This window comes from Bos taurus, chromosome 4 (genome assembly GCF_002263795.3).
Source record: "Bos taurus isolate L1 Dominette 01449 registration number 42190680 breed Hereford chromosome 4, ARS-UCD2.0, whole genome shotgun sequence".
Lineage (NCBI taxonomy): Eukaryota > Metazoa > Chordata > Mammalia > Artiodactyla > Bovidae > Bos > Bos taurus.
In genome coordinates, this window is record NC_037331.1 from 106,164,149 (window position 1) to 106,305,521 (window position 141,373).

General features: G+C 49.0%; 5 protein-coding genes across 7 annotated transcripts; 2 read left to right on the forward strand and 3 right to left on the reverse strand.

Moving 5' to 3' along the window:
* The first annotated feature begins 302 nt into the window (after positions 1-302).
* Positions 303-16,816, forward strand: EPHB6 (EPH receptor B6). 2 transcript variants are annotated; one of them, NM_001372111.1, is made up of 17 exons: positions 303-573; positions 9,648-9,838; positions 10,109-10,173; positions 10,415-11,168; positions 11,877-12,032; positions 12,309-12,650; positions 12,758-12,882; positions 13,073-13,235; positions 13,472-13,586; positions 13,823-13,875; positions 14,146-14,265; positions 14,385-14,632; positions 14,887-15,060; positions 15,568-15,717; positions 15,937-16,130; positions 16,255-16,410; positions 16,518-16,816. In NM_001372111.1, exons 2-17 carry the CDS (start codon positions 9,739-9,741, stop codon positions 16,624-16,626), a joined length of 3,024 nt encoding a protein of 1,007 aa, NP_001359040.1. In that variant the 5' UTR covers positions 303-573; positions 9,648-9,738; the 3' UTR covers positions 16,627-16,816. The 2 variants fall into 2 exon arrangements, with proteins under 2 accessions (NP_001359040.1, XP_010802872.1); XM_010804570.4 differs by having other exon boundaries at positions 498-573; positions 9,645-9,838.
* Positions 16,817-16,902: 86 nt separating this feature from the next.
* On the reverse strand, positions 16,903-33,717 carry TRPV6 (transient receptor potential cation channel subfamily V member 6). The gene is made up of 15 exons (NM_001206189.1): positions 33,375-33,717; positions 24,357-24,454; positions 24,072-24,194; positions 23,105-23,242; positions 22,721-22,819; positions 22,382-22,557; positions 21,742-21,888; positions 21,428-21,640; positions 21,025-21,111; positions 20,850-20,926; positions 20,445-20,610; positions 19,858-19,924; positions 19,256-19,524; positions 17,842-17,948; positions 16,903-17,540 (listed from the first exon to the last, which is right to left on the reverse strand). The coding sequence occupies exons 1-15, from the start codon at positions 33,500-33,502 to the stop codon at positions 17,270-17,272; spliced, it is 2,166 nt and encodes a 721-aa protein (NP_001193118.1). The 5' UTR covers positions 33,503-33,717; the 3' UTR covers positions 16,903-17,269.
* Positions 33,718-50,892: 17,175 nt separating this feature from the next.
* Positions 50,893-84,000, reverse strand: TRPV5 (transient receptor potential cation channel subfamily V member 5). Its single transcript, XM_010804626.4, has 16 exons — positions 82,504-84,000; positions 81,988-82,191; positions 79,960-80,057; positions 79,700-79,822; positions 79,099-79,236; positions 78,708-78,806; positions 78,364-78,539; positions 77,846-77,992; positions 75,813-76,025; positions 62,142-62,228; positions 60,512-60,588; positions 60,111-60,276; positions 59,747-59,813; positions 57,376-57,644; positions 52,849-52,955; positions 50,893-51,738 (listed from the first exon to the last, which is right to left on the reverse strand). Exons 2-16 carry the CDS (start codon positions 82,113-82,115, stop codon positions 51,438-51,440), a joined length of 2,196 nt encoding a protein of 731 aa, XP_010802928.1. The 5' UTR covers positions 82,116-82,191; positions 82,504-84,000; the 3' UTR covers positions 50,893-51,437.
* Positions 84,001-87,145: 3,145 nt separating this feature from the next.
* On the forward strand, positions 87,146-88,493 carry LLCFC1 (LLLL and CFNLAS motif containing 1). The gene is made up of 2 exons (XM_005228612.5): positions 87,146-87,399; positions 87,946-88,493. The coding sequence occupies exons 1-2, from the start codon at positions 87,258-87,260 to the stop codon at positions 88,122-88,124; spliced, it is 321 nt and encodes a 106-aa protein (XP_005228669.4). The 5' UTR covers positions 87,146-87,257; the 3' UTR covers positions 88,125-88,493.
* A 183-nt stretch (positions 88,494-88,676) lies between these two features.
* KEL (Kell metallo-endopeptidase) lies at positions 88,677-114,786 on the reverse strand. Of its 2 annotated transcripts, XM_005205930.5 has the most exons (19): positions 114,556-114,786; positions 114,135-114,249; positions 113,680-113,824; positions 113,243-113,419; positions 111,191-111,315; positions 110,739-110,885; positions 105,431-105,490; positions 105,149-105,337; positions 104,770-104,918; positions 102,129-102,258; positions 93,241-93,351; positions 92,087-92,185; positions 91,774-91,851; positions 91,020-91,120; positions 90,755-90,865; positions 90,540-90,607; positions 90,138-90,307; positions 89,689-89,784; positions 88,677-88,961 (listed from the first exon to the last, which is right to left on the reverse strand). In XM_005205930.5, exons 2-19 carry the CDS (start codon positions 114,180-114,182, stop codon positions 88,800-88,802), a joined length of 2,166 nt encoding a protein of 721 aa, XP_005205987.1. In that variant the 5' UTR covers positions 114,183-114,249; positions 114,556-114,786; the 3' UTR covers positions 88,677-88,799. The 2 variants fall into 2 exon arrangements, with proteins under 2 accessions (XP_005205987.1, XP_015326298.1); XM_015470812.3 differs by lacking the exon at positions 110,739-110,885.
* Positions 114,787-141,373: the final 26,587 nt, after the last annotated feature.

The window sequence follows — 141,373 nt, forward strand, 5'->3', positions numbered from 1 at the left end:
CGGCCGCCTGCCCCAGGCCCGGCCGGTTTTCATCCTCCGCGCCCACGTCCACCAGCCGGTCGCACGGGCGGGCCCCGGGCGAGCCCCGCGCCGCCACCCCGCTCTCCCCCGCGCGCCCGGGCCGCGCACTCGTTGCCGAGGCCCGGGAGGGCGGGCTGGGCGCCCCGGAAGAGGGGAGAGGGAGGGCGGCCGGAGGGGCCGGAGAGGGGCGGGCGGGGCTGGGAGGGACGCGGAGGGGGCGGGTCGGGCTGCGCTCGCTCCAGCCGCCGCTCGGGCGCAGAGCAGCGGGCGGCGAGCCCCGCGACCCAGCGCGGCTACGACGAGCGCGACGCGGGCTCCGCACCATCCCCGGCGCCCCGCCTCCGGAGCAGCCCCTGCCGCCGGCCGCCGCCCCCCGGCCGCCTCGCAGCCCTGAGACGCTCGGCGCCGTGTGGATCCTGGCCGCCGAGACGGGTGGGGGTCCCCGCGCCCGAGCGGAGACCCGGAAGGCGCCGGGAGAGCGCCCAGAGCCGCGGCTCCAGTGCGGGGCCTCGGGGAGGGCGCAGATCTGCGGAGCCTGCGGCCGGCGCGAAGGTGAGCCTGGGGGTCGCAGGCGGCGTTGGGGGGCGGGGGCCGGCGTCCCGGGGGACAGGGATGCAGAAGTCGAGGGCCCCTCCAGACAGGGCCTCTGCAGATCCCAGGGTCCTCCTGGCGGGCGCGCTGAGTATCCCCCACCCCACGCGAGAGCGAGGTTTGTGATGGGTGCGTAACTGGCCCACCTGGCTCCCACCCCACCCCACCCCTGCCTGTGCCCAGCCGTAGTGACACCTCCATAACCCTGCTGCTGCTGTCCCCCACTGTGTTTCCGGAGACACTTGGTTGGTTCTGACATCGGGGGTCCTGAGTTAGGGGTCCTGGAGGAGGCGGCTCCCAGCCTTCTGAAGAGGCTTGCCCACCCCCTCTGACTCCGATGGCATCTCTCCAATCCTAGTGGAGCTGGGAGGAGCATGGAGGTTGAAGGGGCACCTGCCCCCAGCTCCCCGCAGCCTATCCTGCCTCCCACCGCCCTCACCACCCAGGAGCCCTGGAGTGGAGGGAAGGCTGGGTTCCTGCTCCCCAGCCCTGAACCCCAACTTGCAACCAAAGTCACTGCTCGCTGCTCCCGGACTCCACCTCCTCGCTTTACATCTGGGTGCGTGGCCCTGCCTGCCCAGCACCCGCACCCACCAATCTTGGCTGTCTGGCACCCTCTCTCCTCCCATCCCTGGGGGAGCTGGCAGGGGCCCAGCCTAGCTGATGTTGTAATGTCCCTGGCAGTGCCCAGGGAGAGAAGCGGCTGGGCCTGTTGCCAATCAGTTAACCCTGGGCCCTGCGCCCGCCTGGGCAACTTGACTCAGGCGCTAGAAAGGGGAGATGCTGGTTCGGTGGGAAAGGAGCCGTGGGACATGGGCAGTGAAGGGCAACTGCCCAAGTCATGGGTGCTGGGGTGCTCAGATTTGCCAGGTACTGTTCAGAAGGGTGGCTGGGCTTATTCAGGGCAGTGCACATTTTTGGTGCAGAAAGATCAGGGTGAGGGCTCCTATGTACCCACCTAGTGGCCTAGGGAAGAGGACTCCTTCAGAGTCTATTGGTTCACAAGGGGCGCAAGAAGATGGCCAGCACTGGCCGCTCTCATCAGAGTGTAGGGGAGCAACAGGCAGTGATGGGCTGAGTGTGGGAAGGACAGGACCACCCCTCCTTCCCCTCCCTGCTGATCACCGTCTCCAGACCTGGGCCCTGGGCCCCCAGCACACTCCTCACTAGGTGGAAAGGGGATGCTGAGGTCTGGGGGGGCTTTGAGCCTGAGGTTTCTCTTTCTCCTTGCTCCCCTTTTACCTTCCTCTCCTAGTCCAGGTGTTTCCACAGAAGCAGCTCCTGGGACAGAACACAGTTGAGACCCTGACTAGGGGCGGAGCAGGGACAGACCCAGGGTGAGAGGGTAGGGCTCATGGGTGTCTGCCACCAGTATGAGGACCACTTGGGATCTGCAGGGATGTGCTTGCTGTCACACACACACACACACACACACACACACACCTAGCACATACTCTCCTGCTCCACACCCGTCTCACCTCATATACACTCCATTACACACTCTCATACTTGAGCTCACAGGCACTGGTCCTGGCACTCATGGGCTTTCTTCCACCATCTTCCACTTACTCATCTCTCCTGTATATGTACCAATGGCCCCAACACCCTCCTTCATGCCCTTTTTCTGGGGCCACGCGTGTCCCCTAGCCCCCTGCCCCCCGCCCCGCCCCCGGCATGGTACAAGCCTGAGTGGCTCATTCTAAGTGGCTGTCTGGCTAGACCCAGACACTGCCTGCATCTTAAAATCCTCCCCCAGCTCCACAGCCAGCCAGGGAGTGGGAGGCACATTTCTCTGCATCTACGTGCTCTGGGGGACATTCTCTGGGGCTGCAGTCCTCCGGGGACCCAGCACTGTCCTTTGCTAGGTAATCCACGCATCAGCCTCTCCAGCCCCGGGCGGCAGGGGCTAGAGGCACCGGAGGAAAGCCACCTCCTCACTGTGGGCTCTAGATGTCTCTTTGAAGGCCACCGGGATCCTTTTCAAGGCGGGTGGCCGGAGCTCGGAGAGACAGCTACCGAGCCCATATCCAAGGTGGAGATTAAGGGCAAAGGCTGCAGCAGTAAGCTGAGCAAGGATTATCCTGGAATTTCCTGGGCGTTTAACAGCTGCAGAACAGGACAGAGGACAGGGCCCGTGGTCCTGAGCCCTCCCACACCGGCCCTGCGACTAACAGGTGTGCAGACCAGCTCAGCAACCGCAGAAGACACACCAGCCACTTAAAACCATTGGCTTCTTTGCCCTCGGGACCTCGTCTCACCCTGCTGGCAGGCAGGCTGCTCTGCCTCCCTGGGTTCACTGTTCATGCCCCGCGTGTGTTCTGAGCCTCTCTTTCTCTTTGAAGTTGCAGGCCTTGACATCACTGAGACATCGCTGATGTCATCAGTGCTTGGCATCACTGACAAACATGGCATTATCATGGGACAATTTCAATTTCTTGGGAGAGGAGCTTAAAGGGATAGAAGTTATTTTGCTTTTATTGTTGACATCCTTTCACTCATTCGTTCCCAGATCCTACTGCCTCTCTAGATCTGCTTTCACCAGATATCTGAAAATTTCTAGATATTTTGAAACCTAAAGGCCAAAGGCGGGGAGATAAATTGTAAAGATGTTATACTAATCGAGGTTTTATAAATATTTTCCTTTTTTGTTTAGATTCTGTGAGATTTTGCTTTAATTATCGAAATAAGATATGCTCATTGTAACAAGAAAAACAATTCAAGTATGTATAAGAGACAGTTCATAAGAGCCCCCCCCACCCCCATCCTCCATTTCTGCCTCCTACAGTAACCAGTTTTAATGGCCCGATATATCATTTGCCATACCTTCCTCCAAGTTCATTGGCCTTATATTACTTAATTTTTACAAATTTGCTTTATGAATCCAGGTGCATAAATTATATTTAAGTCAGCTTGGTTTGTTCATAAATTTTCACATTTATCATTTTAATGTGAGCACAGTTAACTTTTTAAATTCTTACAGGTTTACTCATGTATTTTTAAATCTTTCATTTTTATAGAAAACAACTCTCGTAAGCTATGATTTATAAGCTAAGACTCTACACATCTTTAATCTTTGCCAGTTTGTGAAAACAAAATACAATCCCAATGTTACGAAACTGCCGTGTTTTTTGTAAACTAAAAAAAACGTAGCAAGCTTGTGGCTATAGTGTTCCTACTGTATCCAAAAGATAGAAAATGGTATAACCAGAAAAGGAGCTGAGACAAAAAAAAGGATCTGGTCATGGAATGCAGTTTTTATCACAAGAAACTTGGTCTAATCAGTTTCATTTTCTGAACTATCATTTTACATCTACATTTCTGCTGCTCCTGCTGTTTTTATTTTTAAAGCCAGTACACATCTGAAATGTGAATGTTTTCCTGATGGAGATAAGTCTTCTGCTTTTTCAGAGGTTAGAGGATTTCTAAACCCTGACCGATTCCTCTCCTGAGCTGGAGAAGACAGAGAAATCTCAAACAGGTTGAAGGGAAGAGAATGACGGGACCTGACCTTACGGAGGCCTGTCTCCCTCTGTGTGGCAGCCCGGATGTGATCGGCTGCTCCCAGGGCACCCTCCTGGACCAAATGCTGAAAGATGTCCTAGTCCTCAGCCATTGAAGGCACCTTTGAACATCAAGTTCTAAGTCTTGCCTGTTTTGTATTCCAGGCATGTGATGGAGCTGCGTGTTCTTGTCACTTACATTTCTGCCTTTGAATCTTGTTTCAAAAGAATCTGCAGTGGCAGGAATTAGTTGACAGCAGTTTCTCCATATCTTGATAATGTTACCTCTATCCTTATTTTTATCCTTGCCATAGAGATAGACTCAGTTTCTTTTTATACATTAAAAAATAAAAGACTTGGATTTATCTGGTTGGTTGGATACATAAGAGCCGACCTAACTTCCTAGTCTCACTCAGCAACAATTTTTTTCTGAAGAAACTTATTTATAACCATCCGTCTTCTGGATCCGAATCTAACCGAGGTCCTCATCAAACAGCAAAAGTACACTTCTGGGTACTTGAAAGTCCTCAACCATTTCTTTTTAATGAATACCTTTGTTCTTTGTAACATTTCAAAAAATTACTTGCGGCAATCTACATGTGATGTCTCTACTTCATTGTTTTGTTTTGTTTTTTTTTTTCCTGATTCCTCTTGACATTAGCAACTGAGTGGCTTTAGCTTGTTTTATAATTGCTTCTGTTCTTTTCTGGATCTTCTGGAGAGAGGCCAGCTTCATGTTGTCATCTAGATGCATACTAAAGCTATGTAGACACCCTATTGTAGCCACAAGCCATTTACTTGTATTGTGGGTCATCAAAGCAAATGCTTGGCCATTCATCTTCTAGTATGTTCCATGTTTCACAGCTGATGTGATTGGCAGTGTGCATCTTTTTCTCTCATGTTTCGCTGTCTCTCCAAAAATTCCCTGGGACATATCCAAAGTGTTCATTATTCCTTCTCCATGATTATTTGTCTAGCTATAAGTTTAAGAAGGCACACTGCTTATAGTTTCTTCTTTGTACAGACTCCAGATTCTATCCGTGTTCTGACTGAAAGAGGCTATTTTAAAGAATATCTGCTGGCCGAATGGTATAATAGCCTTCACTGTTTAAAGATGTCTTGCTGGCATTTTCAGTTCTTGATAACAGCTTTCCTAAAGACTCTGTGACAGAGAGTGGGACAGAATCTGGTCTGCTCTACTGTGTGAAGCATGTCTTCAAATTAAGCCATTAAGATTGGGGGTGGGGTGGTGGTATACCCACAACATGAATTAAATTACTTTAGGACATTTCTTAAGCAGGCATTGTGTTTTTTAAATTCTTTTTTTGTGTGTGTGTGCAAAATTGTCAGTTATTAGTTTTATGTTTGGATTGTGTAAGAGGACTGAAATACGGAAACTATCATTAAACAGCCATTGTTGATGGGACCATGCTTTTTACTTTACCATCTCCTGGTTCTTCTTTGAAACATTAATATAATCTGTGAATGATTTTTGTAGCATTTGGGACAGTATTGGCAAAGAACTTCTGCTTCTTAGTAATAATTTGCTGCTACTGCTGCTAAGTCACTTCAGTCGTGTCTGACTCTGTGCAACCCCATAGATGGCAGCCCACCAGGCTCCCCCGTCCCTGGGATTCTCCAGGCAAGACCACTGGAGTGGGTTGCCATTTCCTTCTCCAATGCAGGAAAGTGAAAAGGGAAAGGGAAGTCGCTCAGTCGTGTCCGACTCTTCGAGACTCCATGGACTGCAACCCACCAGGCTCCTCCATCCATGGGATTCTCCAGGCAAGAGTACTGGAGTAGGGTGCCATTGCCTTCTCCCATATGGAAATGATTCTTCCCCACCCCCACCCCAGCTTTAAAAAAGTGAAGTCACTCAGTCGTGTCTGACTCTTTGCGACCCCATGGACTGTAGCCCACCAGGCTTCTCCATCCATGGAATTTTCTAGGCAAGAGTACTGGAGTGGGTTGCCATTTCCTTCTCCAGGGGATCTTTCTGACCCAGGGATCAAACCCGGGTCTCCTGCATTGCAGGCAGACACTTTACCATCTGAGCCATACTGAGATACAATTGACATATAATATTGTGTAAGTTCAAGGTATACAAGGTGGAAATTTCCAGATGCTCCTTACTTGTTTCCATATGCCATAAACTGAACTCTTCATTTCTCATATGGTGTTCTAGAGGCCTGAAAGGTAAATTTTAGTGGCCACTTGGCAGACATCCACTCATGTCAGGCCATGCAGATGCACAAATGGTGTCTTTTCATGAAAATCACCTGGAGATAACACTGAAGGCTTCAGCCTAGGCATACCCAGCATTAACTGAAAAAAAATGAGACTGGTAAGAATCAAATCATGATTTTCACCTTTGTCAAAGTAAAATGTCGTTTAGTAGTTTGGTCTCAGTTTCGTTGTGAAATGTGTAATTTTTTTGGTTCCAACTTCCAATTGGCTTTTATTTTTGCTTTCAATCTTTTCAGTCTTTTGAGCAACATGCCTCTTGCTTTCTTCTCAAGAGAAATCAATGGCCTCTACTTCTCTTGTCCATGCAACTCACAGGCTTTTGAGACTCAGTCATAGGGAGAGAGAGAGCTCGTCTTAGACCAGCTGACCTTAGACCAACGAGCAAAGAAAGGTTTGAGCCCGTTTTCCTTCACCGTGACCCTGGAGGCAGCCACGACTCTTAGTCCTGTGTTTGTGAGCTGCAGTGTTGTGCTTCTAAAGGCTGGAGAATGTTTTATATAAAAACATAGCTTATCACATAGTCCTGACAAACCATTTTGAGGGCATGAACACTATTTTGATTCATTTTACTGAATAGTTATTATTTTTAGGTAATAATTGGAGAAGGAAATGGCAACCCACTCCAGTGTTCTTGCCTGGAGAATACCAGGGACAGGGGAGCCTGGTTGGCTGCTGTCTATGGGGTCGCACAGAGTCAGACACGACTGAAGCGACTTAGCAGCAGCAGCAGCAGCAGGGCTTCCCTGGTGGCTCAGATGGTAAAGAATCTCTGTGCAATATGGGAGACCAGGGTTCAATCTTTGGGTCAGGGAAGATGCCTTGGAGAAGGGAATGGCAACCTACTCCAGTATTCTTGCCTGGAGAATTCCACGGGCAGAGGAGCCTGGCAGGCTATAGTCTATGGGGTGGCAAAGAGTCGGACTCAATTGAGCAACTAACACTTCCACTTTTCATTCAACAGTTATTATTTACAGATTTGAAATTTTGAAGATTTCACTGAAAAATAATATGCATGCAAGATTTGTATCATTAATAGTTTTATCTTAATTAATCAATTTATTTATGGCCATTTCCTTTGGCATGTGGGATCTTAGTTCCCCCACCAGGGATCAAACTCACACCCCCTGAATTGGGACCAAGGAGTCTTAAGCACTGGACCTCCAGGGACGTCCCAAGATTTTAAACTGTAAAAACTAAAGCTTTATATAGCAACTTCCCTATCTATTTTACATATGGTAATGTGTATGCTTCAGTGCTTCCTCCCACCGTCTCCTTACCCCTGTGTGTCCAAAGTCTGTTCTCTATGTCTGCATCTCTATTCCTGCCCTGCAAACAGGTTCATCAGTATCATTTTTTGACATGGTACTCTGTGTCAAGCTAGAAGGGTGGGATGGGGTGGTTTCTAGAGGGAGAGTACATGTGTATACTTATGGCTGATTCATTCAGGCAGAAATCAACACAATATTGTAAAGGAATTATCCTCCAATTAAAAATAAATTTCTAAAAACTGAAGAAGGACAAGAAAAAAAAATAAAGAGGATATGAGAGTAAATGCTTCTTGCATTATTCCTCATGCTTTCCCTCTCCCTTTCTTCCCAGCTTTTGTCTGCCTTTCTTTAAGATCCTTACATACATGTGTGTATGCTAAGTCACTTCAGTCATGTCTAACTCTTTGCAACCCCATGGACCATAGCCCACTTGCCTTCCCTGTCCATTGGATTCTCTAGGCAAGACTACTGGAGTGGGTTGCCATGCCCTCCTCCAGGGGATCTTCCCAACCCAGGGACTGAACCTGCATCTCCTATATTAGCAGATGGGTTCTTTACCACTTGTGCCATCTGGGAAACCCCTTTACAAACCTACGTATTATATATGTAAGGCCTTCTTAGGTTACCAATCAGGCGCATACTGTATATGACTCTGCAATGGACTATGTACTTTCACTTGGACATTATTTCCATATCAATACATAAACACTAGCCCTTATTCTTTCTGGAGGCTGTGCCATAATTTTTTTAGTCATCTTTCTATTGATGAACAGTTACTTTGCTGTATTTTCCCTTACCAACAATGATGCAATAAATATTCTTGTTCGAACATCTGTGCAAAGGAATCCAGGTATATATACCTGAAGGACAAATTCTTAGACGTGAACCTGCTAGATAGACATCACCAATGGTCCTTCTAAGAGTATACACCAACTCAAGCCCACAAGAGTATACACCAACTCGAACCCACAGCGAATACAAGAGAGCCAGTTTCTCACACCACCTCCTACTCAGGCATTGTTAATTTCATAGAACAAATGACATGCCTCCCTTTCATTGTGAGTAAGCTAGGGAGCATCTTTATATACATATAAGGGCATGCATTTATTTTTCTGTAAGCCAGAGAAAAAACATACCGCTTGGAGAGAGAGGACCTAAATAGCTCTGTCCCTTCTTCATCCTGGCTGCTTTAACAGGCAGAATCTTTCTGCCTTTGTTCATTTTCGTGTCTGCTCTTGCACCCTCCCTCACTTCATACCCACAGCTCTCCTTCTGCTGTCCCTCTCGCTTCACTGCCTCTCTGAAATGTCCTAGAGTGTCCAAGTCTGATGGGGGTTGGGAAGTGTTGGGGAGAGGGGACCGTGTGTCCCCCCAGGGAAGGAGTAGCTTGTAACTCCCCTGCTTTTAATGAGAAGCATCTTCTGACTTTCTATACAGGGCAGCCTTAGGAGGAAGAGAGGAGAATAAATGAAGAGAAAGAACTTGAATAGCTCCTTCCAGAAGAAAAGGGGTACAACTGGCTCAGAGCTACCCTGTGCTCTAAGTTCTTTTGTTGTCTAGCTCAGTCATGTCCAACTCTTTTGCAACCCCATGGACTGTAGCCCACCAGGCTCCTCTGTCCATGGAGATTTCCTAGGCAAGAATACTGGTGTGGGTTGCCATTTCCTTCTCCGGGGGATCTTGCTGACCCAGGAATCAAACCCGCGTCTCCTGCCTTGCAGGCAGATTCTTTATCACTGTGCCACCTGGATCAGGGAGGGCCATGAGCAACAGATGCTCAGAGATGGGTCACCTGCACAGTGTAGGAGGTAGACCGACTGGGCACGTGGTCCCCCAAAATGGTGGACTCGACACAGGTCAGGAGAGATTCGGCTTCCTGTTGGCCCCACCCATGGTTGGTGCTGGGGCACTTTGATAGCTTCAGGGGGAGACCCAGGGCCAGGTTTTGGAGGCTGTACCAACTGTGAAGCAATGTGGTTACTTCTCACTGGCCTCTTCTTTCCTTTGTATCTGGAAGCAGGCTTGGCTGCAGACTCCAGCCTTGCAAAGCAGCAGCCCCACTTGGGAGCAGGGTGGTGGCAGGGCCATGGTGGGAGCCCTGAAGATGCCTCATGGCTGCTGAGGGGGCTGCCCCATCAGGGAGCAGAGCGGCGGGCATGGTCGGCAGCCTGTGGGTTCTAGCCCTGGTGTCCTCAGTCCTGGCTCTGGAAGGTAAGCCGGGAGGGGAGACGGAAGAAGTCCACCTGCCAGTAGAGACCCAGCACATGTGGGAAGTAGGAAAGATTCAGAAAAGAGTGAGACATCAAGAGAGGAAAAGGGATGGGGAAAGTTTCAGAGAAGGGCTCCCAGGAGACAATCAGGCTCCTGTTGGTCAGTTAAATGAATCTGGGAGGAAAATTCTCTTCCCAGTGGGGCTGGGGTGGGCTTAGCCCTGCCAGCTGAAGGCCTGGCCGCTGAGTATCCCTTCTTGTCTCTGGGCAGAGGTGTTGCTGGACACCACTGGAGAGACATCTGAGATTGGCTGGCTCACCTACCCACCAGGTGGGGTGAGTATCACTCTTGCATTCTGAGCCGGCGCCCCTCCCAATGCTCCAATCAGAAGCTCCGTGATTCTGGGGAGGAAACCCTCAGTGGAGATGGCTGGGTTAAGAGGTCTGCCCTCCAGAGGAAGAGGACTTTTAGGCATCCTCAGTGGCTTTGCATGTGCTTAATTCTAAGATGGGCTGGAAGGGATATGCCCCGCCTCCCTGCCCCCTACGGACCCACCTCTGTGGTTCTTCCCTGCAGTGGGATGAAGTGAGCGTTCTGGACGACCAGCGACGCCTGACTCGGACCTTCGAGGCATGCCACGTGGCCGGGGCCGCTCCAGGCCTGGGGCAGGACAACTGGCTGCAGACACACTTTGTGGAGCGGCGAGGGGCCCAGCGGGCGCACATCCGACTGCACTTCTCGGTGCGGGCCTGCTCCAGCCTGGGCGTGGCGGGGGGCACCTGCCGGGAGACCTTCACGCTTTACTACCGCCAGGCCGAGGAGCCCGACGGCCCCGACAGCATCTCCTCCTGGCACCTCAAACGCTGGACCAAGGTGGACACGATCGCGGCGGATGAGAGTTTTCCTGCCTCCTCGGCCTGGGCGGTGGGCCCCCCGCGGGCCGGGCAGAGAGCGGGGCTGCAGCTGAACGTCAAGGAGCGGAGCTTCGGGCCCTTAACCCAGCGCGGCTTCTACGTGGCTTTCCAGGACACGGGGGCCTGCCTGGCCCTCGTGGCGGTCAAGCTCTTCTCCTATGCCTGCCCCTCTGTGCTCCGCGCCTTCGCCTCCTTTCCTGAGACGCAGGCCAGTGGGGCCGGGGGCGCCTCCCTGGTGGCGGCCGTGGGCACCTGTGTGGCACACGCGGAGCCGGAGGAGGATGGAGCAGGGGGCCAGGCAGCGGGCAGCTCCCCCAGGCTGCACTGCAACGGGGAGGGCAAGTGGATGGTTGCCGTCGGGGGCTGCCGCTGCCAGCCAGGGCACCAGCCTGCGCGGGGAGACAAGGCCTGCCAAGGTGAGACCCCACTCCCTTGTACTTGAGATCACTCCTGAACGGGTCCACACTTCATTTTGTACCCCCCCCCCCCCGCACCCCACACACACAAAGGTCAACAATAAGCTGTTTTAGGAAAGGACCCTTGTTTTCTCCGGATTTATTTCCTAAAGCACCCAGGCTTGCTTTCGTCCACTCATCTGAAACTTCTGGAACATTCTGGAGAATTCCACAGCGCTTGCTGGGGCTCCCAGGGCTACAGGCCTCTGAAGGGATGGCGATGAAAGGCATTGAAGTCCTGGGCTGTGGTGGGATGGGGCCCTTTGTCTGTATTTGCTGTCTAGCTAGGGATGGATCATCCCATGGCCAGGATCCTCCTGGGAGGCATTGGGTACAACTGAACAGGGTGATTCTGCTGTAAGTGCAGGCTGCAGGCGGCCTCTGCAGACGGAGGTTATGAAGGCAGGCCACGCTCTGCCTCTAGTGCCTGGCCTGCTGCAGCCCCCACCACACAGGGCTTTTTCCATCAATGGAAATGTAATTCTGCCCCCAGAAAAATGGCAGAAGTCGTGTCAGGGTCTGCCCGAAGGAGGCAGAGAGGGAGGAGAGGGGTGAGGAGGAGAGGCAGATCTCGGGAGGAACCCCAGGCCTGGGGGAATGGCAGTGCCAGTGTTGGGGGGGCTCAGGATGGAGAGTGGACCTGAGGCCACTCCCTCCTCTGCCCCTTAGCCTGCCCTCGGGGGTCCTACAAAGCCTTGGCTGGGAATGCCCCCTGCTCACCATGCCCTGCCCGCAGCCACGCCCTGGCCCCTGCGGCCCCTGTGTGCCCCTGCCTGGAGGGCTTCTTCCGGGCCAGTTCAGACCCCCCAGAGGCTCCCTGCACTGGTGAGTTCCCAACCCACCCCAGGGATGGAATCGGGATGCAGTGGGGCCAGGAGAGGGTGAGCCTGAGGGCAGTGGGGTGGCTAGTTGGCATTTGCAGTGACTTTTTCCTCCTCTGTCCTTGCTTTCCTTCCCCACCACTTTTCCCTGCTGCTCCCCTCCCGGCCCATCTTGGTTCCTCCCTCCACTGTCTCCTTCCTTTTTATTTTCCCCATCACCTCCACCCCACAACTCCCTACTCCCTGGCCCTTGTCCGCCTCATGCGCGCGGTCTCCCCAGGCCCACCGTCAGCCCCCCAGGAGCTGTGGTTCGAGGTGCAGGGCTCCGCCCTCATGCTGCACTGGCGCCTGCCTCGGGAGCTTGGGGGCCGCGGGGACCTGCTTTTCAACGTGGTGTGCAAGGAGTGCGGAGGGGCCGGGGGCCAGGGCCCTTGTCGCCGCTGTAGGGACGAGGTGCATTTCGACCCCCGCCAGAGGGGCTTGACCGAGAGCCGCGTGCTCATCGGGGGGCTGCGGCCACACGTACCCTACATCCTGGAGGTGCAAGCTGTCAACGGGGTGTCGGAGCTCAGCCCTGACCCTCCCCAGGCTGCAGCCATCAATGTAAGCACCAGCCACGCAGGTGAGCCTCAGCCACCCCAAGCTTCCAGTCTCCTCCTTAGAATGCCCCCGTGCCCCACTCCTGCTCTCCAGCCCGTGGAAACCCCACTAATGTCACCCCCACGCCAGTTCCCTCCGCAGTCCCTGCCGTGCACCAGGTGAGTCGTGCCTCCAACAGCATCACTGTGTCCTGGCCACAGCCTGACCAGACCAACGGAAACATCCTGGACTATCAGCTCCGCTACTATGACCAGGTAGGGAGCAGAGGGCACCCCTGGTGGGGCTGGTGGGAGGTTCCAGGGGCCCCACAGTGGGGCGAGAGGTGGGGGGACCGGAGGGGTGCCTCAGGACCCTGCAGCAGGGGAGTGAGGAATGTGGGAGGCAGGCAGGGGGGACCAGTACCCCACGGCCGGCAGGGAGTGAGTGGCTGTCGCCCCTCTCCAGGCAGAAGATGAATCCCACTCCTTCACCCTGACCAGCGAGACCAACACAGCCACCGTGACCAAGCTGAGTCCCGGCCACATCTACGGCTTCCAGGTGCGGGCGCGGACAGCTGCGGGCCACGGCCCCTATGGGGGCAAGGTCTACTTCCAGACGCTGCCTCAAGGTGAGGGGAGGCCTGGGTGGGGTGGGGGCAGCCCGAAGGGATGGTGAGGAAGGGCTTGGGGCCCATCCAGACCTTGAACCTTCACCCCGACCCTCCAGACCAGGAGAGTATCTGCCCCTTGATCTTCAGTTCCATGGTGGGGTGGGGGACGGTGCAGGTAGGTGGTTGCATGAGGGAAGGATGCTCCGGCATGTGAGATCTTACTCACCTGTGCCCCTGGGCGGCTGGTTCTCCAGGTGAGCTGTCCGCTCAACTTCCTGAGAGGCTTTCCTTGGTGGTTGGGTCCATCCTGGGGGCGCTGGCCTTCCTTCTGCTGGCGGCCATCACCGTGCTGGCTCTCGTCTTCCAGAGGTGAGCCCCTCCCCGCCATGGCCAGGTACCATTCCCTCCACACGGCCCCAAGTCCTGACAGCCCTGGAGTTCCCCAGGGAAACCCCCACCAGCATCCTCTACCCACAGCAGCCCCCGGCCCCTGGGTCTGGCTGTCTCCCACCCCCGAGCCCTGGCAGGACCTTGGCCTCTGCGGGGTAGACTGGGGAGGGGACAGATGGGAGTGTGACTGCAGGACTGTGGTTTTTGTCCCCCAGGAAGCGGCGTGGAACCGGCTACATGGAACAACTGCAGCAGTACAGCAGCCCAGGTTGGGGTGGGGCCGGGAAGTGGGGGGCGGGGGAGTTGGAATCAGAACGGCCTGAGAAGGAAGGATGAAGACCCCAGAAGTGGGGCAGGAGGGGGCGGAGGAATGGGGCAGTGAGTCTGGGACAGCTGAGAACTGTCCAGGGGTACCCCCAGGCAGGGCCCGGCCCCCCGGTTTGCGGGCAGCTCCTTGGCACTGTCTTTGGAAGTGAGAGAGCAAGCCTGGGGTGTGTGAACACGTCCCCTCTTCATGGACCACCCCCTATGCCTACAGGGCTCGGGGTGAAGTACTACATCGATCCCTCCACCTACGAGGACCCCTGTCAGGCCATCCGAGAATTTGCCCGGGAGGTCGACCCCACGTACATCAAGATTGAGGAGGTCATTGGGGCAGGTACCGCATGGGGGCAGAGGAGGGCATGGAAGGGGGTCCCAGGAGGGTCCCTTCTGAACAGGGTAGGACACCTCGAGTCCTTCCTGGGGATCCCCCTCAGCCTGCACCTGCTCCCGCAGGGTCCTTCGGGGAGGTGCGCCGGGGCCGTCTGCAGCCCCGGGGACGGCGGGAGCAGGCCGTGGCCATCCAGGCCCTGTGGACCGGAGGTGCTGAGAGTTTGCAGATGGCCTTTCTTGGTCAGGCTGCCATGCTGGGCCAGTTTCAGCACCCCAACATCTTGCGGCTGGAAGGTGTGGTCACCAGGAGTCGGCCCTTCATGGTGCTGACGGAACTCATGGAGCTGGGCCCCCTGGACAGCTTCTTGAGGGTCAGTCAGGCTGGTGGTGAGGCGGTGCTGGCGAGGGGAGGCTTGGGCCGGGAAAGTGGGCAGTTCTTAGCTGTCCGGGACCCACAGCCCCATCCCTCAGCTCCCTCCTGCCCCTGCCTCTGGGGTCTTCAGCCTTCATTCTCAGGCCATTCTGATTCCAAATGGCCCTTGCCCTTGGGTGCCAGTGTGTCTGTGTGATGTGTCTAGGTACCCCCCTGCTTTTGCTGACCTCTGTCCCCCCCACCGTCCCCTAGCAGCGGGAGGGCCAGTTCAGCAGCCTGCAGTTGGTGGCCATGCAGCGGGGTGTGGCCGCTGCTATGCAGTACCTATCCAGCTTCGGCTTCGTGCACCGCGCACTCTCTGCCCACAGCGTGCTGGTGAACAGCCACCTGGAGTGCAAAGTGGCTCGTCTCGGCCGCAGTCCTCAGGTGAGAGCACAGCCTCGGGGGCCCGGCCTCTCAGGGGCGGGGGAGGGGGTTGCCGGAGGACAAGCTGGGACCAAGGGCGGTGGGTGCCTCAGGTGGCAGACCTTAGAGTCTGAAGGGGCGGAGCTCACCTGGGTGGTGGAGCGAACCCCGGGCGAAGGGGCACAGCGGGACGTCAGGAATGGACTAAGGACACTGAGGGAGAGAGGGGAGTCCTCCTAGGACCACCTCCTGCCCTTCCCTAATGCTGACCAGTGTCAGAATCCCTGGGTACCAATCCACACACCACCTTCAAGCTCTGTGACTTTGCACAAGTTTGTATTTCTCTACGTCTCAGCCTCTGTACCTGCAAAATGGAGACAATGCCGTCCGTGATACAGGGTCATTACAGGATTAAACGAGATGCTTGCTGTGAAACCCTTGATGCACATCTGAGCACTTAGTAGTTGATCAGTAACTAGGACCATGGCTCTGATTATTGCTATTGTTACTTTCAACCCTACCCCTCAGGGCCCAAGTTGTCTGCTTCGCTGGGCGGCCCCAGAGGTCATCACACACGGGAAACATACAACATCCAGTGATGTCTGGAGCTTCGGGATAGTGATGTGGGAAGTGATGAGCTATGGAGAGCGGCCCTACTGGGACATGAGTGACCAGGAGGTGAGCTCATGACCTGGACAGTGATGATTCCCCACCCCTGTCCGTCCAACCCACCAGCCTCACAGACTCAAACATTCGAAGCCCTCCATCCTGGAATACATTCACGTTCTAAGATCTCATGGGTCTCATAGTTCCTTTCCAACCTCATGCTTACCTAACGATACATTCCTTTCCACTAGCAATGGCCTCTAAGCACCATCTTCTTCCTCTAATCCCCAGGTGCTAAATGCAATCGAGCAGGAATTCCGGCTGCCCCCGCCTCCAGGCTGTCCACCTGGACTGCACCTGCTTATGCTGGACACTTGGCAGAAGGATCGTACCCAGCGACCTCACTTTGACCAGCTGGTGGCTGCATTTGACAAGATGATCCGCAAGCCAGACACTCTGCAGGCTGGCGGGAGCCCCGGGGACAGGTCTGGAGCTTTGGCGTTAGAGCCCGGGAGAGCCAGGGAGGGTTGATGCAGACCCACAAAGGAAACTGAGGAGAGGGGACAAGGATGAAGAGGAGACTTTGACCTGCCTGCCCCGCCCTCCCAGACCTTCCCAGGCCCTGCTGAATCCTGTAGCCCTGGACTTTCCGTCTCTGGACTCCCCTCAGGCCTGGCTCTCGGCCATCGGCCTGGAGTGCTACCAGGACAACTTCTCCCAGTCTGGCCTCTGCACCTTCGGTGATGTGGCTCAGCTCAGCCTGGAGTAAGCCGGGAGGGTCTGGGAGGGGAGCCTTGGCCCAGGGCCAGGGGTGGGGCCTGGGGTCTTGGAGACACGGGCCCCGATTTTTTTTCCCTTCTGTCCCCCTCTAGAGACCTGCCCGCCCTGGGGGTCACCCTGGCTGGCCACCAGAAGAAGCTGTTACACCACATTCAGCTCCTGCAGCAGCACTTGAGGCCGCCGGGCCCCGTGGAGGTCTGAGGTCTGGGCGGGAAGCTACGACGTGAGGATGCCTGTAACCAAGTCCTGGATGAGGGTCCCAGGGGGGCCAAGGGAGATGTGAGCCCGGCTCCACGCCCACCAGCCACACACTAAACCCAACCCTTGGGGCACCGCCCTGCCGGGTCTTATACTGCCCTCCCCACATTAAAGGGAAAGAAGGGATTTTGCACATCGGAGTGGTGGTGAGGCCCTGTGGTCTGAATGGAAGGGGTGGGAGACCCCACCACAGAGAAGGCTGCAGGAGGAGAGGAGAGGAGAGGCGAACAGGAAGTGACTTTATTGGAAGGTGGAAGGCGGTATCACACCCCACACCCTCCCAGCGGTACCCATCTGCTCGGTACACCTCCCGAACCTCTGCGGCTGTCTGCAGCTGTGACCCTGGATGGAGGCTGGTGCCCAAGGTGGCATCCCGGCCTTTTGTAAAGTGCTTTGCTCAGACAGGGCGGTAAGGCCAGGGTGGGTGAAGCAGGGTCCCTATTCGCGCTGGGCCCTGTGCTTGGGGCGAGGTGTGAGCCTGCTCCTCGGTTTCCCTGTATTCTGTTCTAAACCCCAACCACCCCACCCCTGACCTGGCAGGTGAGAGATCTGGACTTTGGTGGGAGGCAGGAGGCAGGAGGAAAGCTCAGATCTGGTACTCCCAGCCCTCCCCGTCCTCCAGAGCCTTGTTGACCACCCCCCTCAGCTCTCTCTTCAGGGTCCCTTGCCGCAGCCTCTCCCAGTTGATGCTGCTGCGGGAGGTACTTCGAGACACTGAGGGGGTAAGAAGCGACAGGTGGGTGCCAAAGGGGCCGCCCAGCCACAGTCTTTCCGTGTCGTCCTCCGAGCCTGGGTGGCAGAAGGCCTGGGCATAGCGCCGGACACGCTGCTGGTTGATATCCTGTTTCTCTTCCACCCTGTTGGGGGAGGGGGAGTACAGAGGAGGTGATGGAATGGCTGACCTTGGACCAGCCCTCGTCTCTGGGCCTCATCCAGCCCTCCTGCCAGTGGCCTTCCTCCTTGTCTGCAACCTGAGTGGGCACAGGGGATGCCAGGCTTTGGGAAGCAACACAGAGCTGGGTCCAGGGACAACGTGGATGCTTTCAGGGCCGCTCTCCACCCCTGATGCCTGGCAATTTCCCTTCCCCCAGTGAGACTGGAAGCCCAGGGAGCGCACAGGCCTGTACAACAAGCCTGCCAGCCCATGCTGTCACTCACCGCAGGAACCAGCGGTCCCCCAGCCCAAACTTGTGCCCACAGATCCCCGAGCGAGGCCACAGGCAACGTGGCAGCTTCTTCTCTAGCATCACAGTGGTGGCTACAACCTGTGGGGGTGGGGGGTGGGCAGAAGAGGATGAAACCAGAGATGGAGTGCAGACCACTGGAAGAGTGGAGAAGACTCCGGGCAGAGGGACCACAGTGTAGCAACAGCTGGGAAACTCATGGTTTCCCAGAGGGGACCACACTGCTGAGCAGAGGTTGGTGGCGTCAGCTTCGTCACTGCTTTTCTGCAGGAGAGAGTGGTGGGTCTTGAGCCCCACGATGCTTCACCCAATGACCTGGCGTCCAGGCCAGGCCAGTCCAGCAGCAGGTGGGGAGACCTCGCTCTGAGAATCAGGAAGGTGGGCAGAGCAAAGAGCAAGGGTCCTCGGGGCTACGGAATATTTTGACCCTACAGATGTAAAGGCTACTTAGAAACACAAACATCCTGCGGAGAAATTTCCTACCAATACATTTACATTGAAAAAATATTTTCACGAGCAAACCCTATGTCACCAGCTTAGGGTTTTTTTTTTTTAACTCTACTTTCTACACAACACAGTTAAATGCCATCTAGTTGGAGGATTTCCCATTTATGTTGCTGAAATTATTTTTGTTGAGATAAATTCTTTTGTAAGAACATTTTAAAATGATGATTTGATCCAGTTAATTCGTGCTTTTGACCCCATCACAATTATCTGACTGAAGATAGTTTCTGTGACTATAGGGAGTTTGGCGTTATTTTTAACACGTCCAGTTTTTCTGGGTCAAATTTTGAAGACTTAAATATTGCCCAAAAGTTGATACTTCAGTTTTTATTCAGTAACAAAAGTTCGTGAATGCAGTTGTAGCTACTGTGCTTGTGTGCTAAGTTGGTTCAGTTGTGTTCTCCTGTTTGCAACCCCATGGACTGTATAGCCCTTCAGGCTCCTCTGTCCATGGGGTTCTCCAGGCAAGAATACTGGAGTGGGTTGCATTGCCTCCTCCAGGGGATCTTCCTGACCCAGAAACCCAACCCGCATCTCGTGTGTCTCCTGCATTGGCAGTCAGGTTCTTTACCACTAGCACCACCTAGGAAGCCCACTGTCGCTACTTCTGAGGTTCATTTCTTACTGATGATTCTATAAAAGACAGATTTGACTCTTTTGAGAAAACAGGAATTCTTTCCAGCTGTTCCAGGATTGCTTGGTTGTATTGCTGATCCAGTTCTGTACACTTTGCGTCCATTTCGCCTGTGCAGTAACCCTCCAGATATACTGGGGCGGGGTGGGGGGAGGCAGGGGAGGCGAAATATCCTGCTTCTGAGTTTGGCCTGGCCCTTGGCAGGAAGAGAATGACTTGCACTAACCCTCCCGGCCACGAGGGCGCTCACCTGCGCTCTCCAGAGCTCATCCCGCTCGTGGGCTACACGCCAGTGAGTGTCACCCATCATAGCGATGAGGAGGTTGAGCATGAGCAAAGCAGCGATGATGGCGAAGGCAGCGTAGGTGATGCTGTACATGAAGGGCAGATCCACGTCGTAGTTGGCGGGGCCGTCGATGATGGTGAGGAACAGCTCAAAGGTGCTGAACAGTGCCATGGGGTAACTGTAGAAATGGCCCAGCTCATTGGGGTCCTCTGTCTGGAAGATGATAAAGAAGGCTGCTCTCACCCAAGGGGGTGAGAGTTCCATGTGATTAAACCTTAGCCCGCTCTCTGCTGCCCACTTCAGTACTGTCTGCTTCCTCTCCAGTGTCACCATCCCAGTCCTCCATCACTCCGTCCTGTGGGTTCTTACGTTCCCCTATTTTCCATATGATTCACCCTCCTGATCCCAAGAGCAGCTCTCCCCCTTAACACATCCCATCCTCAGACACCGTGGCCTCCTCCTGCCTCTGCCTTCCCTCCTGCCCCCCTCTCCCCCCAGGTTTATCTAGAGGCATCCTGTGCTTTCTGGTTTCCTCCAGCCCAGGGCCCCTATCTCAGATGATTTACCCGAGGCAAAGCCCAGGATGACCACGGCCATCAGCCAGCAGAATCTCATCAGATCGCCAAAAATCATCTAGAGGGAAGGAAGAGAAGGGAAACCAGCTGCACACCAGTCTTTTGAGCAACCGCCCCTTATAGCCTCTAAGAGGTCTAACCCTGAGAAGTCCAACAGCTCTGCCCTCTAGCATAGGGGAGGGGCTGGCCAACTATGGCCTGCCGACCAAATCTACTGGATCAATTTTGGTATGGCCCTTGAGTGAGAATTTTACATTTTTTAGATGATTGAAAAAAAATTTTAAAGGGGGAAGAGAAGAAGAAAATCAAAGAGATTATATATATGTTGGCCTTGCAAGCCTGGTAGGGAAGATTCCCTGGAGAAGGAAATGGCAACCCACTCCAGTGTTCTTGCCTGGGAAATCCCATGGTCAGAGGAGCCTGGCAGGCTATAGTCCATGGGGTCGCAAAGAGTCAGACATGACTTATAGACTAAACCACCACTGCAAGCCTGAGGTCTCTGATCTGATGCTTTTCAGAAATGTTTGCAGCCCCTGCTCTGGGACCTTTCTATAGAAAGTTTGGGAGGAGGCACCGACCTTCTGGATCATGATGGTGAAGGGGCCCAGCATCTGGAATCCTCGCGCAAAGTACATGACGCTGCACCAGCCCAGCACCAGGGCGAAGGACATGGGTACCACCTCCCCGCTGGTGTTGGTGAGCCGCATCACCATGGTCACCAGCACCATGCAGGAATAGGTGATGCTGGGGGGGAGAGTGGGGAGGGGGCCATGAGAGGGAGCCTGGGGTGATCCTGAGGATCCAAGAGCGAGGGCGTGTTGGAAGTGCTACCCACATACTCAGCTTCAAGCTCCATACACAGGGTCACACACACATCACAGCGAGGCCTCTGGAGCTGGGGTTCTCCAGAGGCCAGGGATCCAGGGAGTTAAACTGGAGTCTTAGTGAGAAAGGGGTAGGGGGTGAGAGGAAAACAGACTCACAAGAGGACGTGGAATGGTCCTCCGAGTATGGTCTGTCCGAAGACGCGACTGAGCCCCACTCGGAAAATGTCTGTAATCTGGGGAGAGGCCGGGAAGACACCAAGCACTTGTAAACTGAAGCTCTGACTGTATCCCTGGGGCACACAGCTCACCCCCAGATCCCCGCTGCACTCACCTCTATGAACAGGATGATGACAGCTCCAAAGATGCTCACCAGCTCCCCCACCAGTCGGAGGTGGTCCTGGTGGGTCACATAGGCCTCCTGAAAGGAAAGGCATGGTCAGAGGACTCAGGGCTTCCCTCCATCTGCCCTGCCCACCCTTGGGTGCAAGTCCGCCTCCTTGTCTAGGGACACCAGTCGCTCGGATTCTTTTCAACCTGTGAGGTGTGGCTCTCTCAAACTCTGCACTTAGAGCACCGGTATGTTTCTGTGTGCATGTCTTTGAGTTTGTGCCTGTGTAGTTGAGATCTGGGCAAGGAGAGAAATGGTGATGAGCTAGGAACGTGACACATGTCTGAAAAATGGCAGAGGGCTGGATACCCGCCACCCCAAAGCTCTGCTAGTCCTTGGGGGTCACCTGAAGTGGCTTCTGCTCCCAGATGGTGTTGTCCCGGGGGTCAGTTTCATTGTCAGTCCTGGGCTTGAGGGGGCGGTACACACAGCACATGGTGAAGCAGACGATGTACAGCAGGTACATGGCTGCCAGCACGCAGAAGTACGGCCGCCCATATCTCTTCCACTTGAGGGTCACCAGCTCCTTCACTGGCGTCTGGTCTAGGATCTGGCGAGCCTGCAGCAGAAAGAGAAGGCAGCAAGCGGCTCAGAGCCCCTGCTTCCCGTCCCTAGTGGCTCCCTAGCCTGAAGACCAGCCCCCCCACCCACCCACCGTACCTCCCGCTTCTTGGAGGTGACGATAAGTTCCAGCAGGGATAGCTCCTCCCCTGAGGAGTCGATTTCCGTGAGGTCATAGAGAGTAGAGGTCAGCGGTCCACATGTCCACTGGATGTACTTCTGCTTCTGCACCAGGTTCTGGAACATCTAAAGTTGGGGATGGGGGAGCAAGCGAGTGAGGAGGAGCAAGCCAAGGGGACCGTCCTGGGGTGTGGATGGGACGCTTGCCCAGAAGGACCGCTGCACCCTTGAAAGGGGGCTCACTCTTCACTCAAAGACCGCAGCCTTGTGGACAAAAGAACCCTTCTCCATATCAGCCTCCTAGTTCATCCTCTTCCCCCATAACTCCCTCTAGAGCTTGGAAAGAGGAGGTGCGAGGGGGCAGGGCAGGGGAACATGGGCGTTACAGACCACCCTGGGGACGGGATCTAGACCCTTGCAGCCCCTAACAACTCGGGGCAGAGAAAGTGGGAGAGAAAGAAGATGCGACACAGGGGCAGAGAAGGAAATTCCAATCGAAGCTGAAAATAGGGCCTCAGCATTGGGGAGGACCATTCACATCTACTTCCTCAAAGGGCCAGAAGTGTAAGAAGAAGGGTCAGGAGAAGGACCCCCGTGGGCCTGGGGGAGGGCCCCTCACCACAGTGTTGCCCTCCACTCCGGCCAGCTTGAAGGGGGTGAGGCCCTGGTGATTGAGCATGAGGTCCAGGGACTGCAGGTGGTCCCCTCGCCTGTCGTAGGACAGCAGCAGGTTGTACATCTGGCAGGCAAAGGTTTTGTTGGGCTGGAGGACGAGGATGTGCAACACTGTGTTTCCTGGGAGAGGACACGGGGTGTCACGTGACCCCTGGGACCAGAGTCCCTGCCGTTCCCCAGGACAACCCCCCACCCCGGGGGGGGGGCCTGAGGGCGGTCCCAGCCCCTCCCCTCTCCCCTGCCACCCCCAGCCTCCCAGCGCCCCCTCCAGCCCAGCTCTTACCCAGGGAATCCTGGGCCCGGATGTCAGCACCGTGCTTAATGAGCAGCCTCACAATCTCCTCGCTGCCCATGCAGGCGGCAAAGGACAGAGGGTGCTCCCCTGGGGAGGCAGAGGCCCGGGCGTGAGATGCAGGTGGGGAGGGGTGGTGTCTCCAAGCGACCGCCTCTCCCTCCCCCGTCTCCGCTCTGGGCCTAGGGCCCCTTGTCAGCAGGACCAGAGGCGGGGATGCTGGAGGGGGCCTGGGGTGTGGGTGGAGGCTTGGCTCTGGCCTTTGGCCTTATGAGGGCCGACCTCTCCTAGTCTCCCCAGGCACGGGGCCTCCTCAGCCCACCCTCCCTTGACTGGTGCCCACCCCCATCCTCCCAGCCCCGGTCCTGCTCTCACCAAAGTAGATGAGGTTGTGAGGAGTGAGGCGGAAGGCGGAGCCTATAGCCCTCGCAGAGACGCTGGCCCCGTGAGCCAGCAGGGCTTTCACGAGGTTCACGTTCCGGTTCATGACTGCTATGTGCAGGGCCGTCTGACCTGGACAAGAGAGCTCTTGGCTTGGGCTCTGCCCTAGGATCCAGGTAGGGGTCCCTCCTATCTTCACAGAATCCTGCAGGGGGACCCTCCTGTCTCCACCAGGTCAGTCTTTCTGGGGGAGGATGAGACAGGGGTGGGGGCCTGGTGGGGCTCCCAGGGGCCCCCAGTGCTGCCTGCCTTTTCCTACTCTAGTGGTTTAGTCGCCAAGTCGTGTCTGACTCTTGCAACCCCATGCACTGTAGCGCACCAGGCTCCTCTGTCCATGGGATTCTCCAGGCAAGAAGACTGGAGTGGGTTGCCATTTCCTCCTCTAGGGGAGCTTCCCAATCCAGGAATCAAACATGGGTCTCCTGCATTGCAGGCAGATTCTTTACCTACTGAACGACAAGGGAATCCTTCCTACCCTAGGTCTCTCCATTTCAGAGGTGCTCAACCTCTGAAATGCTCAAACAAGGGGCACCGAGAATGCCGAGGAAGAAGGGACAGAAGAGGGAGGTGAAGAGAAGGGGGCCCAGATTCCCTCTTGGTTTCCCCAGACTGCTGCTACTGCTGCTAAGTCACTTCAGTCATGTCCGACTCTGTGTGACCCCATAGATGGCAGCCCACCAGGCTCCCCCGTCCCTGGGATTCTCCAGGCAAGACCACTGGAGTCGGTTGCCATTTCCTTCTCCAATGCATGAAAGTGAAAAGTGAAAGTGAAGTCACTCAGTAGTATCTGACTCTTAACAACCCCATGGACTGCAGCCTACCAGGCTCCTCCATCCATGGGATTTTCCAGGTCCACCACCAAGGTCATGCTTCCCTCCATCCCAGACCCTCAGCCCCTCACCTTCATACAGTTCAGATGTCATGGGCTCCTTGACCAGCTCCGGGGCAGCCTCCATCAGCACCGTGGCAGCCTCCAGGTTGTCATAGAGGGCGGCCACGTGCAGTGCCGTCTCCCCCATGGCTCCTGGCATTGACAAAAAGCAGAGTCACGTGGCCTCTCTGGAGCAGGGGAAGGGGGCCCATAGAGAATTGGGGGCCCACAGCAGAAGGCCCTGGGCTATACCAGCAGGAGGAGTGGGAGGAGGGCCATGGGCACAGGGCTGACCCAGCTGGAAATTCTCCTTACCTTTCTGGTGGACGTCACAGGCCTCATACTTGAGCAGCTTGCTCAGAGCCTGGATGTCGTTCTCTTTGGCGGCTAGCAAGAGCGGAGACTCCCAGATCCTATAAGGGAGGGGAGTGGGCCCGGTTGGGAAGAAAGGTGGGCGGCTTTGCTCAGTCTCACACCTCAGTGGCAATGAACCCCGAACCCGGAGGTCCCTCATCCAGAGAGGTGGGGCCTCTATCAGGGGAGGGGCTGCCTGAGAGCTCAGCTCTCTTTCTCTGACCGAGTGGTTAATCCAAGGCAACTCTTTCATAGTTTGCATGAGTTAAATCGAAGGCAACTTTTTCATAGTTTGTGTGAGCTAAATCCAAGACAACTTTTCCATAGTTTCCATGAGCTAAATCCAAGACGACTTTCCATAGTTTGTGTGTGTTAAGTGTCAAGACAGCTTTCCTTTCCTCTGTGTGTGTATGTGTGTATGTGTGTGTGTGTGTGTGTGTGTGTGTGTGTGTGTGTGTGTATGTGATCTGTGCACATCAGGTGGAGAGGAAGGAGTTTCAGCTAAATGCTTGTTTACCTCCTGACCTATTTGGCCGCTGGAGCAACCCCTTTGCAGCTTCCCTTGAAGTCCTGAGGTTACCCTCCAAGATAAGCCTTATTTTCATGGACTGAGGGTATGAAGAAATGCCTCCCTTATCTTTACGGAGGCGGCCGACATGCAGAGGCTGGCGGGTATTTCTCCTGTTGTGTGATGCTCCCCTTCCTCAGGAAAGCCCCTTGATTCTGGCACTTTCTTCCCTATGATGGCATCTTTGGGGCTCAGTCCAAAAGCAGCCATGGGTCCTTTCTTTCCTCTGGCCCCTGTGTCAAGTTATAGTCTCTCCCTGCTTCCTGTCTGTGTCTCTGTTTTAGGCAAATCATCTCTGACTTTACAGTTTTATGCCTACAATGAACTGCACGCTTTTTGAAAGATCAAAACTGACTCCAACTGAGACACATGGGGTCCCTTTATTTACTTTTCCCTGCTGGCCCAGAGCTAGTTGGTCCTTCTACAGGAGTGAATCAAATAACACTATTTATCCACAGAGGGTCAGTTATGTGAACAGGAGCTCATCCACCAAAAAGGCCACAGTAGCAGGAAACTGACTCCAAGAACTGGGGGTGGAGGGGTGATCGGGAGAGGAGAGAGCGTGGCTTGTCTGTCTCCCCAAATGCTGGCCCCAGGCCCCCGCATCAGCCACAGGGGCAGCCACCTGTCAATTCAACGGCTCTCCCCACTCAGTCCCTGCCTCCTCATTCCCACTGATCCCTGTTAATCCATGTCCTCATTCTCTGGGCCAGGATTAGCAAAATCTTCTTCTGACTAGTTCCCCTATACCCTGTTTACCCCCAATCCATCCTTCTGGATGCTCCCAAGACATTCTCTCTAAACAGCAAATGCAAGTATCGTTTACAGAAGTCTTGTGGGTCCTTAAATGCCCAAGGAGAAGAAATTCAGAAGTCCTCTCTGGACTTTGTGCAACTATTTTTCCATGCTTTCTTCCTCCTGCTGGCCCCTGACACCCAGCAGTTCAGCCTCGGCACCCCAGGGCACACCATTCCCCCCACCATGGCTGTGCTGTCTCTCTCCTTTTCACCTGGAATCCAGCCCCCCACCCCACCCTAGTTACTCTCTATGCTGCGCTCCCAGTGCCTGGGAATATGCCCAGTGTGATAGCAGATGCTCGTTACCACTCTCTGTAGAAGGAATGAACTGTAGCAATGCCAGAAGGCGGTTTGGCTTTACTGTCCCCCCTTTATTAGCTCCATCAGCCACCCCCTAAGCCAACCTTAGGCAAACATATAATCTAAGTAAAAAATAGCATGCTTGGTGTGCTCACACAGCTGCAAAACAAGTTTGCAGCACCTCCCACCACTTTCCTCATCACGCCTATTACCCCAGCCACCATCACCCCCACACCCTCCACCCTTACCCCATCACCCGACCATGACCATGACCCCCACCACCACCATGACCCCCACCACCATCACCACCCCCAGCCCATGACCCCCACCACCACCATGACCCCTGCCACCACCATCACCCCCCCCACCATCACCACCCCCAGCCCATCACCCCCACCACCACCATGACCCTCACCACCATCACCACCCCCAGCCCATGACCCCTGCCACCACCATGACCCCCGCCACCACCGTGACCCCCACCACCATCACCACCCCCAGCCCATGACCCCTGCCACCACCATGACCCCCCCACCATCACCACCCCCAGCCCATCACCCCCACCACCACCATGACCCTCACCACCACCATCACCATGATCAGCCCATCACCCCCACCACCATCACCACCCCTCCCACCACCATTACCTTTTCCAACAATTTGTACAAATTCCTCTTTTATAGATATTCGAGAGTAAGCACTATTCCCCAACACACACACACACACACACACACACACACACACACACACACACGGCAGGAAGTTTTCCGCCCTCTTCTCTGGCCTTACTTTTACCTCAGGTGCTGTGATTAGTATCTGTCTCTTTCTCTTCTAAGGGCACTTGGAGGTCAGAGGTCAGCCACTTTCTCCAATTTTATCCTTTCTCTGCCCTCCTCCAGTTAGCTTCTAGTTTTTGTTGTTGTTGCTTTGTTTTGCTACTAGTTCTGTGCCCTGTTTGGCCAAGGGTTAATGGCGAAGCTAGAAATGGGTCCAAAGGGGCTTCTAACCCGAGTGCAGTCCACTCCCTGCTTCCTAGGACATAAGTGGGGAGGCCAGTCAGTGGCAGCCCCAAAGACACCACTCTTGGTTCTCTGACATATCTCTGATGACCATAAATGTCCCTTTCAAACCTCCAGTCCCCACATGTTCTGTTTCTGGCCTCCACTGCCTGCCCTAGTGGCCTGGTAAGGGCAGGAAGCCACCATTTGAACTGGGATGGCTAGATTTACAAAATAAAAACATGGGGATGCTCAGAGTTGAATTTTAGATACACAACAAATAAGTTCTTGTTTTTTTCTTGGCTGTGCCATGTGGCCAATTGTTATCTTAGTTCCCCAACCAGGGATCAAACCTGGGCCCTCGGCAGTGAAAGCACACAGGCCTAACCCCTGGACTGCCAGGGAATTCTCCCCAAATAAGTTTTTAAGATAAGTATGTCTGTGCAATATTTAGGGCAAACTGAAACTAACAATCTATTCATTGTTTATCTGAAATTCACATTTAACTCTGTCTTGTATTTTATTTGGGAACCTCAATCAGATCACACTCTAGATGAAGAAAAGGCTTATGACCCAAACCAGTGAGGTTTGTAGAGACCTGGTCTCCTCTTGGTGGCAAACTCTAGGATCCAGCAAGAAGGGAGGGTAGAGTCTGCATGGTTCCCATGGAATCAGGCAGAGGTGTGACTTGCAATAGCACCACATGGCCACAAGGGGGAGGCCAAGAAAGCCCTTGCTAATATCCTGGGCAGTAAGGCAGAAGAGAGAGCATTAAGTCGTGTCCAACGCTTGCAATCCCATGAACTGTAGCCCGCCAGGCTCCTCTGTCCATGGGGTTCTCCAGGCAAGAATACTGGAGTGGGTTGCCATTTTCGTAAGGGAGAACTCCTCCCAAACAGCTGCCTACACTTACACCCCATAAAAAAGATGGACCCCATAAAAAAGAGCTGCTGCTGCTACTGAGTCACTTCAGTCATGTCCGACTCTGTGGGACCCCATAGACGGCAGCCCACCCAGGGTCCCCCCGTCCCTGGAATTCTCCAGGCAAGAACACTGGAGTGGGTTGCCATTTCCTTCTCCAATGCATGAAAGTGAAAATAGCAGACCCATCCAAAGATTCTTGTGCCTGGTAAATAAATAGTTTGTTCCAAAGAAACCCAACACAGAAGTTTAGATCTGGAGTAAAATCTACACATCTTCACCAGACATCTCCCTAGGGCACGAAGAAGAGGAGATACTGCCAAAATGTCTTCTGATTTTAATGGTTAAATTATACTCACTCTGTTCCAAGGGACAGTTTCATTTTATTTAGAAGCAGGCGTAACTTTACTACCAGAATCTCTTATTTACAAACAGTAATTTAGAGCAGTGGTCTTTCCCAGGTGGCTCTGTGGTAAAGAATCCTCCTGCCAATGCATCTCCATTTGGCATCCTCCGCCAGTGCAGGAGATGCAAAAGATGTGGTTTAGGTCCTTGGGTGGGGAAGATCTCCTAGAGGAGGAAATGGTAACCCACTCCAGTATTCTCGCCTGGATAATCCCATGGACAGAGGAGCCTGGTGGGCTACAGTCCATGAGGTCGCAAAGAGCTGGACACAACTGAGCGCACACACCTTAACCAGAGATAACTCCCTGCCTCCTTCCAAGGGATTTGGCAGAGTCTGGAGACATTTGGCAGAGGGCAGGGGTGCTGCTAAGCTTCTTAAACAAGGCAGCCTCTTGTAACAGAGAATTATCTGCACAACATGTCAAAAGGGTCAAGGCAGAGAAGCCCTGAACTCAATGTATGCTGCTGCTTAGTTACTTTAGTCGTGTCCGACTCTGTGTGACCCCATAGATGGCAGCCCACTGGGCTCCCCCATCCCTGGGATTCTCCAGGCAAGAACACTGGAGTGGGTTGCCATTTCCTTCTCCAATGTAGGAAAGTGAAAAGTGAAAGTGAAGTCGCTCAGTTGTGTCCAACTCTTAGTGAACCCATGGACTGCAGCCTCCTCCGCCCATGGGATTTTCCAGGCAAGAGTACTGGCGTGGGGTGCCATTGCCTTCTCCGGACCTCATTGTGTAAGTATTCATAATCTATTTTTTAAGAAGGGATTTTTCACATTAAATAGAATGAGAAATTCCGTCCATGTTTTCTTACAAATCATTAAATGCTCAACTAAGAAACAAAAAATGAAGCCTTTTAAGCTCCTGCAGATTAATTAATAAAAGACAATGAAAGAAATGAGAAGATCTGAAATGATAAAAATATGAAAGTTGTTTCCAGAATTTAGAATGTCTTATTTTGCTTGACTATTATAAAATTGAACAGTCTAGTTCAATACTGGACTAGTAGAAACACTGCTATAGGATTTCTGGCATAAACCCTAGCACACTTTTTACAGAGCAAACAAGTCATTGATCACCTTGAGGTTCCCTCCGGCCCCAAGGATCTGCCACTTGTCTTCTCTCCCTGTTTCCTCTGTCCCCTCCTCTCGCTTCACGTTCTTGTGGATGTGTACACGTCTATGCGTGTACACTCGCGTGTGTGGACCTGCACGTGTGAAGTTTTGCATTTGGTTGCTGGGAAATGGGCAGGATCAAGCGTGTCTAGGGAAGAATTCAAATCTGAATTTTAGAGCTAGAAAGCCCTGGAAACCCCGTCTAATCTGTCCATATGGAGAAAGAGGCCTGGAGCCCTGGGGTGGTCTGTTCAAACAAGTCGGAGGCAGCACTGGGACCCCTCTGGTCATTTCCCTGTTCCTATTCTCCATGTTCATCAGGATCTGAAGAGGAGTCAGAGGAGGCATGGAAGGTGGATCCGTGTGTGTGGGTCCCACTGGTTTCTCCACCAACCCCTCTCAGAGAAGCATGTCCCACACACCCCTTGGGGCTCAGAGTCTGGTTCTTGGATGGCTCCAGCTCTGATGGCAGGGAGCTCACAGTCCCTCTAACTCCTGCTGTCAATGGAAGCTGCCTTTTGACTGTTCTTGTGTTCTTTTTAATCACAGTGGTCCCAGGTGTTAAATGTGCTTTTCAGCTTCCAAAGCAACATCTCACATACGATCATGCTTGCTCTTTACAACCCTGTGACATGGGATGAATAATTCTCTTATTTTTCTGCAAAGGAAGCCAAGCTAGATCCAGAAGATCAGACAGAGTTCAAGATGGAATGCTTGGCCAAGAACCTAGCCCCAAGGCTCTCACTACTCAATTATGTGGTTCTTCTAGTTCTCTGGCTCTTCCCAATTTTTCTTGTGTTGGGGTGAGGTTGCAGGGAGCAGCTAGAGTGGTGACCACGGAGGGGAGGAGGTGTGCACTGGCTCCCTGGGGCAGCCTCCCTCCAGCTTGAGTTCTGGGCAATGGGATGAAGAAGCCAAAGCTCAGGAAAGTGGCTAATTCCGGACCTTGCCGCCCTTCTAAGTGCCCAAGCTGTATCTTTCAAGTACAAGATGCATGGACCTGCACGTGTTTACTGAAGCAGGAAGTTCCAGGGTGATCCAAGGTCCCAGCCCTCACTTCTGACAGGCATGCCATGCCAGCCCACAGATACTAATACAGGGATCTATATAAACAGAAAAGAATCCCTGGTGCTCACTGCCTCCTGCCAACTACCGGGAGGATGACCCTGCCAGCAAGGGGCTCAGGGCGAGGATCACATTAGGCAGACCCGGGAAGCTGCCCAGCACAGTCCACACCAATCAGAATCAGGGCCTGCACTGTCCTCCTCAAGGCTCCCATGCTACTTGTTTACAGCCTTCTTAGCACAGTCGCCAAACTCACTTTTAACCCAAGTCGATGTTGACCAGTGTGCTTGGCCCCTAAGAACGTGATCTTCTGGAGAGCAGAGAACGCGTCACGTTCATTTTTCGCAAACTTAGCTGAGCGTTTTATAGTCCACACCTAGTACATCCCATCTCAGGAATTAAGACGGGTCAGGAAGATCCCCTGGAGGACGGCATGGCAACCGACTCTGGTGTTCTTGCCTATAGAATCCCATGGACGGAGGAGCCTGGCGGACTACAGTCTACGGGTCCCAAAGAGTCAGACACGGCTGAGCAGCTTAGTACGCACATACATACACAAAGCCCCGAGATGATGCAGAGGAAATGAGAGAAAGATGATGGTTCAACTTGGATCCCACCAACATGGGTTTAAGCCGAGGCAAAGGCAACGAAGACCCAAGAAAAGTCAACCTGAGAGAGAAGAATGCTGGGTTCCCCTATGTTCCTGGAGAGACTTGAGCGCCTCCCTTCTCCTGGAGTCCCCTCCACCCCACCCGGAGCCCCCACTCTGGGTCTGCCTCATTCCCGGGGGTGGGGGGTTGGTAACAGCCCTGCTCACCTGGTCATGTTGTCCTCACTTACATGGTCAGCGCATGTATGTCCAGCCGCCCACAGATTTCCCCTTAAAGCTGAGTGATCACACTGCCTTGGACACTCCCCTTCCGACACTTTAAGGTCCTTCCGGGGAGTAGCCACCCAGTGGGGGAATCAAGGTTCCAGGGCCCAGGTGTCCCGGAAAAAGAGGATCCAGAAAACTGTGAAATCTGACAGGGGACATCAGGAAGAGGGGAGAGTAGCCCTCTGAGTGGTGAATCAGGCTTTCCTAGCCCAAGGCTGTGAGAGAAGGCCCATCAGATGTTGCTAAGACACAGGGACAGAGAAGATACCGGGGAGCAGCCCCGGCTCCAGCCCAGGTCCTCCCCTCTGCCTCCGCCATGACTTCCAAGCCCCAGGGGCCTCTCTGTGCTCCTGCCCAGCTCCCCCAGCCCCAGGGTCCCGAGACTGGATGGGGATGAGTGGAATCACTGACGGTCCCAGTCTCCAACAACAATAACGTTCTGTTGCCTCAAGATGTCATCAGCCAAACATGTGGTCAGCCCCCACTCTCCCAGGCCCAGGGGGAGAGAGGTGGGCGGCAGCTGTGAGAGTCGGGGAGCCAGACCTCAAAAAAAAAAAAAAGAAAAGAAAAAAAGGAGCACACTCCCCAGCCCTGAATCCTTGAGCAAGAGGAAGGGAAACAACAGGAATTCCAGCTAACCCTCAGCCTCCCGGTCAGGCTCAGGCAGGCCCCTGTGCTTTGAGATGGAGAGAGACCCTCAGACACACACGCTTTGGACTTTCCCCGGTGAATAGACATATTATCTGCCTCTTAGGGACCCAGGAAAGTCCCAGGAGGAGGACTTCCTGCTAGCCTGCTGGCCCCTGGGTGGGGAGACCCGCGGAGGTTCTGGAGGAGAAACCACACACAGGGATGGCCTCAAGCTTCCTCCTACCTCCTCCCAACTCCCAGCTCTGAGCACCGATGGAGGTGGGGGGGACCATCGCATGAGTCTGGGGCGGTTTTCAGGGGCTGGAAGCCTTAAGTGAGATGTACTTCGGGCTCAAACTCTAGAGCCTCTCAAATTCCTCAGCCTGCCTTCGGCAGCGAATTCTAAGCACCTGGTATTTTGGCCCATTGCCCATGGCCCTCTCCTGCAATGGAGGGTAATAAATTCCAGGGCTGAGTCCCAGCTTTGTCGTCTTCACAAACAGCACCCCTCTCAGACTCCCCCACTCCAAGACTCAGACTCCGTCAATGGCTGATGCGATAAATGCACAAGAATGATTATCATATTTTGCCTTTTTTTGTGGTTACTGATGTCCGCAGTTCCCTCCCTGACCCATTCATTGATTCATTCCCACAAGTGCACATATATGTACTGTGTGTTTCTGCCCAAGAGACTGTTCTAGGAGCAGGGAGTAGAGATGTAAAGAATTGTCCTAACCCAGCAGCATCTCTGGGCCTCCCCGGTGGCTCAGCTATAAACAACCCACCTGTAATGCAGGAGGCACAGGGGACTTGGGTTCTATTTCCAGGGTCGGGAAGATCCCCTAGAGGAGGGCACAGCAACCCACTCCAGTATTCTTGCCAGGAGAATCCTGTGGACAGAGGAGCCTGGCGGCTACAGTCCAGGGGGTCCCAAAGAGTCAGACACGACTGAACAACTGAATACACACACACACAGCAGCAGCACCTCTGGGGTGCAGGTCTGTGATGCCCTAATCCTTCCGCAGCCTGACAAGTTGTCTGGGCTCCAGGAAAGTACTTATGAGAAAGGCTGCCTAATTGATGGGCTCTTAAACTTAGGGAGCACCTGTGTTACCCATGCCAGCCCCTCCCCTTTCACCTGGCGCTAACCCCACAGGCCCAGACTCTTGAGACAAAATGCTCCAGAGGGGCCAGCCCTGGAAGAAAGGTCTTCCCAGCAGAGGTGCCCTCAAGGGGAGGGGGAGCTCCCGGGGTGGGGGGGGGGCGGGAAGGGAGGGGTGAGGGGCAGCAGCTCTGAGGCTTACCTCCTCTGCTGCAGCAGGTTCTGCTCATCCCGCCTCTGGGCCCATGGCTCCTGCCTCTGGAACCATCTGCAGAGCTTCCTCCACAGGCAGAGAATGTGCCCCTTCTCCTTGGGCAGTGGCAACCCCATGGAGCAGAGGGCCAGCTCCCTGGGGGGCTGGGGCCAAGGCCAGACCCCACCTGGACTCAGCCTGGGGGCCACATGGGCAGCCCCGAGGGCCAGCCCACCCTCTTCCCGGAGAGGTGCCGTCTCAGGGCCTTCCAGGCCCGGTGGAGTCTCCCCGAGGTGTAAGCAGCCAGACACAAGAGGCCTCCCTCGGAGGAGTTCGTTACACTTGGCAGAGCTGGGACTCCGCCACTAAGCTCCCTGGGCAGGATCTCTCCTCCTGGGAGACGCAGGAGCCCTGAAGACACTCCCTTACTCCTCCCAAATTACCTGCGATTTAAAGAGACAGGCCAGCAGCTGTGGGGGCCTGGGAAAGCTCCCTCTCTCAGCTTCCCCACAGCCAGTCCAGGGAGGGGAGGCCTTCTGAGAGAAGGGACAGGACTCCCTGGACTTTGGGACACCTGGTGATCTTTTATAGAAAGGCCTGGACCGGTCAGTTGAGTTTCAGGTACTCCAGTCAGTGTGGGAGAAGGGGGAGGAGCTGGGCAGGGCGCTGGGTCTGAAGGGCCAGGATGCCCACCTTTCTCGCAGGGTGTCTCTGGACCTCTCTGCCCCGCAGGCGTGATTTTGCTTCGTCTCTCCCCTGGCCCATGACAGGTGCATAAATATTGAAAACTCTCAGCCCCCTCAGCAACTGTGGGTCAGCAACTTCTCCTATAAAAGGCCAGATAGTAAATGCAAATATTCTGGCCTTTGCAAGCTGCACACGGGCATACAGCATCTGATATACATTCTTCTTTGCTTGCTTTTATAGCCCTTAAGAGGTGAAAAATCCATTCTGAACTCACAAACTAGAGCATAAAATGGCACCCCCGGACCGTGTGTGGCCCCCCTGAACACAGTTCTCAGACCCCTACTCCAGAATTCTAGAGACTGTCCCCAACACCACACTGGTGGCTCAGCGGTAAAGAATCTGCCTGCAACACAGGCAACTCGGGTTCAGTCCCGGTGTTGGGAAGATCCCCTCGAGAAGGGAATGGCTACCCACTCCAGTCCTCTTGCCTGGAGAATCCCATGGACAGAGGAGCCTGGCGGGCTACAGTCCATGGGGTGGCAAAGAGCTGGACACGACTGAAACTACTTAGCACACTCGCCAGGAGTGGATTGCCAAGTAGAAGACAGGATGCTTGATTCAATTTGAGTTTCAGATAAACAGCAAACATTTTTTTAGGATAATTATGTCACAAATATTTTCCCTGGCAGCCTCCAGTGGAGACAGCACTTATTTACCCACTACTGCCTGGCAAGGGCCCTTAACCAAATCTTCCCACATCACCTCACATCAGACCTGTGAGGCAAGCATTAGCATCTGCATTTTACCAAAGGAAGGAAAAAAAAAAAAAAAAAGCTCAAAGTGGTAAAGTAAGTTCCCCAAGGTCATAGAGCCAACTTTATAGCCAAGGCCAGATTCAAGCCCACTCCCCTGACACCAGAGCCCCCTGTCTTTCTTTCCGACCACAGCCGGCAAAGAATGTTCCAGAAGGAAGGGAGCTGCACAGTCGCACTGGAGAGTGGTGACAGGAAGCCCAGCCCCCCTTGGTCCTGCCAGAACTCTGACCAGAGCAAGCTGAGTGCCCTGGGAAGATCCTCTTCCCACAGAAGAGGAACGGAGGCCCTGGCCTCAGCCCAGCCCACATCGAGCCAGGACCCAGTGGCCTGGGGCATGGGTGGCAGGCTCGGAGATGGAGAGGTATGTGCGGATCCCTCCCAGGCTTTGGAGTCTTTCCTTACCTGTCTCTGATTCAGAGAGCTGGAGGGAGCAGCAAAGAGGGGGTGTGTGTGTGTTGTCTGTGCACTGCGTGTGCACACGCGTGCTATGTGTAGGGGAGAAGGCAAGCTCGGGTGCAGGTCTGGGGTGTCTCCATGGAGAGGAGTGGAGGAGGGCCACCCTCAAATCTCGAGAGAAAGCAGTTGCGCCAGGCGGCCGTGCCTGAGCAAACAGTACAGCTGATTAGTTGAGTTCCCCACCCACCCCGGGGTCAGCAGTTTCAGGCTGGGTGGCGGGGGAAGACGCTGGAACCCAAACCTTGAACCCTGGACCTTTGTGCCCATTAAGCCAGTGTTTGCCTGCCTGCTGACCCACCCACCTTCTCTGTCCCACCAGGCTCCAAGCAGAGACCCTCATTCACGATAAGGCGTTGAGGTATTTGTCTCATAGGATGGAGCGGGGGCGGGGTTGGGGGGGTTTCAGGAAGACGTGGCTGCAGTTACCAACTTTCCTTTCCTTTCTCACCTCCCGCCACCCAGTGCCAACTCTGTAGGGTCACCAGGGCCAATGGGACTCCAGCACAGACTCTAAACAGGTGTGGAAGGCTGTGGCCCAGCCCTGACCTGACCTGAGTGGGAGCATGGGCAATGTGGGTGAGGGGCTCTCTCTTGGGCACACAGGTCCTCAGACTGGCACGACTGATATTTTGGAACAACTAATCCTTTCGTGTGGGGGCTGTCCCGCCTGTCATAGGGTCCGTGCACGGGCCGATAGCAGAACGGCTCTGCTGAGCTGTGACCCTCAAGAGCGTCTCTAGGTGTTGCCTGAGGCCCCCCCTGCGGGAAGCAAAGTCATGTTCCCTTGAGAACAGCTGATTTAGGGCCCCAAAATGTCTACATAGCATTTTATTTTCTGTGTTTCCGTCTGGTTTTCCCTCTCTTGCTGCTCTTGTTCTTTCTGCAATTGGCTCTGCTCCCTCCATCTCTGTGCTGGTGAGTGTGGGGGTTGTGTGCTTGTGTGTGTGGGGGGGGGGGTAGGGGGGTTGTGGTGGATGCTACGGGGTGTGTGTCTGTGGCCGTGACCCTGAGTGATTTCTCTGTGGGACCCTTGGTTTCTTTCTCTTTCTCTCAACCTCTGCTCCTGTGTTTGTTTCCCCGTCCAGCTTACTGCGTCAGCGCATCCTTGCCCCCTGAGTCCTTTCAGGGGCGTCTCCTTAGCTGAGTTGTCCAGCGGGAGGCTGGCAGGGCAGACCAAGAGGCTGCGAGGATGGAGCCCGGCTGGGGCATGGAGATCAAAGCCACCGCTCGCTCAGCTTGGAGTTTGTTCCAGTCACTGGGTTCACAAGCCCCCGCTGTGTGCCAGCTCATAAAACCGGCAGCAGATGACATGTCAGCAGGTGAACACATACACACACACATACGCACACACGTCAGAAACTCCACCCAGGCCAGGATGGTGTTCAGATCCAATGTCTTAACTGAGAACCAGGTGAGCTGGGCTCTAGTGCTGAACCTCTCTGGCCGCCTGGATGGTAGTTTGTGCTAATAACCCTCCAAGGTCCTTTTCAATTCAAACATCCTGTGATTCTGAAGAAAAGTGAATCAAGAGGGCTTCGGCGTGTACACACGGCCACTTTGGCCTCCACAGGTTAAGGGGTCTGAATTGCGGCAGAGCCCTTATGCACTTTTCCCCACTTAGTGACCTTAATCCCTGGTGCTCTCTTTTCATTCAAGTTGCTGATTGTGGCTCCATCTCTTTGCGTGTCCCTCTCACAACCCCTCCCTCCTCAGAGCCACCTGCGTGCTCATACCATGGGGTCATCATGTAGGACCTGCTGACCATCTTCTCTCTTGCAGCTGGTCCCACCTTCCCGGATAGGCATGTGCACATTATTTGACACGTTTCTGCAGGACTTGTTTTACATGCTTGCGTGCGTGCGTGTGTGCATGTGTACTAAGTCTCTTCAGTCATGTCTGACTCTTTGCAATCCTATGGACAGTACCCCGCCAGGCCTCTCTGTCCATGGGGATTCTCCAGGCAAGAATACTGGAGTGGGTTGCATGCCCTCTTCCAGGGATCAAACCCAGGTCTCCTGCATTGGCAGGCAGATCCTTTACCACTAGCACCACCCGGGAAGCCCGTGTCATACATTAACTAAATCAGTATGTCACAGCATGTTTCACAACAGTCGTTCATGTGTGCACATGTGCACATGTCCCGGATGCTGAAGCTGAAACTCCAATACTTTGGCCACCTGCTGCGAAGAACTGACTCATTGGAAAAGACCCTGATGCTGGGAAAGATTTAGGGCAGGAGGAGAAGGGGACGGCAGAGGATGAAGTGGTTGGGTGGCATCACTGACTCAATGGACATGATTTTGAGCAAGCTCCAGGAGTTGATGATGAACAGGGAGGCCTGGCGTGCTGCAGTCCATGGGGTAGCAAAGAGTCGGACACAACTGAGTGACTGGACTGAACTGAACTGATATGTCTGTTTCCTGGCTTCCTTGAAATTGTAGATTTAAAAATTCACAGGCATTGATCCTCCTGGACTCTCACCCCTTTGCAGAAGGTGCCCAAAAAGCATAGGTGGCGACATGGACATAAGCCTGCTCTCCTCTCCTTTCTATTTCCCTCCAGCATGGGTCAGTTCTCTTCCTTCCTGCCCACCTCTGCAGGAAGATTGTTCAGTCTTGAGAGTTCTCACCTGATTTGCAACCTCCTCCTGCCCCTCAGTGATTCTGAATGTCTTGTTTCCTAAACCACCCATCCAGGAAGTGGGTGCTAGTTTGGGGAGAAGTAGGTTCTAGCTCTCATGGTTTGTAAGAGGTCTGGAGCTTTAGAGGGAGCTCTGCAGAGCTCTGACCCAAACCCAGCTCTCTCTGGAGGTCTCTGCAGGCTGGAGTCAGGACTCATAGTCCCAGTGTGGCTCCTCTGGAAACTGAGAAGGATGCAGAAGTGTGTCCAGAGCCTTCCTGCGGCAATGCCTCTGGTCCTGCTGGCCTGGTTTCCTGGAGCCTTTTTTTCCTCCCTCTCTTCTTATCCAGACCCCAAGGCCTCTGCCCTCCACAGCCAGAACCCTCTGCTCTGTCATCTCCCTCTATCTGTTCTCACCCACCTTACCTGATCAGGGGTACGCTGCCTGCAGACCCGGAAGTCACCCAGGAACGAAGCCACTGAAGTGTGTGCCTCTCGCAAAGGACCTTCCAAATGTGCCCGAGAATGCCTGGCTTCTGGAAGAGAAGCTGATGTGTAATCAGAACAGCTGTGCTCCAGCTCCTGTTCGACCAGAAATCACGGTGGGACCTCGGCCAAGTCACTTAACCTTCTTAGTGTCCTGATCTGCAAAACTAAGCACTTGAGTTTTTAAGATCTCCTGTTCCTTTCAACCCTCTCTGCTACCCCAGGAAACCCCTCTCAACTTCCACATGCAGAGAGAATAGAAGTCAGAAGGGACCCCTTTTCAGAAAAGGCTCTTGTGTCTCAGGTGAGATCTGACTCTGAATCCCAGGGCCAGATGCTCCACTGAGCAGAGAGCAGAGAGGAGAGGGAGGGAGAACATGGAGACACATGGCTTCTGATCACCCTTAGCCTGATCTGTGGCAGGAGTCTGTGGTCTTGAGCGGGGAGAAGGTGAAGCTCTCCCAACTCCAGGACTCACAGGGCTGTGGACAGCCAGAGGTGGGGCTGGGGGCCAGGTGTATGGTTCTTCTGACCTCTCTGCTCTGAGCAGAGTCCCAGAGATGCTGGGCTCGGGGTGTATGGGAAAAGGAGCCACGAAACCAATAAGTTTCGAGGAAACAGCTCTTGTTTGGGGCCCAAAAGGTGGTATCTAGCCAATATCTCTGATCAGATCATTGCTATTAAAAACCCAAGCCCATGAGTGATTGAGATTGACACAACGCATTGAGTGAGTGAAGTCGCTCAGTCATGTCCAACTCTTTGTCACCCCATGGACTGTAGCCTACCAGGCTCCTCCATCCATGGGATTTTCCAGGCAAGAGTACTAGAGTGGGTTGCCATTTCCTTCTCCAGGAGATCTTCACGACGCAGGGATTGAACCCAGGTCTCCCGCATTGTAGGCAGACGCTTTACCATCTGAGCCACCAGGAAAGTTGCTACTACGTATAAAATAGATAATGAATAAGAACCTACTGTATAGCACAGGGAACTCTACTCAATACTCTGTAATGACCTACGTGGAAAAGAAGCTAAAAAACAGTGGATATATGTATATCTATGGGCTTCCCAGGTGGTTCAGTGGGCAAAGAATCTGCCTTCAATGCAGGAGCCACAAGAGTCGCAAGTTGGATCCCTGGGTTGGGAAGATCCTCTGGGGAAGGGCATGGCGACACACTCCAGTATTCTTGCCTGGAAAATCCCATGGACAGAGGAGCCTGGCAGCGTGCAGTCCACGGGGTCGCCGAGTTGTACACGACAAGCAATGGAGCACAGACACACGTATAGCCGATTCACTTTGCTGTACAACAGAAACAAACACAACACTGTAAATCAACTATATTTCAATAAAAATTGCTTAAAAAGACAATAAAAACCCAAGCCTAAAGCAAAACCCTTTCCTTTACCAGAAACAGTAGCCTTTTCCCACAGTCCTTCAGGGGCACATTTTATTGGCAACCTTCCCCCAACTTGTCCCCACCTGCACTTTTTGGTCTCTTTCTCTCCCCACCCAAAAGCAAACCCAGGGAAACAGCAAATACAGTGATGATAAGAACTCTCAGATTCTATTTTTTTAGCGTGATCACGCACCCAAACACCCTACCACCTGTATCTTTTTCACTTTCATGAAAGTGAAGTTGTTCCATCATGTCCAACTCTTTGCAACCCCATGGACTGTGGCCCACCAGGTTCCTCCATCCATGGAATTTTCTAGGCAAGAGGATTGGCGTGGGTTGCCATTTCCTTCTCCATCTGTCAGAAAAACCAAGCGAAATGCCAGACTGGTTGTAAAAGTAGGGACCGCAGTTGAAGACGGGGGAGGAACAGTGGGAGCAGGCGGGCACTCTGTTGTCTGAGTCGGGACAGGTATGGAGCCCTGGGGACCAGTGGCTGAAGACCCCACCCAAAAGGCAGGCCTGACCTGGGGAGAGGGAGCTCTGGGCCTCCTCTTCACCCCTTGATGGAGAGGCAGTCAGGAGACGGGGTGGGGCTCCCCTTAGGGACTGCAGGGCAGAGCCTGGCAGGGGCACTAGGAACTGGGCAGATTCTAAGGCAAATACTTGAGTGACCCGGGGAGGGGGGTAGGGGCAGGGTGCAGTGGGAGGCTAAGAGAAAGAGGGAGAGGCCAGACCAGGGGCCCGGAGGTAGCCAGCAGCTACTATGGATGGATGGAAGCCAAACCGTGCCTTGTCTAGACAGACGGCTCTTGAGCAATTCTGACCCTCCATAGGCAGGTCCCCTGGTCAGGCCACAGCAATAAGAAGAACTAGGAAACAGAGAAAATGACTCTCACCACCTCACCTTCCTCCATTCCCCTGCCCAAATGCCTAGGCTTCAAGGACCCAGTGCCCTGAGTGGGTAGAGCCCCACTGGCCCCGCCCTAGAGGGTGGCCATGGGCTCTGCATCAGTGCATGTGAAAAAGGATCCAGACTGGTGGACTACAGTCCACGGCGTGGCAAAGAGTCAAAGACGACAAGTGACGAGGCACGCACACACGCATACGTAGAACTGATTCACTTCGCTGCTCAGCAGAAACTAACACAACATTGTAAATCAACTGTATTCCAATAACAGTTTTTAAAAAAGAGCAGTAGAAAACCCAAGCCTAAAGCCAAACCCTTTCCTTTACTGAAAATGGTAGCCTTCCCAGCAGTCCTTCAGGGGCACATTTTATTGGCAATCTCCTCCCAGTTTGGCGTCCGCTAGAGGCCCTGGCAGAGTATCCAGTGAGCTCCTGATACAATCAGTTCACAGGCCAGGGGGCATCAGTCTAGCATCAGCAGGCTGCCCTGGGGGCAGTTCTCAGGCCACTGGTTCCCTCCCTGGCTCCTCCCCACTTCTCTAGGACAGGCTGATTTCCAGCTCCAAGAGCTAAATCTGATGCGTCCCCAAGCTACAGGAAAAAGTCCAGAAACCAGCAGGCAGTCCGGGCTGTCCTGGAAATCTTTGCACAGGAGCCGGAGTGCAGGAAACCACAGAGCCCTGGGCTGCCGTTGGAGTGCGCGTAGGAGTGCACGTTGGAGGGGCTGGTGTGTGGTCTGTGGCCAAGGTTGTGCCCACCATGGCAGGTGGCGGGTGGATGAACTGTTTACTGTCAGGGATGCCGCTCTGGGCTTTTGTGACCTTCTGTAGAGGAACAGCAGCAGCTAACAGGTTAGGAGACTCAGTGGGGCAACCGTGGGGGATGCCTGGCCAGAGGCAAATGTACAATCACAGCCTCTATTTTTATCCTCTCACTCCTCTCATCTGCTGTTGTCTCTGTGTCCTGGAGCCCTTTCAGTGACCAGCTTACCCTTCCGTGGCCACATTCCCTCCTGGGATCAGAGCCCAGCCAATCGCTGCCTGTTTCCCCCACACAGTGAGCTTTCTGTATCATTCATCTGATGAACCTCATCCCTTCTCCTCCCAAGAGACTGTGTAATCAGGCCCTCCCTGGCAGTCCTGTGGTTAAGACTCCATTCAATCCTCAGTTGGGGAGCTAAGATTCCACGTGCCTCCCAGGGTAGTCAAAATAAATAAATAGAATACTTTTAAAGAGAGACTGATTGCATCAAACTCTCTTGTTCACCGATGAACTACATAGGGAGGAATTAGGGTCTGTGGCATTCCCCCACCATCTCTGTAACCATGTCAATCCTGCCCCAGTTCAGGAAGATGCTGTACGTTAGGAATTCAGTCAGTTCAGTTGCTCAGTCGTGTCTGACTCTTCGTGACCCCATGGACTGCAACGCGCCAGTCTTCCCTGTCCATCACCAACTCCTGGAGCTTGCTCAAACTCATGTCCATTGAGTCAGTGATGCCATCCAACCATCTCATCCTTTGTCATCTCCTTCTCCTCCTGCCTTCAATCTTTCCCAGCATCAGGGCTTTTCCAATGAGTCAGTTCTTCACACCAAGTGGCCAAAGTATTGGAGTTTCAGCTGCAACATCAGTCCTTCCAATGAATATTCAGGCCTGATTTCCTTTAGGATGGACTGGTTGGATTTCCTTGCAGTCCAAGGGACTCTAAAGAGTCTTCAACACCACAGTTCAAAAGCATCCATTTATGGCACTCAGCTTTCTTTATAGTCGTACTCTCACATCACATTAGGAGTTATCTGATCTTAAACTCTATCACATTAGGAATTATCTGATTCTTAAACTCTAGCTCACAGCTTGAAGCTCAACTCCAACGTCATATTCTCCCTTTTCTTCTCTCTGTATCCATCCTCACGCTGCCAGGCAAGTCCCAGCCCATGTTCTCTTCTTCATGCCTTTCTTGCAAAGAAGTGCACTGAATTAAAACCATCTCTTGACCTGGCCATGCCCTGCTTATTGCTTGCAGATACTTGGAGGAAGAGGTTAAATTACACCATGCTCTTCTCTCCCCCAACTCGAGTATATGTTGGACTATGTTTTATAGACAGTGACTGGTACCAAGGAAATTGCAAACTATTTCATTTCTCAGGCCCCAAAGGCTAATGTTGGGCTCAGTGTACAAGAGACAGGGCCAGAGGTGACAGGGGAACAAGGGAAGTTGGCAGGGGACTGAGTGTGCGAGTGCGGTACATCAGACCCCAGCCAAACACAGAGGAAACAGCCTCTGCTCCCCCAGAGGGGCTTCCCTGGGGGTCAGAATGTGCCAGCAATGTGGGAGACCTGAGTTTGATCCCTGGGTCAGAAAGATCCCCTGGAGAAGGAAATGGCAACCCACTCCAGTATTCTTGCTTTGAGAATTCCATGGAGAAAGGAGCCTGGAGGGCTATAGTCCAAGAGGTTGCAAAGAGTCAGACATGACTGAGCCCCCTGAGAGGGTGACGGACCCACAGAAGGTGGGCAGTGGGCAGCAGCTGGGAGGAAGGGAGGGTGTGGCACTCGTGCAGCCTGCCAGTCCTGAGCCTGGGACCGGGGGTGCTGACAGCTGACCAAAGTCATGGGGCGTGGGAGCCACCCCCGTCTTGCCTACCAGATTCACCCTCGGTGGGAGAGAGAAGATGAAAGGCAGAGACTTCTGAGAAAAGGAGGACCACTTGGCAGCTGTTTCCTCCAGACCTGTGAGACCAGGGTGGAGGGAGCCTGAGAGTCCCTGGGAGGAGAAACTAGACATCCACCATAGTCACGTGCTGGGGGCAGGGGCAGGAAACAGTCTGCAGGGCCTGGGTCAGAGGTCAGCTTCATACCACTCTCTGAAGCATCTGTGTGGCTCCCTTACCTTCTTATTTCTGAATCTGGGGGCCTTGACCAGAGAGAGATGAAGAGCAAAGGCCTGAGAGAGACGTAGGCCTAGGGAGGCAAAGATAGTGCGATCATGGCTGCCTCCATTGCTGAAATGCTCGTGCCTCCACGTGTGTGCTGCTGTGCCATGGTCCCCATCATGGCAGGCAGACAAGTCAGAAGCCATCAGCGGAACTTCCCTGGTGGTCCAGTGGTTAAGAATCCTCCTGCCAATGCAGGGGACATGGGGTTCGATGCCTGGTCCGGGAAGATTCCACATGCCATTGGGCAACAAAGCCCATGCACCACAACTACAGAGCCTGTGCTCTAGAGCCCCAGGGGCCAAAACAAGGGAAGCACTGCACTGACAAGCCGACCCACTGCAACTAGAGAAAGGCCTTGTGCAACGGTGAAGACCAAGCACAGCCCAAAAAAGTCAATAAAGAAGCCATCAGCTAGCCCCATGGTGGAGTGGGCCCCTGAGACTGGGTTTTGCCCTGCACCCATCACCCTGAAGGGGCTCTGGCTCTCCAGTTAGCTCAGAACCCAAGGCAGGCTGGCCCTGGTCAATGGAGGTGGAGGTGGTGGGGGGCAGGGAGGCGGCAGAGGTGGTGTTTCTTAGAGGAAACTTGTGCTGGTCCCACTCAGTCAACTCCAGCGCTTGATCAGGAAGGGGTCAGGCAAGCAACAAGCAGGAGGAAGAAAAGCAAACACTGGCCCCTGCATGCACGTGGCAGCCCCCTCCTCAGATGCCTGCCACACTGCACAGGTGAGTGGGACCCCCACCCTGGGCCCCACCCTGGACGGCAGCCTGGCCTCGCACAGCCCCGCCCTGGCCCCACAGCCAGCTCCTCGATGCCACAGACAACAGAGAAGTGGTGCAGGCCACGGGAGACCGGTGTGTCCAGTCCCACCCAGGCGACTCCCTCTTGGCTGCCCTCCTGGGGGCAGAGAGAGGGCCCCCTTGACCCAAACTCCCATCGATGTGATACAACTCAGTGTGTCAAAGGAGTTCTTTCCTGGTACATTGTCCTAATTTTTTTTAGCCTTAAGAAACTGCAGATGGTGACTACAGCCATGAAATTAAAAGACACTTACTCCTTGGAAGGAAAGTTATGACCACCCTGTCTAGAGACATTACTTTGTCAACAAAGGTCTGTCTAGTCAAGGCTATTGTTTTTCCAGTAGTCATGTATAGATGTGAGAGTTGGACTGTGAATAAAGCTGAGTGCTGAAGAACTGATGCTTCTGAACTATGGTGTTGGAGAAGACTCTTGAGAGTCCCTTGGACTGCAAGGAAATCCAATTAGTCTATCCTAAAGGAAATCAGTCATGAATGTTCATTGCATATGTTGAAGCTGAAACTCCAAAACTTTGGCCACCTGATACAAAGAGCTGACTCATTTGAAAAGACCCTGATGCTGGGAAAGATTGAGGGCAGGAGGAGAAGGGGACGACAGAGGATGAGAATGGTTGGTTGGCATCACCAACTTGATGGGCATGAGTTTGAGTAAACTCCGGGAATTGGTGATGGACAGGGAGGCCTAGCATGCTGCAGTCCATGGGGTCGAAAAGAGTCAGATACGACTGAGTGACTGAACTGAACTGAACTGAACAGAAACAAGTGGGCCCAGCCCAGAGAGGTCAATGATGCTAGCTCCCATGCCAAAGTCAAGGCATTTTCTCCAATTTCGTGGAGTGATCTCGAGGCAGGAGGGGCCTTGTGTGCTGCCCCCTGTGCCTCTGATCTGTGCTCACAGGGCCCACAGAGGCAGCCCGGCATGGGGGTGGGAAGCCTGGACCCTGCCCACTCTTCTCTGGCTGCAGGCAGAGTCCTTCCCCAGGGTTGTGCCTCCATGTCACCAGAACTCAGAACCCTGTCAATCAAATACTTAGCAAACAGCTGAGAGGTGATACGTTTTTGAAATCCAGAGCTACGAGTCCTCCCATCAGCTGCCCGCCTCTGGCAGGTCAGGTGCATGGGAGCCGGACTGTTCCACTTCTCTATTCAGGGCAGGGGGAGAGAAGGAGGGACATGGTAAGTGTTTATGGGGGGGCCTGAAGACTTCCCAATGGAGAAGGCAATGGCACCCCACTCCAGTACTCTTGCCTGGAAAATCCCATGGACACAGGAGCCTGGTGGGCTGCAGTCCATAGGGTCGCTAGGGTCGGACACAACTGAGCGACTTCACTTTCACTCTTCACTTTCATGCATTGGAGAAGGAAATGGCAACCCACTCCAGTGTTCTTGCCTGGAGAATCCCAGGGACGGGGGAGCCTGGTAGGCTGCTATCTGTGTGGTCGCACAGAGTTGGACACGACTGAAGCGACTTAGTAGTAGTAGTAGAAGACTTCCCAAAGCAGGGACCCCGGTATTTCCTCTCCTCTGTCCCCCAGCTCGTCCAGTCTCTGTGGTCTCTGTAGCCCATGAGTCTGGCAGCTTCACCCTCGTCATGTTGGGTCTAAAACACTCCTTTAACCCTCCAGCACCCAGGGGATTCTCTTATGGCATCTATCTTGCTGCTCAGCAATGCCTGGGTGTCTTTCTTTTTTCATGTCATACTAGGACTCCCACAGGCAGATGCAGAAGCTCGTAGAATAGAATCCCATAGATGTAGAATCTCAAGAATCTCATGCCTTGAGTACTTCTTACAGTGGGTACCACATGCCTCAGGTTTCCCAACCTTTGCCTCAGAGCGTTGCTTCTGGAATCCTTCCCTCTTTTTCTCCTTCTTCATAATATTCCACATCCTCTCCTTACCCCCACTCCCTTTCTCTCTGTCTGTCTCTTGAACACACAAAAGCATATATACGCAGAGAAAATTTCCCAGTGATGACTGACATTAGCATTTTTTTTTTCTTATCCTTTGCAATGTGCTTCCACCCCTATGATGTCTTTAACTATTACAATCCTACACAAAGGCCAGTATTTTTCTCTCTACTACCTTTGACAGGTGAAAGAAATACCTGAAATATGTCCATAGAAGAACTTAGAATAAAATCAGGTCACTCATTCATAGACTTGATTAATGAATATTTATTACACACTACATTGTACCAGAAATTATGCCCAGCATTGGGAACACAATACTTAATAATATGGGCATCACATTCTCCTCTGTGGAGCTTACAGTCTGTTAAGGAAAACAGATGTTTCAAAAAAGTGGGCACCCAAAGTTCAGGATGTATAATAAAAAGAAAATATAGGTGGCTTGGAAATTGAACAGGCAGACTGCAATCTAGCCTATGGGCCATTCCCGCATGCTCACCCCCTGCCCACCAACACACACACACACAAACACAATATACAATTGTTGAGACTCATAGGAGGAGCAGAAGTTACAAAGATGGAAGGGAGGATGGGTGCAGAGAGGTAGAAAGATCCAGAAACTGTGAGTGCTGAAAAGGAGAAAAAAAGAGGAGGAACCAATAATGATTATCATGATGAAAGAGAGGCCCAGAGAAGACAAGGGTTAAGAGGCTAGGGAGGTTGCCAGGTGTCAGCTCAGAGAAGGGCTTCCAGACCACAGGTTAGGCAGGACTTGCATCTGAGAAAGATCAATGTAGCTCCAGTGTGGATGGTGGAGTGGAAAAAACCAAGACTACAATGGGAAAAAACAAGATTACAGGAACCCACTCCTGGAAGGCAGTGGGGAGACCATAGGGGCCTGTTTCGGAAGATTAGCAAAAGGGTAGAGACAAGTGCAACAGTCTTCAAAGAAGTGAAAAAAGCAAGAACTGTTCTTTTTACTACATTGTACTACATTGCACGTGTTTTTAAAGGCAGGTAGAGACAGCAGCCCATCAGGCTCCCCCGTCCCTGGGATTCTCCAGGCAAGAACACTGGAGTGGGTTGCCATTTCCTTCTCCAATGCATGAAAGTGAAAAGTGAAAGTGAAGTCGCTCAGTCCTGTCCGACTCTTAGCGACCTCATGGACTGCAGCCTACCAGGCTCCTGTGTCCATGGGATTTTCCAGGCAAGAGTACTGGAGTGGGGTGCCATGGGGGCACACAGAGTCGGACACGACTGAAGTGACTTAGCAGCAGCAGCATACATAAGAATACTGGAGTGGGTGGCCATTCCCTTCTCTAGGGGATCTTCCCAACCCAAGGATCAAACCCAAGTTTTGCAGGCAGATTCTTTACCTTCTGAGCCAGCAGGAAAGCCCATACATAGGTAGGCTTGGACATACATAAAGTATTTTTGGAAGGATAAAGAACTAACTTACTACTGAATGTCCCTAAGGAGGTGGATACCCAAGGGGCTGGAATAGAGGCAGAAATGCTTTTTTCTCTGTATATCTTATATGCTTTTGAATCTCAGGCCACGGGATGTATCATCTACTCAAAAGTTATTCTTTTTCAAATGAGATGTTTTAGGGAGTAGAATCCACCAGACCTGAGACTGACTGCAAATGAGAGTTGATATGGGTGTGTGGAGGAAGACGCCTAGGTTTGGGGCTTAGGCAATTTCACCTGCTTTTATTTGATTGGAAATGCTGGTGGAGGAGCAGGTTTGGTGAGGAAGAAAAGCTGTTCAGTTTGGCACATGTCGAGTTCCAGGTATCTGTAAAATATCCAGGTAGAGCTGTCTAATAGAGAGGCATCTGAGCTGTCTCCTGGAGCTCAGGAGACAGAACCAAAGCCAAGATAAGAAGTCTTGAGTCACAAACGTGTGTGTCAATATCATCCATGGAGGCAGCAGGAACTTCCCAGGTGGTGAGGAAAACAGAGAGCTTCATGGACCAAAACTATCTAAGAGATGGGGAGAAGAGAAGCAGGCAGAGTGGGAGGCGAGCATGGCACTAGGGGCATGCTGAGAGGGGGTGAGTTTGCACAAGAGTTTGCACAAGACTCAGGTGCTTCAGCAGGGTCAGCTATGGGAGATGACCTTGATGAGACTCCTGTCAGTAGCTGGAGGGGCAAGGTCAAACCACAATGGGGTGGGGACTCAGTGTGAGTTCAGCAGACAAGAGAGTCTCCTTTTAAGAAGTCTGGCCCTGAAAAGGGAGTAAAAAGATAGGGCAGGAGTCGAAAGGAGAAATTGGAAGGCGAAGGAAGGCAATTACAATCTCTTTGAGGATAGGAAAGAGCAGAGCGCGGTTATTTGCTGACTAGCATCGCCTGGGGAGAGAGAGAGGTTGAAGTTAGAATAATGAGAGGAGTTATAGGATACAGTGGTGGACAGAGCTGCCTGAGGAGACAGAAAGAAAGCTGTATCTGGAATACAGATGGGAGTTTAGTTTTACACAGGAGAGGGGGAGCTTCCATTGTGAACGGAGATAGGAGCAATCACGCTGACTGAGCACATTTAGAAACTATACTACCTGTGAACCTCTGTGTGTGTGTGAGAGGGTTATCCCTCACCATTCCACACTCACCCGGGCCTTGCGTGTGTATCTGGATGAACCTAGAGCAGTTTCACAAATCCCACTTACCTTTTTGCTCTTCCAGATCACAGTCCTCTTAAAAAGTTGCTACGGCTTTGTGGTGAGGGTGTTGACAAGGCTGGGATGAGAAGGGCTGGAGACAGAAACGAGGCTGTGATGGGTACCCCAGACACCTAGTTTCCAATCTCCTTCCTGGAAAGGGATGGCCCATGCTCTATGATTGCTGTCCACCCACACCTCGGTGCAGGGGCAACGGAGCTGGGGGCAGAGGGGAGCTGTCGCAGGAAACATAGCTGGAAGCCTGCTACCTCCAGACAAAAGGATGAACAGCTGCTAACAGGCAACCTGAGCGACAAGCCAGGGATGGTCCCATAAAATAATTGATGGGGCCATCCATGCAGAGAAAGGAATACTTTACCACCCATATTTAAAAACACACCAGGATGCAAATGAGATACACTTTAGACTCTAAGTCTCAAAAAACAAGGATAAGACAACTGAAAAATACCAACCCTCAAACCCCCAAAACAAACTGGACAAAGGACTTGAAAAAACATTTCTCCAAGAAAAAAAGATATACAAATGCCAGTGAGCACTGAAAAGATGCTCAGTGTTGTTACTCATTGAAAGTGAAAGTGAAAGTCACTCAGTCATGTCCAGCTCTTTTCGACCCCATGGACTATACAGTCCATGGAATTCTCTAGGTCAGAATACTGGAGGGGGTAGCCTTTCCTTTCTCCAGGGGATCTTCCCAACCCAGGAATTAAACCGGGGTCTCCTGCATGGCAGGTGGATTCCTTACCAGCTGAGCCACCAGGAAAGCCCAAGAATACCAGAGTGGGTAGCCTATCCCTTCTCCAGAGGATCTTCCCAACCCAGGAATTGAACCGGGGTCTCCTGCATGGCAGGTGGATTCTTTACCAACTGAGCTATCGGGGAAGCCCTGTTAATCATTGGGGAAATGCACAAAACCACAAAGAGATACCATTGCCTAATCAAAAGGATGGCTACTATAAATTAAAAAAAATAAATCAGAAAATCACATCGGTGAGGATGTGGAGAAATTGGAATTCTGTGCATTGCTTCAGGAAATGTAAACCAGTACAGCTGCTGCCGGAAACAGGATGGCAGTCCCTCAAAAAATTTAATAAATATGTGCCATTAGATCTAGCCATTCCAGTTCTAGAGAACTGCTAGAAGTTTCACAAAACTGCTTTCGCTTATCCTTTAATTGGCTGTTTCCCTTTCCTACTCACCCACATCCCTCCCACCATCACACCCCCACACAAACGCTGCTGCTCCAAATCCGGAATGTGCAGCCCTTTGGGTCTCTATCCCAGTTTATTCTCCACCTCTCTCCACTTCCCTTCATTTGATCCTTAGATGATCAATGGAAGTTTGGAAGTTTTCAGTATCCAAAGAAACTGAAAGCAGGAACTTGGAAAGATAATTGTACACCAGTGTTCACAGCGGTATGACAAGAGCCAAAGGTGGAACAACCCAACTGTCCATCAGTGGAGGGATGGATAAACACAAAGTGATCTAAACATACAATGAGATGTTATTATATTTGCCTTTCAAAGGAATGAAATTCCGACTCACACTATAGCATGGATGAATCTTGAAAACCTTATGTTACATCAAATAAGCCAGGCACAATGGGACTAATGTTGGATAATTCCACTTATACGAGGTAACCAGAAAACTTAAAATCATAGACAGAAAGTAGGATATTGGTTTCAGGGACCATGCGGAAGGAATGATGGGGAGTTCGTGTTTAATGGGTATACGATTTTCGGTTTAAAAAATTCCCCAGATGAATAGTGGTGATGGTTGCCCAACAATGTGAATGTACTTAATACCACTGAACGGCACAGCTAAAAAATGCTTAAAATGGTACATTTTATGTTCTGCATATCATAATACATTTTTTTTTAAATAAAGGGAGGATAAATAACCTTTTTTCTTGCAGTTTTCTAGTGTGGGTTTGGCTGTGAGGTGGGGAGAGGGTCCTATGAGGTACAGGAAGAGGTGAGGCTTACAACCTCAGGGCCATGCCCGGCTTGTGCTTCCTGAAGCCCTGGGAGACGTCACAGCTCACAGTCTAGCACCTCATGGGGCAGAAAAGGACATGATGACCCAGCCTTTGGCCTAGCATCCCTACCTGGTATCTTTAGTTGCCAAGCCTAACTCTGCTTGAACAGATACCCTCTTTTCCCAAGATGTGAGACTTCCAAGAAGCCAGAAGGTACTCATTCCTGGGAATGCTGAGGTGATGGGTGAGGTATGGATGGCCTGGGAGAATTCTTCTGTCCACCCCTCACAGGGTTAACAGGCAGGAAGGGCGATGCTTCACAAGCAGTATCTCTGTCTCTCTGCCTTCACCCAGGCCCACCTGGAGTCAGGACGAGAGTAACAAGGGTCCTGATCATAACTGATAAACCCGATCGTCTCCATCCCCCTCCCCAAGGTCCAGTCCGAGATTCACGTGTCCCAGGGTGTTGCGTCGAATGATCTCCCAGCCTCGGTGACTGCCGCTGCTTCGAGAGGTGGTCCTGGACAGGGAAGGGGTCGGGAGGGCCAGGGAGGCTCTGGCTAGAAGCCCGCTTTCAGTCACCGAGGGCCGTTTCTCAGGGGGATGCCCTTGTCCTTCCTCCTTGTCTGAGCCCTTGAAAGCTTCCACGTAGCGACGTGCTCGCAAAGTATTCTGGTCTTGGTTGGTCTCAACTCTGAAGAGGTGAAAAAGGAGAAAGGCTCAGTTGATCACGAGGAGAAGCCAAAGTGAATGCGGCACAAGTGGGAACCGGCAATGAGAGCAGAGCGGGAGGAAGCGAGCAGCGTTGAAGCCGGAAGACCTGCTAGGATCAAATCAAGGGAAGTGGAGGATAAACTGGGAGAGAGACCGGAAGTGCTGCGCCTTCAGGATTTGGAGGGTAGCAGGGCCCGTGTGTGTGTGTGTGGGGGGGGGGGGGGGGGTTGTGGGGGGTTGTGGGGGGGGTAGGGGGTGATGGTGGGGGGAATGTGGGTGAGTATGAAAGAGAAAGCAGCCAATTAAAAGATAAGCATGTCATAAGGATGAGGAGATGCAAGTCAGGTAATAAATGAGAGAGGCAAGCCACGTCAGGAGGTTGAAGGTAGGGTATGAAGAAGCAGCTTAGCTTGCAGGCTAGACTAGAAGCTCTAAGAATACACTAGAGGGCTTCCCCGCTGGTTCAGCAGTAAAGAATCCGCCAGCCAACACAGGAGACACGGGTTTGATCCCTGGTCCGGGAAGAATCCCCCGTGCCACTGAACAAGGAAGCCCGTGTGCCACAACTACTGAGCCTGTGCTCTAGAGGCCGGGGCTGGATCTACTGAAGCCCACACACCCTAGAGCCCGTGCTGCGAAACAAGAGACGCCCCCGCAGCGAGAAGCCCTTGCACTAGCGTAGCCCCCTGCTTGCTGCAACTAGAGGAAAGCCCACCAGCAATGAAGACCCAGCACAACCAGAAAAAAATAAACAAATAAAAAAAAATAATAAATAAATCTACTGGAAGTGGGGGTCAGGTGGGAACAAGACTAGACCCATTTGAGGAGCGCATGCCCACAGTGGAGCGTGAATATGTGTTCGCCGCGGTTCACATGTCACTGCCCTTCAGACTTCACGGCTGGCGCCACCTCTGCGCACCCCTCCCCTAAACAGGCTAACACAGTCTCACTTCAGAGAGTGATGACTTCCCCTCCGGGTCCAATTTGGCATCCCGAGAATGGAGAGGAGGGTCATACGTGCAGAACCGGGCACCCTGGCTCCCACGGCCTCACACAGGTGGACAGTCCACAGGTCTCCATGGTCACTCACCGCAGGAACCAGCGGTCCCCCAGCCCGTACTTGTACCCACAGATGCCAGAGCGTGGCCACAGGGTGCGAGGCATCTTCCTCTCCAGCATCACCGTGGTGGCCACAACCTAGGAGGAGAGGAGAGACAGGGCAAGAACCCAGAAAGAGCCATGATGCTGAGCGGACCCTGGGGCTACTGACAGAGGGAACCCGGAGGGGAAGGAGGGCACCAGATCAGAAGGGATGCGTGACATCCACCATCCACCCCCTTGCCCTTGTGAGGCGCTATGCTACTGCCTGCCTCATCACTCACCGCAAAAGGAGGGACTATTTTATGAGAGTTTTGAATAAAACAGTGATCCCTGCATTACCATTCAGATTCATGGAAAATGAGCCATCCCATCCAAACTAATATCTTTTCCTTTTACAGAGGAAAGCCATAGACCAATTATTCGAATTTAAATAAAATGATTAAATAGAATTTCTGTGATCTTGGGGATGAAATGATAACTGCTGATGTTGAGGGAATCTGCAGTGAAAAATACACCCATATCCTAAGAAGGAAAAGAGTGGGTTAATGACTCCAAACTTGGTGAGGAAAATTCTAGTGGCATGGCATGTGGCCTGTCCTTTACCCAGCCCTCATTAATAACTTAGATGAAACATAAGACAAGATTATCAAATATGCCTGTGACACAAAACTGGGAGGGATATGTAATATGCACGATGACAAAGCAATATAAAAATGATCTTACCAGATTGGAATGCTGGTCAAAAACCACTAATGTGAAGTTTAAGTAAACCCAATGCAAGGTCCTACATTTATAGGACTAAAGTGTCAGTGTTAAGGACAGGGAAACCTGGTAAAGGGGCTTAGTAAAATCAATCATGTAACAAAGTGAGGGTTCTATTTGATCATGAGCCAATTGCATATTTGATAAGAGCCAAATGCATATTTACAAAAAAATCTGACTCCATTTTAGGTGCTATTTATAGTTTAGTGTTCAAAGCCAGAAAAGGGATGATCTCTCTTTATGTTGCTTTCCTCCAATCACATCAAGATTGTTCTAGCTTTGAAAGGCCCAGGATCTAGGTCTGAACAGAGGGTCATTCAGGATGGATTGGGTCCAGGAAGCTTGATTGATGGAACGACCTAGGAATCCCTAAAATAACTTAGTTCTCTACTTCATCTTCTGCTCCCGTCTTTCTCAGCACTCCACGATTCTTTTGGTCTTTTCTCTGCTCCTGAGTTGTGCCAAGTTCCCCCCACCCTCAGGACTTTCAATCATTCTATTTCCTTTCCCTAGATAGTGCTTTCTCTTTATCTTGAAAGGGACACTTATTATTTCTTCCTGCGCCATCATTCAGCTTCCCCATCTTCTTCTGGAAACAGAGCCCATCTGATGTTTAGAAAATCACTTCTTCTCTGCTGTCAGTCCATCAGTTAGAACAGACTGGACTTCACACAGTCCTGGTTGGTTCATGTATTCTCCCCCAAACTCTACCACCACCACCAGTTCTCCAATCCTTGGTCTTAACCTTAAATGGAAGGATCCACCTATGACCAAACTTGTTGCAATGAAATGGGTCCAGCTCTTTTCAAGGCTACAGATCCACAGCATCAGGAGTCACCCAGAATACGGTAAAAATGGGGCCCCTTGAGACTTTCCTGGTGGTCCAGTGGTTGAGAATCTGCTTTCTGGTGCAGGAGACTCAGGTTGGATCCCTGGTCAGGAAAGTAAGATCCCGCATGCTGCAGAACAGCTAAGGTCACTGCAACTACTGTGCCTTGGAGCTCTAGAACCCTTGCTCTGGCAACTAAAGAAGCCCCCATGCCAGGACAAAAATCCAGTGCAGCGAAAAAGAAAAAGAATAAATAAAAAGAGTGGGGCCACTGGAATGGGTGTATCTGCTCACTCCTTTGTCAGTTTAGAGCTTCTGTAAGCTATCTCAGCAACATGATGCAAGAGACTGACTTAGAGGAGTCAGGACAAAAGAGAACAGCAGAGAAACTTATGTAATGGGTGAGATGGAGATATTAAACGTTCCAGTTATGAGGATCAACACGTCTTCCCACTGTCTTTTTTCCCATCTATTTGAGTTTGGTTTTCTGTCCCCATAGCCAAGTGTCCCAATGGATAAAAATCCTAACTCCCATTCCGTCCCCTTCTTCTTCTTTTTTAAAAAATATTTATTTGACTGCACTAGGTTTTAGTTTTGGTGTGTGGGATCTAGTCCCCTGACCAAGTATCTAACCCTGGCCCTCTACATTGGGATCTCAGAGTCTTAGCTACCGGACCACCCAGGAAGTACCCCCTTATTCTTCATAATTGATGAATTATTACCCATGTTTAGAGGCTCATCTTAAATGTTAGTCTATCAGGAAAGCACTTTCTAACTTTCCAGTCCAACTCTTCTCTTGCCTCTTGTTCTTAGCATCTTCATTTCCCTACAACACATTTGCTCTTCTAATTACAAGGCTTTCTATGAAGTTTTAATGTCTGTCTTTCCAACTGGCCTGTAAGCCCCATGAGGGCACAGACTACATCATCTTGCTTGTGCTGCCAGATCCCAGATATTTTCCAGCACAGAAGAAGCCTCCAAATAATTAGTACTAATGAATGGAAAGTCCAAGGGGACAAACAATGTCTCTCTTCAGATATTTTAACGGCACACAGAAGGGAGAATGTGTTGTGCATTATATAAGAGGAAAAAACAGGGGCCAAAGGGTGGCCCAGCTTTTCTATCTTATAGAAAGATAGGTTTCAGCTCAATACAGTATGGACTTTTCTAATAACAAAAACTTTTGAAATATGAAATAGCTCTCTCCTCCCAACCTCTACCCAAATCCACATGATAATAAGGTCTTCAGTTTAATTCAGTTCAGTTCAGTCGCTCAGTCGTGTCCAACTCTTTGCGACCCCATGAATTGCAGCACACCAGGCCTCCCTGTCCATCACCAGCTCCCAGAGGTCACTCAGACTTACGCGCATCGAGTCGGTGATGCCATCCAGGGTTGGCATCCTCTGTCGTCCCCTTCTCCTCCTGCCCCCAATCCCTCCCAGCATCAGAGTCTTTTCCAATGACTCAACTCTTTGGATGAGGTGGCCAGAGTACTGGAGTTTCAGCTCCAAAGAACACCCAGGACTGATCTCCTTTAGAATGGACTGGTTGGATCTCCTTGCAGTCCAAGGGACTCTCAAGAGTCTTCTCCAACATCACAGTTCAAAAGCATCAATTTTTTGGCGCTCAGCTTTCTTCACAGTCCAACTCTTACATCCATACATGACCACAGGAAAAACCATAGCCTTGACTAGTTGGACCTTTGTTGGCAAAGTAATGTCTCTGCTTTTTAATATGCTATCTAGGTTGGTCATAACTTTCCTTCCAAGGAGTAAGCGTCTTTTAATTTCATGGCTGCAGTCACCATCTGCAGTGATTTTGGAGCTCCAAAAAATAAAGTCTGACACTGTTTCCACTGTTTCCCCATCTATTTCCCATGAAGTGATGGGACCAGATGCCATGATCTTAGTTTTCTGAATGTTGAGCTTTAAGCCAACTTTTTCACTCTCCACTTTCACTTTCATCAAGAGGCTTTTTAGTTCCTCTTCACTTTCTGCCATAAGGGTGGTGTCATCTGCATATCTGAGGTTATTGATATTTCTCCCAGCAATCTTGATTCCAGCTTGTGCTTCTTCCAGCCCAGCGTTTCTCATAATGTACTCTGCATATAAGTTAAATAAGCAGGGTGACAATATACAGCCTTGACAAACTCCTTTTCCTGTTTGGAACCAGTCTGTTGTTCCATGTCCAGTTCTAACTGTTGCTTCCTGACCTGCATATAGGTTTCTCAAGAGGCAGGTCAGGTGGTCTAGTATTCCCATCTCTTTCAGAATTTCCCACAGTTGATTGTGATCCACACAGTCAAAGGCTTTGGCATGGTCAGTAAAGCAGAAATGGATGTTTTTCTGGAACTCTCTTGCTTTTTCGATGATTACTTAGCATTAAAGAAGACACTGAATTACCCTCTGACCAATGAATGAGTATATGAGTATACACTGGGTAGGAGCTCAACTAGAAGACCATTAAAGACACTGCCAACTCTAAGATTTTTTTAGGCTATGGTGATATAAAGAAAAGATAATAGAAAAACAGTTATAAAAGCAAATACAAGATAAGGTTCAAATGAAAAGCTAGAACAGATAAGGACAAGAAAGTTAAAAGGTGAAAGATTTATATGATCTGAAGAGAAATCAGAGTATAGAATACGTAAGAAGAAAGTTTCTAGTTGCCTCTGGAGTCAAGGATGACTCCTGAATCTACCCTGCTCCTGTGGTCAACACACAGTTCCTGGGTGTTAATCCTAACCCTATGCTACCATCCTATCAACTTCTTCTCCTCCATCTATTCAAAAATTCCTCTGTTGAGATGACCACCTGCATTGGGTTGTTCCATAACTCTCCTAAGAGCCATCTACCCTGACAGATCCCACTTTGATTTTTCTCTCCGTCCCCTGACCCTCAGTAAGACTAACACTAACAAACTCACCTGGGCCCTCCAGAGCTCGTCCTGTTCATGGGCCACCCGCCAGTGTGTGTCGCCCATCATGGCGACCAACAGGTTGATCATAAGCAGCGTGGCGATGATGGCGAAGGCAAAGTAGACGATGCTGTACATGAAGGGCAAGTCCACATCGTAGTTGGCGGGCCCATCAATGATGGTGAGGAAAAGCTCAAAGGTGCTGAACAACGCCATGGGATAGTCGTAGAACTCCCCCAGAGCGGACGGGTCCTCTGTCTGGAAAATGATATAGAACGCTGCTCCGCCCAGAAAGAAGGCATGGAGATCAGGAAACAGGGAGTTATCACAATAAGCCTGGGCCTGGTCAGTGTTCATTCTACCTCCAGTATATATCTCCATACAATTACACACACGCACATGCATGCATGCGTGTGCATGCTTGCTCAGTTGCTCAGTCATGTCCAACTCTGTGACCCCATGGACTGTAGCCGGCCAGGCTCCTATGTTCATGGAATTTCCCAGGCAAGAATACGGGAGTGGGTTGCCATTTCCTACTCCAGAGGATCTTCCCCACCCAGGGATCGAACCCATGTCTCCTACACTGGCAGGTGGATTCTTTACCACCTGGGAAGCCCACATACATGCACACACACACACAGATGTAGATGTGTAAATTATACATATTATTTAAGTCACATTTTCCCTGTGTACTTGGCTAACCCTGAGATATCCTATGACCAAGCTTATCACTCTGGATAATGGCAATACTCAGAATTTAGCTAACGTCTATCATCTATCTATCTATCAATAGATATATATAGTATATGTCACCTACCTGGATTTTACATTTTTAGAACCAAATATTTAAAAGGCATATTGTTACAAGAATGCATTTTGATATATGGCAAAACCAATACAATATTGCAAAGTTAAAAAATAAAATTAAATTAAAACAAAAATAAATAAATAAAAAATAAAAATGCTTTGCCAATATAAAATAAAATAAAAAATCAAAGCAATAAGAAAAAAAAAAGAATGCATGAAATCTCCAACAGCTTTAAAGAACTGAGCACATGAAAAGTCTAAAAGAAAAGAACCTAAGAAAAAAAAATCTCAGTGTTCTCTAGATAGTCATCCATTACTCTGAGATTTCCTGAGTGTTCTTGGACCATTGCAAAAAATGTGATGTGTAGACTACTGCATAGTATTAGGTATCCTGGAAACTTTACTACAGCATCAGAACCTCTGAAAGCTTCATCCCTGTATGGGGAATGGAAATCTAAATAAGGTGACCCCAAGAGCAGAGCTAGGGTCTATGACAAAGCATGGTTTTGCAAGAACCAAGAACAGATGCTTTGGGAGATCTGTAGAAAATGGCTCTGCTACATCCCCTCATTCTGCATACGTATAGATGAGGGTGGGGAGGAAGGGAACATGAGGAATCCTCCAAACGGACAGACTAAGTTTTACCCTCTCAGAGTTCTCATCTTGGTGTAGTTTTTCCATCTACTGTTTTCTGGGAACCCCCATTAAGCGAGGAAATGCCTAAGAAGGAATGGCATCCTTTGTACGAAGAGCCCGGGGTCGGGGTCCTCACACATCACCCTGTACATCCACCTGCCTTCCAGAGGTTCAGCCGCAGACATGGAGAACTGGATTAGAGGCACCAGTGTTTGCTTTTCCTTCCTCTCTCTGCCTTCTCTGAAGAACTTTCTTCTCCTGTTCACTTGTGCTCTCCCTCCCTCTGCTCTGTCTCACCTACTCTGCTCTGGATGTTTCCTCTCCTCCTTCCCTGGAACCCTCTCCCTACTCCTTGGGCCATGACTGGGTCCCCTCTGGCCGTTGTGCTTCAAGCCTCTCTTCACAACTGTTCTGTTTTCCTCTCTCATTCTTCAAACCCTCCAAACCCTTTTGTTGTAGCTCCTTCTCCAAATTCCTTTCTTTTCTTTAAACTTTGACTACATAAATGGAAAAAAAAGGGGGAGCACTTGATGTGTTATTGAATGCTTTTCATTTATTCTTCTGAAGTGTCAATATAGAAGAATTAAATACTGAACTGTTTGCCTATGGCACCTTTCACAACTGGCCTGTCTTTCCTGTTTCATATCTGTCTCTCTTCAAAGCCCTTTCTTTATCTCTCCTTGAAAGATGCTGCAGGGCAGTTAGTCAACATAAACATGATTGACCAGAGCTTTAGAGCACATGAGTTCATGCTCTAGGCCAACCTGAGTGACCCTGATCCTAAGCATATGAGCAGGTTTTTCAATTCACTTTCCACTAGGAGGAAAAAAAAAGCAAAAGGGAATGCAAACGAGAAATAAGTGAGAGCAAGAGTGAGAGAGAACCTTCTGGAGAACTGAATCCCATGCTCTGGAGGAGAAGCGAGTGATGTTCTCACCTGAGGCGAATCCCACAATAACCACAGCCATCAGCCAGCAGAAACGCAACAGGTCTCCAAAAATCATCTACAGAGAGCAGAGAGGGGAGGGAGGGTGGGGGACCATGTCTCCACCTGCCTCTCAGCAGCTACTGCTGCTAGATCAGAAGTCACCAGAGTTCCATCAGACCTAGTAGGAGCCTCATTTTTTTGCTGTTGTTGTTGCTCCTACTCCCTCCCTTGGTCTGGGAAAAGTCTAATGTCTGAAAGTTGGAGAAACTGTGGGGCAAGCACTTTTTTTTTTTTAATTTTTGCTCCCACTCCCTCCCTTGGTCTGGGAAAAGTCTGATGTCTGAAAGCAAGAGGAAGTGGAGAAAGCACTGACCTTCTGGATCATGATGGTGAAGGGGCCCAGCATCTGGAATCCTCGCGCAAAGTACATGACGCTGCACCAGCCCAGCACCAGGGCGAAGGACATGGGTACCACCTCCCCGCTGGTGTTGGTGAGCCGCATCACCATGGTCACCAGCACCAGGAAGGAATAGGTGATGCTGGGGGGAGAGAGGGGAGGGGGCTAATGAGAGGAGGGGCTGGGAATATTCTAGGTCCCTTCTAGCGTGGCGCTGACTTGCCCGGAACCCACCACTCAACCACCTACACATACACAGTCACACACACAAACCCAGAGGAGAAAAGTCCCTGGAAGCAAGAGTCCCAGAAAGGGATAGGGAGACCTGAAATGTTTCTGGCAAGGGAAGGCAGGGGGCCGGAAGGAAGAACACTCACGTGATGACATGGAATGGCCCCCCGAGGACAGTTTGTCCAAAATAGCGGGAAAAACCGACCCTGAAGATATCTGGGATCTGGAAAAAGACCGGACGGGGGAGGAAAACTGTAGACTTCAGTTCAATAAATCACAGCAACATCTTTTTAAATCCATTTCCCAGAATAATGGAAATAAAAGCAAAACTAAACAGGTGGGACCTACTTAAACTCAAAAACTTTTGCAGAGAAAAGGGAACAAAAAACAAAAAGACAATCCATAGATTGGGAGGAAATATTTGCAAATGATGTGATTGATAAGGGATTAGTCTTGAAAATTTACAATCAGCTTATGACACTTAGTAGCATCAAAATGGAGAAGGAAATGGTAACCCACTCCAGTATTCTTGCCTTGAGAATCCTGTGGACAGAGGTGCCTGGAGGGCTGCTGTCCATAGGGCCGCACAGAGTCGGACACGACTGAAGCGACTTAGCATGCATGCATGCATTGGAGAAGGAAATGGCAACCCACTCCAGCATTCTTGTCTGGAGAATCCCAGGGACAGAGGAGCCTGGTGGGCTGCTGTCTATGGGGTCGCATAGAGTCAGACATGACTGAAGCGACTTAGCAGCAGCAGCAGCAGGAGCATCAAAACAAACAACTCACTCAAAAAATGGGCATAAGACCTGAATAGACATTTCTTTAAAGAGGACAATAGGCACATGAAAAGCTGTTCAACATAGCTAGCTATTAGAGAAATGCAAATCAAAACTACAATGAGATAAAATCTCACACTGATCAGAATGGCTATCATCAAAAAATCCACAAACAGTAAATGCTGGAGAGGGTATGGAAGGAAGGGAACCCTCCTGCACTGCTGGTGGGAATGTAAACTGGTCCAGCCACTGTGGAGAAAAGTATGGAGGTTCCTTAAAAAACTAAAAACGGAACTACCATATGACCCTCAATCCCACTCCTGGGCATATATCCAGAGAACAACAGGATCTGAAGGGATACATGTACCTCATTGTTCATTGCAGCACTGTTTACAATGGCCAAGACATGGAAGCAACCTAAATGTCTGTCAACAGAGGAATGGATAAAGAAGATGCGGTGTATATATACACACACACACAATGGACTATTACTCAGCCATTAGAAAGAATGAAATGAGGCCATTTGTGGCAACATGGATGGGCCTAGAGTGTCATTCTGAGTAAAGTGAGTCAGATGGAGAAGGAGAACTATCACATGACATCCCTTATATGTGGAATCGAAAAAGAAATGATACAAATGAACTTACTTGCAAAACAGAAAGAGATTCACAGACTCAGAAAACAAACTCATGGTCACTGGGGGTGGAGGGGTGGTTGGGGACTTCAGGAAGGTCATGAATGCACTGCTGTGTTTAGAGTGGCTAACCAATGGGAATCTACTGGACAGCACAGGGAACTCTGCTCAAGGTTATGTGCCAACCTGGGTGGGAGGGGAGTTTGGGGAAGGATGGATACATGTCTACGTATGGCTGAGTCCCTTCACTGTTCACCTGAAACTACAACACTGTTAATTGGCTATATCTCAATACAAAATGTTTTTGGTGTTAAAAAAAAAAAAGATAAAAGACTTCAGTCTGAGGGCTCAGCTGCACCTCACCTCTAGGAATAGGATGATCGCTGACCCGATGACCGTCATCAGCTCCCCCACCAGCCGGATTTTATCCTGCTGAGTCACGTAGGCCTCCTGTGGTGAGACATTCAGGATCAGAAGTGCTTTCTGATGGACTGAGAGGCAAATCTTTTTGAGTAAGTGGTCTAAAGCAACTCAGCTCTATCCAAGATGAATAAGAGCACCCCTTACCACCACCATCACCACCCACGCCCACTGTATTTGTCCTTGCAGCTCAGTCTATGACCAGGGCATGGGTCTAAGTAAACCAAGATGCAATATACTGGGTTGGCCAAAAATACATCTGGGTTTTTCCATACCATCTTACGGGAAATCTGAATGAACTTTCTGGCCAACCCAATACAATATATATGTTCCATATGCTAACAACTTGAGTTACCACTTAACAACTCACTTCTTATGCTGTTGAATTATAACTTACGATGATGTGTGTACTGAGGGGCTGAGGTCGCATTTAAGTGCATCAGGTTAAGAAAGTTAAAGTAACAGGAAGAGTTATTAGTGGCTTGGGCTGGTTTCAGCTATGCTGAAAGGCCAGCTTTTCCAACCTTGCTGTGGTTCCCAGCAGGTAGAATATAAGCACACCACAGAACTCGGGTTCTGGGATGGACCCAGAACCTTCTAGCTCCAGTGAGACCTTGAATCAGTCACTAAAACTCCCTGAGCTTGGGATGTCTCGTCTGTAAAATGGAGACTATAATGGTTACCTCCTAGGGTTTTTGTGAAGACCAAATCAGATGATGTATTTGGACGTATTATAAGCCACAGAGCACTATAGATATATTCATGCTTTGTGTTAAGTCACTTGAGTCGTGTCTGACTCTTTGTGACCCCATGGACTGTAGCCCACCAGGCTTCTCTGTCTATGGGATTCTCCAGGCAAGAATACTGGAGTGGGTTGCCGTGTTCTCCTCCAGGGGATCTTTCTGATCCAGGGATCAAACATATCTCTTATATCTCCTGGTGGGTTCTTTACCACTAGGGCCACCTGGGAAGCCCCATAGGTAAATTCATTGTGGTTTTATTATGATTTGGCAATATAGAAAAGGGCTTGCTTGCTTGCTAACTCGCTTCAGTTGTGTCTGACTCTGTGCGACCCCATAGACGGCAGCCCACCATGCTCCCCCGTCCCTGGGATTCTCCATGCAAAAACACTGGAGTGGGTTGCCCTTTCCTTCTCCAGAGAAAAGGGCTAGAGACACTCTATGGTTTTCAATTCTAAGGAAGAACTTGATCTTATCCTGGATGGTAAGTGTCAAAGGTATAGGCCTAAGGTCAACATGAATAAAAACCATCCTCCTCTTCACACCTTACTTCACAGTTAAAAGCTTGCAGTGTTACCCAGATGCAGCAATCAAATTCTACAATAATGCTCCTTAACTTTTTTGAAGTTATGAGCCCATCTGAGAATATCATGAAGACCACAGGCCCTCTTTCTGGAAAACTGATCATGTATATATAACCTCCAGATGAAATTGTACAAATAATTTCAACACACACTCCCAAAAGTTCCCCTCAGACTTTTGGGAATTCTGTTCTCCTAGATCATGTCTTTGAATTGTGCACCCAAGACAGGACTTGAGAGTCCCTAGGGATGATCTCCACTGAAGAGGATGGGATCCCTCGTTAGGCGTGAGAACCACCAGTCATCTCTGTTCTACTGATAAACGGAACCTCTATGGGCTACTTCAGTAGTGTGCTCACTGGTCCAGTGAGAGGCATAACTTTTGAAACAGGAAGAGATGCTACGTAGTAGGAGGTGCTCATGGCTTCCCTGGTGGCTCAGTCAGTAAAGAATCTGCCTGCAGTGCAGGAAACCTGGGTTCAATCCTTGGGTCAGGAAGACTCCCTGGAGAATGAAATGGCAACCCACTCCAGTACTCTTGCTTGGAGAATTCCATGGGCAGATCAGCCTGGACAGCTAGTCAATGGGCGGGGGGCGGGGTCACAAGAATCAGATACAACTTAGCAACTAAATCACCACCTCAGGAGGTGCTCTAGGGTATAAAGAAGGCACCCATCAAATATCCTGTGGCCTCAAAGAGGGTATGTGTCAGCTCAGAAGAAGCCAAGGATATAATCTTTAGGGAAGAGTAGAACCAGAGTTACTAAGAGATGGTAGAAATGTTTCAGATAAATCATATGGGACCAGGGAAGAGCAGAAAAGGAATTGGTGACTGTGTACCTTTAGTAAACAACATTCTCTAACAATCTGTGACTAGACTTCAGTTCTTTTGCTGGTGCTGTTCCTTAAAGAACTGATATCCTGCCAACTTTTCTGATGTTTACTTCTCTTGAGAGACTGGACAATTTTATTTTATCATATAGTGAGTGGTTTCCCTTTTGCTTTGCTCTCAAGGAAGCTCAGAGGTCTTTTATTTTTTATTTTTTTTAATCTCCAGCTCTAGCAACTGTCTTTGAATACCCTATCCTCCATCCAAAAATTCAGATCATAGATCTTGTTCTTTTTCTTTATCTTAATGTTCCTGTTGCATCTGTCTTTCACTGTGAAACAGGCAAACTCCTTTTGAGAATCAGATAGTAGGATAAATAATAAGTTTGTTAATTTTAGGGACAAAATAACACTAGATATAGAAATAAAATAATGGCATCTGTGCCATATATGTGTCTATACACAATTTTTAAGAAAACTTTGGACCTTGGTTGCATGCAAGTGAAAGTGAAGTTGCTCAGTCGTGTCTGACTGTTTGCAACCCTATGGACTATAGCCCACCAGGCTCCTTCATCCTTGGGAATTTCCATGCAAGAATACTGGAGTGGGTTGCTATTTCCTTCTCCGGGGGATCTTCCCAACCCAGGGGTCGAACTCGAGTCTCCCACACTGCGGGCAGACTCTTTATTATCATCTGAGCCACCAGGGAATCCAGGACCTTGGTTGCATATAGCTGGAAAATTGCCACCAACTTTTTCTTTGGCTCAACTAAGAGGAGGAGGATACCTGTTGGCCAGGAGCTTTGTGGTGATTAGAGCACCCCTAGAGGACAGCAGGAGAATGGTATCAACTCTCTTCCTTGGGATGAAAATGTAAAAAATGAAGAATACTAGGGACAGTTTGAAGAGATGTTACTTTTCCAAAAAAGGTTCATCTAGTTAAGGCTATGGTTTTTCCTGTGGTCATGCATGGATGTGAGGGTTGGACTGTGAAGAAGGCTGAGCACCGAAGAATTGATGCTTTTGAACTGTGGTGTTGGAGAAGACTCTTGAGAGTCCCTTGGACTGCAAGGAGATCCAACCAGTCCATTCTGAAGGAGATCAGCCCTGGGATTTCTTTGGAAGGAATGATGCTAAAGCTGAAACTCCAGTACTTTGGCCACCTCATGGGAAGAGTTGACTCATTGGAAAGGACTCTGATGCTGGGAGGGATTGGGGGCAGGAGGAGAAGGGGACGACAGAGGATGAGATGGCTGGATGGCATCACTGACTCGATGGACGTGAGTCTGAGTGAACTCCGGGAGTTGGTGATGGACAGGGATGCCTGGCAAGCTGCGATTCAAGGGGTCGCAAAGAGTCGGACATGACTGAGCAACTGATCTGATCTGATCTAAGGGACAGTTTTGTTTCCCATCTATGCCTCCTGGGTCTGCCCTTCGTGAGCACCACTTTGCTTGTTCAACAGATTCCTTTCTGAGCAGGAGTTCCCCTGCTCAAGTTCACTAGTAACAGAGGTGTCCAGAGATGCCAAGCTTTGGCCTCTGTTCCACTTGGTTTGGGGTTTCCCTGGTGGCTCATTGGTAAGCAATCGACCTGCAATACAGGAGACCTGGGAAATGTGGGTTTGATCCCTTGGTTGGGAAGATCCTCTGAAGGAGGAAATGGCAACGCACGCCAGTATTCTTGCCTGGAAAAATCCCATGGACAGAGGAGCCTGGTGGGCTACAGTCCATGTGGTTGCAAGAGTGTGACATGACTCAGCCACTGGACACACACACGTGCTTGGTGTCTGACTGCCCTAAAGTAGCTGTCTCCATCTCTCTGTCACTTAAAGTAGCCTGCAGAGCACCACACTCTCCTGAAAGCCCCCTTCCTTGCTGCTCTCCAAGACCACCACACAGACCCTTTCATAAGGTTGTTGTTGTTTTTTTTTTAATAAAACCCCTCTCTCTGGAAAACAAAGGGTAACATGCATGTGTGAAAGTTGCAATGAAAAGAAAAGCAGTTCATACAACTCAGTAGCAAAAAACCCAAACAATCCGATTAAAAGCTGGACAGAGCACCTGAACAGACTTTTTTCCAGAGAAGACACACAAAGGGCTGGCATTTGTATGCCAAAGGTACAGAAAAGATACTCTGCACCGCTCATCATCAGGGAAACGCAAGTCAAAGCCACAGTGAAATATCACCTCAGACCGACTAGGACGGCCAGTATTACAAAGACAAGAAATCACAGTTGTTGACAAGGATGCAGAGAAGAAGGAATCCTTGCACACTATTGTACACTACCTAAATTTGTGCAGCCACTGTAGACAACAGAAGGGTGGCCCCTCAAAAAGTTAAAATGGAATTACTACATGATCCAGCTTCTAGGTATATATCCAAAGGAACTGCATCATAAAACAATTATCCTCCAAATAAAAATAAATAAAAAAATAAAGGAAACGAAAACAGAATCTGGAAGAGATATCTGCACTTCTGTGTAAATTGCAACATTAGTCACAGTAGCAAAGCTCTAGGAACAACCTAAGTGTCCATCAATCAATAATGGATAAAGACGTGATATATATATTACACACACATACACATGGGCTTCCCAGATGGTGCAAGTGGACAAGAACCCGCCTGCCAATGCAGGAGACATGAGAGATGCAGATTTGATCCCTGGTTTGTGAAGCTCCCCTGGAGTAGGAAATGGCAACTCACTCCAATATTCCTGCCTGGAGAATCCCATGGACAGAGGAGCCTGGTGGGCTACAGTCCATAGGGTCGCAGAGTCCAACACGACTGAAATGATTTAGCACGCATGCACACACACACATACATATGTATACATACAGGTACACATATATATGTGTGTATATATATACATACACACACCAGAATATTATTCACCTATGAGAAAAGAGGAAATCTTGTCATTTGTAACAATATGGATGACTTGACGGCATTAAGCTAAGTGAAATAAGCCCATCAGATTAAGACAAATACTGCATGATATCACTTACATGTGGAATAAAAAAAAAAAAAAGGCAAACTCCTAGAAAAAGAGAGTAGAAAAGTGGTTGCCAAGGGCTGGGTGCACAGATAAAATAAGGAGAGATTGGTAACAGGATACAAAATTTCAGCTATAAGGGGAATAAGGTCTGACGGTAAAACAAGGTGACTAATAGTTAATTACACTGCATTATACAACTGAAATTTGCTAGGAGAGCAGAACTTAATTATTCTCACAAAAATAAATAAATACGTGAGGTGATGAATGTGTTAATAGATGATAGGAATCCTTTTACAATGTATATGTATATCAAATCCCTGTGATGAACACTTTAAATACCTTACAATATCAATTGTCAATTATATCTCAGTAAAGCTGAAAAATAATGATAGTAGTGAACTTTTAAAACATTTTCCTTTTCTTTGATTTCAAGATAAATTCTAGTATTTCACACTCATGTGTAATATGGCTCTTGTTTGGAAGAGATACTCTTTTACAAAGTGGAGAAAGGTTTTAGTGTTTTAAACATGGACAAGGGCACTGAATTATAATGAATGACTTTCTGAGGTCTGTTAAACTGACAATCAGAATCCCCTTTTCATCAACCACCCTTGCACTTCTAGAATTAAACTCTAAACTCAACGTGGTAATAAGTTTTTCTTTGAATTTTTTAGAATTTTATTCTTTGGGGATTTCATTCAAGATTTCCTATCTATAAGGAAAGACCCATCTGTAGCTCTCTAGATTTGTGGTTCTTATGAAAAGGTTTGGGGACCAAGGGTATGTTTGGCAAAATTAACTGTAAATTCACTTTACTGAAGTCCTGTTCATTTAGCCTCCCAAATTCTCTCAAATGCTCCACTGGCTCTCAATCCATAGCACCACTGCCTTAAAGCAAACCCATGGCACCCTGTACCCACTGCCCGCTCATTCAACCCACTCCTTACCTTGTTTTTGCACTGACCTTTTCAAATGCATATATCACGACCTGGTTTCTCTGCTTAATACCTTTCCTAGTTCCAGCATGTCTTTGGGATAAAAATGAGGAGGGGAGATGGGAGTGATGAGTATTCTCTAAATCTGTATCATAGTAGAAATTCAATAGCTAATGTCTAAATTTAGTTAATGAATAGAGATAGAAGTGTATTATTCAGTGGTACAGAGGTAACAACAGGGACCAAGAGCCTAAAGAGGGAACAACTGGTTGCCTCCAAGAAGTAAGGCATGAGTGAGGTGGGCAGGCCAGTGCACTGGTGGTCTTCATTATACCTGCCACTGGATTTTTTAAGTCATGGGCATGTATTCTTTACTTAGAAGTGCTCACTGTGAAACAGGAATGAAAAATATTCAGACTACCAAGCGTGATGCCCAGAACCCTTGCTGGGGTTGCACATGTGTTCTTTTAGTTAGAACTGTGCTTTGTGAGATGAGGGACTTCGCTGCTAGTTTAGTGGTTGAGACTCCACACTTCGATTGCAGGGGGCACAGGTTCAATCCCTGGTCTGGGAGTCAAGATCCCACATGCCATCAGGTGAGGCCAAAAAAGAGAAAAAAAAAGTCTTATATTTTATTCTTCTTTTTCCTCTATTTTTAAAATATAAGACTCAGCACAATGGCTTTGCTGGTCTGGTTCCTGCCCTGGGTCCCCATATTCTGTGTCAGCTCCAGCCATGTTGATTACTAGGGTCCTCAACTGGTAAGACAGGTCTCCATATGAACTGTGCCCTATTCTCAGAATGCCTTCCTCCAGCAGGGTTTTCTGGTTCACCATTAACCTTAAGATCCAGGTCACAGCATTCCTCCTGGGTCTCCTTCCCTGCCCCTCTGTCCAGATCAGCTGTCTCCCTGCAGGAACACGATGCCAGTCTCTGTTCACAGCCCTTCCCCAGCACACTGCAGTTATCTGGACATTTTCTGTCGCACCCAGAATCTTAGAGCTCCCTTAAAGCAGGGACCTCTAACTCCTTTTTATCCACAATGCACACACAGTAGACGCTGCATTCACAAGGAAGGAAGGAGAGAAGGAAGCAGGTTAGCAGACAGGTGCTTGCTGAGCATGATCTAAGAGCTGGAGGGAGGCAGAGGGGAACCAGGAAGTGAGAGCAGGGAGGTAAATGGAGAAAGGATGATGACGAACTGGGCTCGCCTGGAATTTCCAGATTCCTAGCTCAAGGTCACCTAAGTAGGCTTAGTTAATGATGCACTGAGAAAATCCTCCCCCCCAGCTCCTTTAAAAAATAAGCGTCTTTCAACAATGACTAGAGTTCTTAACCTCTCTGTATGGCTTAGAATTTCAGGAGTTGTCAATGGCCAGAGCCCCTTGGAGGCTGACTGGCCTTACTTTGTTAAGAACTGGCTTACAGAGAGTGTCCTGCTCACCAGCTGGTTGAGCTCATTGTCTTGAAGGAAATGCCCAGAGAAGGGTGGGCCTAGCAGGGCCCAGGTACCACCGTGGGGAAGGGTGGGGAGCAAGTGCAACCACTAGGAGGGGGAAGGCACTGGAGACAGTTGTCAGACCATATCTGAGACCCTCTCCTTCTCCCCAAGATTCTTGCAGAGCAATGAAGCTCCCAGAAAGAGACCTGCTTGGTCATCATTCATACAATCCTTCCTCTCATCCTCTAGACTGTTCGGGGATTCCTAACCAGGTTGCCCATCAGAATCAGCGGGTTGGTGGGAGGTGCGGTGGTACTTGTGATCTAATGGATGAGACTCCATGCTCCCAAGGCAGGGAGTCCAGGTTCGATCCCTGGTTGGGGAACTAAGCAACTGCGACCAAGCACACGCGCTACAACTACTAAGCCCACATCTGCTCACTGCAAAACTAGAAAAGCCCCAGCACTACAACGAATACTCGGTGCAGCCAAAATATATACATACACACATACACATACATATACACACAGATATACAGACATACACATACATATACATTCACACACACACACATACACATACATATACATACATATTCAGACACACACACACATACACATACATTCACACACACACATACATATACATATACACACATACACATATACACACATACATACAAGAATCAGCTGGGAAGCTTTGTTGCAACACATATGCCTGGGCCAACCCTGGAGACTCTAATTTGGTGCAAGAATCAAGCATCTATTTTTTTTAAGATGTAAATATTTCTACTACAGATCCCCACTTGAGAACCACTAGGCCTAAAAGGGAGGAAGATCTCATGGTTACCTTATAAGTCTACCTTCCAGGGGCTTATTTTATGTCCTAGTCTCTGTGTTTTCTCAGGAAGATTAACCCAGCAGATGTCTTTTCTCTATGGAGACATCCTTATCCATTCCCACAGAAGCAGGACTTACCCCTAGCCACCAAAAGGTTAATCACATAAAAAACTGGGGCCCACGTTGACCAACAACAAGCTGAAGAATTGATGCTTTTGAACTGTGGTTCTGGAGAAGACTCTTCAGAATCCCCTGGACTGTAAGGTGATCAAACCAGTCAATCCTAAAGGAGATCAGTCCTGAATATTCATTGGAAGGACTGATGCTGAAGCTGAAAGTCCAATACTTTGGCCACCTGATGTGAAGAACTGACTCATTGGAAAAGACTCTGATGCTGGGAAAAATTGAAGGCGGGAAGAGAAGGGGATGACAGAGGATGAGATGGTTGGATGGCATCACCGACTTGATGGACATGAGTTTGAGCAAGCTCTGGGAATTGGTGATGGACAGGGAAGCTTGGTGTGCTGCAGTGCATGGGGTCACAAAGAGTCAGACACGACTGAGCTCCTGAACTGAACTGAACTGAACCAATGATCAACACTGGAGCATAGGCAGTAGCTCAGTGGCTAGAGGTCAGAGGCAACTCCACGTCTGACTGACTCCCCACTCCTGCACTCCAGCACAGCACCTCTTATCTTGCGGGGGGGGGGGGGGGGAATATCAGGTGTGCCCAGGTACAGGTGAGTGTGGCAGGCACTGGCTACCTATCGAAGCCTGGAAACAGGAGTTCCTCAAGCAGTGGGTCCCTCTGAGGAAGAAACCTGGAATCCAGCATATTTCTCTGGAGGGAGAAATGATCTGGCTTTGTATTAAAGTTGAAGCTTCTGAAGTGAAACAGACAGGAACCCCAACCAGTACTGCCCTTACTAGCCGAGCATCTTTACCAAAGTACTTAACCTCTCACGACTTCAGATTCACCATCTTTAAAACGGTTATAAGAATTTCATTTACTTATGAGGGCATCTATGAGGATCACCCAGTATAATTCTTTAGCAACCAAAATGCGGTCCACAGAATCACAACACCAGCCTCACCCAGCAGCGAGTCAGAAACGCAGAAACTCAGGGCCCACATCAGCTTTCCTCTCTGAATCTGCTTTTTCACAAGATCTCAGAAGCACTGGAAAATGCATGGCAAGTGCTCAAAGCCAGCGCCCAATAGATGTTATTTTTACCTCCCGGGCTCTCCGTTTCTCCCACCTCTGCCTTCTCTTTAATTTGCTGTGCTTGTTCCAAAGGGAGTTGGGTAGGACCCTCAAGTAAAACAGTGTTGAGCTGGCGTACAGCTGGGTTTCAAATAACTATGGCACTTTGAATAGCGGAGTTTGTGAGGAATTGTGACATGTAGGAATTATCAAGTGTTTCCCCTGTTTAAAATCCTGAGCCTCTCATTAATTTTAGGATAAAAAGTAAAATCCTTGGGATGGCCAGCAACATCCTACATGATTTGGGAAAGATCTGCCCAGACAACCTAATCTGGAGGCTCCTGCCCCAGCTCCCTCTATTCTAACCAGTCTTCTTTCAGTTCCTAGACATTCACAAGACTCTTCTGCCCCAGGGCCTTTGTATATGCATTGTCTCTGCCTAGAATTCACTTTCCACCTTGAATTCATCGGTGCACGAATGCTCAGTTATGTCTGACTCTTTGTGACTCCATGGACTATAGCCTGCCAGGCTCCTCTGTCCACGGAAATTTCCAGGCAAGAATACTGTAGTGGGTTGCCATTTCCTCCTTCAAGGAGTCTCTCAGCATCCTGTCTTCTGATCATAAGCAAAACTCATGTGAATTGTAACAATCACAGTTTGCATTGAAATATCTATTCATTTAATTAATGTCAATCAGTCTGCAAATGGCAAAAGGCAGAGGTGAAGTGTGTTTTGCTCAGACCAGGTTGAGTTTCCAATACCTACAATAAATGCTTGGGGCACGCTTAGGCTCTCAGTAGAGGTTTGTCTAATGAATGAATTAGCAAAGTAATTTGAAGCAAAGGGCATTGGAGAGATCAAGGAAAATCATCAAAACACAGAAAGGAAATCTGATGATGGGAGATCAATACCCGCTTGCTGAACAGCAAATCAGGGGTCTAAACAATCAGAGTGATTGGTTTCACCTTAGAAAGCTTAGCAGATCTCAAGCCAAGCTGAGTATGAGGATCAATCAAGGAATTTCTTTAAAATACCAGTGCCAGGGGCCACCATTTCAGACATTCTGATGCCTCAGGTATGGGGCAGCTTAGGGATCCATAATTTTTTTTTTTTTTTTTTTACCAGATTTCTATGTTTCTAATTTGTTGATGTTGTTGTTTAGTCACTAAGCTGTGTCCAACTCTTTGTGACCCCGGGGACTGTAGCCCATCAGACTCCTCTGTCCATGGGATTTCCTAGGGAAAAATACTGGAGTGGGTTGCCATTTCCTTCTCCAGGGAATCATCCCAACCCAGGGATCAAACCTGCATCTCCTACACTGACAGGCAGTTTCTTTAGCACTGAGCCACCAAAGAAGCCCTAATAAGTAGTCTTGGTTAAAAAACTACTGATCTAGCAAGACATAGGATCTGCTCAAGTCAAACAGCTATTTGGTTTTAGAGTTAGGGCTTAAATCTAAGCCACCTAATCCCAGACTTCGAACTTTATGCTCACTTGGCAGTCTAGGGGAACTAGGATTATAATGCACTTTGTTCTGCCTAAACCAAGTAAACATTGAATGAAGACAAGAAATTAACTCATTAATTAAGAGAGTTCTTGGGAAGTCTGGGAATAGCATAACGTTTATGGCTGAGCAATGAAGCATCCTAGAGTGAAGACATTTCTTAAAATATCTCCCAAACTCCACCCTTTCCTATGACTGCTTTTGCCTAGTTTATGCCACCTTGTATAAATAAAGGAGTATTTTCTTTCCTTTCCAGTGTTTTGCGATGGTGCTCTGGGCTACTGTCGTGGAGTCCAGTGACTTTTCTAGATCCCATGAGACCCACAGAGAAAATCCTACAGTGACTGAGAGCTCTGTGTGTCCAGATTTATTAATAGAATTTAATATAAAAGTACTCATTTATCTAAGAGAAAGCTCTGTAGGCTGATTAATATGGCAACAACTGCATTAATCAAGACCCTATGTTGGTACATTTTCATATTTCTAAGACTCTCAAGCAATAGAAATGTAGAAAAAAAGAATTCCATATTATTCAATAAATGTGGCGCATCATGAAAGCAGAATCTTTCAAGTCATGGTGATAAATTTGGGAGCTCCTGATCTAATCCCAATTGACTTCCTGCTAAGAGGAACATATGGGCCCCATCAACTCAGGACCAAGGCCCAAGGGCTCATGCCGAAAATACACAGACCTTCCCTGATGCTCTTCCCTATTCAAACTGCTCACAGCTGCTTTCTTAAGCCCCACCTACCCAACCAAGAAAAGAATATTTGAAAGTCATGAGTCTTCTATTTGGGCTAATGTAGATTTTATCAAAGTGAGCAAAAGGGTAAAAATGCTGAAGGGGGAAAAGAAAGGAAAAAGAAGATGGAAAGAAAGTTAGAGCACTTAGCTATAATTATGCTTCATCTAGTCCTGAGGCAAGGGGAAGTAGCTGCTAATAATTTAGACTATCTAGACTATCTGGGTCAAAGGAACATTATATTCACAGGGACATAACTAGTCCTCCCCCAGAGAGAAAGAGACACGGTGGTAAGAAGAAGGTAAGAAAGAAGAAGGAGCCTTGGTGGTAGTCAGTTGCTCAGCATCACCCAACTCTTTGGCTAGAAGGCTATCTACATTCTGGATCTGCATTCTAGATCCAGAAAATCCCCCCCAGTCAGCCTGAAACAAAGGAAGGCTGGCAAAGAATGCATCTGAGGAATCAGAGTCAGGAGCACTGGAAATGTCCAGCCACCCCCATGCTTATCCATTTCCTTCATCATTATCACTGGCCCATCTCAGTTGGCCATCCCTTCCACGTCCTTATTTCCTGGTGTATGGTCTCCACACCAGGGACAACCTTCGTGTCCCATTTGAGACGCAGGGAACCCAGCTTCCCCCAAATGCACCTATGCCCACCTCGAACAAGGCCGCCCCACCACACTCAGCCTTGTGTTCTGCAGGCAGCAAACCCCGCTTTGTGACAGTCAGAGGCTCTGGACACATGGCCACACTGTATATACACCAAGAGGCAATTCTAAAAGCTTAGAGTGACTTGACCTACTTCAGCATTTAATAAGGCTCTTTGCCCTGTCCTTTCTTTGAGTATCCACTGCCTTTGAGCTAACTCGACTTGGGTTATTTGTTCTTTAACTCCCCCAAACTGCCCCTTTTCCAAGTCCAGGTTGAGCTATACCTCTAGCTGACCCATTCTGCATTGAGCATAAACCTCTAGCCATTGAGCTCTTCCCTGGCAAAATTGTTCCTCCTGTGTCTTTTGCTTTCTGCCCACATGCCTGCACTCCCTTTTAGGTATTTTCAGGTCACTAGGACAAGAATTTTGGTTACCTATTAAATGAACATGTACATTCAACATGCCCAGAAGCACTCATGAGAGCCTGCTCATTCTGTCACACCAAGGAGTCTCCTCCTTTCAACAGCAGACCTGGACATCTACTCCACATCTCTAGTCAGCCATCCTCAGCCCAGGTCTCTGAAGGTGACTCACAGAATGGCAAGCTAACCAGAGTAAAAGGGACCCTAGAGACTATTTCCTTCTAACTGCTACCCAATCTAGGCATCCTCTGCAGCACATTTGACAGGTGGTCAGACAGCTGATACCTCACTTTCAATGCACTCATTCTGTGTTCAGAAGCGAATGAAGGTCCGAAGAATGTCTGTGTTACTCACAGGCAGACTCAGGAAATGGACCTGGAGCACACTCTTCCTCCCTTTAGAACAACAAGGCTTCTGTTGAAGGTCACATTTACAAAGGTCTGGTCTACAGACCTTTGTGAGTAACAAGGGATTTTACAAAGGTACAGGTGAACTAAGCATTCTTTCAAAGTTCACAAGAAAGCCATCACTCCCTGGACAAGTCCACTTGTATTCATTAAGCCCCAGCTTTGGTCCCCTTAACTCCCGCCTAATTTATGTCCAGGTAATCAGGAGCCTGCCCCTGCCAGAGTCAAGGGAGTGGCATATTTCCTGGGCAGCATGGCTCTGGTTTCCAGTGCCATCACCCCATGCTAACAGCCCCTCTTATCCCCTCTAAGAGTCACCTGGAGCAGCTTCTGCTGGAATACGGTGATGTCTCGGGAGTCTGTGCGGTTGCCACTACGGGCCTTGAGAGGGCGGTGGATGCAGCACATGGTGAAGCAGATCATATAGAGCACGTACAAGGCTCCCAGGATGCAGAAGTAAGGCCGCCCATACTTTCTCCATTTGAAGTTCACCAGCTGCTTCACTGGGGTCTGCTCCAGGATCTGACGAGCCTGCCATAGAAGAAGAGGGCAGCAGGGGATGACCAACATAGTGAGTTGCAGCACCAGGTTCCCCACAGGGTCCCAGGCAGGCAGCATCATGATCAGCACAAGTGTCATTCATTCAGTTCATCTTTTCATTCATTTCTTTTACAGATGACTAGTCAGTTTCTACTATTTGTGGTGCCTCAGGCTAGTGCTGCAGATAAACCATGGCAGAAGTAAATACCAGGATCTCTGAGCTCCTCAGAGACTCTGAAGGACGAGACATAGATGGCTGAGATAGTTGAGTGAATGGAGAGTTAGGCAAGGTCTTTTATATAGTAGCAGCAGTTGCCAAGGCAGGAAGAGGTGAGAAGACATTGGCATATGAGGGGGATGTGGCAGAATCTTTTGGAGGGTGCAGGGATTATCCTGTATGAAGTAGCTGAAGGCCAGATCACGGTACCTCATGAATGCCAAGCTAAGGAGTTGGACTTTGTTATCTGAATGCAATGGAAAACTGTTGGAAGGTTCAAGCAAGCATGTAGTCAGATTTGCTCTACAAGTATTACGGACATGAGAGGAACAACAGAGGACTTGGAGAGTCGGGTGTGGCCATAATCTAAGCTGGGTAGGTTAATGCTCAGATCTAAGTGGCCAATGAGACTTTAAAGATGCTCCTGAAAGAGGATGATAGATGGCATGATGCATCTAAGAAAGTAGGAAAAGGCAAAGTCAGAGTTTAGCTGGAGGGACTACCCACAAGCAGAAAAAGTACCTTTTCCCATTGAGCCTACAGAGTAGAAGAGAGACGGGGTTGGGATGGGGGAGGCTTTCTAGACCTGCTGGGCAGAACAAGGCAGGAGGTTGAAGAAGCTCCAGTGAGAGAGCCTCTATTTTCATCATAATGAACAAATCTTGGTTGCCTGATAGAACTGAAGGTGAAGGCTGGGCTTCCAATCCCTAAGAAATCCTGCTCTGAAGAAGTTCATAGCAACCAGCCACTTTGTTCATCAGATCCTCTGATAAACCAGATCCTCTGTTTGTTAGTACCAGCGATCATCTGAGTTTTGTGGCTCTTGAGGGTTTCTAGGAAATTGTTGGGTGGCAGATAAACAATAAGAACTGTACTTTGCCACCATCTTGGAGGTTCCAGAAAGCATCAGTATTTTCTTCTTTTTATAAATCTTCAACAAACTTTCCTTTCCCTCATGTCACCCAATCCAATACTGTTTGAATGACCCATGCATTTTTCCCTCTCTGGAAATCTCTCTTTTTCCTCATCTGCCTGGTGATTCCCAATTCCTTCTAGAAGCCCCAGCTCAAGCACATCTCCTGTGACATCTTTTCTGGTCCATCCAAGCCAATGTAAACGGACCTCCAGTCTGTTGCACCATTATGTACCATTGCGTCATTAGGTACCATTCATAGTATAGACCCCAATGTTTATCTTGAAGGCTATTACAGTTACTGAGAACAGGGATGGGAAATTGACAAAGCTGTCTGAAAGGAACTGTTTTTGAGTTTGTTTCTGTATTCTCAGTTCTTGGTACAGTGTCTGGGACCCAGCAAGAAACTCAATATGCTGAATGAATAAGTGATAGGAAGCAACATCTATCTGGAGAACTCATATGCAGTGTTAGTATGAGAAAGGTAAGCAGAAGGGACCAGAGCTAAGCAGAGAGAGCAGAGTTAGGGAAGGGGTATTGATCAGCATTTTCTCCCAAAGTCTCAGGAGTCTATCCTCACCCCCATCTATTACAGGGAAGCCTCTAGAGCCAAGAATCTTGGTAAACAGACGGGCTCTGCATAGACGCCTGACAGCCCTTAATCCTCCGTGGTGTCCATACCTCCCGTTTCTTGGAGGAGACCACAAGCTCTAGAAAGGACACGTCTTCTCCCCAGGAGTCAATCTCTGTGAGGTCGTAGAGAGTGGAGGTCAGCGGCCCGCACGTCCACTGGATGTACTTCCGCTTCTGCATCAGGTGCTGGAACATCTGGGTGGACACAGGGGTGAGACGGGGGTCAGCATGTAAAGAGCAGGTCAAGGGCAACAGCACGGTTGCTTACGCCTTGGATCTGGTGGACAGCTGGGAACTGACAAGCCTCTGTTGACTTGAACCTTTAATTTGGGGCTGTCTTTCCTTCCCACAAATCCTATAAAGATCTGAAGGAGAGAATAGGCAAGGGGAGTGGAACTTTGGGTTACCACAGCAGATATTCTCAGGTAAGATTCTGTAATCCCCCTGAGTCAGAAATTCCTGAGGCTGAGGATTTTAGTGATGGAGATGGAGGTACTCCCTTTTGGGGAGTTTGGGAAGAAGGGTCAGGAGAAGGACCCCCGTGGGCCTGGGGGAGGGCCCCTCACCACAGTGTTGCCCTCCACTCCGGCCAGCTTGAAGGGGGTGAGGCCCTGGTGATTGAGCATGAGGTCCAGGGACTGCAGGTGGTCCCCTCGCCTGTCGTAGGACAGCAGCAGGTTGTACATCTGGCAGGCAAAGGTTTTGTTGGGCTGGAGGACGAGGATGTGCAACACTGTGTTTCCTGGGAGAGGACACGGGGTGTCACATGACCCCTGGGACCAGAGTCCCTGTCGTTCCCCAGGACAACCCCCCACCCCGGGGCGGGGGGGGGGGCCTGAGGGCGGTCCCAGCCCCTCCCCTCTCCCCTGCCACCCCAGCCTCCCAGCGCCCCCTCCAGCCCAGCTCTTACCCAGGGAGTCCTGGGCCCGGATGTCAGCACCGTGCTCAATGAGCAGCCTCACAATCTCCTCGCTGCCCATGCAGGCGGCAAAGGACAGAGGGTGCTCCCCTGGAGAGGCAGAGGCCCGGGCGTGAGATGCAGGCGGGGAGCGGGGAGGGGCGGTGTCTCCAAGCAACCGCCACTCCCTCCCTGGTCTCCGCTCTGGGCCTAGGGCCCCTTGTCAGCAGGACCAGAGGCGGGGATGCTGGAGGGGGCCTGGGGTGTGGGTGGAGGCTTGGCTCTGGCCTTTGGCCTTATGAGGGCCGACCTCTCCTAGTCTCCCCAGGCACGGGGCCTCCTCAGCCCACCCTCCCTTGACTGGTGCCCACCCCCATCCTCCCAGCCCCGGTCCTGCTCTCACCAAAGTAGATGAGGTTGTGAGGAGTGAGACGGAAGGCGGAGCCTATAGCCCTCGCAGAGACACTGGCCCCTTGGGCGAGCAGGGCTTTCACGAGGTTCACGTTCCGGTTCATGACTGCTATGTGCAGGGCCGTCTGACCTGGACAAGAGAGCCGTCTGTCAGGGTGTCTATTCCCAACTCTCTCTGAGACACGGCATCCCCCCTGGCTTCCAGGAGATCCCTGAAATCCTTGCATGGATTTCCTCCCTTGACTCAGCAGAATGGTGTGAGACTGAGCCCCAGACGTCCCTCAGGCAGGTCCACTTAGCTGTCTCCGCCTCTTGACTACTGCGGGTGGCATATAAGGGTAATCACTCTAGTGCAGCTATGAAAGAGAGAGAGTTCCGTTCTTCATGGAACGTGAAAGGAGTTGAAGGGAAATAACAAATGGCTAAAGCAGGTCCCAGACACTCACAGCCAAGACCAGGACCTCTGCCTTCCTCCCACACTCCTGAGCACCCATCACTCCTTCCCCGACCTACCCTCAGAGGCTCATTGTAAGAGGTGACTTCAGACTCTCCCCTACTTGGGTCCACCTTGAAAAACCATGGAGACACCTCACCTACAAATGGCTCACAGATGGCAGGCTCCTTGACCAGCTCAGGGGCAGCCTCCATCAGCACCATGGCGGCCTCCAGGTTGTCATAGAGGGCGGCCACGTGCAGTGCCGTCTCCCCGACAGCCCCTGGAGCAGAGGAGACAGGGACATCAACATTTTCCAGAGACACGCTCCACCGCCCCTTGGCAGAAACCCTCAGAGTGCCTTGCGGGGCATGGCCGGGGCCTCTGCCCCATCTCCACCACTTCTAATTCGGATCTCACCTCGTTGCCGGAAGTCACAGTTTCGGTCCAGCAGAAGTTTCTTCAGGACACACAGGTCATTGTCCTTGGCTGCCCGAAGCAGAGGAGACTCTCGAATCCTGGCAGAGGATGAACGGAGTCAGGCAGAGACAGAATGGCAGAGAGGCCAAGAGCAGAGAGGAAGAGAGTCCTTGTCCTCCTGGACGGACAGCGGCCACACGGAATGCATGGTGACACGTTGCCGTGTTGTCTCCTGGACCCTAGCTCAGGGTCCCCGTGGGGCGGCATTACTACCTCTTCCCACCAGTGGTGGGGGGACTCCTGGCTCAGCTGACTAAGCAGCAGAGTACCTGAGGGAGGGGGGCACGGGGGAGGGAATGGCTGGTCCTGGTGGGCCTGGCCAAGTCATTCTAGCTGAGTCCATGTTTCAGGAACTTGGGAATCAGTAGCGGGTGGAGGAGAGGGAATTTCTGCCCAGTTTCATCCCTGCTCCCAGGCCTGCTGAACCGGCTCTCTTTAGTTTAGAGGAGCCGGAGAGACTGGGAGGGGGCTGAGAGAGAGGCCAGCTATTGTTCTGACTCCCTGGGGGCTATCCAGATGCACATTCTTGCTGTGGGGAGGGAGAGTTCTGAGATGGACTATGAAGGATCCATCCTTCCTTAAGTGTCCTCCTTCGACTCAAGAGTCTGAACGTGCTGTCTGCAAGAGCGCGTGGCTGTGAGCTTCTCTGAGTGTGTGCATCTCAGAGTGGGTGGGAGGAGCCCCACGGAGATACTCCTCCTGTGGTACCTCTGCGGGTTAATCTTTGTCTCTCCCCTGCCTGTGTGAGCCAGACAAGAGATAATGCCGAAGCCGGTTCCTGCTGGGCAAGTATGTGTTGGCTCTGAAGGTGGACACACGGATGGCAGGTTGAGGGTCAGGAGGGGAGAGGTGAAGGGCCGGTAAACAGACTGATGGTGGGCGGTTCCTGTGATGACCCCTAGCCCCCCGTTCCTCTCTTCCAATGGTCCCCCGAGCCAGGGGAAAGAAGCTTTTTATCTGAAGAAGCTTTTGATCTCAAGGTATGGCTCAGGTCCGCCCCTCACTGAAGTTCTCTCCAGAGAGATCGGGTGGAGTGGGGACCAGCCTGCTGCCCATCTCACCCATACCCTCCGTGTGAGCGTGCCCACCTCAGGGCAACCAGGGCCAGGACTGCAGAGTCCAGAGGCTCTGCACGCAGCCTCCGTACTCTGGCCTCTAGCCTGGAGAAGCCAATGCCCGTGAGTCTAGCCCTGGCTGCCCGCTCAGATCTGCTAATGGCAACTCTCTGATGGGAGCCAAGTCCCCCGAACACCCAGCGGGAGAAGCCTGCCTTCAGGATGGGTCCCTGCCCCCATTAGTCTTCCAGGGGTCCAGACCTCAGGGCTGACCATAAAATGCTCTGCTCCTCGGAGTCACCAGTCCCATCGGAGGTGTGCCAGAGACAGGCTCAAGCCTCATTGTCTGCTCCAGATCTAACACAGCCTGCACACAGGAGACTCGGGAAGCGCAGATGGGCTCTAGGAGTCCCCACTGGGACTCCTCAGGGTCATCTGGTTTCCACAGTCAGCTGGTCAGTTCCAGGTATTGCACAAACCAGAGCTGTCCCGTTGCCAGGCCATCAATTTCATTTTCATTAACAGTAACTCCTCACTCTTTCTTCACCCGAGTGTCCTAAAACCCAAAGAATCTTAACCTTTCCCCAGCACCCCGTTCCCCACTAGCCTGCACCCACCCTGTCCCACTCACCCCTGCCATACATGCTGGCTTCTCCTGTCTGGTATCTTTGGGTCCCTAGCACCCACCACCCCACCTTCAGTAAGTGAGAGCCCAAGCATCACCCTGCCCCAGCCTTCCCGGGACCCAATGCCACACCCCTCTTCCACTGCTGACATAGGAGCTCGGCTTCCATAACAGATGCATGGGCCCATCCCAGCACCGGGCACTGAACTCTGGGCTGCTCTGGTGGGCAGGGCAGACTGACCCAAGTGGGCTGAGGGCTTGAGGCTCAGGGAGAGGGGGAAAGCCTACTTCTGCTGCTGCAGCATGTACATCTCATCCAGACGCTGATCCCAGTCTTGCTGTCCCACCAGCCAGGAGGTCAGCAGTTTCTGAAGCTGGATCCAGAGACCCCTGGCCTTGGATGGAGGTGCTCCCATGTCTTCTCCTTCCGGGCAGTGGCCAGTCGCGGGGAGGAGGTGGTTCAAGGGAGCAGGGCTAGGATGCAGCCGGCAGCTGAAGCGGAGACGAGGAGGAGGGATGGGTCACAAGTGGATCTGGCGTGGCGCTGTGCAGGGTGTACACGTGCATGGAGGGGACTGGGGGCCCTGCCAGGAGAGAGAGACTTTACCTGGAGGGGAGGAGCTCTTTCTAGAGAAAGCCCCTGGGGCACACAGCCTGCCTCAGAGCCAGGGGGGAGGGAGCTCGTTCCTATCAGTGAGCTAGGGCGGCTGAGACCGGGCCAGGGGAGGGGTGGGGCCCAGGAATCTGACCTGGGAGCCAGGACAGAGCCCAAAGGTGGGTCCTACAAGCCAGCTGAGCAATTACCTCGGATGCAGGAGAGTTGAGAAGCAAAGCCCTCCAGCTCTGCAGTCAGGCAGGTCTGGGTTTGAATCCTGGGTTTCTGTCCTTACAGGTCAGTTAGGTGAGCTTTCTGTGCCTCAGTCTTCTCATCTGTAAAACTGGAGTGATACTTACATGCTGTCACAGCAGAGTCTGTAAAACATAGTCATAACAGCTCAAGGACAGTTGATTCTTCTTCCACAGAGGGGTTCAAAAGCCCCCAGAACTTCTTGCTCTGCCTAGTACCCCGCAGCCCCTGCAGCCAGCAGGTCTCCTGGCTGCCCCTCCTCCTGGAGAAGCCCAGGGCCTCTTCTTCCGTTCCAGTTCCTCCCTTCCAGGCAGAGGAGACCCCAGCGAGCCCTGAACGTCCACAGAGGCTGGGCAGCAGGGACTGAGCGGTGGTGGAGGAAATCACAGGACTCCCTCCAGGAGTGAGTCAACAGGAGGAGCAGGAGTAAAGATAAGACAGTGTTAAATTATTTTATGATATAACAGTTTCCATTTTTCTTCCTGATTGTTTTCAAAGAGACATATTCAGATATATCTCCTGAACTGTAGTCATTGAAGAGATCCCCAAGTTCCCTGGGTGCAGGCTGAAGTGTCTCTCTCTCCTAAGTGAGAAGATGGAGCAGAGAGAGATGCGTGTGACTCCCCACGGCCGGTGGGAGGCAAAACTGGAGCTGACTTGCCAAGTGGAACCTCAGGTCCAAGTCACCCATCAGACCTCACTGCTCCTTGGGAACCTTCTGCTTATAAAGATGAGAGGCGTGGGTGGAGATAGGCTGGGGACCCTCCACCTTGGGGGTCTTCCGGGGCAAGGACCCCTCACTTCCTTTGCTGTAGGAAAGAGAGAGCACTTCTCTAGAGACTGAAGGATGGACAAAACCACCTTTCGAGAAGGATGAGAACTGAAAGGAAAATAAGTAAGGAAAGAAAGAGGAAGTGCCTGAGGCAGCAGGAAGCATGGGCTCCCCCAGGGAGGGGGCAGATGCCGGTTGGGAATGGGGAGGGGTCACCTTGCGGGACATTTTTCTGCTTTGCTGGGGGTGGGGCAGTGTGGGGCTGTAATGATCTCTGAAGCCTTGAGACTTCCAGTCTAAGGAGATGGAGGGAGCGATAGGGATGAGGTGGGGGTGTAGATATGCTGATAAGCAGGGCTGCAGAGGAAAGGAGCGCCTGCCCAGTAATACTCAGCCTATAATGCTAGTGCTGGAGGGAGTGGGGGCAGGAGGGCCCGGTCCGAGCCGCACAGAGCAGGTGCGCAGGCTGGCACCAAGGGCACGGTCCTTGGGTGCCGGAGGAGGGAAGGGGCCCTCCACCTCTGGGTCTTCCCTTCCCACTTGCACACGCCTTTGTCTGTACTGTTCTTTTTCAGTGGAGGGGTGGAGAACAGGAACAAGCTTCCTGAAGGAGACCAAACTGTCCCCTCATCCCACCTGGCAGGCTGGAGATTTAGAAATGACTTCCTGATCTTTGGGCTTCTTTGGGCTTCCCTGGTGGTTCAGTTGGAGAAGGCGATGGCACCCCACTCCAGTACTCTTGCCTGGAAAATCCCATGGACGGAGGAGCCTGGTGGGCTACAGTCCATGGGGTCGCGAAGAGTCGGACACGACTGCGCGACCTCACTTTCACTTTTCACTTTTATGCATTGGAGAAGGAAATGGCAACCCACTCCAGTGTTCTTGCCTGGAGAATCCCAGGGACAGGGGAGCCTGGTGGGCTGCCGACTATGGGGTCGCACAGATTCGGACACGACTGAAGCGACGCAGCAGCAGCAGCAGCAGCAGGTGGTTCAGATGGTAAAGAATCTGCCTGCAATGCAGGAGACCTAGGTTCGATCCCTGGGTTGGGAAGATGCCCTGGAGAAGGCAAAGGCTACCAACTCCAGTATTCTGGCCTGGAGAATTCCATGGACTGTATAGTCCTGCTGCTGCTACTGCTGCTAAGTCGCTTCAGTCGTGTCAGACTCTGTGTGACCCCATAGATGGCAGCCCACCAGGCTCCCCCGTCCCTCGGATTCTCCAGGCAAGAACACTGGAGTGGGTTGCCATTTACTTCTCCAATGCATGAAAGCGAAAAGTGAAAGTGAAGTCACTCAATCGTGTCCGACTCCTAGCGACCCCATGGACTGCAGCCCACCAGGCTCCTCCGTCCATGGGATTTTCCAGGCAAGAGTACTGGAGTGGGGTGCCATTGCCTTCTCCTCTGTATAGTCCATGGGGTCGCAAAGAGTCCGACACGACTGAGTGACTTTCACTTCACCTCCTTATCTTTGGGGAGCCCTCTCCTCTTCTGTCCTCTGGCTTCTCTCCCCAGTCCTCCGTCCCCTTTGTCAGGTCCTGCATGGCCACCCTCTCTTCCCTTCTCTCATCAGTCTTCATCCTCTGGGAGCTTTCTGCAAACCAGGAGTGCTACAACCTCCCTCCTGCAGGCAGATGCTTCCCTGCATGATGGTGATGCCCCAGGGTCTCGTGAGAGTAGATGAGAGCTGGTCCAGGGCCCCCGATAAAACCTCACTGTTTTATCTCAGAGCCCGTTGGCATCAAAGGCCCCAGACCTCTTATTCTGATATGATAAGGAGCACAGTGTGAGTCACTCAGTTGTATCCGACTCTTTGCATCCCTATGGACTGTAGCCCACCAAGCTCCTCTGTCTATGGAATTCTCCAGGCTATACATACTGGAGTGGGTAGCCCTTCCCTTCTCCAGGGGATCTTCCCAACCCAGGAATCAGACCCAGGTGTCCCACATTGCAGGCAGATTCTTTACCGTCTGAGTCACCAGGGGAGCCCAGAAAGGAGGACAGCATGTAAGCCTGGATTTCAATATTTGGTCATTATTTGGTCCCACCCTACCTGCCCACAGCCCTGTAGGGAAAGAATTCAAATACTATCTTTAAAAATATGAAGAAGAATTGTCATTGGATGGTGGAATTATTTGCCTTTTTCCCATAATTTTAAAATATACTTTTGTAATAAGAAAAAAAAAAAAAAACATGAAGGGATTCCTGGTTTCCCATGAAGATTTATCTCCTAGGCACAGGGCATCAGGCAGGTGTCTGGTGAGGAAATTAGAGTTGTGGTGGTCGGTGCCAGCCAGTTGGTCCTTTCGGCTCTAGCTGCTCCCCTAAGACAGGCCCAACCCCAACCACCCGCCCCCTCCAAACTCAGAGAGTTGGAGATGGCTTCTCAGTTAGCCAGAAACACAGAAACTCCTCCCCCAAATAGCCAGGAGGAGGTTAGTGATTTCTTTCCAGGCAAGCAGCATTTCCTGGACCTGCAGGTCAAGGAGTGCAAGGGAAGGGTGAACAGGGTCACCCGCTTACTGAAACTTGCCTCTCCCGTCATCAGGTGACCTCCTGTACCGCTCCCCAGTCACCCTGTCACCGGGCTTGGATCACGGAAGTATATAGGAGGCTGTGTCAGCCGTCCAGGGGAGAGTCTCCCAGTAAGCCTGTCGGCTGGCAAGGGCGGCATCCCTGGGAAGGAGGCTCTGCTGGCCCTGCTGTTCGGCCACCTGCTCCCTTTGAGGAAGAGCGCCCATTTCTGGACGTGTCTCACCCCTGCATCTGATGGCTCATTCAGGCATGCGTGTGTGGATGCCGGGAGTGATGTGAGCTCACGGTCCTGGCACCTGGCTGTCCCTCATGGCTTGTATCTGACTCTGGTTTTCCAAAGCTGGCCTTCATCCCGTGTCCCTAGCCCTCTGCTCCAGGAAGCAGATGTCAGCTAGCCCCAACCTATTACTGCCAACAGGTCTGTGCTCACCAGGGTTATGGGCAGGGCGGGGACTGGGATGTGAAGGCAGGTTTCTTGAGATCCATTCCTTGGGATCCTCGCCTCTGCCATGCTGGTTTTTCTGTGAAGACTCTCTTCCTCTCACCCTTTAGAGACTGAGTTTAGACACTTAAGAGCTTTGAGTACAGAAGGATGTGAAATGAGGCAAGACGCATTCGTCTGTCAGTACAAGAGGGCAAAGCTAGAACTAGTCCAGGGGAGGACAAGGAATGAGAGGGCGGTTCCACTTGGGTCCAGAGTACTCTGCTCTCACACCCAAAGCAGGTACCTACCTCCTCCTCCAATTAAGTCCTCCCCTGCCCTCATTTTGGATGGACTGAGTTTCACGCACAGCCCAGGACTTGAAGAGACTCGTTTGGACATGGGTCTGGGCCTCAGTTTATGCAAGTTGCTTTCCTTTGAGAAAGGCTGCACAGAAGAGTGGGGTGGGAAGGTGTGATCTTTAAAATCTAAAGAATCTGCAAGAGCCCTGCTCTGCACCTTATTATCTGTGTGACCTTCGATGGGCAAGTCATTTCTCTTGTGAACCTCGGTTTCCTCATCTATATAATGGGTACGGCGATGCCACGACTTTGAGTCCTGGTTGCCACATGGATCTCACGACATAACGGCCGTGAAAGGACTGCACAGACTCTTCGGTCACTGCCGTGGTCCTCCACTGCTGAGGTCCACGGCAGTCCTCCCCGGAGCCTCTATTGTCCCCTGCGGACTACTCTCCATGCTCCTGCCTGCCAGTGGAACTCTCTAGGGAGCTGGGATGAGGGTTGAGCCCATGGCTGTGATGTCACAGAGCTCATGACATCACAGGTCCTCTGGAAGGGAAGGGAGAAAACGGTGCTGGGAAGGGGGAAGGGCCGGGACAACGGACAGGGGAGGGAGGAGGCGGGGGAGCCAGCAGGGCACTGGGACGAGTGAAGACCAAGGGCAGCGGCTGGGCAGGCCCATGAGCTCCTTGGGCTCCCAGCTCTGCAGGGCAGCATTCCTGGGCGCCCTCCTGCTGCTGCTGCGAGTCAAGGGGGTGAAGACCCAGAGAGGGAGCCCAGGCCTAGATGAGAGGAGTCAGAAAGAGAAGACACCCTCTACAGGTAGGGGAAGAAGGAGGAGGACCCCTGGAGCCGGGGATCAGACCTCTGTGGAGCCAGATCACTTGTCAGGCTGGAGGGGAAGCTGAGCTAGGTTTGGATTACGGGCTATCGCCCCGGGCCCTGTTGTACTGCTGCAGTGGAGTGTCCTATAAAGGGTCTAGAGCCATGGTTCCTGGCCAGAGCCATGTTCAGGGCTCTCTGGGGCCAGCTGATGTGCATGGGGCCCTGTGGAGATGGAAAGAGGGTCTTTGAAGTTCATCCTTCTCTAAGATGGCCCCTCACTCCCCAAATGAGGTAACACTTTGGAGGAGGCAGTTTGCATTGGCAGTGGGATATGCATGTCTTTGAGTGGGGACTATGATCGCATACAGACAGAGGGACTGCACCCCACCCCCCGCCAGGAGCATCACCTCTGTGGTCAAGGACAAGGCTGTGGGCCAAGGGGCACCCACGTTCCCCAACTCCTCCTCATCTCCAGGGCATGGCAGGGGCAGGGCAGGGCAGGCAGAACCCCTCCTTTCATGCCGTCCCCTTGCCCCATTCCAGACCAAGATCGAGAACAGTTTGAAGAGCACTTCATGGCCGCCTCAGTGGGCGAGATGTGGCAGGTGGTGGACATGGCCCAGCAGGAGGATGACAAGACCTCAGAGGTGGCGGCGATCCGTGACCACCTGTTTGACCTCGCCTTCTGCTTTAACCTGGCCAGCATTATGGTTTTTTTATGAGGGACGTTGAGGCGGAAGTGGTGGCCTGGTTCCTGGATGAGGACCTGGACATCTACCTCCGCTTTATGATAGCTTACTGACCCTCTCCCCCAAGGGCTCCAGGGCGCTTCTCCCAAGGGAGACGAACACGTGGCTTTCTGGCTCCCGCCAGCGGCCCTCTCCCAGAGGTCGCAGCATCAGACAGAGCCCTTGCTGTCCGAGCATCATCCACGGCCACTGCCCACTTGCCTCCCCACACTTTGAGTGCCATCTCCAAGAGCTGAGACACCAGACCCCTGCCCTTCTCTCCCCTAGCCTCTCCTGGCTCTATTCAACAGACCAGGGAGAGGAGGCAGCAACAATGAAAGTAATAATCAACTCCTGTAAGCAGCTGGGGGCAGCTTCATTCTGTTTCTAAGCAGTCTGCTTAGTCGCGAGACCTTTGGCCCACCAACCTTCAGCTCAGTGATTGCTGCTTTAGCTCACGTCCATGGAATTCTGCTTGGCCTGCTCTCATTTTTTCTGACTTCTAGGCACAAGGCACAGCAGGAAATTGTTCTTAGGAGACAGGCAGAAGCCAAGGGCCAGCTTTTATTTTTGGAATGGACGGGCAGAGGAGGTGTTGCCCTGATTCCAGGGATGGGGCGCAGAGATGCCGATACACCTGTACTGAGACCTCATTGGGAACCGGCCAGGTTACCAGAGTTGGCAGCGGCTGGGGGGGTTCAGGAGGGCCCCCTGGGGACAGCGAAAGTGTCTGGTGAAAGCTGGACTGTCGCTTAGGGGCCCGTGGACTCGAAGGGTAGGAGGGCTGCGAATGTCCTGAGGATCCTGGGTGCTGGGGTCCCTACACATCACCTGGGGAGAAAAAGAGGTCCACACGGGGTGAGGAGAACAGCAGAGCCTCAGATCAGCAGGACGCAGCAGACCTGGTGACCAGGCGATGACAAGGGAGCAGACAAAGAGAAAAGCGGGGACAGCAGTGCTCCAAGGGCCTCGGGGAGAAAGAAGATATTTGCCATTTGTAGGTCATTTAATCTGGCAGCGGGTATCTGGTGAGGGTGGAACTGTGTCATCATAACATCTTAAAGTGCCCTAGAGGCAGGTCTGTTGTGAGAACTCTGTGGGGGTCTTCAAGTGTCCCGGGGGACTAGGGACAGTGTCTTTTGAGGGAATACAGGGCACTGAGCGGGGGGGTATTTCAGGTGGGGACCCCACCTAGGGTCGGGGTCTCCAAGGAGGAATATGATCAGTGGATAGTCTGTTAAGGCTCTTTTGGAAGGGGTCGGTATTTCTAGAAGAAATGAGAGAAGACAAAAGTTGGTCTCATCTCAAGGAGGAATTTAGGATTTTTTTTTTCCTCTTTTTTTTTGAAGGGAGTGCTGGACTCGGTAGAAGAATTTATAGTAGGATGAAGGATGGTCCCCAGGGCACATATGTGAAAGGGTGACGGTGTGGATTTGTGCAGCAGAGGGCTGGGGACACTGGGGGGAGATGTTTCAGGCAGGAGAGATTCTCTGAGCAATAACAGGAGGGTATTTATCCCACGTGGATTAAGCCCTGGTGGGAGATGGCGGCAGCTTACCTGGGCATAGCTTCGGAAGAAGAGTTGCCGGGGGCTGAGGTCTAGGTTGGGCAGGATGGTTTCCCCACGGAACAGAACTAGCCTCTTTTTGTATGCCTGGATATGGGGGTGGGATGGAGAGTTGCCCTTAGGCTCCAGACCCGTAGCCAATTGGAAGTCTGATGCCCTATATACAATATCCAAAGCCAGCTCCTGGTCCTTCCCAAGTTCAGCCCTGACACACTAATCTGAACCAGGAGAAGACATCCTTGCTGTAAGATCTATGGATAGCCTAGAAAAGAGGGCTTGTGGAGTGGGGGTGGGGAGCCCTCAAGTTGCCAGCTGTTCAGTAGGGATGTGAAGGGCAGAAAGCTTTGCCATGTTTGCATGAGGGATGGTGGAAGGAAACACTAGCGACAGGCTGTCTATTCTACTGGTAAAACTAGATCCCAGCCCTTGGGATATGTTACCTTCAGTGCGATGGCCAGTGCCCCGGCGTCTGCAGCATCCTCCAGAAGCGTGCGGGAGACATTGAAGGAGGTTCCCTTGGGTGACGGTAAGGCAGCATAGAGGCGTTCCAGGCACAGCAGTGCCTTCTGCAGGTCACGGGTGTCACAGGCTGGGCAGCCTCCAGGGAGTACTGTTGGAAATGGGGCACGCGGGGGAAACTGTGAGGAGTGATGCCGGGGTGAAGCTGTGGGGCTTCTACAAACTGCACTGGCTCCTGGGAGAGCTGCAAAAGCTCCAGGACACACTCACCTGGAGCCCTGGCACAGCCTCCCTGCCTCCTCCTCTGGGCCAACTTTGGGGACCTCACCTGCCTTCCCGTTGGCCCCACCTGCCAGTCCTCCCAGTGGCCCGCTGCTACTCACAGAGCTGGTCAAAGATGTGCAACAGCTCACGGGCCATAATGCTGCCAGCAGCGCCAAAGTTCACAGCTCTAGGGAGACAAGGGCTCATCTGACTCTCAGAGTCCTTCCAAGGTTTGGCCCCAGTTCTCCAACCACAAGTCCTGTCCATCATTCATCATAACACTGGTCCATGACTCTCAGGAGACTTCCTGCCCACCTCAGAGAATGGCCCATACCTGGGGTAGCCAGGGTGGAAAAATGGGGGTTGGAGGAGTCCGGCTGGGAAGACCATCACGTGGTCAGGTATTGAATAGGAAGCCTTGAGGCCCCAGGGGAGCACCTGCCACCTGCGGGAAGAGCACACCCAAACTCCAGCTCCATCATTTACCCGACGTCCTTCCTGAAGGACTACTGCTGCTCCCCCGAACCTTTGTGTCTTTCCTGGGAATTGTGGACAGCTGTCTCTGGGATGTGGTGTCTGTGTCTCCCTGGCTCTCATACCTGTGACTGGAGAAAGGCTGCAAGAACCCCTGGATGACTCTGGCTTGGCGGGAGCGGATGCAGCTCAGGAAGGTCTGGAGGAAGCTGGGTCCAAGCTGCACCTGGGAGGAGCCAGGATGTGACTCAAATACATGGAGACAAATGCAGGCGCACACTGATGCACCCTGATGTGGCTGTCTGAACCAGAGACATCCCCACAACAGTGGAAAGCTGGTGCCAGGACACCACTGTGTGTTACTGTGAACCAGCTTCACGTACATCAGCACACACACACACTCAAGCAAGTCACACAAATGCATGGGTGTGAGAGTGCACACACACTCACCATTACCTGAAAAAGTTCTGTTCTTCTGCTGGCAAAACCTACAGTGTGCCTGTGTATGCTAAGTCGCTTCAGTCGTGTCTGACTCTTTGCGACCCCACAGACTATATAACCCACCAGGCTCCTCTGTCCATGGGATTCTCCAGGCAAGAATACTGGAGTGGGTTGCCACGCCCTCCTCCAGGGGATCTTCCGCACCCAGGGATCAAACCCGTGTCTCTTATGTTTCCTGCATTGGTAGGAAGGTTCTTTACCACTGAGCCACCAGGGAAGCCCCATTGTGTGGCTGCTCGCCCATCGAGCCCAGTCAGCACCAGGGCAGGGAAGGGGTGGGTTAGGGTCAACCAGGGAAAATGACTGTCTGCTACTTAGATAGCGCAGAGGATGAGGGAGCTGAGGATTAGAAAGGGCCTGGCAAGGGTGGGGACTCACGTCGTCGTATTCCTGTCTGGCCGGGTCTGGCTTCAGGGCCCACTCAGAGGGCCCCATCTTCACCTGCAGTTGGGTAAGCTGGGAAGAGACATGAAGGTAGAGGACTCTAGCGACCTCGGGTCTATCATAAGGACTTTCTCCTGCTCACTGCCCTGTCCCCTCCTCTGGTAGTGTCACCAGGATGTCCGTGTGGCACTTTGGTGGTTACACTTGCCTCGTGCCCTGAGCACCCTTCCCCAGTCACTGTGCTGTCCTGATCCCACCTCTGCTGACTCCCACTACACATCCCCATGCTGTCTCCTTCTGGCCTTACCCTGTCCTGGGCCTCTGCCCGGGTCTCTCTATCCATCCAGGGAACTGTATGAAGGTGAGAGATGAAGGTATCCTTGATGGTAGTGAATAATTCCATGGCCTGCAGGCAGGAGGGCGCAGGGAGAAGAAAACAGGATCAGGATCAGTCTTAGTCCTGGGTCCTGCCCGCCAGCCCTCCAGGAAGGGGCCTTGGCCCTGAGGAGCTGCCTGGGGGAGGAAGACCTCAGAAAGAGGAAGTGGTATCTGCTAGGTGAGCAAAAACTCAGGGCACAGAGAGCTGTGGTGATGGAAAGGCGGTACCAAGCACAGAACAAGAAGGTGGGGACGGGTGACTCCTAACAGCTGATGGGGGAAATAGTTCCTGTCTGAGGGGAGACCTCAGCCTGCAGGGGAGACACCATCCTCTTGGCCAGGCAATCCATTCAGAAAGCTGGGGGAGGAAGAGGACCACCATCCCCTTCTCTGCTCTCTGCCCTCCTCAGCCATCTTCCTGAAGGCCTACATTTCCTCTCCCCATCTTCCCGGCTTCGTCTGCTTCCCAACAAGCTAAAGCCTGACTGTGGAGTTATCACTTTCTCCGCCATCTACCATCCTGTGTATTTCCTTTCTAGATGGAGGAAAATAGATGACAGCATCGGCAACCTGAGTTCAAACCTTGACTCCACTATTTGGGGTAGCTGTGTAGTCTTGGGCAAATCACTTAACCCCTCTTTGATACCAGGAATTAAAGCAGTGCCTGTGAATCGCTTGCAAGAGTACCACCCACATGGTAGCCTCTGCAAGGCATTCAGGAGTTACCATGGGTGCTTCTTACAGTGATAGCATGCCATTCTTACATCGTTTCACAAGTTGTTCAAAAATCATAGACAGACAAGGAGTAGGCTTAGAGGTCACGGAGTTCAGTTTTCTCATTTTATGGTTGAAGAAACACATGAGCAGTAAAGCCGGATGGCTTGTTCAGGTTGGTATGTGCCGCGTGGACTCTGTGTCTCAGAGCTAAACCATGCAGACTCTAGGGGTTCTGCATGTCCCTCTCTGGATTCTCTAACTGCCTGGTTCTCTGACCACAGAAACCATCAAGAAGGGCAAAGTCGAGAAGATGGGTTGGGTGGGAAGGGGTGGGAGGACGTCAGCTGAAGAGGAGCTCTCACGCACAGCACTATGGGTGCTGGGTTTGAAAGTCTCCTTGATGAACAAGGTGGCCAGTGTGGGCTCGAAGAAAGCTTCTGTCTTCTCCACGCACGTCATCCAGCGAGGGTGGACTGGCTGCAGAGACAAAGCTGGAATGAGCGGCTCCTGTCAAGGGTTCTTCCTCATCCACTTTTCCAGGCCAGTCTTGCCTAGACCCTCTCCCCCAGGGGACGTTCTCTTTTCTGGACTTTCTGGGTCTGTCTCCCTTTGGTCTATAAACCCTTTTGGTGACACACATGGGGAGTTTGCTGCTTAGCACAAAGGGGCTCAGGACTTCTCCAGCATTAGTCATGAGCCTGGGCTGGGCAAGCTATCCTTGTTTACTGCCTACTGAGTTTGAAAGCAAGGCCTCTGGGAAGCATCCTTCTTGATAACTAAAGGGCTCCTGGGAAGGACAGGACTAGATTCAACCCTAGTAACTCAGACGGTAAAGCATCGGCCTGCAATGAAGAAGACCCCTGGCTTGATCCTTGGGTCAGGAAGATCCCCTGGAGAAGGAAATGGCAACTCACTCCAGTATTCTTGCCTGGAGAATTTCATGGACAAAGGAGCCTGGTAGGTTAGTCCATGGGGTCGCAACGAGTCAGATGCGACTGAGCGACTAATACACTCACACAGAGCCAGCCCTCTCACTTTGGCAGGTCTGCTTGCCACCTCGTCCCTGCCTACCGCACACCCCTCCCAACACGTGCATGGCTCAGGGATCCCAGTGAAGACACCCCTCCTCCCAAGCTTCTTTACCTAAACTAGGAATTGAAGAAGGAAATTTTTCCCTGCCTCCTGCCTTCCTCCCCCACTCTGCAAATGGTAGGACCTTCTGTTATAAAGAAGAAAGTTATCAGAGCAAAATCGAGTTTTAGATACCATATTGCTTGGTAGGAGAAGAGGAAAAAAGAAAAGATGAAATATATGCAATTCAGAGAGCTAAGGAGCTTTCTGCCAAATCAGGGAAAAGAATATAGGATGAGGGGCTTCCCTGGTGGTCCAGTGATTAAGAATCTCTGCCTTGCAATGCAGGGGATGGGCACGTGGGTTCGATTCCTGGTTGAGAAACTAAAAGCCCACATGTCACAGAGCAATGAAGTCCATACCACAAATACCGAGCCCAATTGCTCTGGAGCCCACACCGTAACTAGAGAGTCCAAATGCCACAACTAGAGATCCCACATCATGCAATGAAGATCCCGTGTGCTGCAACTAAGATCCGACACAGTCAAATAAATAAAACAAAATAAATATATTTTTTAAAAAGAATACAGGATGAGATGATGGACACCTTCAAAGGTGGAGAAACAGATAGATAAGAACTCAAAGAGGACTTTGGCAATCAGGGTGGTTTTAAACAGCAGGGTGGAAAGAATAATGAACAAGAGAGAGATGCTGGTGTGGATGGCATTGCAGAAATGACGCAGGGCAGGTGAGAGACAAATTCAAGGAAGCGCGAGTAGGGAAAGCTGAGTGGGAACTTAGGAAAAACATATTAATATGTTAATTAGGGTTGAGTGGGATGAAGTCACTAGACTTCATTCCTGTTACTTCTTTACCCCCCGGGGCCTCCTGTCAGGAAAGTGACATGGGCTGCCACCATACATTCTGGTCCTAAGGTTGGAGATCACTTATGGGGCTTCCAATGGAAGAGGAAAGAGAAAGGAAAGCCACTACTGTTGTTGTTGAAGACACTCCTGGGCCTGCCTATTAGAATGTTTATCTTTTTGGAGGTTGCTCCAGACCCAGTTGCCCATGTCTCTGTGTTCCTGTCTGCCCCATCGCCATGAGGTCTATTAAGTACCTTCTCCTGGTGAGTAGGGACTCAGACACTTTTAATACTGTATTAGTTGATGCTCTGAAGCTTACAAACATGGAAAACAAATAGAAAGGCCCCTGGGTCTGACAGCAATGCCGGGGACAGGGGCAGACTCTGCTGGCCACCTTTGGCTTCATCTCCTGCAGCCTCCTGAGGACAAGCTCAGTTCTGAGACTGCTTCTCAGCAGACAGCGGAAGGTGGTGGAGGGCTGCACCCAAGACAGCAGCGAGCACGTGAGCCTTGAGCTTGATGATGTGGGTCTGCCTGCCCTGTCTGGCCCTCCTGGTTCTTGAGTTGCTTCCTGATCCCCTTTGCCGATTCTTGCCCTTAGCAGCCTTTGCCAGCTCCATGCCAGAGCCCATAGCCTGGGCCATGGTAGACCCTGACTTGGTTCCTGAAGCACATAGAGACCACCTTGGACCACTCACTGCTGTCCCTGTGCCACTCTGCGACTCTTCTGGTCACAACTGTGCTGAGTCGTATGTTCTATATGCAAGAAAGTCACTTCCAGGATCTATAAATGAATGTTAAGTCTCAGGGGTGGAGGTTGACAGGTTATGTATTCATCTGCTGGGGGTTATCAGGATCTGAGTTGTCTCTTGAGACATGAGATGATACAGTATACCATATTAGTCGTAGAGAAAGAAAAAAAAATCACTGTTAAAATATAAAGGATGAAAGAAATAATTAAAATCCAAGATAATGAGGCTCAATAGATCAAGAAACAGAAAAAATTGTAGAGATGTAAGTAGGGAAATGGATTGGGAGTTCGAGATTAGCAGATGCAAACTATTATATAGAGAGTGTATAAACAATGTCCTACTGTATAGCATAGGGAACTATATTCAACCTCTTGTGATAAGCCATAATGGAAAAGGATATGAAAAACTGTGTGTGTATGTATATATATATGCACACAGAGCTGCTCGGGAGAACAGGGGAAATACTACCCAGAACGTGCTCTATAAATTTTATATATATATATATATAAAACAAAATCACTTCGCTGTATAGCAGAAATTAACAAACACTCTAAATCAACTCTACTTGAATAAAACACATTTTAAAAAAAGAAAGAAAAATATTTGCAGATAGAACCTTTGAACCATGAGTAATGACAAACATGACAGAAATCAAGAAAAACTCCAAGAGTCTGGAGGGAAGTGGATTTCTGCGCAATTTTCAGTAAGGGGAAAGTAGATTTTAGAGATTACAGGTGAGCCAGGAATCCTTAATGCACATTTTGAAACACAATTCTAGAATGAATCATTAAACCGACTATTTTTGAACACCTGGAAAATAATGTGTAACTTCTGGGGCCCTGGTGGCTTCACTGGTATGACTCAGACAGTGAAGAATCTAGTGGCAATGCAGGAGACCCAGGTTCAATCCCTGGATCTGGAAGATTACCTGGAAAAGGAAATGGCAACCCGCTCCAGTATTCAGGACACGACTTCGTGACTAACACTCTGAGGGCCAGTGTAGGATAACTGGGGATGAATAATGTCAAAATTATTTTCAAATTTCATCATTTTTAGGGGTAACCAACAAGGACCGGAGGGCTTCCCAGGTGGCTTAGTAGTAAAGAATATGCCTGGCAATGCAGGAGTCACAGGAGACGTGGATTCAACCCATGGGTTTGATCTCTGGGTTTGGAAGATCCCCTGGAAGAGGAAATGGCAACTCACTCTAGTGTCTTTGCCTGGAGAATCCTATGGACAGAGGAGCCTGGAGGGCCACAGTCCACAGGGTTGCAAAGAATCAGACACGACTGAGCAGCTGAGCAACAAGAACCTACTGTATAGAACAGGAAAGTGTGAACAGTGCTATGTGGCAGCCTGGATGGGAGGAGGGGTTTGGGGAGAATGGATACATGTGTATGTACGGCTGAGTCCCTTCACTGTTCACCCGGAACTACCACAGCATTGTTAATCAGCTATAGTTCAAAATAAAATAGTTTTTAAAAGTAATGTGACGATAGGAATAAATATATTTTTAGCACTAAAAATAAATGTCATCATTTTTAAAGGGTCACTAAATTAGAATGAACAGTAGATCAAGAGTCACAAACTCAAACAGGAGCCGTGAGGTACCATAAATAACAGAAGCAGCCCAACTTCAGAACCCCAGGACCAGAAGGGGTGATGGCAACCCCATATCCAGGCCTACTGGCTGCATCCCTCAGTTCCAGTCATTTGTTGCCCTGGGAAGAGGCTAACTCAGCACTCACGTTGAAAACAACAACCAAAAGGGCTGGAACTCTTTTTGTGTGTCATCGCCTAATTTTTGAAAGTCAGCCATTCATGAAAAGTTTGTAAAAATCTTTAGAGTCCAACGAAACACACCCATGAGCCAGATTCATCCTCCAGGATCACGGTGGTTCTCCCTCTGCATAGAGAATTCAGCATTTACTAAATGTGAATTACTATAATAACTTACACCCTCGCACTTCAATTACACAAGCTGTACATAGGAGCCTAATGCCTGTTCTGCCTAACTCACAGAGCTGCTTGGGATAACAGGGGAAATACCACACAGAACGCGCTCTGTAAACTCTCAAGTTCTACTCCATTCTGTTGGTGCTATCTTGATTTCAAGATACCATCTGGTACAACTGTAAGTTATGTCCTTGTGAAATCGATGGAAAAATCCATGTTAAATAACAGTGTTGTTTGAGTGGATTCTGAACTGGCTGACCCAGAAGGGAATGCCAGTGAGTAATGTCTCCAATTTAGTACGAGCTTCCCTGACTGCCCCACTGAACATTGTAACATGTCCACACTGGGTATCTCTCTCCCTCTTTCCTTTTTTATTTTTTCATAACACTTAATACCATCCCCTGGTGGCTAAAATGGTAAAGAATCTGTGTGCAATCCAGGAGACCTGAGTTTGAACCTTGAGTCAGGATACCTTGGAGAAGGGAATGGTTATCCTCTCCAATATTCTTGCCTGGAGAATTCCATGTATGGAGGAGCCCGGCGGGCAAGTCTAAAGGGTCACAAAGAATGGGACGTGACTGAGCAACTAACACTTTCACTTTTTTTCCAATACCATCCAATGTATTTTATTTAGTTTATAGTCTTTCTGTCTCCGTTAGAATAGAAGCATTTGAGGCCAGAGATTTATATCTATTTTGTTCATGAAGAATCCAAAGAGTCTAGAGAAGTGTCTGGCATATAATAGGGACTCAATTAATATTTGTTGCATAAATGGACTGCTGACTACACTGGTCTTCAATAACCTGAATCAATACTCTTTCCTCTGCAGAATCTTACCAGTAATCTAGATGAAGACTCAGTAAACAAAACCACAAATGACTCAAGGCAGAAATCACATCGCTGAAACAAAGGCTAAAATCCCCTGAGTAAACACACATTTCGGTGTGAATGTAAATAGTTTACCCTTAACAGACACAAATGTGAAGTTCTGCTTTTAATTTCCCAAACTCAGCTTCTCGAGTTTAATAAGAGAAAAACTTGGCTTAACAGCCATTTTCACTGACTACATATACCCAAAATTAATAAATAAAATACGGTCAGATGAGACCTGACAGTCCTTTTGAATCAGAGCATTACAAATTGGAATTCATTCAGAAGAACATGGTGAGACATCTGTAATTCATGACCATCGGATAGAAATACACATTTTGGTCCAATTAAGGCCAGAAGCTCCGTGGTGTCTTTGACTCCACTCCCTCTCACCAAACATCCATCAGGAGACTGCTGCTTACCTACAGAATATGTTCTTTTAAAACATAAAACAGATAAATCCTTCTACAGGCCCCTGTTACATGAAGAGAAAAACTCAAGACCTTACAGTGACTGACCAGGGCCTGGTATAATCCTCTCCTGGGTTGCACAGAGTCGGACACGACTGAAGCGACTTAGCAGCAGCAGCAGCAGGAAATGGCAACCCACTCCAGTGTTCTTGCCTGGAGAATCCCAGGGACGCGGGAGCCTGGTGGGCTGTTGTCTATGGGGTCGCACAGAGTCGGACACGGCTGAAGCGACTTAGCAGCAGCAGCAGCAGGAAATGGCAACCCACTCCAGTGTTCTTGCCTGGAGAATCCCAGGGACGCGGGAGCCTGGTGGGCTGCTGTCTATGGGGTCGCACAGAGTCGGACACGGCTGAAGCGACTTAGCAGCAGCAGCAGCAGCAGGAAATGGCAACCCACTCCAGTGTTCTTGCCTGGAGAATCCCAGGGACGCGAGAGCCTGGTGGGCTGCTGTCTATGGGGTCGCACAGAGTCGGACATGGCTGAAACGACTTAGCAGCAGTAGCAGTAGCCCTCTTTGATTTCCTCCTCCCTCCATTACCTCCAGCCCTCCTCCCCCACAATGCTTAGTCTCTTCAGTCGTGTCTGACTCTTTTCGATCCCATGAGCTGTAACCTCCCAGGTTCCTCTGTCCATGGGATTCTCCATGCAAGAATACTGGAGTGGGTTGCCATGCCCTCCTCCAGGGGATCTTTCTGACCTAAGGACTGAACCCATGTCTTCTGTATTGCAGGCAGATTCTTTACCCAACTGAGCCATCTGGGAAGCACTGATTTCCTCCCTATTCTTACTCTCTTTGCTTTCTCTGCTTCAGTTGCACTGGTTTCCAGGCTGATTTTCAACCCCCCAGGCAAGCAGGACAGCCTTCCAGCAAGCCCTGTCACCTCTTCTCAGCCAGAGCCACCAAGAGGGTCCCTCACACTGCACCAAGCCTCGACTAGGCTTCTCGTCGCAATGAGACGACATTCTTTCCTTTCCCGGAAAACCCTTTCCTCTCTCTAGACACTGCTTCCTTATGGCCTACCTCCTGCTCAGCTATCTCACTGACCGTTTAAACCCTGATCTCTCCATCTTGGAAATTCAGAGAGCATCTAAACAAGACCTTTCTTAGAACACAGCTACACCCATTCATTTACTGAGCATATGATTGGTCTTATGTTACAAGGACAGAGATGAATGGTTGCAACACAGCTGACATAGACCACTAAGCCAAAAAAATACACTATCTTGATCTTTACAGAAAGAATTTGCCAAAGCATTTTTTGTTACCACCCACTATTTCTCAACCCTGCAGTTTGTTGTTAAAAATGTGACCTCACAGGTCAGGCAGACCTGTTTTGGAGTCTGTTTCTTCACTTATGAGGTGTTTGGTCTTGGGAAAGTTACTTGTCCTTTTGAGGACCTCAGAGTATTTCTGAGAGTAGTAAATAAAATAAACACCGCCTGATATAGAGTAACTACTCAACATATTTCAGCTATTATTATTATGTGTCATATTTGGTACCATTCCAGACCAGGGAAGGGGCTTCATCAAGTCACAGAACTATCTGTTGGTAGAGTCTGACTCAGCTTTTAAGTCCAAGGACAATTACACATCCTAAAAGCTTCCCTGGTGGCTCAGTGGTAAAGAGTTCACCTGTTGAATGCAGATGATATGGGTTCCATCCCTGGGTCAGAAAGATCCCTTGGAGAAGGGAATGGCAACCCACTCCAGCATTCTTACATTGGAAATCCCATAGACAGAGGAGCCTGGCGGGCTACAGTCCGTGCTCTCACAAAACAGTCGGACGTGACTTAGTAACTAACCAACAACAAATGCAGAGAGATAAGGATTATAAAATATATATATATAAAGGATATATGTGTGTATAAAGGGTGATGACTTTAGAAATTTGTAAGCCTTCTAAATTTTTTAAATGTGAATGTCAACGTCGGCATTCTTACATCCTTCCAAAAGTACTACCAGGCCCCTGGAATTTACACGAACTTGTTTGTTGCCAGGGATTTTCTAGCAACCCCAACTACGAGGGCCTGGGGCTCTGTCTCATCTGAGTCAAGAGAAAGACTGGGCAGAAGGCTCTTGGGGACTACCCACCTGAGAGAATATCCTAGGGAATTTTTTTTGTTTTGTGTTTTGTGGGGTCTTTTGTTTGTTTGTTGCAAAGATTAAGCACACAGATGCTGAAGCCAGAGTTCAAATCCTAGCTCTAACAACCTAGTAGGTATACCACCTTGAATGAGATCCTTAACTTTTGGGTCTCCGTTTACCTACCAATAAAACAGGGACGGCATGGTCTGCCCTCCTCGTGGAACTGCTGTGAGGATCAAATCAACTCCTACATTTAAAGGGCTTAGAAAAATGCTTAGCACAGTTTAAAGTCTCCATCGGCAATAACTACATTCCAGTCCCTGTGTTTACAATTCCCTTCTTCAAATTCTGTAGATAGTTCAGATTTGCCAAAGCCACAAATTCCTCCAAGGCAGAGAAATGATCCACAAATTACTAAAAAAAGAAACCCAGTGATGAACAAGACTGCCCTGAAGCGTCACAGAGGCTGGAGGGCATCTAATGTTCTAGATGCTTCCGCTTATACTGGGATGTGTCCACCTAGGATTTCAAAGTTCACAGTCCTGAGTACGGTCAGAGTGGACTTTGGTTAGTGGAGCGCGTTTGGTACACAGCTCTGTGCTCTGATGTATCAGAATTGGCACCACAAAGCCCACAGTGTGGCTGACAGACCCCAGGGATATGAAGGATGAGCTCTTGATGAAGCACATCTGGACACGGAACACTGGAACCACCTGGACAGAGCGAAGGCTCCTGCCCGCCACACCTCGTCTCACTCTAGGGAACCTCCTGCCCGCCACGCCGCGTCTCACTCTAGGGAACCTCCTGCCCTCCACACCGCGTCTCACTCTAAGGAACCCTGTACGTCCAGCTCCTCAAGTCACAGTGCTCAGGATAACCCAGCAAATAGTTTAGGGGTCATGACAAAGGAAAAGCAGTTCTTGAGCAGCTTACAGTTTTCTATCTAGATTTTAATACTCAGCAAAAAGGCCCTGGAGGTAGCCAGACATGTGCCCAAGGGTCCATTCCCTGGCGTCCCAGCTCTCAGTGTAAGCGCTGAGGGCTTCTGCGGGAGGCCCAGATGTTGGGGGACATCTAGTTCCCACGCCCCTTCCTGAGGGAGCTATGTCCACATGTGTCCCCCCAGATTGCAGATGCTCCGTTAGTGCCCCACCTGGAAGAATTCCTCCCCTGCTCTCCTCACCATGGGTGGGCGTCCTGTCAGTTCCCCCACTTTCTGGCTCAGCGATCTGTGTGCCTCTTGGAACTGACTGTCCAGGGCTGGAGAAAGTGTCTTCACCAGCCCGAAGATTATGTGGCTTTGCAGAAAGTCCCTGTGGAGAGAAAAGAGACCGACGATATACCCCAGGCTCTGGGAAAGCCACCAGAAACCCTCCCTTTGTATGTGTGTCGCCCGGTTAGTATGTGTTAGTTTGTATGTGTTAGTCGCCCAGTTGTGCCCGACTCTTTGCGACCCCCATGGACTGCAGCCCACCAGGCTCCTCTGTCCATGGGATTTTCCAGGCAAGGATACGGGAGTGGGTTGCCATTTCCTTCTCCAGGGGATCTTCCCTACCCAGGGATTGAACTTGGGTCTCCTGCACCGCAAGCAGATTCTTTACCATTTGAGCTATGAGGGAAACCTTATTTATAGAGAATAACTGCTTGACATGTGAACACGTCAAGAAGAGCTTTTCTTTTTTTCTTGTTTGCCTTAATTTAAAAACACTTCATTGCAAAAAAAATTCCAAAATGATTGGGATAGTAACATCAAAGCTCACAGCTCACAGATCACTTTAACCATTAAAATAATACTGAAAAAGGGTGAGATATCATGAGAATCACCCAAATGTAACTCAGAGACATGAAGCGAGAAAATGCCATTGGAAAAATGGTGCCCCCAGACTCGCTTGACACAGGGTTGCCACAAACCTTTAATTTGTTAAAAAAAAAAAAAAAGCAAAAGCAGTATCTACAAAGTGAAATACAGCAAAGCAAAATTATATGAGCTCGGCCTGTAATACGTTATCAACCATAGTCACCATATTACATTGGATTGGCCAGAAGGTTTGTTCAGGTTTTTCCATGGGTTGTCATTCAGTTGCTCAGCCATGTCCAACTCTTTGTGACACCATGGACTGCAGCACACCAGGCTTCCCTGTCCATCACTATCTCCCAGAGTTTGCTCAAAGTCATGTCCACTGAGTGAATGATGCCATCCAACCATCTCATCCTCTGTCGCCCCCTTCTCCTCCTGCCCTCAATCTTTCCCATAATATCTTACAGGAAAACCAGAACAAACTTTTTGACCTACCCAATACACTTGAACTGTGGTGTTGGAGAAGACTCTTGAGAGTCCCTTGGACTGCAAGGAGATCCAACCAGTCCATTCTAAAGGAGATCAGTCCTGGGATTTCTTTGGAAGGAATGATGCTAAAGCTGAAACTCCAGTACTTTGGCCACCTCATGAGAAGAGTTGACTCATTGGAAAAGACTCTGATGCTGGGAGGGACTGGGGAGTAAACTCCGGGAGTTGGTGATGGACAAGGAGGCCTGGTGTGCTGCAATTCATGGGGTCGCAGAGAGTCAGACACGACTGAGTGACTGAAGTGAACTGAATACACTGGATCTTGAGAGTGTTCATCTTATAACTGAAAGTTGGCACCCTTTCACCAACCTTTCTCTATTTCTCCACCTTTCAGCCCCTGGCAACCACTGTTCAAAACTTTTGTCTGTTTTAAAAAGAGTTTTTCTATCCTGGTGGTTCAGATGATTAAGAATTCACCTGTAATGCAGCAGACCTGGGTTTGATCCCTGGGTCAGGAAGATCCTCTGGAGCAGGAAATGGCTACCCACCCCAGAATTCTTGCCTGGAGAATCCCATGGACAGAGGAGCTGGTGGGCTATGGTCCATGGGGTCACAAAGAGTTAGACACGACTGAATGACTAACACTAACACTTGCTTGCTGTGGTTTGGTTTGGCGGTGGAGAATGACGGAAGAAAGAACCAAATGAAGAGGGAGACCTCTCAATTCACAGTGGGGAGAAGGCTGGAGTTCAGTTTAACAAAACAGATTCAAATACTTCCACAACCAAGACACCTCAGCTCCTCTTAAGAGGTATCTTCTAAGAATACCAGAGCTGGGACCCAGGACTTTTCTCTGCCCTGCTGGCAACTCTCTCACTGGGTTTGACTTTTATTCTTACAGACCTGTTCGCACCCGTGTGAATGGTTGTTTGCTTCCCTCTGAAGGAGCTTCTAGATGTTGCTGCCACTGAGTTACTATGAAGAAGGGCTTTGAGTCCAAGGTCCCGGGAGGAAGCCACTGTATCCAAGGGGTGGCCACACAGTCTCAGGGCCAGCAGTGAGCCCAACCTCTCCTGACCTTCAGGGTCCATCAAGACCTTCCTGATCTTTCCCACAAGGGGCCCAGAATCCTCAAATACAGCTGGGGAGCAGCCTTTCCCCAGCTTTCCCAGCCTTCATCTCCTCCACCAACTCCTCCATGTGCCTCCTTCTCCCACCCACACCCCTCAGCTTCTGACAAGACACAAATTCCGCAACTGTCCTCTGCTCCATTCAGTACACCCTGTGTCTTGTTGGTTACCTGGATCCCTTGTTCTGTGTGCATTTTCCCTACCCATGCCCTCCAAGACCCTCTTCCTGTTTCCTCTATGCCCTCCTAGGCTGTCCATCCCACCCACTCCCTGCCTTCACATGGCCCTGGATCACTCCCATCTTCCTGCAAGGCCCTTACTGGCCTGCCTTCTCCAGTGTCCTTTGTCTCTGAGACCTCCAGGTCCTCAGACCTTCTTTCCATCACCACCCCCGAAGTGGGGCAAACCTGTGCTTCATCAGGTCCTTCTCAATCAGTTGTGACATGTTTTTCAAATACTCCAGGTCATGGACTGCGACGCAATAAGAGGGGCTCAGGGACATCGGTGCGAACGTTGCTTGCAAGCAGGACAACCAGTCGATGGCAGGGGCCACTCTCTTAAAGGAGAGAGACAGAGGTTGAGGGGGGACCAGAAAAGAGATGGGGGTTCCCCTCCCTTGGGATAGAGAGGGATTGGAAAGGGGGTGGTTGGGGAAAGGATGGAGTCAGAAAAGTTAGGGGGTGGACTAAGAATTAAGGAAGTGAGGAGAAAGAAGACATGAAGATCAAAAAAGTTTGGGAGCAAGACCTTTATGCCCATCTTCCCCCAGCCCTTGGCTCGAGGCACCTGCAACTGGTCAATTGTGACCATCTCGAAGACCTTGCCCTGGGCCTGCTGCTGCTCCCCAGGCCTCAGGAACTGGTTCAGCTGTGAGTTAATGAAGAGGGAATAGGAGGCATCGTTTCCCACTTTGGTTGGGTCTCCTCCCAGCAAGGTTACCAGGCGATTCAGGTAACTCAGGTATTCCCGCAGGATCTGGGGGAAAGGCAACCTCAGTCACAGCCACCATCGACCCCTGCCTTTCTCCAGAGTCAGAGGTCAGGACCTTGGTCTGCGGCACCATCTTACCTGGGCATAGTTCGGTTCCTGTTTTTGCTTGAGGAGAACGTCAAGCTCTGGCTGGTCTATCTGGACAAAAGAGAGGCTGAGAGAAGTGGGAAATGTGCAGGAAGGAGAGGCCAGGTGTGGGGCTATGGGATGGACCAGGAAGGGAGACTCAGGAAATGGATGTGGGGGGCCAAGAGGAGGAGCGGGAAAGGCAAAAAAGAGAGAGACTGGGGCTAAGGGACAAGGGGAAAAGTACCAACATGCAAATGTGCAAAGAAGGCATTTCAACTAGTTTGTGGGTGCTCAGCAAGAGAGAAGCATAATGACCCTTGTCCTGTAGGGAACTGTTGCCTATGCCAGAGCCAGGTCTAGGATAAATGGTATGAGATGCCCATATCAGGTGCAAATAGCCAGGACATGGAAGGAAGCTAAATGTCCATGGACAGAGGAATGGATAAAGAAGAAGTGGTACATATATGCAATGGAATATTACTCAGCCACGAAAAAGGAATGGAATGGGGTCATCTGTAGTGATGTAGATGGACCTAGAGTCTGTCATACAGAGTGAAGTAAATCAGAAAGAAAAAAATATATATCATCTATGGACACATATATATGGAATCTAGAAAACTGTTACAGATGAATCTGTTTTCAGGGCAGGAACAGAGACGCAGACGTAGAGAATGGACAAACGGATACTGACGGGGTGGGGGAAGGGGAGGATGGGACAAACGGAGGGACTGGTATTGGCATAAATACACTACTGTGCGGAACACAGATAGCTATTGGGCACCAGCTGCACACCACAGAGAGCTCACCTCGCGGGATGGGGGCCGTGGGAGGGAGGCTCAAGGGGGAGGGGATATACGTATACATTCAGCTGATTCACCTTGTTGTAAAGAAATTAATGCAACATTGTGAAGCAATTATGCTCCATAAAAAAAGAGAGGTACTGAAAACTCAGTAATCAAGATCAATCATATTTTCATTGAAATTTTAAAAATCTAAATTAATGCTTTAAAAAAAACCAAAATGTAATAGTAAAACGTTGCTCATCATGCATTTCCCCCTAAAATCCACAATGTATTTTTTTTATCATTTTTTAAAATCATAGATATCTCCCCAAAAGTCTGCAATTGAGTTTTGATCCATTTTGGGAAGGAAAAAAAATTTTTTTTTAATTTACAGTGAACAAAAAAGTGATATTTTGTTCATCATGGATTTTTGCATTGATTTTGACATTTAAAAAATATTTATTGAAATACTATTTGATTAGTGAGTTTTTGGTACCCTCTTAAGTTCTGCACCCCAGGAAAATAGCCCACTCCCCTCGTGTGCCTCGCCCTAGTTCTGGCACTGGTATGTCCTTATCTCTGTCCTGAAGGGTTTTTCTCCCATGTTTTTGGCTTGTCTTATCTGACTTCAATCCCCTACTTCTACCTGGAGCTATAAACTTTTCTGCTATCTTGAAAAAAGCTTTCACTTGACTCTTTTGTCACATTTCATGTCCAAACTTTAAAAAACTAAAAGTCATCTATGCGTCTACTTCAACTTCCCTCCTTTCTAACTCCATACAAGCTGAATCCATTTTCATGATTGTTTTGACGTTATGTCTAGAAAATCAAACCAGCCAATCCTAAAGGAAATCAACCCTGCATATTTCACTGGAAGGACTAGGGCTGAAGCTGAAGCTCTAATACTCTGGCCACCTGATGGGAAGAGCCGACTCATTGGAAAATTCCCTGATGCTGGGAAAGATTGAGGGCAGGAGAAGAAGGGAGCAACAGAAGATGAGACGGTTGGATGGTGTCATTGACTCGATGGACATGATTTTAAGCAAACTCTGGAAGATGGGGAAGGACAGGGAAGCCTGGTGTACTGCAGTTCATGGGGTCGCAGAGAGTCAGATGAGACTTAGGGACTGAACGACAACCAGTAGAAGGTTTCCTATGGTGTCTCCTCATTCCTTACTTTTCTGAGCTCAGAAGTCTCTGGAATCAAAGATTCCTCCCTCCTGAACTGGCCTCTCCCCTGTTCTTTGTGACTCAGTGGAACTGGTTTGACTCCCACTTTCTGGCCCTTCTTCCTCCTCTCTGGCCCCAACTCATTGGGATGTCCCTCTTCAAGTCATTTTCTCCACCTGCATTTCCCCTCAGAGACCATCTAGTCTCAAGGCAATGGGAGCCACCCTCCTTCCATGCACACCAAACCAACTCTGTGGGGTCCTTTTCTAATTTCTCCACTTCTTTTATTGATGTTCAGTCTGTCACCAGGTCCTCTTGAATCACCATGGACCATGAATCACCACTAGGATGAAGTTGTCTACATCCTCCTGGCCCCAATTTCCATTTCTGTCATAATCATCTCCATTTGGAATCAAGGTTGCTCAACTAGGTTCCTCAGCACCTCCAGGCTGACCTCAAAAACCACTGACTCTACCTGGGCATTATGTAAAACCATCACATTTGAAAAGCCTCCATAGCTCTCTCTTTCTGCCGCCTGACCCCCCACCCCCCCACCCCTTATTATGTCAAAAGTTATCACCTCAGTCTGATGTCGTAGGCTGGGAATAGTCAGGTTCAACTTCATGTCTTCAGTTTTACTTTTGCCTTCCACCGCACCCCACCCCAACCCCAAATCCTGTATTCAAGAGACCAGTCTCCTCACTGACCTGCAGAGGGGTCACACTGTTCCTGGCTCCTCCCTAATCTCAGGACTTCCCTACAGCCCTTTTAAGACCCTTTAGCTTCACTGTCACCTAGGTGAATCAACCAGGCTTCAGAGCTCAGTCCAGTTCTCCCCTCTGAGCTTCTCCTTAACCATTTCAGATCTTAACTAATTTCCCAAGGCTGCACCAGTTACACTCCTCAGCACACCCGGAGAACTGAACTTGAGAATACCTCACAAGGATTATCAGTTCTTGTATATTCATGCTTGTGTAGTTTTGCAGAATTTTGGAAAGTAGGGGCCAAATATATAGCATCACGCTGCCTCCCACAATACCAATGCCTCCAAGGTTTTATTAACCCACTCAACAAGCACCTGGCATGGGCCTCTAGCTGCCTGGCCCTGTGCCAGGTTCTGAGGACCAGCGATGAATAAAGTGTGAGCCTGTCCTTAAGAGGCTTAGTCTTCAAGACAGGGTTCAAGGCTGAGAGCACATGAAATGAGAGAACAGAGAGGCCCACCTCCATTGCAGCCAGGGGGAGGGTGAGGACATCCTGGAAGGGATAGTCATCAAAACCAAAATGCAAAAAATAGGAATTTTCCAGGCTGAGTGTGCAAACTGAGGAGTGGTGTTGCAGGCAAAGGGAGTCATGAACACAAAGAACTGAGAACTATCCTTGGAGCTGTAAGTGCACAAGCTTGCCTTGGGGCATAAGGAGGAGATAAGGCTGGAGGAGTTTGTAAGAGGGAGGCTTGCAAGGCTTCCTTAAGGATTAAGAACTGGATCCTGAAGACCCAATGAGCCATTTAAGGCATTTAAACAGAGACAATAGCATAATTAGCTCTTGGTTTAAAAAGCTCCCTCTGGGGAAACTGAAAAGAAAAGAAGAGAAGAGCAGAACAGGCCACAGGGGGAAAGAGTCCAGTGTTCCAGGGATGATTCAGATAAGCAACAAGGAAGGCCAGAAAGACGGTCTTCCCAGAACTCCCCTAATCTCACCTCAAGTCCCTGGTTCCAACATTAATGTCCCTAAAGATAACGGTGCAGTCACTCACCTAGAGCCAGACATCCTGAAATGTGAAGTCAGGTAGACCTTAGAAAGCATTACTACCAACAAAGCTAGTGGAGGTGATGGAAATCCAGCTGAGCTATTTAAAATCCTAAAATATGAGGCCATTAAAGTGCTGCCCTCAATGTGTCAGCAAATTTGGAAAACTCAGAAGCGGCCACAGGACTGGAAAAGGTCAGCTTTCATTTCAATTCCAAAGAAGGGCAATGTCAAAGAATGTTCAAACTACTGTACAATTGCTCTTATTTCACATGATAGCTAGGTAATTCTCAAAATCCTTCGAGCTAGGCTTGAACAGTATGAGAACTGAGAACTTCCAGGTGTACAAGCTGGATTTAGAAAAGGCAGAGAAATCAGACATCAAATTGCCAACATTAGTTGGATCAATGAGAAAGCAAGAGAATTCCAGAAAAACATCTGCTTCATTGACTATGGTAAACTCTTTGACTGTGTGTATCACAATAAACTGTGGAAAATTCTCAGAGATGGGAATACCAGACCATCTAACCTATCTCCTGAGAAACCTGTATGCAAGTCAAGAAGCAACAGTTAGAACCTTACATGGAACAACTGACTGGTTCAAAATTTGGAAAGGAATATGTCAAGGCTATATATTGTCACCCTGCTCATTTAACTTATGTGCAAAGTACATCATGCGAAATGCTGGACTGGATGAATCACAGGCTGAAATCAAGATTGCCAGGAGAAATATCAATAACCTCAGATATGCAGATGATACCACTCTAATAGCAGAAAGTGAAGAGGGACTAAAAAGCATCTTGGTGAGGGTAAAGGAGGAGAGTAAAAAAGCTGGCTTAAAAATCAATATTCAAGAAACTAAGATCATGGCATCTGGCCTCATCACTTCATTGGATATAGAAAGGGGAAAAGTGGAAATAGTGACCAGTTTTATTTTCTTGGGCTCTGAAATCACTGTGGACAGTGACTACAGCCACAAAATTAAAAGACACTTGCTCCTTGGAAGAAAAGCTCTGCCAAACCTAGATAGTGTATTAAAAAGGAGAGACATCACTTTGCCAACAAAGGTCCATATAGTCAAAGCTATGGTTTTTCCAGTAGTCACGTATGGATGTGAGAGTTGGACCATAAAGAAGGCCGAATGCCGAAGAATTGACGCTTTTAAATTGCAGTGCTGACGATTCTTGAGAGTCCCTTGGACACCAAGGAGATCAAACCTGTCAATCCTAAAGGAAATCAACCCTGAATATTCATTGGAAGGATGGTGTTGAAACTGAAGCTCTGATATTTTGACCACCTGATGGGAAGAGCTGACTCACTGGAAAAGACCCTGATGCTGGGAAAGATTGAAGGCAGCAGAAGTAGATGACAGAGGATGAGATGGTTGGATGGCATCACTGACTCAATGGACATGAGTTTGAGTAAACTCCAGGAGATAGTGAAGGACAGGGAAGCTTGGCGTGCTGCAGTCCATGGGGTCTCCAAGAGTCAGACAGGACATAGTGACTGAACCATAACAACAACAAAGTTAGGTTGCTTTCCTGAATCGCACATTTTTTTGGTCTAAGAACAAATTTGAGACAGGCCTGCATTTTTGCCAGCACATCCCTCACCTGGATGACTGGCAAGTATGGAGGGGTGGGAAGAGGTTTCAAATAGGCTCTGAAGAATGGGAAGTGACCATATTGACTCATCAGAAGGCTCAGAGTTTGGTTAAAATCTAACGGAGTCCAGTTACCGAAGATCGACCAGCCGCCAAGCTGGGAAGAAAAGAAACAGCACTCAACACAGGGATATAGTCTCTCAGAGCACATCCCTCACCACCATTGCTACATCCTGACTTCTACCCTGAGTCCCCTGCCGCTTCTAGGGCTCCAGCTCTGTCCCCCTTTTCCTACCCTCAGCCAAGGTCTTGATATGTCCACAGATCATTGCCATGTCCACCTCCCTCCCAAACTCCTAGGAAAGAGATCCATCCTCTATGGGGAAGAAAATATGGCAGCCCTGAGCACACACTGGTCTTGTGTGCTTTCCGAATCCAGAAAAGTAGATGTGCCAGTCTCACCTCCTCAATAACCTGTCTGAAGGGACTGGCCCCTGCTGCCTCAATGGCACTCATGTTCATGCAGGAGTTGTAGAATTCAAAGGCTTTCTCCTCCCCAGGGGCCAGGCGCCAGGAACCTGGGGTTTCTAGAAAGGAAGCAGGGGAGAATTAAAGGAGTGAGGCAGCTTGGAAATAAGCAGGGAAGGTGGGAGATGGAAAGGTTATAAGAAAGGAAGGGAGGATTCCCAGGGAAAAGGAGGGAAGGGGAGGAACCCAGGCATGAGGATGAGGGGAACAACTTCTTTTTTTTCTGTTTTGCTCTGCTGGGTTCATGAGGTATGTAGGCTTCTTTAGTTGCCCTGTGGCATGTGGAATCTTAGTTCCCCAACAAGGGATTGAACCTACATTCCCTGCCTTGGGAGGCAGATTCTTTACCACTGTACCACCAGGCAAGTCATGAGCTGGATCAATTTGCTGGAAGAATAAGAACATGGAGAAGACAGAGAGGAAGATAAAGGAAAGGTGAGGAAATTCCCTGGTAAGGACTCTACATTCTCACTGCCAAGGGCCCAGGTTCAATCCTTGGTTTGGGGGGTGGGTGTGAGTAAGATAGATCTCATACTCCACAAGACGAGTGGAATGGCTACCATAAAAAAAAGAAAAAAAGGAAAGTAAATGTAAGAAGGGCAATAAAGAGGAAGAGACAAGGGTGTAGGGGGAAGAGTATGGAAAAAGCAGAAGAGTAGAAACGAGAGGTAAGAGGGAGATGAACGAAGGAATTAGAAAAATCGGGGAAATCAGAGAACTTTCAAGGGATAGGAGCAGAAGAACATGAGGAAGGGTTTGGCAAAGCCAAGAAACCAGTGCTGGCTCCCCTAGCCCAGACTCTCCCCTCTCTCTGATCCCAGGAAACAAACACACACATGACAATTACCCAAACGCACACCACTGGAACCCTCCACTCTCTCCTATCTAACCCCACTCACTCAGGCCCCCTGATATCTTTTTGTTCTATTGTGGGCCACAGAATCTGTCTGAAGGGTACATTTTCTTTTTATCTCTGTACCGTACCTGAAAGCCTGGCCCTCTGCTATGCAGGGAATACCCACCTCCACTCTTTCCCATCAAAAGAAGGAGGGCAAAGGGATACATTTATTTCTTCCAAATTCCGACTGATACTGTCAACAGGTTCTCTGGGCTCCCCGATAGAGAAAATGCATCTCTTTGGTTGTATTCTCATTCCTCAGTCCTCATCACTGTCCACCGACATCCTGGGATCACCTTCCTACTTCCTGGGTGGCCTGGGTTCCTGCCTCACGGTTCGCCTCTTGGTTCTTTTCAACAGAACCACCATCTACAGAAACTCTCCTACCTCCAGGGTTTTTAACTTGGTCCTCCCCTTCCTCCAGCATGTCTTTTGTGTCCTTCTATATTTCTTCCCTTACACACAACCAGATAAAGCCCGTCCACCACTTCTCACCCACTCTGTCACTTCTTTCCTCCCACCATCATCTCCAATCACCCATCTCTGGCACCCCAGTTTCAGCTTCCTTCCAGTTCAACTGGCATGCCATTGTCTAAGGTTTCAGGGAGGACAGGAGATAATAGTGAGAGCGGGGATCTGGGGAATGATGAGAGTGAGAGGGTAATACCCACAAGAGAGCATTAGGGGACAAGAAGGATTTGAAGGCTGGAGAATGAGGGCAATGGAGAAAAGGATTAAAGTGCAATAGGTGTTGAGGAGACGCCAGTGTGGGAAGACATCGGGCACAGGGTAGAGACTGAAAATTTAAGGGAGATAACACAGATATCTGTGGATGGATGGGAAAGGTGAGGGGATGGGGACCAGGTAAAGAAATGAGGATGAGAGGGACCAGAAGAGATGGAAGAGAGGCAGGATCTGCTGTGAAATGTATGGCGATGGAGAAGCAAACCTAGCAGTTCCCTAGGAGCCAGTGGAGCATGGTACAAGCTGGCTGTTCCCCAGCCACACAGGCTTGGGAGGGACAGTCATGATCATTCCAGGCTCCATGGCACCTACAGCAAGAGAATCTTCCATCCTGATTCCCTTACCCAGGATTCTTCGAACTCGTCGCTTGTTCTCCTCTGCAAGAGCCTGAAAAGGACTGCCAGTCCTGTTGATGTTTCCACAGGCAAAGCTAAAGAAATCAGTGCAGGGGGCCACACTGGTGTTCCCAGAGGCCAAGTAGAGATCCAGGAGGTCCTGACACACAGATGTCTTGCAAGGGGCTGTGGGGAAAAGCTCAGAGCTGCGAAAGAGGAAGCGATGAGGACTCCCCCCAAGGGGCAAAGCAAAGAAGTGTCTGGTTAGGGAAAGGGACAGGGACCCTGATGAGGAGGAAATGGTCTGACTGATGGGCAGGAGAGGGATTCACGGGGCACGAGGCTGGGAACCCGGGTCCCCCAGGGGTCAGGATGTGTGGTGGGTCTTGGGAGGATGGATGGGTGGATGGAGAGTGGGCTGTGGGGGGATCTAGGATCTCGCTTACAAGGACCACAGCCCTGGAACACATAGCCCCAAAGCAGCAGAGAAAGACCAAGGATTATACTGAAGAGCAGAAGGGTCCTTAGCGCCCGAAAGGTCATTTGCCACCATCCATCCTGTGCGGTGTGCAGCTCCTCTTCTGGAGATCTCTGTGCCGAGAACCGGGAAACAAAAAACACACAGTGGAGAGAATTGGGATGGGGGAGGGAGGGGGAAAGGAGGAAGAAGGAACAGTTAGTTGGTGTTGGGGCCCCGTGGTACAGAGATAATGCCTCTTATTCTCCCGAACCCAGGCCTTTTTGGACCCCTGGGAGCTGGAAGGATTGTCAGAGCTCTGCCCCGCTAGTTGGTGCTGGGACCCCCTGGTACAGAGATAACGCCCCTTATTCTCCCAGACCCAGCCTTCTTTGGACCCCTGGGAGCTGGAAGGGCTGTCAGAATGCTGCCCTGTGCACTTACCTCCCGTCTCCTGCGTGTCCCTGATCCACTCGCTTGCTCAGTCCACATGGCTCTCCCCACCGACTCTTTGTGTCCACCTTCCTGAACTGGATGTGGAGGAGGCAGGACAGCGAAGCTGGTTCAGGAAGGGGGTACATCACAGAGAGTTATATCAGGTCATTTTGAGACCTCCTCTTGCCCACCTACCCCCTTACCTGTGTGCCCCCCCCCCCACCACCACACACACATACATGTATGTTCATCCCAGGGCAGTGCTCCTAGGCGGGCTTCAGAATGAACCTCTCTTCCTGAGATTTCCTGCCTCCTCCATCTCCCATCACCTGCCTCTCCTCCCCGGTTCCTACTCTCCAAGTCCCACATCCCTCCTTTCTGGAGGGGGACAGAGAATGCACACACACACACACACACCAGCTGGCCCCACCTCCCACCCTAGGCATCTGACTCCCAAAGGGAATGGCCTTCTCCAGGGGACTTGCCGTCTGTCTGGCCGTCTCTCTTGCTCTCAGAATGCGTCCTGCTTCTGCTCTAGGTGCTGAGTCTGAGGACGGGGATTCAGGAAATAACCTCGCTTTGACCCCCACCCCAGTTCCTTTTTCCTAAAGAAAGGGCACATGTGCCACCCGCAGTCCCTGTCCCCACACACATGCTACTGGCCTCTGGGTGGAGCCTGTTTATCGGTCTGGAGACACCCCAGCCTCTCCTGGCTCCTTTATCTCAGCCTCTCAGGGGAGGCAAAGGGAGGCAGTCTCCATTCCCCAAGCAATCCTGCCCTGGGTGGCTCCTCTTGCCTTGCTCTATGCCTCTGCTCACAGACTTTATTTCTGGAATATTCTTTCTTCTCTCTTTCCTAATATGATGGAAACATCTTGAGCCTTTTAATTCTCAGGTCAAACGTCCCCTCCCCTGGGAGGTCTTCCAGCTCCATGCCCATTCCCTCTGCTCCCAAGCATGCTTAATGGCTTCCCTGGGAGCATCACAGCCCTGCAGTTTGCAGGCAGAACAGTCCAGGAAAGAGAACAACAAGCTAGGAGACCCTAATCTGCTCATTACTAGCTCTGTGACTGTGAATGACCACTTAAACTCTCAGGCAGGTAAGTTTCACCATTTGGAAAATGAATGATATTTCCCTTTGAATACCTCACCTGGTCTCACACCTTCCACAAAGAATGAAGTGTGGACAAAGAATGTTGCCTGTCATATTGGTAAGCAAAGGATGCTTCAGCCATCAAGCCATCAGCCACTACAGCTGCCCCAACGGTGCATGCTGAGAGGATTCAGGACAGAGGAAAAACAGGATACCAGCCCTAGATAGTACAGTACATATCAAAGGAATAATGTCAATAAGTCCTGACGACTGCATCTTCCCATACATAGACAAGCATTAAAGTCATGAACTTGAGATGTATGGTTTTTTCTTTAATTAGCAGTAATCTTTTGATGGGCTTCCCAGGTAGCTCAGTGGTAAAGAATCCACCTGCAATGCAGGAGACCCAGGTTCGATCCCTGGGTTAGGAAGATCCACTGGAGAAAGAATGGCTACCCACTCCAGTATTCTTGTCTGGAGAATTCCATGGACAGAGGAGCCTGGCGAGCTACAGTCCATAGGGTCACAATGAGTCAGGCACAACTGGGTGACTAAGATACTTTTGATATTCTACTACCTTTTATGTTGTTGCTATTTTTGCAACATCTCTTATATAACCTGGCTCCTCCATTACGTCTTTGGAACAGTCCCTCAGAGCTATCTAAGAGGCTGTACCCTGGACTTAAATCCTCATTAAGTCCACCAGATAAAACATAATTCTCAACTTTCAAGGTGTGCATTTTTTTTTCCAGTTGAGAGAGGCATGACTGACCCTCTTATGCTATTACCCAGTTGCCTTGTATGGCAACCCACTCCAATATTCTTGCCTGGAGAATCCCACACACAGAGGAGCCTCATGGGCTACAATCCATAGGGTTGCAAATAGTCTGATATGACCGAAGTGACTTTGCAAACTTGTATATCATCTCTCTATTGATTACAAGCTCTTTGGTAACAGAAACAAGGCTCCTTTCTCTTTCACAGCCTCATAAGATATTTTGTAAACACTTGTAGGAATGAACTGCATTCTAAGCCAGAAATTCTCTTTCCCACATCATACTGAGTCCTCACCTGGGGTCTTAGCACATTTCTGAAAGAAAGTATTTCACCATCATTCTTTGTTTCTCCATCTCAGGCAAAATGGGATTCACTAGGACAGTCACACGGATGATACCTCTGCAGTATTTCCTGACCAGTACTGTGTTATGGTGTATTTGTTGGAATGTGGGTAAGGATGGTCGGCTCCATGGCTGGAGATGAGGAATAAAGCTCCTATGTTGACGGACACCAGATTGTAAAGCATCATGAAAGTTTTGAAGAAAAGTCACAACTTCAAAGTCAGAAAAAAAGGGACCAAAGGCTTTTGAGGAAGAGTATGACATGATGAAAATAATCCCTACAAACGGCTGGTGCTGGGGTTCTGGATTGATAAAAGGCAAGAGAAACAGTGCTGGTTCTATGGAACAGGAGTGATATAGAGAGGCCCAGCCCTGGGTGAGGGCAGAGGGGAGAACACATGGAGAGAAAACATTTACAGAGGAAAACAAAGTCATGGAAACCAATTGAATGGGGGTGGTGTGGGGTGGGGTGGGAGTCAGCAGATATCAGCCACATATGAGCTTCCCCATTTTTTTTCTGAATGTCTAAGAGAACAGTGATCCACTGAGTTGATTCTTAAAATAACATGTGTCTACATTAGGGGGCTTCCCAGCTGGCTTGGTGGTGAAGAATTAGCCTGCCGATGCAAGGAGATGCAAGAGATGCAGGTTCAATCCCTGGGTTGGGAAGATCCCCTGGAGGAGGAAATTGCAACCCACTGCTGTACGCTTGCCTGGAAAATCCCACAGACAGAGGAGCCTGGCTGGCTATTATAGTCCATGGGTTCACAGTCAGACAACTGAATGCCTGAGCTCAGCTGCAGAACAGTCAAGCCAGCAGGTTAAGGATTGAGAACCAAACGATGACTCAGGACTTTGAGAGGTTTTGGTCTGTTTAGATACAAATCCACCATGCTTTCTCTGTTCCCTTCCCTTCCCCCAAAGTCCAGTTCTCTACAGATGGACTTCTAGCTTCTTTCACACCTACCGCCCCTCCCTGATCCTTTTCCACCAACCAAGTCCTCCGGGCTGCAGTTTCTCGAGGAAATGATAAGAAGGACAATTCAGATTAGATAAGAGCAAGCTGAGGCACAAGCATGCCCTATAACCAGCCCTGTAAACAGCCACTTAGGCTCCGGGCCAAGTCAGAGATAAGGCTGACAGGCCAGCCCTCCCCATCCCTCGGCCTTAGTGAAGGCGGAGAAGCCTCTGTTCTGGCTGCCGCCTCTGGAGCCTAAAGCACCTTATCTTCCACCTTGCATCATGATCAGCATCCACGCCTCCCCAGCCACGCCCAGTCACTCCACATCCCCGGCTGAACTCCAAGGCAAGGCGGCTCCAGCTCACAACCAGCGCAAGGCCCAGGAGCAGACGCTCACAGACCTTCACTGACACTGCCTCCCGATTGCGTTCATGGTTCTGTGCATTTCAATCCCAGGATCTTTTGTTTGATACCATAATGATGTCAAAAATCAGAGCAGCCACATTCAGAACACAGTTTTTACTGAGTACTTCCTACCGTTTCAGTTCAGTTCAGTTTCTCAGTCATGTCTGACTCTTTGCGACCCCATGAATCGCAGCACGCCAGGCCTCCCTGTCCATCACCAACTCCCGGAGTTCACTCAGACTCACGTCCATCGAGTCAGTGATGCCATCCAGCCATCTCATCCTCTGTTGTCCCCTTCTCCTCCTGCCCCCAATCCCTCCCAGCATCAGAGTCTTTACCAATGAGTCAACTCTTCCCATGAGGTGGCCAAAGTACTGGAGTTTCAGCTTCAGCATCATTCCTTCCAAAGAAATCCTGGGGCTGATCTTCAGAATGGACTGGTTGGATCTCCTTGCAATCCAAGGGACTCTCAAGAGTCTTCTCCAACACCACAGTTCAAAAGCATCAATTCTTCGGCACTCAGCCTTCTTCACAGTCCAACTCTCACATCCATACATGACCACAGGAAAAACCATAGCCTTGACTAGACGAACCTTTGTTGGCAAAGTAATGTCTCTGCTTTTCAATATGCTATCTAGGTTGGTCATAACTTTCCTTTCAAGGAGTAAGCTTCTTTTAATTTCCTGCCATTTAGGGGCTACAATAACTGCTTTGTTTCCATATATGTTCCCATTCAGTCTTCGAAGTAATTCCATGAGGGAGATAAGATCTTTTTTCCCCTCCCATCTTATAGATGAGAAAACTGAGCTACATGGAAGTACAGTAAACTTTGGTCAGTTCAGTTCAGTCGCTCAGTTGTGTCCAACTCTTTGTGACCTCATGGACTGCAGCATATCAGGCCTCCCTGCCCATCACCACTCCCAGAGTTTACTCAAACTCATGTCCATTGAATCGGTGATGCCATCCAACCATCTCATCCTCTGTCGTCTCCTTCTCCTCCTGCCTTCAATCTTTCCAAACATCAGGGTCTTTTCAAATGAGTCAGTTCTTCATATCAGGTGGCCAAAATATTGGAGATTCAGCTTCAGCAACTTAGCATGCATGCATGCACTGGAGAAGGAAATGGCAACCCACTCCAGTATTCTTGCCTGGAGAATCCCAGGGACAGAGGAGCCTGGTGGGCTGCCGTCTATGGGGTTACACAGAGTCGGACATGACTGAAGCAACTTAGCAGCAGCAGCAGCTTCAGCATCAGTCCTACCAATGAATATTCAGGACTGATTTCCCTTAGGATGGACTGGTTGGATCTCCTTGCAGTCCAAGGGACTCTCAAGACTTCTCCAACACCACAGTTCAAAAGCATCAATTCTTCAATGCTCAACTTACTTTATAGTCCAACTCTCACATCCATATATAACAAATGGAAAAACCAGGGCCTTGACTAGATGGACCTTTGCTGACAAAGTAATGTCTACTGTCTAGGTTGTTCATAACTTTTCTTCCAAGGAGTGTCTTTTAATTCCATGGCTTCAGTCACCATCTGCAGTGATTTTGGAGCCCAGAAAAATAAAGTCTGCCACTGTTTCCATTGTTTCCCCATCCATTTCCCATGAAGTGATGGGACCAGATGCCATGATCTTCATTTTCTGAATGTTGAGTTTTAAGCCAACGTTTTCACTCTCCTCTTTCACTTTCATCAGGAGACTCTTTAGTTCTCCACTTTCTGCCATAAGGGTGCTATCATCTGCATATCTGAGGTTATTGATATTTCTCCTGGAAATCTTAATTCCAGCTTGTGCTTCATCCAGCCCAGTGTTTCTCATGGTGTACTCCGCATATAAGTTAAATAATCAGGGTGACAATATACAGCCTTGATGTACTCCTTTTCCTATTTGGAACCAGTATGTTGTTCCATGTCCAGTTCTAACTATTGCTTCCTGACATGCATACAGATTTCTCAAGAGGCAGGTCAGGTGGTCTGGTATTCCCATCTCTTTCAGAATTTTCCACAGTCTGTTGTGATCCATAGAGTCAAAGGCTTTGGCATAGTCAATAAAGCAGAAATAGATGTTTTTCTGGAACTCTCTTGCTTTTTCAATAATCCAGCAGATGCTGGCAATTTGATCTCTGGTTCCTCTGCTGCCAGGGTCCTGCCCCGGCTGATCCAGGGTATTCGAAGGAGAGACGGCATAGGCGAGGATCAGGATACAATAGCTTCAATTAGATATTAATTAAAGATATAAAGAGTAATAGAATAAGGATAGCTCAGTAGGAAAATTCAGTGGAGAAAAGAGGCTGAGTAGCTTGGTTTACGCGGGAGACCAATAAAACTTCAAGACAAGAAGTTTGCACCACTTACGTAGGCCGCAGGCGTCCTTCTGTTCTCCCGAAGGAGAGGAGACACTGAGGCCTCCCCGGTCGGATCTTAGAAGCCCAGGCATAATTAGTAAGCATGGTGGGTTCCGCGCTCCAGATGGAGACTCAGCCAGAGTGAGAGAGAGAGCGACTTGGGGAGACCAGTATTTCGAGAAACTGATCCCAATTCTTTATTTTCCAGAGTCTGTTTTTATACACTGAGATGTTATACAAAAGTCACGTGGGGACAGCAGTCCTGACTTTTATTAAAGTCAGGTGCTTCACACAAATGTATACAGAGGTCTTAGGGGTGTTACATCATCTTCTGGCCAGGGGGGCCTGCTGACAATTTACGACCCTCTCCTTGTGACAGCGGTCAGTCAATCAGGACACTTATTTCTCCAGGGCTGATTATTCTCAAAACAGACACCACCCAAATAAAGTTACATTCCTACAGGGTGAGGGTGTAGTGGGTTTTAGTTAAGGAAAGAATTTACTTAGCCTAAGGTCTAACGTGATTAATATCAAAGGTTAATACTTATTTCTTCTATATATTCATTAATGTGTGTAAGGGCAGGGGATGTGGAGACTTAGCAACAAACATTGGCTCAACAAATGAAAAACCCTTCACCAATACAATTTCTAATCAGCCCATTATACTTATACTAATAGTTTTCTAACTTTTCTAAGGAACCTGTTTTTAGAAGGTTTAAGGCATCTCGTGCCTCTCACAGTTGGGAGGCTGTGAGCAATCACATGTGGCCGGACAAGCCTGTCAGGCAGGCTAGAGAACCTTCAGAGGAGTTTGTAGGTTAAAACAGTCTTATCACGCCCAGGAATTATTATTAACTGGATCTCTAGGTTAACTCCTTCTCCGAAAGAGGTCGTGGGGGACAGCCCCCCGTAAAGTCAGAGGTGTAGGTAAGAGCACAAAGTAGTAAAGTAGGCAGGCTCTGGTTATGGGGGTAGACGCTCGAGGATTTCCAGGGGGACTCCTGAGGCTCGATCCCGCCTTTGCGTATGTCGAGCCTCCTTCCTCATGACCTTTGCCATGGGCGGAGTACCTCACTCTGGCCCCCAACACTCTGCCTTTTCTAAAACCAGCTTGAACATCTGGAAGTTCACAGTTCATATATTGTTGAAGCCTGGCTTGGAGAATTTTGAGCATTACTAGCATGTGAGATGAGTGCAATTGTGTAGTAGTTTGAGCATTCTTTGGCATTGCCTTTCTTTGGGATTGGAATGAAAATTGACCTTTTCCAGTCCTGTAGCCACTGCTGAGTTTTCCAAATTTGCTGACATATTGAGTGCAGCACTTTCACAGCACCATCTTTTAGGATTTGAAATAGCTCAACTGGAATTTCATCACCTTCACTAGCTTTGCTTATAGTGATGCTTCTTAAGGCCCACTTGACTTCACATTCCAGGATATCTGGCTCTAGGTGAGTGATCACGCCATCGTGATTATATGGGTCATGAAGATCTTTTTTGTATAGTTCTTCTGTGTATTCTTGCCACCTCTTCTTAATACCTTCTGCTTCTGTTAGGTCCATACTACTTCTGTCCTTTATTGAGCCCATCTTTGCATGAAATGTTCCCTTGGTATGTCTAATTTTCTTGAAGAGATCTCTAGTCTTTCCCATTCTGTTGTTTTCCTCTATTTCTTTGCATTGATCACTGAGGAACATTTTTTATCTCTCCTTGCTATTCTTCGGAACTCTGCATTCAAATGGATATATCTTTCCTTTTCTCCTTTGCTTTTGGCTTCTCTTCTTTTCACAGCTATTTGTAAGGCCTCCTCAGATAGCCATTTTGCTTTTTTGTATTTCTTTTTCTTGGGGGTGATCTTGATCCCTGTGTCCTGTGCAATGTCACAAACCTCCATCCATAGTTCATCTGGCACTCTGTCTATCAGATCTGGTCCCTTAAATCTATTTCTCACTTCCACTGTATAATCGTAAGGGACCTACTGACCGGGGGAGTTCATCTTTCAGTGTCCTATTCTTTTTGCCTTTTCATACTGTTCATGGGGTCTCAAGGCAAGAATACTGAAGTGGTTTGCCATTCCCTTCCCCAGTACAATAAACTTACCCAGAGTTATAAAGTCAATAATTATCAGAGCTGGGAATGGAACCAAAGTCTTAACAATTAAATCTCTTCATCACTAAGATTTAGTTTTTGGAAATCTCTTCCTAGTCGGTCTTTTGTCTAAACTCTTTGAACTATCTATCCTTGCTGACCACTTTATTCTGCGGCTGCCTTGAGGGGTGTTATTCTCCAAACACTCAAACATCTAATATCCCGTTTGGAAATAAGTGGTCTTTGTTGTGTGTCCGCAATCAGCCACCATCCACAGTGGTTAAGGGATCCAAATCAAGAATGTGTCATTTGTTTACACATGATGGAACTCTCAGGTGTATCCATCAGTGGCAATTATCTTCTAAGACTGCTTGATTTTGGTACAAACAACTAAAAGCTACCTCCTAAGGGGCAATAAGCCTGTTTCTGAATGAGCCAGAGAAAGCCTTGATGTTATAGGCAATGCCGAAGACTTTGATAAGACAAGGAAGAAACACATTCCTGGGTCAGTTTGGAGCATTTTGAACTGCTCTTTCAAAAAAAAGCCATTATTGAGGGTTGAGGATCACATTTGGTAAAGAAGAATTTATGGCTTTTAAAACAATTTAAGTGGCAAGTAGATGGAATGCTCTTACTATTTTAATTTATTTGCATATATTTTCTTTTATAGATATGATTAGAATACATATGGAGAAGGCAATGGCAACCCACTCCAGTACTCTTGCCTGGAAAATCCCATGGACAGAGGAGCCTGGTAGGCCACAGTCCATGGGGTCTCGAAGAGTCGGACATGACTGAGAGACTTCACTTGCACTTTTCACTTTCATGCATTGGAGAAGGAAATGGCAACCCACTCCATTGTTCTTGCCTGGAGAATCCCAGGGACAGCGGAGCCTGGTGGGCTGCCGTCTATGGGATCGCAGAGTTGGACAAGACTGAAGCGACTTAGCAGCAGTAGCAGCAGAATACATAGCTTCCCTGATAGCTCAGTTGGTAAAGAATCCACCTGCAATGCAGGAGACCCTGGTTCAGTTCCTGGGTCAGGAAGATCTGCTGGAGAAGGGATAGGCTACCCACTCCAATATTCTTCAGCTTCCCTCGTGGCTCAGCTGGTAAAGACTCTGCCTCCAATGCAGGAGACCTCGGTTTGATTCCTGGGTTGGGAAGATTCCCCAGAGAAGGGAACAGCTACTTACTCCAGTATTCTGGCCTCGAGAATTCCATGGACTGTATAGTCCATAGTGTCGAAAAGAGTCGGACATGACTGAGCAACTTTCACTTTCACTTTTCACTTTAGAATACATAATCCCTATTCAAATAAAATAGTGAATCAACCAAAATATATTTAACAGTAATAGTTTGGTTGGTATTGAGTATGGCAAAAACTTGAAGGTAACACCCCAAAGCCTGAAGTTTACATGTAAGTTGACACATCTCAAAAGGGGGATCCTTATCCTCACTTTCTTGGTATCTACTCCAAACTGCCACTCTCTTCAGGCTTCCCAGTGGCACTAGTGGTAAAGAACCCGCCTCCCAGTGCAGGAGACAAAAGAGATGCAGGTTCGATCCCTGGGTCAGGAAGATCCCTTCGAGAAGGAAATGGCAACCCACACCAGTATCCTTGCCTGGAGAATCCATGGACAGAGGAGCCTGGTGGGCTACAGTCCATGGGGTCACAAAGAGTCGGACATGACTGAAGTGACTTAGCATGTGTGCACCACTCTCTTCTTTGCAATTCAACAGATATCCAGGGCAATACTCTGGATGTAGGAGACTCTAATCAACACAGGTTTCAATTCAATATATATGTCCTCAAAAAGAATTTGCGTAAGATCTTGCTAAGTCTACTGTCTTAGTCAACTAATGCCAATAATAATGCCTGATAACAAATCATGCAAAATTCAGTGGTTGCAAAAATAAGCATTTTTTCTCATGATCAAAGATCTAGTATGTCTCCACTGATGTAAACCATGTTCATCTGTGCTTTGGGCTGCATTTGGGATGGGCCTGGATCTAGGCTATATGTTTATGTAAGTCTGCTGCATATGTGTTTCTTCCAGGGCCCAGGCTGAAGGGGCAGAAGCTAAGCAAGCCATGTTTTCCCATAAAGAATCACCAGAGTGCAAGGTTCAAGCCAAACCACACAAGCAATTAAGACTCAGGCATCCCAGGTGGGTGGCTCAGTGGTAAAGAATCTGCCTGCAATGCAGGAGATGCGGTTCAATCCCTAGGTTGGGAAGATTGCAGGGATCTTGGAGAAGAAAATGGCAACCCACTCCAGTATTCCTGCCTGAGAAATCCCAAGGACAGTGGAGCCTGGCGGGCTACAGTCCATGCGAGTTGCAACGCACGACTTAATGACTAAACAACAACAACAATTAAGACTCAGTTTTTATCATGTTTATCAGGGTTCCTTTGGTCAAAGTTAATCATATGGCCAAAGTCAACATCAACAGACCAGGAGGGAGAACACTTTGCACATAGGAGGGGAAGAATAATTAATATCAGCTAAATAATAGTCCAAACCATTGCACCTACTTTATTGAAAACCTCACATACTTTCTAGCTTGTGTGAGAGGGTTTGGTTCACCTGTGTGATAGCAGAAATATTAACATCTAAGTGAAGCCAGCAAAAACTATCCAGGAAAGAAATGGTAGGAATCTAAATTGGCTAGCCTTCTACGTGAGAAAGCCTACAGATGGTGGCTCTTGTTCTGCCCTCAGGCACTGCAGGGCATCTCAGGACACATGGTGATGTAGCATTCCTTCATCCATGAAACTTTACGCCAGCATGTCCACTCATGCAAACGCCACCCTACTTCCACAGAAAAAAACTTCTTCAAAACTCCCCAATTTAATTTAGACCTGGATCACTTAATTTCTTTCTGGTTCTCCGCTGACTCTCGGCTCTGTCCCCTCTTTGAGGTCTAGCACACATCCTTCAATGCTGATCCCTGAACTTGATTTGCTGTTGTTGTTGTTCAGTCACTAAGTTATATCTAACTGTGTGACCCCACGGATGTAGCAAGCCAGGCTTCCCTGTCCTTCTCTATCTCCAAGAGTTTGCTCAAATTCACGTCCATTGAGTCGGTGATGCTATCTAACCACCTCATTCTCTCTCTGTCACCCTCTTCTCCTCCTGCCCTCAATCTTTCCCAGCATCAGGGTCTTTTCCAATGAGTTGGCTTTTCACATCAGGTGGGTCAAATGTTGGAGTCCCAGCTTCACCATCGGTCCTTCCAATGAGTATTCAGGGTTGACTGAGCTTGATTATGCAGATTTAAACTTGTACAAACTGTGAGAATTTGGGCTTACATTCATGCCTTGGATCTTCAATTGCCGGCAGAATCAGGAAAGGTCCTATAGTCTACTCCACACCCAGACAGCTTTATTCTCAGTCTGCAGCCCTGGTTGGATAATACCCCAGGTGGACCATAAATGAGGATTACAGATGGTGGAGATCCTTTGGAAAACATGAGTAGAAAAACTCCAAAATTGAGGCCAAGTCATCAGTAAGCTGTGTTGAGTTCAAGAACTAGAGATGGAATGAAGCTGCCAGGGGTTGGCAAGGAAACTAGGCTCCAGAAGAAGGTATCCTGACAGGTGGTTCTTGGTTTTTGTAACTCCTTTTTTGTGATGCAAGTGCCTTTCAAGTGGTGTCCACTTCAAAGCCAACTATCACCAACCATAGATGAAGGGCCAGGCCACCTCCCCTACTGAGGATGCTTTGTATTAGAGATCCTGGTTGATTTCAGTAACTGACCATTTGGGCTACTTGTTTCATTCCTCCTCCCATGCTTTAAATTCTCCCTCTTATGTTTTAAATTCACCGAATAAAGAGCAAGCCAGAACAAGGAACAAGCCCCCGCCCTTGACCCAAATAAAAGCAGAACCCCAAGTTCCTGCATTCTCTCTCTCTTCCTAATCTCAACCTCACTGTGTGGCCCCATGTGTGCTATGTAACTTCCAGGTTTTGTAAGTAATAAACCTTTATTTTGTTCAGAGCTTCCTGGTAGTTATTGCTAAAAGGTATCTTGCCATCACAGTAAGCACCACAAGAGCTGGTTTAACCACATTAGTTATTGATAGGCTGGGACAACATAAAACAGTGTCTAACTTTAGAGCCTGGGAAAATTTGCATAGATAGCAGTCAGCTGTGTATGGTGTCTTTGGTGTCCAAACAATCCCCTTTGTCTGGCCAGATGCCCTGACTTGGTTCCCACTGCAACCCCACTTCCAGTTTGTTTTTTTTTTAATTGATACATAACTGACATATAGTATTCTCTTAAGTTTAGGATGTATAATATAATGGTTTGACTGACATATGTCGTGAAATGATTATCACAATAAGTTTAGTAAATATGCATCATCTCATGTAGATATGTCAACCGGAAAAAGATACACATAACCTAAAAGTTGAGAGTTTGGTTTTATTCGGTGGAAATGTTAGGACTTGGGCCTGGGAGACAGTATCTTAGGTGACCCTGAGAGAGCGGACTCTGAGGAAGCAAGGGAGGAGCCAGGCTATATACAAGTTTGCAGCAAGGGACAGGTAATCTGAATATTGAAAGGTTAAGTAAGAAAACCTAAATCTCTCACACGAAGAGATTCAACGATCTTCTATGTATGGGAAGATGCAAGTGTCCAGGCTTGGTGAAATCATTCTTTCATATGCATCTAGCTATCTGGGGCCAATCCTGCTTTCTTTATTGTTCACTTCCTAATTCCTTGTTTACTGTAAAAGATGGCTGATGTGGCAGATTGGCTGAGACTCGCATCCCCCCAACTCTCAGCACTTATTGGAGAGGAAGTAGCTGATGGCTTCCAAAGTAGCTGGCTTCTTTTAACCTGGGTTCAGAAATTTACAATTTGAAAAGGCTTTTTTACTGGCAGAGCATAGAGCAGAAAATGTTTCATGTCACAGATACAGAATTAAAACAACAGGAAACTACTGTATGCCGCATGGAACTTTGCTCAATGTTATGTGGCAGCCTGGACAGGAGGGGAGTTTGGGGGAGAATGGATACGTTTATACCTATGGCTGAGTCCCTTCTCTGTTCACTCAAAACCATCACATTATTAATCAGCTATACCCCCAATACAAAATAGAAAGTTTTTAAAAAATAATTAAAAGGAAAAGAAAAAATACAGAAATTGGAAACAAAGTTTTGCCTTGAGAGGTGAACTCTTAGGATTTTTTTATTCTCCTAACAATTTTTATATATAATATGCAGCAGTGTTAATTCTATTTCTCATAGTGTATATTCCATCTTTAGAACTTATCTACCTTATAACTGGAAGTTTGTACCTTTCAAATACTTTCATCCAATTTCCCCTCCCCAACCTCAGCTTCTGGTAACCAGAAATTCAATCTCTCTTTAAATTAGTTAGTTAGTTTGTTTTTGAAGTATAATTGACCTGCAACACTATGTTAGCTCCTTTTCTACAACATAGTAATTCAATATTTCTATGCATTTCAAAATGATCACCATGATAAGTCTAGTTACCACCTGTCACCACACAAAGACATTACCTAGGTGTTACCTATATTCCCTACACTGCACATTTCATACCTTGACTCATGCTAGATGTTTGTGCGTTTTAATCTCCCTCACCCACTTTTTTTCTTCCTCCCAACCCCTCTCCTCTGGTAAGCACCTGTTTGTTCTCTGTATCTGTAACTCTGTTTCTGTTTTGTTAAGTTTGTTCAATTAGTTTTGTTTTTTAGAGTCTGCATGTAGATGACATCATACAGTATTTGTCTTTCTCTCTTTGACTTATTTCACTCAGCATAATACCCTCCATCCATGTTGTCACAAGTGGCAATATATCACTCTTTTTTATGGCTGTTTTGTTGCTGTTTAGTCTCTAAGTTGTATCCGACTTTTTTGCAACCCCATGGACTGTAGCCCAGCAGGCTCCTCTGTCCATGGCATTTCCCAGGTAAGAATACAGGAGTAGGTTGCTTCTCCAGTGGATCTTCCTGACCCAGGGATCGAAACCATGTCTCCTGTATTGCAGGCGATTCTCTACCACTGACCCACCAGGGAAGCCCTTTTAATGGCTGAGTAATACCCAATTGTGTGTGTGTGTATTGAGATATATGTGTGTATATATATATGTCTATATACGGACAACTACATATGTGCGTGTGTATGTTGCATCTTTTTTTTTACTGACACCTTATTCTTAAGTTAGAGCATCTGCTACCAATATCATTTACTAGCTGTTGATTAACTGCATTGTCACCCAAAAGGGGAAGTTTACTCTGAATTGAAATTGAGAATCCCAGTCATATCTCCAACCTGGGAAGCTATTCCCTTTACTCTTTCTCTTCCTTTGTTTCTCCCAAAATTCAGTTAATCCCTTTACCTCTATTGAAACACATACAGGCACACACACAGAACATCATTTAAAAAATATCGTTTCCTGGATTGTAGTTTTCTGTTTCCTTTATTTTTAAAGATCTGCCTTTAACTGGAACTGTTGACAGACTGTTTAGATCTTCTCTCCCTTTTTCCTTCCCAGCAGCAGGGCAGAGAGGCTGACATCTCAATATGTCACATCTTTCCTGTGGTCTAACCTCCCCCATCTCCCTGTTTATCTTGCTTCTATCATTCTGCACCTGACAGCCTTAGTAAATACATTCAGTGTATTTTGCAATAGAAATGATGTGGTCTAGTGTAAAGCAGGAATTTTAGCTCTAGACATGCAGGAGTTGATTTGAATCTGGGTTCTACTGGTTACAGTCATGCAATCTTGGGAAAATCTCCTAATGAATCTGTACCTCTAATTCCTGTAAATCATCTTACCTTCCATGACTGGGGCTGGATCTCTCATGGGAAGGAAGGAGAAGGCGGAAGCTGAAGCTCCAATACTTGGCCACCTGATGTGAAGAACTGATTCATTTGAAAAGACCCTGTTGCTGGGACAGATTGAGGGCAGAAAGAGATGGGGGTGACAGAGGATGAGATGGTTGGATGGCATCACTGAATAAAATGGACGTGAGTTTGAGCAAACTCCAGGAGATAGTGCAGGATAGGGAAACCTAGTATGCTGCAGTCCATGAGGTCACGAAGAGTTGGACAGGACTTAGCAGTTGAAAAACAACAACACCTTTCATGACAGATTGCCATAGGACTAAATAAAGAAAGGTGTGTTTTGTACACTGTCTTGCAAATTGTAGACCAACAACAAATGACTGGTATCACCACTTGCATGTGTTTGTTTATATCATTTCAGAGTTTCCAAGAGCAACGCAATAGTATCAGATCATCTGTGCAGTAAAGGATAAAAGATTCTGAACCTGCTTGTTCCACTTCTGGTTTGTCTCAGATCCTGATGGAATATCAGACAAGGCTAAGAATTTGCTGAGAGCTTGAAGGCATTAGAGAATGTCTTCTCTAAAAAGGGTTTGGGGACACTGTGGGTTTTTCCTTGCCTCACCGTGAATCATGTTTACCACTTACTTTGAGCCAAATATGGAGATAAAAGAGAATGATTTGAAGAACTTGAAATGTCAGGAAGTGGCAAATGACTTGTGTCTGAACATTATAAAGACAAAAGAATTTGTCTGGATACCTGTACAGCAAAGAACACTGCCGTGGACACAGGCACACTGTTATAGACTCAGGGCACCATCTGTGCTCTGTGGTTCCCATGGAAAGGAGCTGGCCAGGAGCTGATATGAAATGTGCATAATGCAGGGCTTTCTGCCAGAAGAGGGACCACCCAGAAGGAAGAGGATGGACAGGCACCTTTGGAATTAAAAATAAAGGCAAAATTATGAAGGGCAGGAAGCTCAGTTGGTAAAGAATCCGCTTGCAATGCAGGAGACCCCAGTACAATTCCTGGGTTGGGAAGGTCCACTGGGGAAGGGATAGGCTACCCACTCCATTATTCTGGGGCTTCTCTGGTGGCTCAGCTGGTAAAGAGACCACATGAAATGTGGGAGACCTGGGTTCAATCCCTGGGTTGGGAAGACCTCCTGGAGAAGGGAAAGGCTGCCCACTCCAGTATTCTGGCCTGGAGAATTTCACAGACTGTATAGTCCATGGGGTTGCAAAGAGTTGGACACGACTGAACTACTTTCACTTAGACTTACTTTCTTAAGCCAGGGGAAGTGTAATTCAGTTTGGATGATTTGAGGCAGATGTTTTTAGTGAAAATAACTCTGAAGAGCCCACAGAGGAATCCATAAGAGAGACAACTTGGGATATCGGCCTTATCCAGAGGGCTATAACACCAGATTAAAAGTGAACCCTTTTCCATCCCTTACTTCTCCTTCCTTCCCAAGCATCAGCCTGCAAGTAACCAAAGCTGCAGTTGCAAGTTAGAAAAAAGACAGGCAGAGAGAGAGACCATAACCTGACCATAACCTGCATTTGCCACTGTAGCCATGAAGCTCGAGGCAAGTGCAAACTTGCGAAGGGGAAAAATTTTGAAGGCAACAACAGTCCAAAGTTTTGGGGGTAGACAAGAATGCACTAGTTCTTAGCTAAAAATAACTGGAGAGCTTCTTATTACCTAAAGTAACTGAAAAGCTACTGGACTTCCCCAAGATTTTACCCAGAAGTTAAAATTTTCACTCAGTTGTTATGAAAAGGCTAAACAGAGCAGGTTTTATGGGAACAGTTTTAAGAGAGAATAAAGGCAATTGGTCTTGGGCCTTGAGGACTCTAGTTCCTTTATTAAACCAACTGCATTAGCTGCATGATCAAGGACAAGGAGCTTGACTTTTCTTATCATGTGAAGAATGAGAGAACTATACAGGAGAAGGCAATGGCACCCCACTCCAGTACTCTTGCTTGGAAAATCCCATGGACAGAGGAGCCTGTTAGGCTGCAGTCCATGGGGTCGCTAAGAATCGGACACGACTGAGAGACTTCACTTTTACTTTTCACTTTCCTGCATTGGAGAAGGAAATGGCAACCCATTCCAGTGTTCTTGCCTGGAGAATCCCAGGGACGGGAGAGCCTGGTGGGCTGCCATCTATGGGGTCGCACAGAGTCAGACACGACTGAAGTGACTTAGCATAGCATAGCATAGCATATACTTATACATGAAAACTGAAAGTGAAAGTCACTCAGTCGTGTCCAACTCTTTGCGACCCCATGGACTATACAGTTCATGGAATTCTCCAGGCCAGAATACTGGAGTGGGTAGCCTTTCCCTTCTCCAGAGGATCTTCCCAACCCAGGGATGGAACCCAGGTCTCCTGCATTGCAGGCGGATTCTTTACCAGCTGAGCCACCAGGGAAGCCCACACTTACGCATCGACCTATCTTGATCATATAAATGCTATAAAGCATTTAACATGGACTGGTCCTGTTTAATGCTCAGTGAGTATTCTGTTTTGCTTAAAGGATTGGTTAACAGTGATTTTCCCACTTGGAACAACAGAAAATAGGAGAATGGAACACATCATGTGGTCTTCTTTTGTGAAGCTTAAAAAAAAATCCACAAGAAATATGATCTATTGGCTCGTTAAGAAATATACCAGTTATTTGTTGTTCCATAGTAAACAATGTCCAAATTTGGTGCCTTAAAAAAATGTATTGTCTCTCCGTTCTTTGGCTTGGTAAATTAGGTACAGTTAGAGTGTCAGCTATGCTTATTTATATGTTTGGTTTCAAATGGCAGCTCAAGGCTGCCTTGTTCAGGATGGTCTCACTCACCTATTTGGTGGTTGGCTGGGGTTGTTGACCAAGGCATCTTTAATCTTCTCCATGGGACTCCTCTAGAGGCCCCATGGCAACTGGATTCCAAGAAAACTAGAGGGGAAGCTGCAAATCTCTGGAGACCTAGGCTTAAAATTCATATATCACTTCTGCCATATTCTCTTGGCCAATGCAAGTTCAATGCCTGCCCAGACTCAAGGAATAGGAAAGTAAACCCCACAAGCTGAGGAGAGGACCTGTAGCTGGATTGGAGGCTATGGGCTTCCCAGGTGGTTGAGTGATAAAGAATCCACCTGCCCAAGACAGGAGCCACAGGAGGCACAGGTACTATCTCTGGGTTGGGCGATCCCCTGGAGGAGGAAAGGACAACCCACTGAAGTATTCTTGCCTAGAAAATTCCATGGACAGAGGAGCCTGCCAGGCTACAGTCCATGGGGTCCCAAAGAGTCAGACACAACTGAGCGGCGGAACGACATGCCATAGGGAAAACAAAGAACAGCCTTCCCCGTGAGGCAATACATCATGAAGAGATCACTGAACTAGGGGTCAGAAACCTGGTTTTCAATCTTACATTTCTTATAAACTGGCTGTGTGATTTTTACCTAAATTTCCACAACTGCAGCATCTAATACTCAAAGTTTGTGAGTCTAGGTTTCTATTTTAGTCTTTCTTTCTTCCTTCTCTGGAGGTCTTAGAAGTCTCTATAGATACAAGGTCAGAGCAGCAGCATCAGCTTATGCGAACTGTTTCTCTTTTACCCTTAAAAATAAGCAGAAACCAGAGAAGGAACAAGCTAGGCTCTCCCACCCCAACTCTTGGAAGTTCTGGCCAAAGGTTACTCAAACAGAAGTGTCATGTGGTAGCTATTTGAAATCTTCCTTAGGAGATATTTGGCATTTTCCCATTGCTTATCTCCTCCTCCTGCTTTTTTTGGTCTTTCCTTCCAGTCTGCTGTCTGGAAGTGACATGCTTCATGGATAGTAGGAATAAGTTTCACACTTGAGACACAGCAAATGGGTGAACTAGAAGGAATCCAGTGTCTGGGTGGCTGTGGACTTTGTGGAGATGACAATCCATACCAGCCCTGAACTGCGTCCCTACAGACTTATTTTTTAATACTGAATATTGGTTTATTTGGGGCTTCCCAGGTGGCGCTAGTGGTAAAGAACCCGCCTGCCAATGCAGGAGACATAGGAGACGTTGGTTTGATCCCTGGGCTTGGAAGATCCCCTGGAGGAGGGCATGGCAACCCACTCAAGTATTCTTGCCTGGAGAATCCCAAGGACAGAGGAGCCTGGCAGGCTACGGGTCTGTAGGGTCGAGAAGAATCGGACACGACTAAAGCAACTTAGCACATCCACATTGGTTTATTTATATCTTTTTTTTTCTTTTTACTTTACTTTAAAAATTGTTTAGGGGCTTCTCTGGTGACTCAGTGGAGAAGAATCTACCTGCCAATGCAGGAGATACCGGTTCAGTCCCTGATCCAGGAAGATGCCACGTGCTGTGGAGCAACTAAGCCCACACACCACAACTACTGAGCCTGTGCTCTAGAACCCGGGGCTGCAAATACCGAAGCCTGCCTGCCCTAGAGCCTGTGCTCCGCAACGAGAAGCCCGCACACGGCAACTAGAGTGTAGCCCCTGCTCGCCACAGTGGGAGAAAAACCCATGCAGCAACAAAGACCCAGCACAGCTGTAGATAAATGTAATACAAATTTAAAAGCCCATCAAATTTTAAAAGAAATATGTTGAAATCACCAAAGTAGTTGATAATTTTGAAAAATGCTCCATTATCGTTGCTGTTGTTTTTTAACTTTAGTTAACAAAATAATCCATTTCCATTTCACAGCTACTGAAAAACACAACTTGTTTGTTCGTCTTCAACAGCTCTTTGTTCCCATGGGTCCTCACAATCTGTCTTCATACTGCCCACTGGAAACATTCATAATATGACATCCACTTTCTATTTGCATCCTTCACCCTACACACTTTTATATGTGAGAAAATTACTGTTTTATTTAGATTACTGTTTTTTTTTTTTTCCTATCTATCTCTCAGAGTTGACTTTAGTCCTACTAATAACCAAATGTCACTAACCAAGCAAAATGGTGTTTGGGCAGTATCTACCTACCCAAGTTTGTTAGCTACAGGTGACCATGTTGTGAACTGCACAACGCTAAGGAATGCCAGGTATATGGAACAGAATGGTTTTTCATATCATTGTGTCACAAGGCAACCCTATACTTAACAACTAACATAATGTGAAAGAGGAAGTAGACCTCATATCGCCGTGTTATTCCCATACGGCTTCATGGTTCACCAAGAGACCTTGGTGTCCTTGTTCAAACTTGGCATTATTTTTATAAGAGCCTTTAATACTTGGAGTCCTCCCAGGAAAACAGAAACCACTCTAGATATTCCAAACAGGAAATCTGACACATGTAAATGGATGCACAGATGATGCAAGAGTTGAGAAGTCAAATGGAGGGAGGGAGGGGAGAGACAACCCAAAAATTAACATCAAGAAGTTGCTACGATCCTTTAGGCTTGGAGAACAAAGGGATGAAAGCTACCAGAGATTTGGAGTTGGGGCTGCCCAGCAAAGATGGAGTCATGTTGGATCTGCTCAGCAAGCTTGGACAGTAGAAGAAAGAGCAGTCCGGTGGGAGCTATAACCACAGAGGAGATACAACTGGCACCGGAGGTGCTACCTGAAGCACAGTGAGAAGGGTAAATACCCTGGCTCTAACTCCACCTCCACCCTCTTCCTCTTGGCTGAATTTCCCTAAAATTCACAGAGGAGGGAGCCTTAGGAAACTTAGATCCTTATGATACAGAGAAGGACAGAAGACATCAGGTAACTGATCTGCAAACAGAATCAAGTGATTTGAAGGGTATTTGGCTTTGCAAGGCACTGGGCACATGCGTTGTTGCTTCAAGGCCCAGATAATCAACGTTGACTCAAAGCTGGGAAGAAAATTCTATCTTCTCTTATGCAGATCTCATGAGTATCTTGAGATTTACATGTTTTTCATCATCTAGAAATAGCATCCTTCGGATGAACATGGTTATTCCTCTGCTACTCTGCAATGTACAGGTTAGATACAATCTCTACCAAAATTCCAATGACATTTTCTTTTACAGAAATAGAAAAAGCAATCCTAAATTTCATATGGAACTACAAAAGACCCAGAGTATCAAAGTGATCTTGAGAAATAAAAACTAATCTAGAGGCATCATGCTTCCTGACTTCAAAATATATTCAAAACATCATGGCACTCCCTCAATGGACAAGCAGAATTTGGAATCAAAAATGCAATAACATTTACATCAGTACCCACCCCCATAAATACATAGGTGTAAATAGAACAAAATATGTACAAGATCTATATAAGGGAAACTACAAAATCAGAGAAGAACTAAATAAATGAAAAAGTATTCCATTTTCATGGAGAGGAAAACTCAACATTGCCAAGATGTAAGTTCTTTCCAAGTGATCTATAAATTCAGTGCAATCTCAATCAAAGTCCCAGCAAGTTATTTGTGGATTGACAAATGGATTTTAAATTTATATGGAGAAGCAAAATACTCACCATCATAATATTGAAGGAAAAGAACAAAGTTAGAGGATTGACACAATTCAAGACTTAGTATATAGCTACAATAATTAAGACAGTGTGGTATTGGTGAAAGAACAGACAAATAAATCAATGGAACAGAATAGATAGCCCAGAAAAAGGCCTACATAAATACAGCCAACTGATGTTTGATGAAGGAGCAAAGGTAAGAGAATGTAGCAGGAGACTCTTTTTCTTTAATTTGTATTTTATATTGAAATATAGTTAAGAATTTTATGTTACTTTCAGGTATACAGCAAAGTGATTCAGCTGTACATACACAAGTATCTATTCTTTTCAAATTCTTTTCCCATTTAGGTTATTACAGAATATTGAGCAGAGTTCCCTGTGCTATATAGTAGAGTCTTTTCAACAAATCATGATAAAACTAGTAGATATCCAAATGCAAAAGAATAAAAAAAGAATCTAGACACAGACCTTATACTCTTCACAAATGTTAACACCAAATTGATCACAGACCTAAATATCGAGTTTAAAGCTACGAAACTCCTAGAAGATAACATAGGAGAAAATCTAGATGACCTAGACTGTGGCCTTGCAAAAGCTTTTTAGCTAAAACACCAAAGGCATGCATGATCCATGAAAGAAATAGTTGAGTAAGCCAGAGTTCATTAAAATTTAAAACTTCTGTTCTGTGCAAGACAATGTCAATGGGATGGAAAGATAGGCCACAGACTAGGAGTAAATACTTGCCAAAGACACATCCAACAAAGAACTGTTATCCAAAATGTACAAATAATGCTTAAGAAAACAAGCAACCTGATCAAAATATGGTTCCAAAATCTTAAAAGACACTTCACCAAAGAATATATACAAATGGCAAACAAGCATTTGAAAAGATACTTCACATTACATATCATTCAGTTCAGTTCAGTTCAGTCACTCAGTCATGTCCGACTCTTTGCGACCCCATGAATCGCAGCACGCCAGGCCTTCCTGTCCATCACCAACTCCCAGAGTTCACCCAAACTCATGTGTGTCGAGTTGGTGATGCCATCCAGCCATCTCATCCTCTGTCATCCCCTTCTCCTCCTGCCCCCAATCCCTCCCATAATCAGGGTCTTTTCCAATGAGTCAACTCTTCGCATGAGGTGGCCAAAGTATTGGAGTTCCAGCTTCAGCATCAGTCCTTCCAATGAACATCCAGGACTGGTCTCCTTTAGGATGGACTTTATTGACTACATGTCATCAGGGCAATGCAAATTGAAACCAACAGTGAGATACCACCACACACTGGAAGAATGTGGTGGTAGAATGGCCCAAATCCAGAACACTGACCACCCTGAATGCTCATGAGGACGCCAAGCAGCAGGAACTCTCATTCACTGCTGGTGTGAAGGGCACAGCCCCTGTGGAAGACAGCTTGGCAGTTTCTTACAAAACTAAACATCCTCTTACTGTATGATCCAGCAGCCGTGCTCCTTGGTATTTACTCACAGGAGTTGAAAAATTTTGTGGTTGTTTAGTTGCTAAGTCGTGTCCAACTCTTTGTGACTCCATGGACTGCAGCACACCAGACTCCTCTGTCCTTCACTACCTCCCGGCATTTGCTCAAATTTATGTCCATTGAGTCAGTGAAAATTATGTCTACACAAAAGCCTGCACAACATAGGTTTATAACAGTTCTATTCATAATTGACAAAGCATGGAAGCAGCCAAGATGTTCTTCAGTTGGAGAACGAATTAAAAAGCTGTAGTGTATCCAGTCAATGGAATATTATTCAGCGCCAAAAAGAAATGAGCTAGCAAGTCATGAAAAACCATAGAGAAACCTTCCATGTATACTAAGTGAAAGTAGTCAATCTGAAAAGGCTTCACTCTGTATTTTTTCAACTATGTGATATTCTGGACAAGGCAAAACTATGGAGATGGTAAAAGGATCAGTGGTTGCCAGGGATTTCAGAAGAGGAAGGTAGGATTAATAAGTGGAACAAAGAGAAATTTGGGGACAGTGAAACAACCCTGATGAATATATGTCATTACAATTTCATCCAAACACATATAATATACATGAATGAACTCTTGTAAACTGCAGATTTGGGGTGATTGTGATGTGTCAATGTAGATTAATCAATGGTAACATATCACTCTGGTAGTGGATGTCGAAAATGGAGAAGCTTTGCTTGGATGGGGTAGGGAACTATGGGAAATCTCTGTACTTTAGTTTCAGTTTTGCTGTGAACTTAAAACTAAAACTGCTCTAACAAAATACAATCTAAAAAAAAAAGCAAAAACAGTGTGATACTGGCATAAAGACAGGCATGCAGACTAATGGGCTAGAATAGGCAAGCCAGAAATTGACCCTCACATATATAGTCAACTGATCATAGACAATGGAGTCTAATATTCACAATGGGAAAAGGATAGTATCTTCAATAAATGGGATATCCACAAGCAAAAAAAAAAAAAAATGAAATTAGATCTTTATCTTAAACCACACACAAAAATCAATGTAAAATAAGTTAAAATTTTAATTTCAGATCTTACACCCGAAACTGTGAAACTTTTGGAAGAAAATATAGGTTAGAAGCTTCTTGACATTAGTCTCAGCAAAGATTTCATGGATATTTCACCAAAAACACAGGTAATAAAAGCAAAAATAAGTAAATGGGACTACATCAGCCTTAACTGCTTTTGCACAGCAATAGAAACAATCGACAAGATGAAAAGACAACCTATAGAATGGGTGAAAAGATTTCCAAAGTGAAAGTGTTAGCTGCTCAGTTGTGTTCAACTTTTTGCAACCCCATGGACTGTAGCCCAGCAGGATCCTCTGTCCATAGGATTTTCCAGGCAAGTATACTGGAGTGGGTTTCCATTCCCTTCTCCAGGGGATCTTCCCAACCCTGGGATCGAACCTGGGTCTCCTGCATTGCACGTGGATTCTTTATGGTCTGAGCCACCAGGGTATATCAGATAAAGGGTTAATATACAAAATATGTAAGGAACTCATGTGACTCATTACCAAGGAAATAAATAATTTCATTAAAAATGGGCAGAGGAATGGAATAGACATTTTTCCAAAGAAGGCACACAAAAGGACATCAGATATGTGAGAAGTCGTTCTACAACAGCAATCATCAGAGAAAGGCAAGTCAAAATCACAGTGAGATATCATCTCACACCTGTTAGAATGGCTACTACCAAAAAGACAGACCAAATCCATGGCTCCTGCATTGGCAGCCAGATTCTTTACCACTGAGCCATCTGGGAAGCCCATAAATATATACATAGTATATATTAATGTGGTAAAATATGTGGAATACTATGCTGCTGTAAGAAATAAGATAATTATGCCATTTGTGAGAACATGCATAGACACTGAGGGTATTATGCCAAGTGCAGTAAGTCAGAGAAATACAAATATTATATGACACCACTTGCATGTGGTACTAAAAACAGTTGAACACATACAGATTAGAATGGTGGTTGCCAGTGACAAAGGGTGGGAAAAATGGGTTGATGTTGGTCAAATGGTAAAAACTTCCAGTTATAATATGAATACATGTGGGGGATCTATTACAGTGACTATAGTTAACAATACTGTATTAAACATTTGAAAGTTGTTGAGAGTAGATTTAAATATCCTTTGTTTGTTGTTGTTTTAGTCGCTAAGTCATGGAGTGGATTGCCATTTCCTTCTCCAGGGGATCTTCTGGACCCAAGGACTGAACCCATGGCTCCTGCATTGCAGGCAGATTCTTTACCATCTGAACCACCAGGGAAATCGTCTATACATGACACACAAACACATTTTAAAACTTCTCAAAGCTCAACCTTAAAAAAAATAAACAACCCAGTTAGCAGATGGGCAATATATATAGTGGAACTGGGCTGCTCAGCTAGTGCTGCTGCTGCTGCTGCTGCTAAGTCTCTTCAGTCGTGTCCAACTCTGTGCGACCCCATAGACGGCAGCCCCCCAGGCTCCCCTGTCCCTGGGATTCTCCAGGCAAGAACACTGGAGTGGGTTGCCATTTCCTTCTCCAATGCATGAAGGTGAAAAGTGAAGGTGAAGTCTCTCAGTCCTATCTGACTCTGAGCGACCCCAAGGACTGCAGCCTACCGGGCTCCTCCATCCATTGGATTTTCCAGGCAAGAGTACTGGAGTGGGGTGCCATCGCCAGGTAGTGCTAGTTGTAAAGAACTCCCTGCCAGTGTAGGAGATGTAAGAGGTGGGGGTTCGATCCCTGGGTCAGGAAGATCCCCTGGAGGATGCTGTAGCAACCCACTCCAGTATTCTTGCCTAGAGAATCCCATGGATGGAGGAGCCTGAAAGGCTACAGTCCATAGGATCGCAGAGTCAGACATGACTAAAGCAACTTAGCAGACACATAGTGGAACTATATGTAACTTTGTTCTGTATTTTCCTGTAAGTCTCCTGTAAATGTGTTATCATACTTTCATAATTTGAAACAAAAGAAAGAAAAAATTAATTAATTTAAAAAAAGAAAATGGGCAGTAGACATGGAAAGGTATTTCTTCAAAGAGGATATAAGGATGACAAACAGATCAAAAGATGTTCAATATCATTAGTCATTTGAGAAATGCAAATTAAAACTTAAATGAGATATCAGTACTACATATCAGAGTGGCTAAAACATATAGCAACAAGCAAACTCTAGTGAGCATGAAGAGAAATTATATCACTCATACATTACCCATGAATGTAAGATGGTATAGCAATTCTAGAAAGCAGTTGGTAGTTTGTAAAAAAACTAAATATGCAACTCCTAAATGACATACCAATTGTACTGCTGGGCATGGATCTCAGAGAAATAAAAGTTTATATTCACATAAAACCTGTATACAAATACTTGTGGCTCATTATTCATAATAGATAAACTGGAAACAACTCAGATGTCCTTCAATGGGTGGATGATGAAACAAACTATAGTAACCCACACCATGGAAATTTTATCAACAATGAAAAGCAACAAACTATCGATACATACAACATGCTGGATAAATCTCCAAAGAATTATGCTTAGTGGAAAAAGTTAATCCCAAGATATTACATACTATATCATTCCATTTACATAACACACTTTACATGCCAAAACTATAGAAAAGAAGAGCAAATTAGCAGTTGCCAGGAGTTAAGGAGGGTAGGCATAGTATGGAAGTGGGCATAGCTGTGAAAGTGGAGCGTGAAGACGAGAGATCTCTTCAAGAAAATTAGAGATACCAAGGGAACATTTCATGCAAATATTGACACAATAAAGTACAGAAATGGTATGGACCTAACAGAATCAGAAGATATTAGGAAGAGGTGGCAAGAATACACAGAACTATACAAAAAAGATCTCCATGACCCAGACAACCACGATGGTGTGATCACTCACCTAGAGCCAGATATTTTGGAATTCAAAATCAAGTGGGCCTTAGGAAGCATCACTATGAACAAAGCTAGTGGAGGTGATGGAATTCCAGTTGAGCTATTTCAAATCCTAAAAGATGATGCTGTGAAAGTGCTGTAATCAGCATGCCAGCAAATTTGGAAAACTCAGCAGTGGCCACAGGACTGGAAAAGGTCAGTTTTCATTTCAATCCCAAAGAAAGGTAATGCCAAAGAATGCCTAAACTACCACACAATTGCACTCATCTCACATGCTAGCAAAGTAATGCTAAAATTCTCCAAACCAGGCTTCAGCAATACATGAACTGTGAACTTTCAGATCGTCAAACTGGATTTAGAAAAGACAGAGGAACCAGAGATCAAATTGCCAACATCCACTGGATCATCGAAAAAGCAAGGGAGTTCCAGAAAAACATCTACTTCTGCTTTATTGACTATGCCAAAGCCTTTGACTGTGTGGATCACAATCAACTGTGGGAAATCCTTAAAGAGATAAGTATACCAGACCACCTGACCTGCCTCTTGAGAAATCTGTACGCAGGTCAAGAAGCAGTAGTTAGA

Bases quoted from the DNA above. Each gene is read 5' to 3' on its own strand.
- EPHB6 (NM_001372111.1), top strand. From the start codon at position 9,739: ATGGCTGCTGAGGGGGCTGCCCCATCAGGGAGCAGAGCGGCGGGCATG. The intron at 13,587-13,822 runs GTGAGCCCCTCC...TTTGTCCCCCAG, and splicing joins CTGGCTCTCGTCTTCCAGAG to GAAGCGGCGTGGAACCGGCT. The intron at 15,061-15,567 runs GTGAGAGCACAG...CCTACCCCTCAG, and splicing joins GTCTCGGCCGCAGTCCTCAG to GGCCCAAGTTGTCTGCTTCG.
- TRPV5 (XM_010804626.4), bottom strand. From the start codon at position 82,115: ATGGGAGCACCTCCATCCAAGGCCAGGGGTCTCTGGATCCAGCTTCAG. The intron at 78,807-79,098 runs GTGAGAGCAGGA...CTGCCTCTCCAG, and splicing joins TCACAACCTCATCTACTTTG to GGGAGCACCCTCTGTCCTTT. The intron at 57,645-59,746 runs GTGAGAACATCA...TGGGCGGAGCAG, and splicing joins TATTGTGGGATTCGCCTCAG to CGTTCTATATCATTTTCCAG.
- LLCFC1 (XM_005228612.5), top strand. From the start codon at position 87,258: ATGAGCTCCTTGGGCTCCCAGCTCTGCAGGGCAGCATTCCTGGGCGCC. The intron at 87,400-87,945 runs GTAGGGGAAGAA...GCCCCATTCCAG, and splicing joins AGAGAAGACACCCTCTACAG to ACCAAGATCGAGAACAGTTT.
- KEL (XM_005205930.5), bottom strand. From the start codon at position 114,182: ATGTGGACTGAGCAAGCGAGTGGATCAGGGACACGCAGGAGACGGGAG. The intron at 91,852-92,086 runs GTAAGGCCAGAA...GTCTCTTCCCAG, and splicing joins GGGCAGAGGCCCAGGACAGG to CTTACCCAACTGCAGGTGAA. The intron at 90,866-91,019 runs GTATGAGAGCCA...CTCTTCCCGCAG, and splicing joins CAGCCTTTCTCCAGTCACAG to GTGGCAGGTGCTCCCCTGGG.
- TRPV6 (NM_001206189.1), bottom strand. From the start codon at position 33,502: ATGGGGTTGCCACTGCCCAAGGAGAAGGGGCACATTCTCTGCCTGTGG. The intron at 24,195-24,356 runs GTAAGGAGAATT...TGTCAATGCCAG, and splicing joins CTGTGACGTCCACCAGAAAG to GAGCCATGGGGGAGACGGCA. The intron at 21,641-21,741 runs GTACGGTGGGTG...TTTCTGCTGCAG, and splicing joins TCACCTCCAAGAAGCGGGAG to GCTCGCCAGATCCTAGACCA.